The sequence below is a fragment of the Poeciliopsis prolifica genome, unplaced genomic scaffold, assembly GCF_027474105.1.
Source record: "Poeciliopsis prolifica strain line A6 unplaced genomic scaffold, Auburn_PproV2 SCAFFOLD138, whole genome shotgun sequence".
Classification (NCBI taxonomy): Eukaryota; Metazoa; Chordata; class Actinopteri; order Cyprinodontiformes; family Poeciliidae; genus Poeciliopsis; species Poeciliopsis prolifica.
In genome coordinates this window covers 1-105,000 of record NW_026562513.1, presented here as the reverse complement: position 1 = coordinate 105,000, position 105,000 = coordinate 1, and the positions used below count along the sequence as shown (strand labels likewise).

The 105,000-nt window shown below is 48.3% G+C and overlaps 6 protein-coding genes and 5 pseudogenes across 8 annotated transcripts; 5 read left to right on the top strand and 6 right to left on the bottom strand.

The window, feature by feature from the left end:
* LOC129355571 (neuronal membrane glycoprotein M6-a-like) overlaps positions 1-6,760 on the bottom strand; it is a 16,476-nt pseudogene extending 9,716 nt beyond the window's left edge.
* Positions 6,761-13,940: 7,180 nt separating this feature from the next.
* On the bottom strand, positions 13,941-19,647 carry LOC129355564 (NKG2-D type II integral membrane protein-like). The gene is made up of 6 exons (XM_055025160.1): positions 19,527-19,647; positions 19,059-19,225; positions 18,199-18,288; positions 17,302-17,466; positions 15,053-15,293; positions 13,941-14,169 (listed from the first exon to the last, which is right to left on the bottom strand). Exons 2-6 carry the CDS (start codon positions 19,135-19,137, stop codon positions 14,163-14,165), a joined length of 582 nt encoding a protein of 193 aa, XP_054881135.1. The 5' UTR covers positions 19,138-19,225; positions 19,527-19,647; the 3' UTR covers positions 13,941-14,162.
* Positions 19,648-20,753: 1,106 nt separating this feature from the next.
* LOC129355565 (microtubule-associated proteins 1A/1B light chain 3C-like) lies at positions 20,754-22,004 on the bottom strand. Its single transcript, XM_055025161.1, is given in 5 exon segments — positions 20,754-21,031; positions 21,637-21,717; positions 21,719-21,741; positions 21,813-21,868; positions 21,944-22,004. Coding segments are annotated over 5 exon segments (384 nt in total). The 3' UTR covers positions 20,754-20,868.
* A 4,262-nt stretch (positions 22,005-26,266) lies between these two features.
* On the top strand, positions 26,267-42,149 carry LOC129355563 (striatin-like; annotated as a pseudogene).
* Positions 42,150-42,311: 162 nt separating this feature from the next.
* On the bottom strand, positions 42,312-47,498 carry LOC129355569 (dynein regulatory complex subunit 4-like; annotated as a pseudogene).
* A 567-nt stretch (positions 47,499-48,065) lies between these two features.
* On the top strand, positions 48,066-52,347 carry LOC129355583 (BTB/POZ domain-containing protein 3-like). 3 transcript variants are annotated; one of them, XM_055025179.1, is made up of 4 exons: positions 48,066-48,591; positions 49,795-49,885; positions 50,163-50,281; positions 50,350-52,347. In XM_055025179.1, exons 1-4 carry the CDS (start codon positions 48,440-48,442, stop codon positions 51,380-51,382), a joined length of 1,395 nt encoding a protein of 464 aa, XP_054881154.1. In that variant the 5' UTR covers positions 48,066-48,439; the 3' UTR covers positions 51,383-52,347. The 3 variants fall into 3 exon arrangements, with proteins under 3 accessions (XP_054881154.1, XP_054881153.1, XP_054881155.1); XM_055025178.1 differs by having other exon boundaries at positions 50,063-52,347; XM_055025180.1 differs by lacking the exon at positions 48,066-48,591 and having other exon boundaries at positions 49,798-49,976; positions 50,063-52,347.
* Positions 52,348-52,986: 639 nt separating this feature from the next.
* LOC129355552 (3-ketoacyl-CoA thiolase B, peroxisomal-like) lies at positions 52,987-58,844 on the top strand (annotated as a pseudogene).
* A 318-nt stretch (positions 58,845-59,162) lies between these two features.
* On the bottom strand, positions 59,163-66,576 carry LOC129355577 (ESF1 homolog). Its single transcript, XM_055025172.1, is given in 16 exon segments — positions 59,163-59,641; positions 60,315-60,470; positions 60,538-60,593; positions 60,596-60,613; positions 60,914-60,992; positions 61,068-61,195; positions 61,266-61,409; positions 61,478-61,622; positions 61,884-61,959; positions 61,961-61,996; positions 62,067-62,219; positions 65,252-65,361; positions 65,497-65,610; positions 65,679-65,917; positions 66,106-66,408; positions 66,411-66,576. Coding segments are annotated over 16 exon segments (2,295 nt in total). The 3' UTR covers positions 59,163-59,269.
* Positions 66,538-72,220, top strand: LOC129355578 (arginine-hydroxylase NDUFAF5, mitochondrial-like). The gene is given in 13 exon segments (XM_055025174.1): positions 66,538-66,624; positions 67,766-68,118; positions 68,121-68,143; positions 68,359-68,399; positions 68,507-68,570; positions 68,650-68,697; positions 68,915-69,018; positions 69,625-69,664; positions 69,734-69,931; positions 70,383-70,443; positions 70,511-70,594; positions 71,097-71,179; positions 72,019-72,220. Coding segments are annotated over 12 exon segments (1,053 nt in total). The 5' UTR covers positions 66,538-66,624; positions 67,766-67,898; the 3' UTR covers positions 72,106-72,220.
* Positions 72,221-73,184: 964 nt separating this feature from the next.
* On the top strand, positions 73,185-79,622 carry LOC129355570 (dynein regulatory complex subunit 4-like; annotated as a pseudogene).
* Positions 79,623-79,856: 234 nt separating this feature from the next.
* On the bottom strand, positions 79,857-99,780 carry LOC129355555 (kinesin-like protein KIF16B). Its single transcript, XM_055025153.1, is given in 29 exon segments — positions 79,857-80,407; positions 80,917-80,938; positions 80,940-80,998; positions 81,100-81,190; positions 81,809-81,930; positions 87,670-87,717; positions 88,071-88,173; positions 88,244-88,463; positions 88,466-89,691; positions 90,409-90,462; positions 91,448-91,536; positions 91,620-91,702; positions 92,718-92,855; positions 92,941-92,992; positions 93,070-93,189; positions 93,283-93,342; positions 93,448-93,513; positions 93,906-94,081; positions 94,161-94,292; positions 94,367-94,535; positions 94,605-94,747; positions 94,913-94,942; positions 94,945-94,976; positions 94,978-95,016; positions 95,239-95,336; positions 96,759-96,875; positions 96,949-97,062; positions 97,135-97,204; positions 99,404-99,780. Coding segments are annotated over 29 exon segments (3,882 nt in total). The 5' UTR covers positions 99,451-99,780; the 3' UTR covers positions 79,857-80,245.
* Positions 99,781-105,000: the final 5,220 nt, after the last annotated feature.

Genomic DNA, 105,000 nt, shown 5'->3' with positions numbered 1-105,000 from the left:
TTTCTCTGTGCATTTAAAATAATTTTGAAATGATGCAATCTCTGCAGTTTCAGTTTGAATCCATGTTGAGTGATTGTATCTGTAATTTCTGTTTTGCTGTTTGTGCCATCGTCTTTATGTGTGCATTATCATTACATATTTTTATATTCTTGTTCAGAAATTACCCAACTGGCTCAGATTGATAATAAAATGTAAACATATTTGAGGATCTGGGATTAATCTGCTTCTTCCGAACCAGAACCAGAACCAGAACCATCAGGGGAACCCAGTGGGACCAGTTTAAAGCTCCAACAGCTGTTTTAGCTCCTGACAGATTCCAGCGTTTATTTTAATCCTCAAACAGATTTTAATAGGACATAATCTGAGTAAATATGAAAAAATTAAAATCAATAATTGATTTATTAAATAACCCCATGCAGTAAATAATGAATTTATTTTCCTCTGTAATTCTCTTGTTTTGACCAGATTTTTGCTGAAACTCTTCAGCCTCTGAGGTAACAGAAAGTTATGAGCGTTGAATTTTATGCCGGGGCGTAACGAGAACAGCCGGGCATCATCTGGAGGTCAAAGTTCAATGATGAGAGGAAGATTTTCAGCGCTCTGCTCCACCGACCACCAAGCGGCTCGCTGGATCGGACGGTAACTTTGATTTTATGGTTGGTTGCTGTAAATCACATTAATGATGCTGCTTTTTTTCTGATTCATAAATATAAAACTCAATAAATGACATAAAATAAATGTCTGTTTTATTGCTACAATGAGGATATTTTGTTGACTATTTATATATGTTATTTAAAAACCTACAAGCTTAAGAGTTTGTTTTCTTTTCATTTGAATTAATTCATCAGTTTTCCTAAAATATCCTTCAGTTTAAAACACCTGAAATATTACACCTCATACACCAAAAAATAAAATCATATTTACATTTATGCTCAATTTATTTATCAAAACACCTGAATTCTGATATTTTTATGCTATTTTTCTTTAAAACATGACAAACATTAGTGTGTAATATTCCTGGTCTTACTACAGCCCAGGAGTATTTCTGCCATGAAGCTTCTCAGCTACTTATTTTCGGCTCATAAACGAACCCGTCCAACAGGCAGCTTGTTTGGTTCGTTCTTGAGATCCGGGCCAGATGGACCCGTCTGTCCGGTTCTGCTGGGATGATGCAGCAGAAAGCTGCAGGTTTAAAGCTATTGTTTCTCTGCAAGACGGAGAACATGGACCACTCCCTCCTTCAGAGAGGCAGCGCAGTGAGACGCCGCGGCGATGATGATGATGATGATGATGATGATGATGATGATGATGTCATCCTCAGCCTGAGCTTGGAGCGACTCCATCAAACGGAGGAGAAACGCTGCCAGAACCGGGAGGCTCAGGGTCGGCTGTGTGTGTGTGTGTGTGTGTGTGTGTGTGTGTGTGTGTGTGTGTGTGTGTGTGTGTGTGTGTGTGTGTACCAGGTTTTCATATCCTTATGGGAACCTGTTTCTGTCTACAATGTGGGGTTTTGGGGACCATGGCTCCTTGTGGGGACATTTTCTTGGTCCCCATAAGTGGGTAAATATGTGATGGTTTGGTTTAGGGTAAAGATTAAGGTTAGGGTTAGGCTGTAGAAATGAATGAAAATCAATGTAAAGCCTCCACAAGTGATGAAAATATGTTTGTGTGTGTTTGTGTGTAGTGTGTGTGTGTGTGTGAGTGTAGGTGTGTGTGTTTGTGTGTGTGTGTTGAAGCAGATATTCTCTCTGTGGGCCCGTCAGCCCGCATCAGTCGATTTTTATCGACCTGCTTCGCTCCTCCTCTAAGCTCCTTTCTATTAGCGGTCATAATAATGAAATGGATATGAGTCCAGTATCAGTTACATGTCTGCTGCTGGATTCTCTCAGATAAATGAAGTGTCCAGTGTTCCCAGTGTTCCCAGTGTCCACCAGGTTCCTGTAAAACATTTTACTGTAAAATCTGTCGGTTTTTCTGCAGTGTGACTGGTTCCAACCCAAACTGGAGGACAAAGTCTCTCAAACCTTCAAACTTCAGTCTGAAGATCAAACAGGAAGCAGATCCCAGGACACTTCCTGCCTGCTGCTTACGGTGGCCCTGAGGTGCAAACCTCTTCAACAAATTAAAAAACATAACAACATTAACGAAGCGCTACAACATTAACAATACGGAAAGGGTGTGTCCCAAATCAACTCCTGAGAAATACGTATACGCTGAGTCCTGTTTACGTTGCCACCATCTTGAATGTAGCAGTGGAGAAAACGAGATGCATGGAATAGTTTCAAATGTTTTACAGTTTGAAAACTGTAAAACGTTTACCTTTCACAGGTGAGAATTAAATATGATAACGTAAATTTACAAGCAGAATTTCTTGACTTTGTGGCCAGTACTGTGCTTTTCTGTGGTGAAACAAACTTCTAAGCAACAGAGAAATAGTTCCTTTGTATATAAATTGGCCCAGTTAACTACTCTGATTATTTTCTTAGCTAGCTAACTTTTTTATATTGTGCTGTTTTCTAAAGAGGGGGAGGAAATCAGAAATATGAAACAAGCGCTTTTGGTTTGCCATGGTTACCTAGATGTTTGCTGTTTGTGGTCAAACATGGTGACTTTAAGGTACGTCAGGTGTCTGTAAGATGTTTCTTCTAATTTATGTAGATTAAAATAATTTGTTTGATATAACAGCAAACCTGAAGTGGATTGAGAGTCCATCATCCAGAGAGCAGCATAACGGGACGGGTCCATAAAGATCAGAGCTGTTTCTCTTCAGACTTTTAGCTTTAGCCTGTGGCTAGCCAGATGTCTCAGAAGGCCCAGTCACTGAACTGGTCCCAGTTCGACCAGCAGACTGAACCCCTGCCTGTATGATATAAATACATTTGTAATTTACTGTACACTTTGTATATTTTAAGTGAAATATCTCAATTTGAAATATTTGGGTATTATGACAGTTTATGTGCAGAAATGAAAAATAATTTGGCAGTGTGAATGTGTGAAACATCTTATTCCACATGTCTTTGTTCATCACCTTATTTACCTTTATGCAGGTTTATTCTGTTGGGCTTTCTGTGTACTGCTTGATATCTAAATGATGTAACACATAATTTACATTATATAAATTATGTGTTTACACATAATTGTCAACTGTAATATGTAGTTGACATATTACACTGTAATAAATATTTTTTAAGTAAAAATATGTAGTTAAAGTTTGACAACTATTATCAAAGTTTATCTTTATAATAAAATGGCTAAACATTTACATGAAGTTACATTTTTTATTCTTCTCTTGAAATAGCAAATGCACATTGATTATGGAATTTTGCTAATTTGTTCATGAATACACCACTGTAAGGATGTGTGTGTGAGTGTGTGTGTGTGTAGGTGTGTGTGGGTGTGTGGGTGTAGGTGTGTGTGCGTGTAGGTGTGTGTGTGTGTGTGTGTGTGTAGGTGTGTGTGTGTAGGTGTGTGTGTGTGTGTGTGTAGGTGTGTGTGTGAGTGTGTGTGTGTGTGTGTGTGTGTGTGTGTGTGTGTAGGTGTGTGTGTGTGTGTGTAGTGTGTGTGTGTGTGAGTGTGTGTGTGTGTGTGTGTAGGTGTGTGTGTGTGTGTAGGTGTGTGTGTGTAGGTGTGTGTGTGTGTGTGTGTGTAGGTGTGTGTGGTAGGTGTGTGTGTGTAGGTGTGTGTGTGTGTGTGTGTGTAGGTGTGTGTGTGTGTGTAGGTGTGTGTGTGTGTGTGTGTGTGTGTAGGTGTGTGTGTGTAGGTGTGTGTGTGTGTGTGTGTGTGTGTGTGTGTGTGTTCAACAATAAACATGATTTATCAGAATCAGCTGTGTCAAATGTAATTATTGTTCCCCAAAACAATTAAATAATCACATCAAAAAGTTCTAAACGTTCTTAGTTTGTTTTTGTTTTGTTTTTTTTTAACGGTGTGTGAGCGATTGTGTCAGTGACATTCATTAACTTAAAACACTTTGTAGAACGACACTTTACGAAGTTCGGTTCATTTACTTGCATTAGCTTGCTGGTAGATTAGCCACTTTCAATATGGCGGACGCTGTGACGTATCACAACTGTCGTCCAATCAGTGATGTCTCAGGTCTCCAACTGGGACATGTTGCAGTGCTTCATTAATGTTGTCATGTTTTTGTCATTTGTAATTGTGTTTCGTTTGTGTAGAAGTGGTTTGCACCTCAGCGCCATCGTAGCTGCTGGTTTTACTGGTGTTTTCCCAGTAACTTCTAGTTTCTGTTTCTGATTCGTTCCTCTGATCAAATCTGAATAGTTCAGAACTTCTGGGAGTAACTTTGAGGTTCTGGTTCAGAACCTGTTCTGACCCGCTGGGCCCACAGTGATTCAACAGAACCTTCTGATCGGTTCGGATTGGATCTCCTTCCAGATCTTCTGACATTTCTGTTCCGTCTGATTTAGCTTCTAATTAAAACCAGCATTAATCAGACTTATTTAATAAGTATGATTATTATTTAATGTATTTAAATAACATTATTTAATGTTATTTATAACAGGCAGCATCATTTCAGCTGTTCTTCTTTTTATATGTATTTATAATTTATTGCTTTTTTCAGTTTTCTGGTTTGTTTCTCTCTTTCTGTAGATGAAGAAGCAGAAACATGACGTTATATTATTTTATATTCTCTCTGTCCTTCTGTGCTTTAAACCTATTCACTCCCTTCTTCCAAACCACTGACATAATCCCATTTCTAAAAATGTTTGATATATTTCTATATTCATATCAAATGGAGAATCAGTGAAATCACATTTAGGCTCAGAGACTTCAACATGTTTCTGTTGCCACAGTGACGCATTGTCACCTCCTGGTTGCTGATGTTTGAAAGGTTTAGATTATTTAATATTATCATTTATCATGATTTAACCCTGACTGGATGAAGTTCTGCCATCACTCTGTGACAGGAGCATTCAACCGGCTGCTGGTTGGACTCTTTTAGGACGTTGTGATGTCTGTTAAATGACAAACATTATGTTAAAATAAGAGTTTTATTATTTAGTCTAATCAGGTTGGTTGTCTTCATGGTAATTTAGGAAAATATGAACAAACTATTTTTGTTCTGCCAAGAACACAAAGCAGAAATACTGGGAATCCTTAAAAATGAAACTGATTGTAATAATCTGTTTGGCTTTCGCCTGTGATTAATTTCAGAGTTCCTAATATTTTAATCACTCTTAAAGTTCATAACATACTAACAATGTTTTTCCTGTTAGTTTCATTTTTAAAAATGTTTAGAATTTCAGTTTTCCCCAAATAAAAACTGACATATGTGTCAGCATACTATCAGTTGTAAAATAAATGCATATCTAACATTAACCAACTGTCAGAAGCGTAATAACTAATGAGGATGACATCAGAGATGGACAGTCCAGTTTCCTGTCTCATTCCTGAGCTAAAGAGGTCAGAGGTCAGGCTGGACAGGAGGACCTGCAGACAGGATGAGCAGAAGGAGGAAGAGGAACCTGGAAAGTCCTGGGATGAAGAACGATGTTTGCGTGAATGCTGCTCTCTGATTGGCTGGAGCGGATCCTTCCAGAAAAAGCTCCCAAATCGACCTATCAGCGCCCAGAAGACAGACCGCGGCGAGTCTCCATGGATACAGCGATAATAAAGATTATTACGGATCCATCAGCAGAAATGTTCATGTTGTTGATTCATGTGGGAGTTTAATGATGAAGAAGCGATGAAGATGAGGGACACGCCCATTTTTAAACACCGACGACAACAGCAGCCATTAAAATCAGTTCATGACTTTAACAGCATGAATGCTTCCAAATGTTGACCTGAAACATGAAATCAAACTTAAAATGTTTTAAAAGCTGTAAAAATGGAGGAAGAGGAGAAAATAAAGGCCGGAGCAGCAGGACGGAGCGGCAGGACGGCCAGGGACGGCCTGCGAGGAGGAGATGAGAAAATGGAGGGAAAGGGAGAGGAGGAGGCGCTCAGACAGGCGTGAAGCGCCAACAATGGAGGCGAACAAAGAAAATCCCAACGGAGGCATCAATCACTGCCCCATTTACCCCCCCCCCCCCCCTCATTTTCACTCTTTATTTCACGCTTTTGCCCCGCGCCCTCCCTCTTCTGCCCCTTTCCCCCCGAGCCACTCCCACCTCCTGCATCCATCCCTGCATCCATCCCTGCATCCATCTGGCCGTCCATCTGTCCGTCCAGCCTCCAGAACAGCCCAAACAATCTGCTCGTTTCTGCATCCATTCATGGATCCGTCCTGGACCAGAGGATCCAGGGCGGATCAGCAGCCGACATGCAGGCGGCGTCACCAACATCCACAGCAATCTCCCGTTTCTGCTCAGAACCGAGACGAGAAAACCCGTTTCTGGACCCTGAGGCGGGAAGCAGGAAGAAGCAGAAAGGTGCAGATTTTCCTGCCGCCTGTTTCATATAAGCTCACACAAAGGATCCGGACACCGAGTGGATCAGAACGACGCAAAACGACCTGCAGAGCAAAACCTTCCTACCTTTCTGGCTCTGGGATTCATCCATGTTTTCCTCCATCGCTGCAGGTTACACTCCCTTTGTCTGGATGCCGTGTGAAGCCTCTTGCTAGCGCTCAGCACAGAGTGCGTGTGTGTATGTGGGAGGCAGAGTGTGTGTGAATGCCTGTTTCCCTCCCTGCAGATGATGGAGGCTAAGGGAAGTCCCTGTTTCGACGCTCTGCTCTCTCTCGCCTTCTCCAGCATCTATCATCCTTCTGTCCTCACATTCATTCTCTGAGCAGATTTTTAAATCTGCAGCCACAAATTTTATGTCCAAAAATACATTTTAAACAATGGAAAGAAAAAAACACTAATCTGACGGAGTCTTTGTTCCATTATTTCTGACCATCTGGATGTAAACATGCAGCTTGCTTCATATTTTTAATTGTCACTTACATAAAACAAATCAAAATGTCCATATTTTTCCTGACAGCCTCCAGAAAACATCAGCTGGCTCCACGGTCTTGGTCACACAGGGACCCAACAGGATGGTTCCTGCAGCCGGTGGTTCGATTCCAGCTGATGAGGAACCAACAGAGATGAAGGACCTGAATCTGTTTTTACTTGGTGTCTAAAAGGGGATTTTCTTTTCCAGTTTGGTGTGGTTTGCTCTCACTTTGTGCTTTAATAAGCAAATTATAATTTATTAACAAATGATGATCTTTGCTCCCATCAATTGGAAGATAAACATGGACGTCTGCAGTGACAGTGAAGCAACTTTGAAACAAACCATTGTGAAATATTTTAGAAAATGTTTTGATCCTGATGCTAAACAGTTTCAGTCACAACCAAATTCAGCTCCTCTTCCTCATCTTCATCTTCCTCGTTGTCTTCTGGTTTAACATGTTTGGTTCATATTCAGATCACTGAACGTCACTTATAGAGTAAAATTCACTCATCTCTCTGGGTGAAGTTAGCGCACTAGCAACTAGCATGTTTCATTTACCTTCATTTAACAATATTTTATTAAATTTAAAGAATATCACACCATGTTGTTTTCTATAAAGTGCACTGTTACAACCAGTAATGGATCCCTTTCACACTAAATGCATCCTGAAGCAAAATGTTACCATTTGTACCTTAATAATAATTATAATAATTTCATAAACAATGAATGATTCCATCCAATAGATTAACATTTATTTAGGTAAAGAATTATGGGAATTACAGTATGAAGACAATAATGATGCAAACAACAAAAACACAAATCATTTATTTTCTACACAGTGGTTTCGCATTGCAGTGTGGATAATTAATCTGACCAACTTCTGCAGCATCACTGGAAGTTCAGCGGTTCTGAGGTCCATCAACACGTTTCACCAGAACTCCTTCAGTTCAGCCCAAAACCCACCTGAAGCCTCTGAGTCCCCACTGACGACAGGAAACTCATTTAGGCCACTTTCATCAGAGCTTTGTCCTTTAGCTCAGCTCTCTTCACCATGACCGGACCTGAGGACGGTATCCCCCACCCTGAGTCCAGATCATAGGGTACTGCTGATCCTCAGCTCCACTGCTACAGCAAAAGCTGCAGATCACGACCTGATGAAGCCAATAGAACCACATCCTCTGCATAAAGCAGAGACCAGATCCGAACGCCACCAAACAGACCTTGTCCATAAAGGGTACCAACAGAACAGGTAAGAAGAACAGCCTTGGTGGAGTCCAGCTCTACCTGGAAATGAGCCTGAGTTCACCTGGCAATGCGGACCGAAGCACCCAGAGGAACACGGCCAAATGCCTTCTAGCCCTGAAACACAGGAGCTCACTGGTGCCATTTCCCAGGCATCCACCAGGACCTTGTTGAGGGGGTAGAACCGGACCAAAACCACACTGTTCTTTCTGAATCTGAGATCCAACTGTCCGATGGACCCTCTTTTCCAGAACTCCTGAACAGGCCTTCGCAGGAAGCCTTAGGAGAGAGAGAACCACACGCTGTGGTCTCCTCTTCCCAGTAACTGATTCATGGACATCAGTTCCAATCCAGCAAATCTGACCTGATGTCCATGTAATACTGCAGTCATGCCAACCAACACAGCCCCTTAACGTTCAGGGATTTAAGGAACCAAGGACAGATGTTGGCACCTGAGCCTTCAGACGATGAACCAGAAACACCTCAATGCCTACAGAAGTTGTTCTCCATAAATTCACTGACTTTTGCCTCATCGACCATCCGATCCACATTCTGCTAAGGCAGCTGGAACCCCACACAGTTTCTGGGTTGCACAGATCAAAAAGTCCTGATTGGACGACTTGGTCAGCCTGACAGCATCCCTCACCGAACCTCTCCACCTCAGCACCAGCCAGGCTCCTTCCCCACCAGAGGAGTCGTTCCACATCCTGAGAGCCAGCTTCAGTAGCCGAGGATCAGATCGCCAAACATTCATCACGCACTGAAGCCGACCGCTTCGCCCGTCCCACAGCTGATGAACCCCTGGAAGTTTGTTTTCCATTGGGCTTTGCCCAGCGCGTCCAGCAGGCCCACCGAGGGCCGACTCCGGCAAGAGCCTCAGTGACCTGGGAACACTGGCTCCACTGGTAATAACCATCACAGCAGGCCTGATGTTGATGCATCTCTGCATATACCTGCTTGAAGAGGAAACATGGAACCTCGAGTTTTCTGAATTTAGATTCAGAGATGAACCAGACTGGCTGAAAACATTGTGTCAAACTAGAGCGATAAAAAACACCAGACACTCGTTTGTCTCATGCTAGTAGAAAGTCGCGTTTTCCTGATCCTCAATCTGTGCTACCTATAGCTCTGTGCTACCTATAGCTCTGTGCTACCTATAGCTCTGTGCTACCTGTATCTCTGTGCTACCTATAGCTCTGTGCTACCTGTATCTCTGTGCTACCTATAGCTCTGTGCTACCTGTAGCTCTGTGCTACCTATAGCTCTGTGCTACCTGTATCTCTGTGCTACCTATAGCTCTGTGCTACCTGTAGCTCTGTGCTACCTGTATCTCTGTGCTACCTATAGCTCTGTGCTACCTGTAGCTCTGTGCTACCTATAGCTCTGTGCTACCTGTAGCTCTGTGCTACCTATAGCTCTGTGCTACCTGTATCTCTGTGCTACCTATAGCTCTGTGCTACCTGTAGCTCTGTGCTACCTGTATCTCTGTGCTACCTATAGCTCTGTGCTACCTATAGCTCTGTGCTACCTGTAGCTCTGTGCTACAAATAGCTCTGTGCTACCTGTAGCTCTGTGCTACCTGTAGCTCTGTGCTACCTATAGCTCTGTGCTACCTGTAGCTCTGTGCTACCTGTCGCTCTGTGCTACCTGTAGCTCTGTGCTACCTGTAGCTCTGTGCTACCTGTCGCTCTGTGCTACCTGTAGCTCTGTGCTACCTGCAGCTCTGTGCTACCTATAGCTCTGTGCTACCTGTAGCTCTGTGCTACAAATAGCTCTGTGCTACCTGTAGCTCTGTGCTACCTGTAGCTCTGTGCTACCTATAGCTCTGTGCTACCTGTAGCTCTGTGCTACCTGTCGCTCTGTGCTACCTGTAGCTCTGTGCTACCTGTATCTCTGTGCTACCTGTAGCTCTGTGCTACCTATAGCTCTGTGCTACCTGTAGCTCTGTGCTACCTGTAGCTCTGTGCTACCTATAGCTCTGTGCTACCTTTAGCTCTGTGCTACCTGTAGCTCTGTGCTAGCTTTAGCTCTGTGCTACCTGTAGTTCTGTGCTGCCTATAGCTCTGTGCTACCTGTAGCTCTGTGCTACCTATAGCTCTGTGCTACCTGTAGCTCTGTGCTACCTGTAGCTCTGTGCTAGCTGTAGCTCTGTGCTACCTATAGCTCTGTGGTACCTGTAGCTCTGTGCTGCCTGTAGCTCTGTGCTACCTATAGCTCTGTGCTACCTGTAGCTCTGTGCTAGTTTTAGCTCTGTGCTACCTGTAGCTCTGTGCTACCTATAGCTCTGTGCTACCTGTAGCTCTGTGCTACCTATAGCTCTGTGCTACCTGTAGCTCTGTGCTAGCTTTAGCTCTGTGCTACCTATAGCTCTGTCCTACCTGTAGCTCTGTGCTAGCTTTAGCTCTGTGCTACCTGTAGTTCTGTGCTGCCTATAGCTCTGTGCTACCTGTAGCTCTGTGCAACCTATAGCTCTGTGCTACCTGTAGCTCTGTGCTAGCTTTAGCTCTGTGCTACCTATAGCTCTGTGCTACCTGTAGCTCTGTGCTAGCTTTAGCTCTGTGCTACCTGTAGCTCTGTGCTGCCTATAGCTCTGTGCTACCTGTAGCTCTGTGCTACCTGTAGCTCTGTGCTACCTATAGCTCTGTGCTACCTGTAGCTCTGTGCTACCTATAGCTCTGTGCTACCTGTAGCTCTGTGCTAGCTTTAGCTCTGTGCTACCTGTAGCTCTGTGCTGCCTATAGCTCTGTGCTACCTGTAGCTCTGTGCTACCTGTAGCTCTGTGCTACCTATAGCTCTGTGCTACCTGTAGCTCTGTGCTAGCTTTAGCTCTGTGCTACCTGTAGCTCTGTGCTATCTGTAGCTCTGTGCTACCTGTAGCTCTTTGCTACCTGTAGCTCTGTGCTACCTATAGCTCTGTGCTACCTGTAGCTCTGTGCTACCTGTAGCTCTGTGCTACCTATAGCTCTGTGCTACCTGTAGCTCTTTGCTACCTGTAGCTCTGTGCTACCTATAGCTCTGTGTTACCTGTAGCTCTGTGATACCTATAGCTCTGTCCTACCTGTAGCTCTGTGCTAGCTTTAGCTCTGTGCTACCTGTAGTTCTGTGCTGCCTATAGCTCTGTGCTACCTGTAGCTCTGTGCAACCTATAGCTCTGTGCTACCTGTAGCTCTGTGCTAGCTTTAGCTCTGTGCTACCTATAGCTCTGTGCTAGCTTTAGCTCTGTGCTACCTGTAGCTCTGTGCTGCCTATAGCTCTGTGCAACCTATAGCTCTGTGCTACCTGTAGCTCTGTGCTACCTATAGCTCTGTGCTACCTGTAGCTCTGTGCTAGCTTTAGCTCTGTGCTACCTGTAGCTCTTTGCTACCTGTAGCTCTGTGCTACCTGTAGCTCTGTGCTACCTGTAGCTCTTTGCTACCTGTAGCTCTGTGCTACCTGTAGCTCTGTGCTACCTATAGCTCTGTGCTACCTGTAGCTCTGTGCTACCTGTAGCTCTGTGCTACCTATAGCTCTGTGCTACCTGTAGCTCTTTGCTACCTGTAGCTCTGTGCTACCTATAGCTCTGTGTTACCTGTAGCTCTGTGCTACCTATAGCTCTGTCCTACCTGTAGCTCTGTGCTAGCTTTAGCTCTGTGCTACCTGTAGTTCTGTGCTGCCTATAGCTCTGTGCTACCTGTAGCTCTGTGCAACCTATAGCTCTGTGCTACCTGTAGCTCTGTGCTAGCTTTAGCTCTGTGCTACCTATAGCTCTGTGCTAGCTTTAGCTCTGTGCTACCTGTAGCTCTGTGCTGCCTATAGCTCTGTGCAACCTATAGCTCTGTGCTACCTGTAGCTCTGTGCTAGCTTTAGCTCTGTGCTACCTATAGCTCTGTGCTAGCTTTAGCTCTGTGCTACCTGTAGCTCTGTGCTACCTGTAGCTCTGTGCTACCTATAGCTCTGTGCTAGCTTTAGCTCTGTGCTACCTGTAGCTCTGTGCTGCCTATAGCTCTGTGCTACCTGTAGCTCTGTGCTACCTGTAGCTCTGTGCTACCTATAGCTCTGTGCTACCTGTAGCTCTGTGCTAGCTTTAGCTCTGTGCTACCTGTAGCTCTTTGCTACCTGTAGCTCTGTGCTACCTGTAGCTCTGTGCTACCTGTAGCTCTTTGCTACCTGTAGCTCTGTGCTACCTGTAGCTCTGTGCTACCTATAGCTCTGTGCTACCTGTAGCTCTGTGCTACCTGTAGCTCTGTGCTACCTATAGCTCTGTGCTACCTGTAGCTCTGTGCTACCTGTAGCTCTGTGCTACCTATAGCTCTGTGTTACCTGTAGCTCTGTGCTAGCTTTAGCTCTGTGCTACCTGTAGCTCTGTGCTGCCTATAGCTCTGTGCTACCTGTAGCTCTGTGCTAGCTTTAGCTCTGTGCTACCTGTAGCTCTGTGCTGCCTATAGCTCTGTGCTACCTGTAGCTCTGTGCTGCCTATAGCTCTGTGCTACCTGTAGCTCTGTGCTGCCTATAGCTCTGTGCTAGCTTTAGCTCTGTGCTACCTGTAGCTCTGTGCTACCTATAGCTCTGTGCTACCTGTAGCTCTGTGCTACCTGTAGCTCTGTGCTACCTATAGCTCTGTGCTACCTGTAGCTCTGTGCTAGCTGTTGCTCTGTGCTACCTATAGCTCTGTGCTAGCTGTAGCTCTGTGCTAGCTGTAGCTCTGTGCTGCCAGTAATTTTGGAATCAAATATGTACAATTATATCATTCCAGATTTTGCAGGCAGAATTTATTTTTTTTTTAAATACAATAAGTCCTCTTCTTTATCAGTGAGTCTAATTATCGAATAATATTGCAGTCATTAAATTGGTTAGTTTTTGCCTCCATCATCAGTTCCTGGTTTATCTTTCCTCTCATCGTCTCTTCTGTGGGAAACACGAGTTTGTGGTGAATTTCGAGGATTTCAGTAAAACCAAATTGATCCCTGGAGGTTTTTGATCTGATTGGTTAAACTGACAGGAAGGAGGATCATCAGAGGTGCAAAACTCGGAACTGGACTGAAGATCAGTCCAGTTTCGGAGATCTGAGCTGTTAGTAAATGACCGGCCACTGGGGCGCTAGACCATCCGGACTGAAATCATATTTCTGATCCTGATATTTTAACATTTCTCATAACAGACAGAAGTTACAAAGTTTCAGCTAAAGAGCTGAAGATGACCCGGAAATACCAGGGATTCTGCAGAACCGGACCGGGTGGAGGTGAGACATGAACCAGAGAATATGTGACCCGTTTTCATTCCAAACCAGATTCTGCTCTCTGTGTTTGTTTGGACCTCAGACGGAACCATTTCCTGGTTGGTTCCGTTCAGCTCCGGACTTCTCTGCATCTCAACATGTGAGTTTGTTTCTGGGTCCGTTTGGACCTCCAGATTCTGGTGGTCCAGGTGAAGCTCACCTGCCCTCCACTTTTCTTCTTCTTGATTATCTCTGAACGTTGCCGCGTTTGGCAAACGCCACTGCCCCCTCCTGGGGGTTGTGTGAATTAATACCTGAATCCAGAAATAGAAGAGATAGATTCTGCCATAAATTCACATTTTACCAATATTGTTGTCATTTGTGACGATAAACAATAACTAATAGCGTCTATTGCTGAGTAATGATCAGATAGGCTTTTATTATTTCAGTTCATAACCATCAAGAATAAGCTAATCTAATCAAACCAATCAGAAACATTCTGTGATTGATTCTGTGATTGATGGAGATGGTAATGGTGGTGTGCGATCAGGAAGTTTATGACGCTGCGTATGGAGCTATGAGTTTGTTCCAGTGGCAGGTTTTGCCTCGCCGTGCATTTCGTCTCCTCTGGCCTGAAAACGAAAGGCGACGCAGGAAAACATCCAGCATGCTGGGTCCTGGTTCTGTCCGTCACCTGCAGCTTTACTTCACAGACCCAGGAGTTCTGGGTTCCACAGGGAACGTCATTCCAGTTGTTTTCCATGTCAAAATGTCGGATTTCACCACAGTCTTCATCTGTGTCTTCATGGTTGTTTGGCTCCTAGAAACTGCAAATAAAAACAAGAACTTTTGTCCTTTAGACGCAGCGAGAAACTGCAGCTCACTGGAAACATCTTGGTGCTGAAATATGATTTCTTTGTCAATATTAAGTAATTATTTACTCAGAACAAGCAGATATTTCTTGTCAAAAAGTTACTTGTACCTTAGTTTTGTCTTATTTAGACCAAAAATACCTTTGAGTTTTTGCAGTGCACTAATTTTCATCTTTGTTTAGATTAAGATTTTATCTAAACAATAAAAATCAACCTTAGTTGATGAATTAGTCTTTGTTTTCAGAGCATTTTATTCACCACAAAGTTCTTTAACCAGATAAAAACAGGAGAAAATAAAACAAAAATATTCTGCTAAAATTAAAATACACAAAATAGTGTCTTCAAAACATAATGTTGCTCCACAGAATAAGGTAAATTTTAAATGAACCATGGATATGAAAATAATAATAAATCAGTTTAAACACTTGGTACAAATGTTAAATTATGTCAGTCACCAAATTAGTGGTGAATTTGCAGGTAATTGTTTAAGTATGGAAATATGGTGTTGCATTTCTGCTTAGAAAGTTTGTAAATGGAACAAAACAGATGTAATAAAATAATTATAAAATATGTAAAGTAAACTGAAATCGCTTTACATCTACCTATGAAACTGAACTCAGGTTAAAGTATGAGTGACTCCATATCAACTCGTGACTAATATCATGAACCAATATGTATTAATTTATAATATTCATTAACTTCAAGATAAACACTTTAGTGTCTCAGATTCTTCCAAAAGAGGCCTGAATAATGAGATCAGATTTTATTGAGATCAACCAGCCTGTCGTCGGGTCACTCATCTCACCAATCTGGACCTGCTGGACCTCTAACCTCTGACCTGGGGTTGAGTCGAGTCCCGTCCACCCATTCCCATTCTCCGGCCTTTTTCATCAGTCCGATCCAAACTTTGTGTCTCAACCGTCTCAGGAAGTTCTGCTCTTCTCTGCTGTTGATGGTCACCAGGTCGGCTCCTCTTCCCAGACAATAGTTTCTGCTTTTATTCCATGTTGTCATGGTGGAGGAAATGTAGTAGATGCTTGGACAAAATGTCGCCAACTGTTGTTTGAAGGAACTGGGCACTGGAAGAAAAGACAGAACCAAAACCACTGATTGTCTGAATTGTCTCTCCATCAAAAGTTACATTTTCAGTGAAACTGTGCTCTATTTTATGCTTTCAGCCATCTGGTCCCCGACTACCACTCAGAGCTCATCAAACATGAAGGACTTTGATGCAAACAGGACTAAAAGAAAGTTAGAGGCCCATTTCAGAGGCCCATCTTGAAATGGGCCTCTGTCTCTTTAAGAAACTCCTGTTCTGTCTGAAGCTCCGCCTCCAGGAAGTCATCAGAACAAGGCTCTTCTATTCACCTTTATCGTTTTTAGCAGTGTTGCTCTGTGAAGTAGCTCCTATAAACAGCTGATTGCTGAAATGAAATAAAAGTTTCATTTCTAGTTTGACCAGGATTCAAACCTGTTCTCTCAAGTTGCAGAGTTTTATTTTATTTTCTTTGTTTATATTGGTAGTCAAAGGGACAGCAGGAAGTGGGGGGTTTTGTTTTGGCCAGGCTGAAAGACTTCCTGCTGGATTTCTTCCTCTCTGTACTTTCATGTGGAGAATTTCTTTGTATGGAAATGAATTGCAAAGCTGCAGTCCAGCTGGATGGCACTACAATAACTGCACTATTGCAGGACAAGTAAAAATATGTATTGTGAAGCTATGCTGCTGAGCCACAGTCAAGTGTCTGTACATGAAAGCCGTTAAAGTTTCTTGAAATTTGTTCAAACACACATTGAGGAGAAATGAAGGACATCTTGAGTGAGATTTGAGTTTCTGTGGATTTGGCTCCACCTTGTGGCCAAACAGAGCATCGAGAGTCTCATTTTAACAGGCGATTCAAAAGGTCCAGAAATGTTGTAGTTTAAGCTAAAAATCAGGAAACACAGGAAAACCAAACCTGTTTGTGTTTCTTGCATCAGTAAAAGCATTTAGTTTGTTTGATTCGCTGCTGATCGATCAACAAACTCAGATTCAAACCAAACTGAAGAATGACTGAAACTGTGACAGCAGCTTAGTGCGGATTTGAAAAGGACTTTGGAAGATGCAGATATTTATGTTTAACATTAAATGAGCGATAAAAACATAGAGAGGATGAAAGAGCAATTGAGAAAACTTTGAGCTCATTTGGATGGATTTTTAAAAATGTTTTGAAAGTTTGAAGGTCAAATGAAACATTTTTCACATTTTTGTAGATGACCTTCAACCAGCCGTCTCCATATTAAACACATAAAGCCTGAGGCATAAAGCCATGTGCAGTTTGGCAGAAAGCCCATCAAATTTACAGCGCCACATAGTGGTGGACTTTGATAAGAACGAGCTGAACATGATTGATATCCTGCTGGAAATGATTCCTTTATTTCTATTTAGCCCAGAAAAGGTGCTGCAGGTTATGTGCTGCAGATTATGTGCTGCAGATTATGTGCTGCAGGTTATGTGCTGCAGGTTATGTGCTGCAGGTTATGTGCTGCAGGTTATGTGCTGCAGATTATGTGCTGCAGGTTATGTGCTGCAGGTTATGTGCTGCAGGTTATGTGCTGCAGATTATGTGCTGCAGGTTATGTGCTGCAGATTATGTGCTGCAGGTTATGTGCTGCAGGTTATGTGCTGCAGATTATGTGCTGCAGGTTATGTGCTGCAGATTATGTGCTGCAGGTTATGTGCTGCAGGTTATGTGCTGCAGGTTATGTGCTGCAGGTTATGTGCTGCAGGTTATGTGCTGCAGGTTATGTGCTGCAGGTTATGTGCTGCAGGTTATGTGCTGCAGATTATGTGCTGCAGGTTATGTGCTGCAGATTATGTGCTGCAGGTTATGTGCTGCAGATTATGTGCTGCAGGTTATGTGCTGCAGGTTATGTGCTGCAGGTTATGTGCTGCAGGTTATGTGCTGCAGGTTATGTGCTGCAGGTTATGTGCTGCAGGTTATGTGCTGCAGGTTATGTGCTGCAGGTATGTCTGCGTTACCATGTCAATGCTCTCTGTTTGCAGACAGGTGTCTCATTCTCTGAGGGATTCTGGTCCCACAAACTCACAGGCTCTTAAATCCACTTCCGGGTTTTCTGCCTCGCCGCCATAAACACAGAAAAGCCTTTTCATCTGTTGGATCCGAGCCGTTCGGGCTGCAGGCGTCTCAGCAGGTTGTGAGGTCTGGTTCTGGTCGGGTCCAGTCAGGTTCTTGTCAGGGTGACAGGAACAATCTGCGGTGTACAAAGTCAGTTTATTCTCACAAACATGAAACGGCGCTGACGGCTGCATGGTGTATTTATGTTTCTATTGATTTCTCTTTGCTAATCGTTTCGTTCCAATATGTCTGAAATGTCTGGATGTTCTCACCTGATGAGGCTTTTAACAGCCGACAGATTCAACAACATGACTTCATGTCACAGAACAAATTCATCTTGAAGCAAAAAGATACAGAAATATAGAAAAAGATTGGATTTCAATGATTGTTATAAGTTTTTATCAACATCCTGACGGTGAATCCAGCCGACCTGTTGAAGAACTTTATTCCATCCTGGAGCCGAATTTAATTACACAAAGAAACTCCCAGGATGTTTCCTTTCCTGCAAGATTGACTTTATCAAATCAAACGAGTTCGGCCTCCTTCATGTGTGACCTTCAGCTGGATCTGCTGGATCTGCTGGATCTGGCAACCCGAATCCAAATGTTTCCAGCAGAACCATCTGCTGTTAGGCTGCAGTTTGACTGGGAATGGACCAAACCAAGAAAATGTTTCTCCAGCCTTGCTGACCACTCAACGCTCACCTGTTCTCTCACACATTCATCCAGCCACACAGATCTGGAGGCAGCCGGGGTCAGTGCCTTGCTCACAGGCACATCAGCATGGAGGAAAGCCGGAACCAAACCCAAGTTTTCTGACTTTCTGATGACCAGGAAGCCATGCAGACAGGAAGTTGAAGTGAACTCACAGGAAGTCAGACGCAGTGAGATGTTGAGGGCAGATTGGAGGAGGCAGAGGAAACCGAAGCTCAGGAGCAGCAGAGGGAAAAGTTTTCCTCCTGCAAGAAGGAAAGAGAAACATTAGAAACATCAGATATTCTGGGTTTTATTGATTGTGATTGATTGTGTGTTTCTTCTGCAGAGCATCCTGCCGGGCGTGGAACCAGCAGCTTCTTCAGCCTCTCTGCTGGAGTCCAGTTTCTGTCCCGCCTGTCGTTCCTGCTGCCAGTTTTCTGATCTTGGTTGTTTCTGTGTATTTTGTGTTTCAAGGTCTGAGACCCTGCCGCAGCTTCCTCCTGCTGCAGCCTCCTCCTGCTGCAGCCTCCTCCTGCTGCAGCTTCCTCCTGCCGCAGCCTCCTCCTGCTGCAGCCTCCTCCTGCTGCAGCCTCCTCCTGCTGCAGCCTCCTCCTGCTGCAGCCGCCTCCTGCTGCAGCCTCCTCCTGCTGCAGCCTCCTCCTGCTGCAGCCTCCTCCTCCTGCTGCAGCTCCTCTGCTGCTGCAGCCTCCTGCCAGTCAGGATGCTCGGGAAGCAATTTCATTTTTGTTTTGGGGCCTAATATTCCCGGCGCGCCGCCGCTCCCATCATGGCTGCAGTCGACTGTGTGTGTTCACAGACTGAGGAAGTTTTTGCGTTCCTCTCAGTGAAGATGTCAGTGAGAACAGGAAGGATTTCTGCTGCTGTCATGTTCAGACCTACATGTGGTTATTAACTGATGTGGAGCAACAGCAGCAAACCGCAGAACGGACCTTAGAACATTTTCAAATGTGAAGTTTGTCCATAAACATTAATGCTGTCATCAATAGATAATCTGTGGGATTATTTTACCCACCTGGATTCTTCTTTAAATCTCTGCTGTTTGCTGCTGCTGCAGGTTCTTCATGTTCCTCTGACATCTGAAACGTCTCCATGTTTGGCTGACAGCTGGAACCTTCGGGTTCGGATCAGGAGGAATCGCCTCCTTCAGACTCTCTTTGTGTTTCCAACCTTTTTATGGCGCTTGATTTTTCAATTCAGCAGGAAAAGGAAGGACAACATAAATCGATGTATAAACAGCTTACAACAAATTAAATTAAGAAAATGTGTTAAGAAAGACCTTCATCTACATTTCAACAACATACAATCAGGAAATAAGGAGGCTCAGCTTGATGTAATTTCCTGTTTATAGTTTTAAAAATATTCATCTTCCTCTTTTTGTTTTAAAGCTGAAAAAAAGTTTCTAATATTTCTGTGAAATTCTCATGAGGAGAGAAGTGTTGATAAACCAAACTGTCTAGTAAAAACAAAGTTCTGGACTTACAGACGATGAAGATGTGGTTCTGATCCAGGGTCCAAACGGAGGAGGAAGCTCTGATGCGTCTGGTTCCTCCTCAGTCTGAAGCCAAATGACTGACGGTTCCGGTTCTGCTGAGCTGATCGGATCAGAGACCTCAGGACTTTAACTTCAGTCTCAAATTAATTCAGTTTCTGTTTTCCATCTCAGACTGAGGAACTTGTTGGTTTATAAATCACTGAACGGGTCGGAACCATTAAACATCTTAGATGGTTTTGTAAACTGAATTTAACGATGGTTCTTGACCTGCTGAACTTTGACCCATCAGGACCTCCATTCATCCATCAGAGGTCATGACAGATGTCATGTTAACGACAGTCTTTCAGTGAAGTGTCAGCTCGTTTCAACTCACTTCTCTCCTCACAGAAACAGTAGAAATAGCAGCTTGTGTCCAGCAGGTGGCGCTGGAGCAAGTGAAGGATTCCTGTTAATCCTGCAGATAATCTGAGGTTCTGCTTCCTGTTCAGGCAGAACCAGAGAGTCAGTCTGCTGCTCGGCTCATAAGTATTCATACCTCAGATCAACCTTTACATCAACTGGACATGAAAGGCAGGAAAAGCCAAACCCAGAAATCAAAAAGATTCAAATCTGAAAGTTTCAGATTTCAAGAATAATTGAAAAAAAAATCTTTAGCACAAAACCGTCTTCAGCCAGGGGTATGAATAATTCTGACCCAAACTTTTTCCCCAATGCAGTTTCCAGGTTCTGCCAGCAGGGGGCAGGGGAGCTCAGTCCTGCCAGATGCTTCGCTGCGCCAACATGGATCCGGTTCCGGCGCTGTTTGAATCAAATGAACGACTCGTTACCTGTTCATCGCGGAGCCTGGTCTGCTGGAGTAAGACTGAAACTAAAAGTTGCAGGACGGAAGTTCTCCAGGACTGGACTTGAGCTCCCCCGTTTCTGGCCACTTTATTAGGTATAGGTGTTCTAGTGCCGAACCGGAATCAGCCAATCAGAGCGCAGCAGCTGAATGTTTATTTTGTAAACATTTGGGTCAAAATGTTTTAACTGCGGCTGTTTAAGTTGATCCGGTACCAAAACCGCCTGGGCTCACTCCGGATCATAACGGATCCGGCCTCTGCAGAATCTGATTCACATCTTTGCAGGTTAAAGTTCTGCAGAGACTCTTTCTCCCCGGAGACCCTGAACGCCTCACGGCCTGCGGCAGAACCGAGTCAGAACCAGCAGACCGGACCTTTTCACAGCCAGGGTCAACATTTATTGGATCATTAAAACACCATCTTACAGTGAACATCTATTAAAATATTTTCTATTTACAGCAGGCCAGCCCAGCAGAGCTGCGGTCCAGTCAAAGGCCGAACATCTCCTGGGAGGCGTAGGTCATGTAGAGGAAGCCGTCGTCGTCCTGGTGGTCTTTGTAGACCTGAGCCATGGTGAGCGACAGAGTGGCCAGACTCTTTCTGTTGATGAACAGGTTGAAGGTCTGGTTGTGCAGCAGCGCCATCCGGTTCCTGGAGGGGAAACAGAACCATCAAACAGAACCTCTCCTGCTACCGGGTCAGAACCAGCTTTCACCTGAGATTTCACTGAAGTTTGAGTCACACAGCTCAGTCCGGCAGAACCTGGACCAGAACCAGACCCGGTTCAGATTGGTTGGGTTTCAGCAGTTTTTAGATGAGCCACAGGAACAAAACGCAGGAATGGACCCAGACCGGTTCCGTTCTACTGCGACCCAGACCGGTTCCGTTCTACTGCGACCCAGACCGGTTCCGTCTACTGCGACCCAGACCGGTTCCGTTCTACTGCGACCCAGACCGGTTCCGTTCTACTGCGACCCAGACCGGTTCTGTAGCTCAGGTAAACAGAAGTCTGGAAAGAAACAAGTCGACCCGACAGCAGCAGAACTGGACCCAGAACCAGACGGTCCGATCCGGTCCAGTCAGAGGATTGATTTGAGGTCCAGACGGCAGAAAGCAGAGATCGACCAGGTCAAAGGTCACCCAGGGGTCAGACTAATGAGTGATTTTCAGGAATTATGCAGATCCCTCAGTGCCGAACCAGACTCCATCAGAACCGGCTGGGTTTCCGAACCAGTTCCAGAACCGGTTCCGCGTACCTGATGATGGTGACGAACTGGGTCATGGTGAGTTCGTGCGGAACCAGGAACTTGGTTTTGTCCAGAGGCGGAAGGTTTTTCCTTGTCGTATCGCTCGATGATCACCTGAAGTTCAGAGGAACCAGGTGAGTCCAAACAGAACCAGCTCCAGGACCACGGCCGAACCGGACACTCACCGGGATCTTGTTCGGAAATTTGGACCGGATCCCCGCCACCTCCATCTTCCTGGTCTCTGCGGAGAGAAAACAGAATCCGAATCAGTTTTTCCTTCAGAGTTCTGGATCCCCGGTTCCGGTTCTGAGACCACCGAAGCTCTTGCGCTGTTTGAAGGGTTTGTTCTGCTGCGCGGTTCGGTCGTGCGGAGACATGCTGGGTCTGGACCGAACCGCCGCCCAGCCGCCTTTAAATACAAGCGGCTGCAGCGCATTAGCTGATTAGCGCGTCTATTGATTAGCGCGTCTATTGATTAGCGCGGCTGCTGATTGAGCAGATCAATGGGCCCCGCAGGGCCGGTCAGAGGCCAGCGAGGGCCCGAGGGGCCCTGGACAAGGTTTAAAGTTTTTTTTTATTAAATCAGAAACCATAATTTAACTCCTCATGATAATTTCAAGCCTCGTTTCGTCACTTCCTGTTTGCGTTTATTCACTGATTGAAACGTTTCACAGCAGTTGGAAGATCTGGACCAATGGCAGCTTTTTATGACTTAAAATATGTGACTGAAATTTGATTTAATTCAATTTATTTGTTTTACATGAGGACCAGTTTGTCTCTTTAACAAATGATGAAACTGAACAGAACAAAACGGAAGAGAGAAGAACAGGAAGGATGAGCCGGAAACCGGGTTTCCGGTTCTGGTCCTGATGACGGGACGAGAAAATAAAATATTAAGAAGCTTTTTGGTAAAACTGTGAAAAAATACAACAGAATAAGATAAACAGATATTTATATTCAATTCAAACAGCAAAAGGTTTTTAATAAAACAAAATTTAATTAAATTAATAATTAATAGAAGCAAATACCTGCAAATTTTAAAAAGTATTTCAGCCAGAGTTTTAAAAAGTTATAAGTATTTAAAATCAGCAATAAAACTAATTAGCATGAGAAAAATAAGTAAAAAGCCTCTTAATTTATTATTATTATTATTATTATTATTATTATTATTATTATTATTATTATTATTATTATTATTAAAACTCCCATCAGATCCAGATTTCATTTCCCAAAAGGGAAAATCAGCAATAAAACAAATGATAAAATCATTTAAAATCAATAATCAATAGAATCCAGTTTTCTTGTTTTCACTCAGATAATTTCTGAGTATTTATTGACAGAACCATCGAATCCAACTGGACCCGCCTTCCTTCCAGAACCACAGCAAGTTCTGGTTCTGGATGTTCTAACAGAACATCTGAGGATCAAAGTTCAACATCAGAACCTCTCAGTTGGTTCTGATCCTGAAGAGATGGACTTTTCTGACCCGGTTCTACTAGAACCCTGAACATGATGAAGAAGCTTCCTCTTCATCACTGAGTCCAGAACCGGATCCGACAGGAACGTTGAAAGTCTGGAGAACTTTTACAGAACGTCAGAGGCTGAAACTGGAAAAAATAAAGTTTTTTCCAGAACCAGACGGTCCGATCCGGTCCAGTCAGAGGATTGATTTATTGAGGTCCAGACGGCAGAAAGCAGAGATCGACCAGGTCAAAGGTCACCCAGGGTTCAGAACAGGACCGGTTTGAGCTGGCTGGACCATGGGGTCAGACTAATGACCCCACACCTCAGAACACGATTACCTTCGTATTTCAGTAATGAAGGCACCAATAACACGGCTGCTTAATCATTAACAAAGCCTGCAAGTAAAACTGCAAACAGTTCAGTCAGTTCCTGGTCCAGTTCCTGAGAACTGGACCATCATCATCCTCATCATACACATCATCATCATCACCATCATCATCGTCGTCCTGTCTGATCCGTTCATGTCGGAACCGATTCGACAGGACGTTTGGGTCGGTTCTGGTCTGTGGGTCGCAGATAAACCAGAACCTCTGGTAAAGTCCAAACCAAAGTCCAGATGAAGCTGATAACAGAACCGCTGAGTTTTCAGCTGATTATTGATCAGAAGTGGTTTTGATTGGAGCTGCATTCCCAGCAGCTGCAGATCAATAATCATCATCGATTCTGAGGGTCAGCAGCGCCACCATCAGATCACACATAGAACTTCCACCATTAATTTGTTTCATATCTGAAGGTTTAATGAAAACAACAGTGTTGTATAAAGTACTGAAATCTCAGAGTCCAGTGAAAGTATCGGTACCGCTCCAAAATATGACTTTATTAAAAGTAAAAGTCACTGAAATGTTACTTGAGTTAAAGTCTTAAAGTGTCTGAAACGTCTTGAAGTCTGAAAATTACTGTAACAATGGATGAACTCAAGTAATGTAATGAAAAGTAAAAAGTAAAACAAGGCAAATGCAGTTTGAATGATGTTTTTATATTTTGGTAAACTTGTTAAATACACTTAAAATAATGAACACAAGCAAGTGCAGGCAAAATGAAACCTGCTAATAGATAAACCTGCAGCATCATTTAGTTAAGAACATTAGATGTTTTATCTAAACCACAAGGTTAACTTAACCTGCTTTAGATTAACTTAACCTGCTTTAGGTAAACTTAACCTGCTTTAGATTAACTTAACCTGCTTTAGGTTAACTTAACCTGCTTTAGATTAACTTAACCTGCTTTAGGTAAACTTAACCTGCTTTAGATTAACTTAACCTGCTTTAGGTTAACTTAACCTGCTTTAGATTAACTTAACCTGCTTTAGGTAAACTTAACCTGCTTTACAAATATCATATTTATATAAAAATGTTTTCAAAACATTTTTATATAAATATGATATTTTATCAGCCTCATATTTATTATACTTTATTTATTTATTCTAACCCTGACTTCCGGTGTTTTACTATTTTTATTTTATTATTTCAGATTATTAAATAATATTTTCCTGAAAGAAGAGAAACTGGGCCGATCAGCTGCAGCAGCCAATCACCTGAAGGGATTGACTGACGTCATCACACAGGTGAGTCGAATTGCTGCAGACGGGAACTAAGTGAATATGCCTTCAAAATAAAAGCCTGAGCGAGGCCTGGTCCAATCCGAGGACTCTGATTGGCTCTGAGCTGCCAGGTGTTTTGTGGACCACCAGGATCCGACCGGAAGGAGTTCTGGGATCGACTCGTGTTCCTGGTCCTGGTCTGAAAATCTTCCTTCATCAGAAATAAATCCTGTGGAGCTTCGGCCAGGAGACGTTTGTGATTGACATCTGAAAGCTCCGGAGGACAATTCTGGCTTTTACTGACATTTCCTGGTGTTTTATTTTTCTGCCTCTTTGTAAAGGGGTTTTTAATCTAAACGGGATAAATGAAAAGTGAAATAAAACTAAAATATCTGGTCTAACTCTTCATCCAGTTGGATCGCCTTCAGGTCTCCATCTTCCTCAACTTTATTATTCTCATCCTTCAAAGATGATTTTATATTTCCAGTCAGTATTTGTGGCGCTGTCAGATTTCATGTTTCATGTTTGTTAAAGATCCACTGACTTCCTGATTATCATTGAAACAAGCATGAGAATGACCTCTGACCCTTTAGGGCCTGCAGTTTCAGAGACAAAGAAGGCGTTAAAGCAGCAACACGTTTCCCCCTGAAGCCAAAAGTTTCTGCTTTTATAAACTCTGCTGGGATCGTTTTGATGCATCATTCATCTAAAAACTGAAGAAATATGTCCCAAAAAACGACGTGTGAATATTGACGTATTTTAGAGCAACAGTCAAAATAAACCTGGAGTAGACCCACTGGACCCACTGGACCCACTGGGACCCACTGGACCCGCTGGGACCCACTGGGACCCACTGGACCCACTGGACCCCTGGGACCCACTGGGACCCACTGGGACCCACTGGACCCACTGGACCCACTGGGACCCACTGGGACCCACTGGACCCACTGGGACCCACTGGACCCACTGGACCCGCTGGACCCACTGGACCCACTGGGACCCACTGGACCCACTGGACCCACTGGGACCACTGGGACCCAGGACCCGCTGGACCCACTGGACCCGCTGGACCCACTGGACCCGCTGGGACCCACTGGACCCACTGGGCCTGCAGGGCTTGCAGACAGTCAGATCCACCTGAAGATCTGACCATCATCATCATCATCATCATCATCATCATCATCATCATCATCATCTCCTGTCTGAATTTCACTCTCCTCTCATTTCCAGTTTCTAATGTGAGCAGCTGAGTTTCTTTTAATGTGAAAAAAAATGCAGTTTTATAATTACAATGTTTCCATTAAATAAGGAATGAAGTTAAAATCACAGATTGCCCATTAAAATCAGGCAGCGCCGGATGTAAATGCCAAATATTCATAATTCAGCCAATCAGAGGAGCCTGGTAAGTTTTTGCTTTAGATTTTGTGTTTTTTCTGTTGGATAAATGTTTATTGATTGCTAAAAAACCAAAAAGAAAACATCCCAGGGTTTTTCGATGCATCTTCTGCTGTTTCGGTCGCGCCTTTATTGTGAAGGTCCAGTCCGGAAATGCGGTGCGGGGTAAACGCGGGAAGCTTTGCGGTCCGTCCATCTGACAGCTGGGTCAGGCTGTTCGGTTCTCCTCGCTGCTCCTTCATGGACTGAGGAGTCCCTGCAGCAGCGGGTGTCAGAGCCGAACCGAACCGGACCGAACCGAACCAGCCTCCTCCTCCCCGGTCCGGCCATGGATGAGCAGGCCGGCCCCGCAGTGTTCCTCAGCGGCGGCGGCGGCGGTTCGGGTCCCGGCACCGGGACCGCCAGAGCCCCGCCGCCCGCGGACGGAGCCGCGGCCCGGGCTCACTACAGCATCCCGGGGATCCTCCACTTCCTGCAGCACGAGTGGGCCCGGTTCGAGGTGGAGCGGGCCCAGTGGGAGGTGGAGCGGGCCGAGCTCCAGGTGAGACCCGATTCGGCTCGGCTCGACTCGGTTCGGATGTAAATGCCCTAGCGGCGCTTGTTGTGTTGGTGGTTCCGCGGGTGTCGGGCACAGGTGGACCTGCGTGGTTACGTCACATTTTTTACCTGCGGGACAAAACGTCTTAAAAACAACTGGAACCTGGGGCTTCCATTATCGGACACAAGCTGCTCCCAAACATCGGACACGGAGTTACTCCTGACTCTGTCCGATAAAGGGCGCACGGTGGTTGTTTGCGGGGATTTCCCGCACTGTCCGCTCCGCACAGGCTGGTTGACCGGTTCGGGTCGGTAACGCAGCTTTTACAGACAATATGGACCTAAAAATTAATCACTTATTAATAAAACGGCAGAAATATTAGAGGGATGAAGATGGACAGTATGTGTCCTGATAACCTGTGATGATGATGAAGGTTCAGTCAGGCTGCGGTTCCTCTCTGTGAAACCCGGATCAGCTGATCCCGACCCAGAGGAAATGGGCCAGAAGAACCTGGTGCTGAACCGGACCGGGTCTCTCCGCTCGGCTCTGGTTCTGCTGGTTCAGCATCTGGTGTTGGACCAGTTGAAGAAAAATGTTTCTGGTTTTCAACATTTCAATTGACTGAACTCTGAAAAGTGTGGAGTGTTTCTGTTTAATCCTGAACAGAGTCCAGATGTTCTGGTTCTGTCCTCGCAGAACCAGCATCCTGGAGACACAGTAGCCCAAAGAGAACCATCAGAACCGCTCAGAACTACAGATTTTATTAGGAAACTATTTTAAACCGGAGTGGTCCAAAGTGCGGCGCGGGGGCCATTTGTGGTCTTGGACGGATCCTTTGCAGTTGTACACTGACCTGTTTGACCCGTCCAGTTCAGCTGGTTGAGAATTTTAACTTCAGTCAGGATAAAATGATTTCTGATTCGATTTTCTTACAAGGGAAAATCTTTGTGTTTTTATAACCAGAAGAACTTTGTTATCCAGAGTCTTACTGAAAACTCCACTTCACTGAATCGAAATCCGGTTTTATTTTATTTATTAAATTCGACCAATAGGGCGCTGTGAAGCGCCTTATTGGTGCACAGTGGCACAGTGAAGCCACTGTGCCTTGTAGCAAGAAGGTCCTGGGTTAGATTCCCGGCGTCTTTCTGCATGTTCTCCCTGTGCATTGTGGGTTCTGAGTCGGGTCCGAATTGGTGCTGGAGTTCCTGCATCTAACATCACAAACAGAGAAATTTTCTCTTAACATTTAACATGGCAGCTTTTAACACCTCATCAGATCGGCTCAGAAAGCGACCCGATGTGTCAAGGGGTCAAAGGTGGGTCAGCTGGTCTGGTCTCACAGGAAGGAGGCTTATCTAGAGGAGACAGACTCACATTTAGACTTTACTGCTTTCAGCTCAGTTCATCAGGTTTTGGTTTTGAACTTTTCCCCCGACTGTGTTTAGAGGAATTCCTGACGGTTCTGTCCTGAGAAACCGGAAACGTGATTGGTCCCACTCAGCTCCACAGTGAAAGCGGATGGTTTGTGTCTCCATGCAGGCGCAGATTGCCTTCCTTCAGGGTGAGCGGCGAGGCCAGGAAAACCTGAAGAAGGACCTGGTGAGGCGCATCAAGATGCTGGAGTACGCCTTGAAGCAGGAGAGGTGAGGCTGCTCTCTGATTGGTGGAAAAACTCGTCCTCTGATTGGTGGAGAGCTGGTCCTACAGCCAACTGTAGATTTAACCTAAATTTTAAGTTGAATGTATCTCCATCACTAATGGTCAGTTCAGAGCCAAGTCAGTTTCTTGAAGACGTTGGGACCAGAGGAAACCAATCGGGGCTGAACCAGGCTGGTTCAGCCCTGATTGGTCCCACACATCCCAGTTTGTTTTAAAAAATGAATGGTTACTGGTGGAGTATCACAGGGCTGTGTGATTGGTCCGATTCTCTTTACTATTTTAATTCTTCCAATCAGACAATATTCACTGTTATGCTGATAATATTCAGCTCTATGTATCCATAATTCCTGATGAACCAATCTGGTAAAACCTGGATAAATCTAAACTTCCTTCTTTTAAATTCTGACTCGACAGAAGTTGTTGTATTTGGACCAGAACTTTTGAAAAAGAACCTGCTCAGTCAGTTACCTGATCTGGAATTAAATTGCTTTTATATGATCTGTTTGCTGTTCCTCAGAGCCAAATACCATAAACTGAAATATGGAACGGAACTGAACCAGGGAGAGATCAGAGCTCCCAGTTACGACTCGGGTAAGGATGGATGAAGGATGGATGATGGATGATTGGATGGATGGATGATGGATGTTGGTCTGGCTGTTTCTTCCTCAGATGAAGGCAACGAAAGCGAAACTCCCAGTCCTCCCAACAGCAGTCATCAGCTGAGCTGGAAACAGGGACGGCAGCTGCTCCGACAGTGAGCACACACACACGCACACACACACACACACACACACACACACACACACACACACACACACGCACACACAGACATGCACACACACACACACACACACACACACAGACATGCACACACACACACACACACACAGACATGCACACACACACACACACACACACACACACACACACACACAGACATGCACACACACACACACATATGCACACACACACAGACATGCACACACACACACACACACACAGACATGCACACACACACACACACAAACACGCACACACACTCACACACACATATGCACACACACACAGACATGCACACACACACACACAAACACGCACACACACATGCACACACACATGCACACACACACACACACACACACACACACATATACATGTACTTGTACATATTGAGGACCACTTTCACCACTTTAACCCACGGATTCAGGTCATCTCTGGAAGTGAGGACATTTTCCTGGTTCTCAGTTTTGTTCAGTTATACTGGTTGGATTAGAGGTGAGATATAAATTATTAAGTTCTGGTTCAGGTTTGGAGTAACTACTACTGGTCTGAGAAAATGTCTGGTTTCAGCCACCAAAATGAATAGAAGATTGAAAGTCATCAGTTTGTATGGAAGTACACACACACACACACGTGATGTGTGTGAACCCATCAGGTCTTCTTATTACAGATCAACTCTTAATGGAAACCAGCATCATTGATTCACTGGGAGCAATTTGTGTTCCTGACCGCTGATGGTTCTGGAAGATCGGACCACAGGTCCAGTTCTGACCTTAAGACGAGAATCTAGAGAATAAATCTGTGTGTGTGCTCAATTCCCATCTGAACCACCTGGCTGGTCGCAAGCGGAACAGCCGCCCCGCTCTGGGAACGCCGCCCCGCTCTGGGAACGCCGCCCCGCTCTGGGAACGCCGCCCCGCTCTGCTGTTTTGTCCCCAGCAGTGTCTGGGAACGCTGAATGGAGGATTGTGTGTTGGTGCGACAGGAGCGGCTGGTACGGGGGGAGGGCTGCAGACTGTTCAGGAACGTCGCTCCACATCGGACCGGGCCGCTCCTCATCGGATCGGGCCGCTCCACATCGGACCGGGTCGCTCCACATCGGACCGGGCCGCTCCACATTGGACCGGGCCGCTCCACTTAGGACCGGGCCGCTCCTCATCGGATCGGGCCGCTCCTCATCGGATCGGGTCGCTCCTCATCGGATCGGGCCGCTCCACATCGGACCGGGTCGCTCCTCATCGGATCGGGCCGCTCCACATCGGACCGGGCCGCTCCACTTAGGACCGGGCCGCTCCTCATCGGATCGGGCCGCTCCTCATCGGATCGGGTCGCTCCTCATCGGATCGGGCCGCTCCACATCGGACCGGGTCGCTCCTCATCGGACCGGGCCGCTCCACTTAGGACCGGGCCGCTCCACTTAGGACCGGGCCGCTCCTCATCGGACCGGGCCGCTCCGCTGGCTGATAGAGCCAACCCGCACCGATCCGATCTGGTTGAGCAGGCATTCTGGCACTCTAGGTAAACTCCCTGCTGGTTCTGGTTGGGCTCTGAATGTTGGGAATATTTGATACTGATTTTCTCATGAGAGAGTGCTGCTGCGAGTTCAGCATTCCCTCCGGATCAGAACATCTGGGTCCAGATGGTTCTGATGTTCCGATGCCTTCACTGTCCGATCTGCAACACAAAAAACGGATCGACTTGAGGATCGGATCGTTCGGACTTGGTGCCAGGGAATTTCTGGAACAAAACGAAGCTTGAGGAAGAGGACGGATCCGGAGTTCTGAACAGAACCTTAGTTCAGGTTTGGACCGATCAGGCAGAACATTAAGTGAAAGGCTGCAGACCAGTGAGGGAGCTTATGCTGGTCATACTGGGAAGTTCCTGCAGAACCTTTGTCCTGGTCTGGACTAACTCCCAGCCCGTTTCCCCAGGTACCTCCAGGAGGTCGGATACACCGACACCGTCCTGGACGTGAAGTCCCAGAGGGTCCGGGTTCTGCTGGGCCTGTCTGGAGAACCTGGAGACGGCCCGCCGGACCGGAGAACCGGGCCCATGGTGAACGGAAACCGAGCCGTCCTCGATGAAGGACAGCGGCATGGTCAGGTAAGAACCGAGCCACAACCTAAAGTACCCAGAACCTTCAGAGCCTCGATAAACTGGGTCGGCTGTCTGTCCAGTAAACCGGACCTGTCGGACCCGGCTACTGTCCTGGAGGCGTTCAGGTTCATTGAGAGCGCCGCGGCCGAGTTCAGCGACGAAGACGAGGAAGAGGACGGCGAGTCCAAAGACAGAACCGTTCTGGACCTGGCTGCCGTAAGTCCAATCTGTCCTTGTTGGGTCCGTGAGCAGAGCTGGGTTCCTGTGACCCAGACCCGGGTTCTGATGGTTCCAGATGGTGAAGAAGAAGCCGCCGTCGTCCGGCGCCTATGACCTCAGCGACGACCCTGACACCGAGGAGGCGCTGAAGGGCTTCGACTTCCTGGCCAGTCCGGACGAGCTGGACGGGTCGGATCCGAAGAGAGGGGAGGACTGGGGTGAGCCGGGTCGGGTCCAGCAGGACCTCATCAGATTCTGGTCTGACATAGAGCAGTAAACCTAACCAGTAAACATTCTGGATTTAAACCAGTTTGTTTTCCAGAAGCTGCCGCTCAGCCGGGTTCCTCCAGAACTCCTGGTCCGACTCTGACCCGTGTTCTGGTACTTTAGCAGAACATCGCTCCTTCTCTCCGGTTGCTTAGCAACCTGTGATGGAGGGCTCTCCCACGCAGCCAATGATTCAACACCTCAGTGTGACTCAGAGCTGCTTTCACACGCAGCCAGAACCACTCAGAACCGGCCCAAACAGAACTCAGACCGGTTCCAGGATTTGCTCTGGTTCCAGCCTGAGCTCACTGTTGAACTTCACCTGTCGATCAGAACCGGCCCGGTTTACTCCCAGATCAGCTGGAAGGAGAATCAGTAGAAATGCTGCTCAGGGGCTCCCCCTGCAGCTCAGATGAAGGAACTGCAGCTTTTTGCATTTTATTCATGCTTTTATTTTCTTAAACATTTTGATTTCACTTCCTTTCCTTCTGATTCTTCTGTCTGTCTAAATTAATGTTATATTTACAGAAATATGATTTGCTCCAGACTGTAGTCATCTTGTTCCTGTTCGGTTGGACTTGCTGTGATGTTCTGATGGTTCTGACCCACAGAGAAGGAGGAGCCGGCGGCTCTGGGAGAACTGGGCTGGGACGTGGACCAGAGCCTGATCGCCCAGCTGAAGGAGCAGTACAGGAAGGAGAGGAAGGGGAAGAAAGGAGTGAAGAGTGAGTCCTGATCCGGCTGCTTCCCCTCAGGCTTTATTTCGGGTTTTCCAACTTGCTGGACTTTTTCTGGAGGAGGAATTTTTATGTTGATTTTTCTTCTTTTCAACTTTTTCCTCCTTTTCTCTGTCAAACAGCGCCTACTACCACATATGAAGATAAATACAATTTATTTCACATATTAATGTCACATTAAAACTGGTTGTTATCAGTTTATAGCAAAAACAATTGGAAAATAAGAGTAAAAGAAAAAAATACTTTTTTGGGGAGAATATAATTATTGGGAAACTATTATTGTCCAGAATTATTACCCACCAGGGTTTAAAAAAACAAAAACAACCCTGTTTCATAAAATCTTTAGATGTGGTGTTTATGTTTATGTTCTCTACTACCTGTTTTACTTTGATCTTGTATGTTTCATTGTTTAAAATAAAGTTATTGAGGAATAAAAGAAAACATGAGAAGAGGAGATGGAACTGCTGTGCAAACTGACTTCAAAATAAGGGCAGTCGTTGCTCAAACTTAAAACGTCAAACTTTATTCGACTGATGATTAACAAACAAGTCGAGTAAATTAGCATTCAGAATTTATCTGGAAAAAGGAGTAGAAGCTAAATGCGCTACACGTCTTTGGGGGTTAGCAAATGTGCTAAAGAACTATGCTAAGTGGTAGCTCTGCTATTAGCGGACGTGTTCCCACCACTGGATGTTTGCAGCATTTTCTGGACCATATTTGACAAACTGTTGGTCATTTTTCAGCTCAGAGCTGCTGAATCTGTTTTTACCTACGCAGAAGCTGCTGCCTCATAATTATTCACACCTCTTTAGGCCACGCCCCCTGGAGACACCTCATGATTAATGATGTCTGGTTCAGTTGCTTCCTCCTCTCCTCTTCCTCAGGGCCGAACCGCTCCAAACTGCAGGACATGCTGGCTAACCTGCGGGACACCGAGGAGCCGCCGGCCGTGTCGCCTCCGTCCCGCCCGAGCGTTCCCAAACTGAGCGAACAGGAAGTGGGCCGGCCAGATGACGGTAAGGTCCAACCCCTCCGCCGCATCGTTGCGCTGCAGCACGGCTACATTCCTGCTGTTGGTCACTGCAGAGCCAGTGGCGTTCCTGCCGTCTGGAGGGAAGTCCTTCATCCTGGGCAGAGTGGACGAGGCCGTCCAATGAGCTGGTACTGGGAGAACTGGGAGAGCTGGGAGAACTGGCCCAGCTGACGGTCGCCAACGAGGCGGAGAGTCTGGGATATGACGTGAGTCCAGAGACATGTTCCTGTTGGATGGCTGGTTGGATTACTGGTTGGTTGGCTGGTTGGATGGTAGGTTGGATGGCTGGTTGGATGGTTGGTTGGATGGTAGGTTGGATGGCTGGTTGGATGGTTGGTTGGATGGTAGGTTGGATGGCTGGTTGGATGGTTGGTTGGATTACTGGTTGGATGGCTGGTTGGATTACTGGTTGGTTGGTTGGCTGGTTGGTTGGATGGCTGGTTGGTTGGATGGCTGGTTGGATGGTTGGTTGGATGGCTGGTTGGATGGCTGGTTGAATGGTTGGTTGGATTACTGGTTGGATGGCTGGTTGGAGGCTGGTTGTATGGTGGTTGGATGGTTGGTTGGATGGCTGGTTGGATTACTGGTTGGTTGGTTGGTTGGCTGGTTGGTTGGATGGCTGGTTGGTTGGATGGCTGGTTGGATGGTTGGTTGGATGGCTGGTTGGATGGCTGGTTGGATGGTTGGTTGGATTAGTGGTTGGATGGCTGGTTGTATGGTTGGTTGGATTACTGGTTGGTTGGTTGGACTGGTTGGATGGTTGGTTGGATGGTTGGTTGGATGGTTGGTTGGTTGGATGGCTGGTTGGATGGTTGGTTGGATGGTTGGTTGGATGGTTGGTTGGATGGCTGGTTGGATGGCTGGTTGGATGGCTGGTTGGATGGTTGGATGGATGGCTGGTTGGATGGTTGGTTGGATGGCTGGTTGGATGGTTGGTTAGATGGCTGGTTGGATGGTTGGTTGGATGGCTGGTTGGATGGTTGGTTGGATGGTTGGATGGATGGCTGGTTGGATGGTTGGTTGGATGGTTGGATGGATGGCTGGTTGGATGGTTGGATGGCTGGTTGGATGGTTGGTTGGATGGCTGGTTGGATGGTTCCTTGGATGGCTGGTTGGATGGCTGGTTGGATGGTTGGTTGGATGGTTGGTTGGATGGTTGGTTGGTTGGATGGCTGGTTGGATGGTTGGTTGGATGGTTGGTTGGATGGCTGGTTGGATGGTTGGTTGGATGGTTGGTTGGATGGTTGGTTGGATGGCTGGTTGGATGGCTGGTTGGATGGCTGGTTGGATGGTTGGTTGGATGGCTGGTTGGATGGTTGGTTGGATGGCTGTTGGATGGCTGGTTGGATGGCTGGTTGGATGGTTGGTTGGATGGTTGGTTGGATGGCTGGTTGGATGGTTGGTTGGATGGCTGGTTGGATGGTTGGATGGATGGCTGGATGGATGGTTGGTTGGTTGGATGGATGGCTGGTTGGATGGTTGGATGGATGGCTGGTTGGATTGTTGGATGGGATGGCTGGTTGGATGGTTGGTTGGTTGGATGGCTGGTTGGTTGGTTGGATGGATGGCTGGTTGGATTGTTGGATGGATGGTTGGTTGGATGGTTGGTTGGATGGCTGGTTGGATGGTTGGTTGGTTGGATGGCTTGGTTGGTTGGATGGGATGGATGGTTGGATGGTTGGTTGGTTGGAAGGCTGGTTGGTTGGTTGGATGGTTGGATGGATGGCTGGTTGGATGGATGGCTGGTTGGTTGGTTGGATGGATGGCTGGTTGGATAGTTGGATGGTTGGATGGTTGGATGGTGGTTGGATGGTTGGATGGATGGCTGGTTGGTTGGTTGGATGGATGGCTGGTTGGATGGTTGGTTGGTTGGATGGCTGGTTGGTTGGTTGGATGGATGGCTGGTTGGTTGGTTGGATGGTTGGATGGATGGCTGGTTGGATGGTTGGTTGGTTGGAAGGCTGGTTGGTTGGTTGGATGGTTGGAAGGCTGGTTGGATGGTTGGATGGTTGGCTGGTTGGATGGATGGCTGGTTGGATGGTTGGTTGGTTGGAAGGCTGGTTGGTTGGTTGGATGGATGGCTGGTTGGATGGTTGGTTGGTTGGATGGGCTGGTTGGTTTGTTGGATGGATGGCTGGTTGGATGGTTGGATGGTTGGATGAACAGACCGCCTCCTGTCTCCCCAGATGGCCTCCAACTCGGAGGCTCTGCGGAAAACGTGGAACCCAAAGTTCGCCCTGCGGAGCCACTTCGACTCGGTGCGCGGCCTGGCGTTCCACCCGGTGGAGCCGGTTCTAGTCACGGCGTCCGACGACCACACCCTGAAGCTCTGGAACCTGCAGAAGACGGCGCCCGCTAAGAAGTAAGGTGCCACGCCCACCGCGGTGTTAGCTGCACTTTACTTGACCCCAGAACAAGGCGGCTGTATTGTGATGTGTTCGCTGCTCCAACAAAGTGGGAATTTCGCTTCTGATACATTTGAACAATACAGAATTTTCCATTATATTTCTGAATTTGTAACTGATGTAATTCTCAGTCTGGCCTGAGGGGGGCAGTGTTTTCTGCTGGAGATGCTTTAACGTGATGAAGACAATGAGAGGCGGAGAAGGTTCAGACCCAGTTTGTGAGGCTGGGAGCTATGGGCAGCGCTTCGGTTGGACTGGGTTTCATCTGAACTTCCTGTTCTGTTCCTCCAGGTGTTCAGCGTTAGACGTTGAGCCCATCTACACCTTCAGGGCTCACAGGTGAGCTGCCCCGACCCATGCCCCCTAGTGCCTACCCCCCGTAGACACTAGGGGGCATGTTTGGTTCGACTGAAATACACTCTGCAGACTGAAATCCGCTTCATGTTTTCCTACAAACGTTCCTGTTTTTATCACTATCAAACCAATCCACTCCTGATTGGTTCAAATCAGATTCTGTTGGAATATTTGGATTGGATCAGAACCTAGATTGGGTCAGAACCCACCTGGACTTGGTTTTGGCCGGGTCAGAACCGGTTCTAACGGTACTGTCTCTGTGTGCAGCGGCGCCGTCCTCAGTGTCACCCTGAGCTCCAGCGGCGCCCAGTGCTTCAGCGGCGGCTCGGACGGAACCATCCAGAGCTGGAACACCCCCAGCCCCAACGTCGACCCATACGACTCCTACGGTACGGCCCAGCCCGGCCCGGCTCGGCCCGGCTCGGCCCGATGGAGCCCTCCTCTAACTATGGCTTGTCTGTGTCTGGCGACAGAGGCCTCCGTCCTGCGGGGGGCGCTGCGCGGCCACTCGGACGCTGTGTGGCGGCTGGTCTACAGCTCGCCTCACCACCGCCTTCTGTCCGCCTCGGCCGACGGGACGGTCCGGCTCTGGAACGCCGCCGACGTCTGTCCGGCGCTGGCTGTGTTCAACGAAGACGGAGGTGAGGGCCCACATCCATGCATGTGGCGGGCCGGTTCTGGCCCACGGGCCTTGGGTTTGACGGCAGCGCCAGATGGTGTGGTTCTGTGAGAGAAGTTCTGCTGATGGCCCGGTCGGGTCCAGGTTGCAGACCCTGTGTTGTGGTTCTGTTGCAGACCTAGGGGTCGCGACCTCTGTGGACCTGGTGAGCAGCGACCCAGCCTACATGGTGACTTCGTTTGACTCGGGTCGCATCGGACTCTTCAATATGGAGACGCAGCAGCTGGTTCTGAAGTTCCACTCCGCTGGGCCTGCAGGTAGGACAGGCTGGAGGGAAAACCCGGCATGGATCAGGGCATGCTTCGGAGCTGGAGCGGCTCCAGATGGTTTCAAATAGAACGAACGGCGCCACCCTGCTGTGCTGCACTGCATTACATTATTATGCATGGAGCTTAAAACTATTAACTGTAAAGTTCTTGATTTCATTCATAATAAAAATACAAATCCCAGCAGGAGCAGCTTCCTGAGCTCGCTGCAGGGGGCGCCGCTTCCACAGCTACACTGGGTTATTTATCCTGTCATAAAAGAAGGAAATGGGTCATATTCATTCATTCATTCATTCATTCATTCATTCATTCATTCATCCATTCATTCATTCATAAATGGTTCAAACTAACTACTTCATTGGCAAACAAAATATTTAGCATCAATCTAAATATTAAATCTGTGTTTCCACAGTATTTGGCTAAATATGAGGTAAACATTTAGCATGAAGCTAAATAATTAGCTGATCTGATTTTCACCATGTCATTTCCTGAGTGAAATGCTGTCGGTTTCCTGTGAGTGTACCCAAACGCCTCGCTGTACTCTGATACCGGTCGGATCCGATCCCGCCCACCAGTGGTTAGCGGACCTATGATAGGTCTGTCTTGTTTCTGGGTCAACCGGGTTCTGGTGAGGTCCAGATTCTGACCTGCTGGGTTTCTGTCTCTCCAGAGTGTCCCTGTAAGATCAACCGGGTACTGAGCCACCCCACGCTGCCGATCACCGTCACTGCCCAGGAGGACCGCCACATCCAGTTCTTCGACAACAACACAGGTGGGAGCGCCGCCCTGCTGGTCCCTGCTGGTCCCTGCTGGTCCCTGCTGGTCCCTGCTGGTCCCGGTTCTGTCTCCTAACCGGGTTCTGTGTTCCTCAAGGTAAACCGATCCACTCCATGGTGGCGCACCTGGACGCGGTCACCTGCCTGTCTGTGGACCCGAATGGGCTCTACCTGATATCAGGAAGTGAGTAACACTCGGCCCGGAGTCACTCCAGAACAAACGTTCCCCCCTCAGAGCACTGACCCCCCCTCAGAGCACCCCCCCCCCCCCCCCCCCCCCCTCAGAGCACTGACCCCTCCCCCCCCCCCAACCCCCTCAGAGCACCGACCCCCCTTCCACTGATTCCTTTTAAAATAAGAAAATAAACAGTTTTTAGCCTTAATGCAGTAACAGCATTCTTTTAGTGAATCTTCACCAATCAACAGAGTTTGTCATATAAAGATGTTTCCATCTTAAATGTAAAGTATTTATATTTATTGTTCAGGTTTGTCTTCATTTCTGCTCCAGTTATCAATGAATCGGGGACTAAATGAATCAGATTCCATGGTTTCGGCGTTAGTGGGGTGCTTTTCCCAGGATGCAGCTCCTGCTTCCTGAGGAACTGAAATATTCCCAGGAATGTTCTGCATCCTGATTGGCTGTCTCCCTGCCAGGCCATGACTGCTCCATCCGGCTGTGGAACATGGAGAGCAAGACCTGCATCCAGGAATTCACCGCCCACCGGAAGAAGTTTGACGAGTCCATCCACGACGTGGCGTTCCATCCCACCAAGTGCTACATCGGCACCGCCGGCGCCGACGCGCTCGCCAAGGTCTTCGTATGATCCGGATCCGCAGGGGCCGCCGCCACGCTGACCCGATTGGACCCGGCTGGACCGGACCAGAGCCGGGCCGGCCGCGTCCCGCCCCGACGCTCCGAGGGAACCGGCAGGAACCGGAAGCAGCTTTTGCTCTGATCCCGGTGCGGCGTTCCGCCGCTGGGATTTCTCTGTGTTTATGACGTGCCTTTTTCCTCAGAGCAGACGTTCCTTTTGCCGTTCACCGGCAGAACCCGGCCAGAACCATGAGCAGAACCCAACGCGTCCAGGTTCGGCCCGGCGGTCCGGTTCTGCCCCCTGCAGGCCGACCGGAGAGTTTTTCTTGGAAGGTTCATTCCAGTTTGTTTCAGGACTTTTCTCTCTGTCAGTCGTGTCGGTTCTCCTGGAGTTCTGGACCCGGTTCTGATCCCGGTTCCAGGCGGCCTGTCGGACTTGGAGAGGAAGAGGAAGTCCTGCGGCAACGCTCAGATTCTTATTGCTTCTGTTGATTCCTGTCCGGCTGAGCGGGCGGGTCGGTGTCAGATGTTCTGGTTCTGATTGGTTCTGGTTGGTTTTCTACATTTGTTCCTGCTGGGATGTTTCTGGACTCGTTACTCTGGGAAGCAGCAGCTGCCCGTTGGTGAGGAACGCCGGTGTAGACGTCGGAAACAGGAAGTGTACAGCATCTGGAGGAAACGGGACCTGAAGGGAATCTTTACGGATGTTTTCTTCTTCCTGATCCTGAAAGAAAAGTTCAGCTCTTCGGGTTCCTGAGGTTCGTTCCTCAGTTTTATCTGTTCAACTTTAAGTTTCCAGAACATTTTCCAAGCTGGATCAGCTGATTGTTCCTGAGGCAACAGGCTATAAAAATCTGCAGCCGATTATCGGATCACATTCCCACCAGAATCCGATGTCGGTGGAATTTCTGGAAATCCGGTCCGGTTCATCTCTGAGCCGATCGGTCCAGTTAGGAGATAAAAACCAGGAATCCTGCAGACAGTCTGGAAAAAACAGAAAAAGGCAGCGTTTTATTTTTTTCGCTGTGGAAACAGGAACCAGAGGTGTAAAAAGTGTGGCCCGGGGGCCATTTGTGACCCGCTGGACTGTGTTTTGGGGCCGTCCTGAACAACTGGGAAATGTTTGATTAGGATGAAATTATTTATTAAGTTCTTAAAATGATCTTCCAGAAATCAGATCAACCTGCTAACCTCCACTCTGAATCTGATCTGATTTAATCTTGTGGATTAAACAGCTGCTCTTACTGCTGGAAACAGATTTCTAGAAAATGAGTCGATTTATTTCAGTTTAGCTTGAAAGAACCGGATGCCGGCTGACACAGTCGCCCGAACCCTGGCAGGAAGTGAGATCAGCTGGCAGGAAGTGAGATTAGCTGGCAGGAAGTGAGATCAGCTGGCAGGAAGTGAGATCAGCTGGCAGGAAATGAGATCAGCTGGCAGGAAGTGAGATCAGCTGGCAGGAAGTGAGATCAGCTGGCAGGAAGTGAGATCAGCTGGCAGGAAATGAGATCAGCTGGCAGGAAATTAAATCAGCTGGCAGGAAATGAGATCAGCTGGCAGGAAGTGAGATCAGCTGGCAGGAAGTGAGATCAGCTGGCAGGAAGTGAGATCAGCTGGCAGGAAATGAGATCAGCTGGCAGGAAGTGAGATCAGCTGGCAGGAAGTGAGATCAGCTGGCAGGAAATGAGATCAGCTGGCAGGAAGTGAGGCGGAGCGCCGAAAGCCTCCAGCCAGCAGGTCGGATCGGACCGACCTGCGCATCCATCTCTCTTCCCAGAACTCTGTTGTTGATCATTAGCAGATGTTTAATGTACTGCGGAGCAGAAAGCTGACGTCGTTGTTCCTCCCTACATCCAGCAGGTGGCGCATGTGGCTACAATCTATGGCCACAGGCTCAGCCTCTAAAACGTGTGTCCAACTGAAGGCCCGGGGGCCAAATACGGCCCGTCGTAGCTTTTTATGTGGCCCTCTTCAGTCTAGAGTCTAGACTAAACACTAAGTGTAATTAAATATTATATTATCAATCCTATCAATGCAGTTTTTATCTGTTTACTACCAATTTGTATCAATCAGTCCGTCCAGTTTCTTGAGAATTTAGTTGATGTTTGATTATAGTCCATGATTTATACAGCGAGTAAATAAACAGTTGCATTTATAATTAGTTCCTGAAAGGACTGAAAAGATCTTCAATAATATTATGTAATTTTAAGAATTCATTGAATTCAGTTTGTGAAGAGGTTTTATCAACACATTCTGGCACAACCGGCCCTTTAAGAGCCTTCATGATCTTGATTTGGCCCAAAATGAAAATGAGTTTGACACACCCGAAGGAAACAAACACACACAGTACAACACTTTGATTCCATTGGCTGAGAGGTTGCTAGACGACTGTGCCAAATGGCATTTTTGTAAGCAAGCAGAGACGAAGTGTGAGCGCGACAAATTCAGAGGAAAAGCTTTACAAGTTTTGAGAAGAAAGAAATTCTACTTTCAAAATGAACTGAACATGTGTACTCTTGAGTTATGGCAGGAACAGATCCCCATATATGATCATTTTCACACATTTTTAGACATTTGCCTCATCTGGCTCCTTCTGCTGCAGAATTATGACGCATGTCTCACGGCGATGATGTAAAAGTTGGATAAAATGCGACATGATCGATCGGGCTGCAGACGCTCTGAAAACCGTCGGATACGATTCAGTTCCACGTCTGGAAGTGGGGCGAATCAGAACCTGTTGAGACTGATGTGGGTCGCATCCGGTTGCTCATTAAAGGTCAAAGGTCCTCCCCACTATTCCTACCATTCTGTCTCTGGAGCTTTCCCAAATAAAATTCCTCAAAGTTTAGAAATTTGAAAAATTTTCCAAAAATGACGTCAATAAGGAGCTCAGGATTTCTGAGGAAACAGGGCCTGACCCCTGCTGACCTTTGCTGTCCTCTGTTGACCCCTGCTGTCCTCTGTTGACCCCTGCTGTCCTGTGCTGACCCCTGCTGTCCTGTGCTGTCCTGTGCTGATCTTTATCAATCTGTAGCCATAAAACCAGCAGCTGATGGCAGTTTCAGGCTCCTGATCCGTCAGATGGTTCTGGACGGGCTGCTGCTGCACAGGAAGTGATGTCATCAGAGAAGCACTTCCTGTTTCTTCTGATTGATTCACTGATGATCAACACAAATATTCTGAAAAGTCCAAATCAAGACGTGGCACAGAACTTTTTTCGGTCAACCTTCTTTGACACAGGAAGAATCTCCTGCAGATTCCCAAAACGTTTGGTTTGGATAAATTTGGGATGAGGATGTGACGGAATATTTTCAGAAAAAAACGGGATTTCTTTCCGTTTCCCAGCTGTGATCTGGTCCTCCTCCAGACGGGTCGCTCTGGAACGTGATTCCCGGTCCGGTCCGGTCGGTCCGGTGTGGTCCGGTCCGGTCCGGTGCGGTCCGGTCGGTGCGGTGTTCGGTCCGGTCCATCATGGTTCAAGAGTCCCGGAGATCAGTCGGACCTTCAGGAACCAAATAAAACCTCAGGAACATTCAGCTGACCCAGATTTCAGGCCAAGAACCAACTTCGACATGGTTCTGGTCTGGTTCTGGCTGTAAATCCTCCTCCTTTGGTTTGTACTGGTGACCCGCTGTGGCCGAGCTGCTGCTCATGTGTTGCTTTCTTTTTCTCAAATATCACTAACAATAAAGGAGATGTTGAATGTCAGAAATTCTGGTTCCGGATGTTTTTACAGTTGGACCAGGAAGCAGAGGCGTTTCCAACCAAACTCATTTTAATTTAATAACAACGCCACTGCTTTTCATGTCAAACTGAATAAAAACTGAAATGTCGCTTTATTTGGGGACGTCCTTCTGGGGCCGGTTTGGTTGGGCTTTCAGATCCGGCGGACTTCCTCCAGAACCTTCTGGGTGGCTCTGAAGGGAAACTGGAACGGCAAGATGCCGGCGGCCTCCAGGTCGCCCTTCAGACTGCACAGCAGCTGTTCTACTCCTGCAGGACGGAGAAGACGGACGTCAGAGACACGCGGGACATCAGAAACAAGCGGGAGGCTGCAGGTAGACTGACCTGGGCGCCCTGGTCCAGGTCCAGCTGCAGAGCCTCCATGGCGGTCCGTTTGGACTCCAGAATCTCCTGGAAACAGGTTTCAGACTCAGATAATCCAGGAGAACCGGGATTCTCCTTCACTCCTGAAAGCTGCTGGTTAGCATCAGAACCTGGAATTAGGCCATTCTGCTACTTATGTAGCAACAGCTAACTAGCTTCTAGCTACCTAGCTTAAGGTTTTACTCTAGGTTTTCTACTGAGGAGTTTCTCAACTATTATGAACCTGGTAGCGACTCTGATGTCATCAGTTCAGTTGTAAGTAACAAACACTCTGTGATGTGTCATCAGCTCAGTTGCTAAGCTAACAAACACTCTGTGATGTCATCGGCTCAGTTTGCTAAGCTAACAAACACTCTGTGATGTCATTGGCTCAGTTGCTAAGCTAACAAACACTGTGATGTCATCAGCTCAGTTGCTAAGCTAAACAAACATGATGTCATCAGCTCAGTTGCTAAGCTAACAAACACTCTGCAATGCCATCAGTTCGGTTGCTAAGCTACCAAACACTGTGATGTCATCGGCTCAGTTGCTAAGCTAACAAACACTCTGTGATGTCAGCGGCTGAGTTGTTGCTAAGCTAACAAACACTCTGTGATGTCATCAGTTCAGTTGTGCTAAGCTAACAAACACTCTGTGATGTCATCAGTCAGTTGCTAAGCTAACAAACACTCTGATGATGTCATTAGTTCAGTTGCTAAGCTAACAAACACTCTGTGATGTCATCGGCTGAGTTGCTAAGCTAACAAACACTCTGTGATGTCATCGGCTGAGTTGTTGCTAAGCTAACAAACACTGTGATGTCATCGGCTCAGTTGTTGCTAAGCTAACAAAACACTCTGTGATGTCATCGGCTCAGTTGTTGCTAAGCTAACGAAACTCCTTGCTGCTGTGCCTCCAACATTCCAGAGAAACCAGAATGATGAGTTCAGTGAGGAGGATGAAGATTTCTCTTCTGCCAGACCTTCTCCTCTCCTGCAGGGCGGATTCTAACTTTGAGTTCACAGGAAGCTGAAGAAGCTGCTGCAGACAGGAAGTACTGAGAGAGAAATACTTCAACATGGTTTTGCTCCAGTGAAAGTCAAATCTCATACAGCTGACTGAACAACCGTCTGGTTTCCTTCAGGATGAATCAGCTGCTCCTGAGTTAAACTCCTCCTGGTGTTTAACTGCCGGTAGAAGTTCTGGTGCTGCCCAGCGGAGCGGCCCTCCGGCCTCTACCTGCAGCTTGTAGGCGCTGCTGCGCGCCGTGGGCTCCACGCTGCAGACGGACAGCGCGGCGCTCAGCTGCGCCTCCTTCTTCTCCAGAGTCTGGCTCAGCGCCTCCAGCTTCCTCTGCAGCAGGATCTTCTTAAGGCCGCTCTCTGCTGGACGTCCAGGATGCTCTGCGTCTGCCTCCTCAGCAGCTCGTCACGCTCCTGCTGCACCTGCGGGGGGGAGGGGTCGGCAGGGAGGAGCAGGAGCGAGGAGTGTGAGGAGGGAGGGAGAGGTTTACCTTCTGGAAGGCCTGCAGCAGCAGCTCGTGTTCCACCGTCAGGTCTCTGAGCTCTGATCAACCAGCTTCTGCTGAGCTCGGTACTCCTGCTCACACACCATCATCGTCACCATCGGCGCTGAGCAGCTTCCAGGTGTTGGCTCCGCCCCCTTACCTCCATCCTCTGCTTGGAGTGCTGGTGCTCCTGTAGCCGTCTGTGCAGCTCCGGCAGCTTCTGCTGGACTCTCCTGCAGCGTCGTCTTCAGATGCTGGTTCTCCTGCTCAGCTGCTGAGATCTTCTTCTCCCACCGCAGCTTCTGGTTCTGCAGCTTCTTCAGCTCGCCCTGGAGCAGAGAGGGAGGGCTCAGGGACCCAGTGGGATAAACTCCAGAGGATCCAGTGGGATCTACTCCAGAGGATCCAGTGGGATCTACTCCAGAGGATCAGTGGGATTACTCCAGAGGATCCAGTGGGAATCTACTCCAGAGGGATCTACTCCAGAGGATCCAGTGGGATCTACTCCAGACAATCCAGTGGGATCTACTCCAGAGGATCCAGTGGGATCTACTCCAGACAATCCAGTGGGATCTACTCCAGAGGATCCAGTGGAATCTACTCCAGAGGATCCAGTGGGATCTACTCCAGAGGATCCAGTGGGATCTACTCCAGACAATCCAGTGGGATCTACTCCAGAGGATCCAGAGGGATCTACTCCAGACAATCCAGTGGGATCTACTCCAGAGGATCCAGAGGGATCTACTCCAGACAATCCAGTGGGATCTACTCCAGAGGATCCAGTGGGATCTACTCCAGAGGATCCAGTGGGATCTACTCCAGAGGATCCAGTGGGATCTACTCCAGACAATCCAGTGGGATCTACTCCAGAGGATCCAGAGGGATCTACTCCAGAGGATCCAGTGGGATCTACTCCAGAGGATCCAGTGGGATTACTCCAGAGGGATCTACTCCAGAGGATCCAGTGGGATCTACTCCAGACAATCCAGTGGGATCTACTCCAGAGGATCCAGTGGGATCTACTCCAGAGGATCCAGTGGGATTTACTCCAGAGGGATCTACTCCAGAGGATCCAGTGGGATCTACTCCAGACAATCCAGTGGGATCTACTCCAGAGGATCCAGAGGGATCTACTCCAGTGGACCCAGTGGGATCTACTTTGGGTAGATCCCAGAGGGACCAACTAAAGACACCAGAGGCAGCACTACGATGGTTCATCTACCTTCCAGGTGTGCTGCTCGTAGTGCTTTGTGTCCAGGAATTCCTCAAACGTCCCTTCTGTCCGTTCTCTCCTGTTGTCGTGTTCCTTGTTCAGGGACACCAGGTGACATTTCTTGAAGGTGTCGATCTCCGTCAGAGCGTTCATCAGCTTCCTCTGGAACATCTCTGCCAGGGACCGTATGGTGACCAGCTTCTGCACCTCCAGCACTGAACAGGAACGATGAGGAAGACCAGGAAGGAAACCCGGGAGGAAGCACCGAGCTGCACTCACCTTGCATCCGGCGCTCAAACTCTCCGCCGAGCCTCATCAGCTCCCTCTGGTGGTTCTGGGGAGGAAGAGCAGGCATGAGACGGAAGCCAAAGCTTGAAGCCGGAGCAGAGGATCGTCTTCTCACCAGCTTCAGCATCTTGATGGAGGCGTGCTCCTGGAGCCTCTTCTCTCTGTTGTCCATTTGCAGATCCCGGAGCTGCCGGCGCAGATCCAGCTCCACGTCCGTGCTCTGCTTCTGCTGCAGTGAGCGGCACGTCACGGCGTCCGTCTTCACCTCAGAGACGGCGTTGTGCTGCTCGGACAGGACGTGCTTCATCTTCTGCTTGTAGACCTGAAAACCCGACAGAGTCAGGATCGGACCGGGAGAACCGCAGGACCGGAAGAACCGCAGGACCACCTCGCAGGGTCAGTGGAGGACAGTCATCTCCTCTCTGTGTTGCTCGTCGACCTCTGACTCTCTGCAGTGGTATTCCTCAGCTGGATCTCGGACTCCTCCAGGTTCTTCTTGATCGTCTCCCAAACGATCTTGGTCTTGTCCCGCTCCCAGCTGGAAGAGGCTCTTTTCCTTCCGCACCGTGTCCAGCTCCTCCTGGATCCGGAGGGCGAAATCCCACAACTGCAACACATTGCAGACAATCAGGGCGGGATTAACCAGGAAACTGCAAAGGAATTAATCTGGTTTTAATCTGGTGTTGAATGACCCCGGATTAAAACCAGTCAAACTGACCCAGTTCATTCAAATCGACCCGGATATAAATGGAAAATTAAGAAAGTTACTTTAGGTTTGGGCCTTCAGCCAATCAGCACTAAGGACAGCGAATGGCGTTCATGGATTGGCTGCTTTGCAAATCCCAGCCAATAGCGTGTCAGATGTCATCAGGGTTTGAACCAGAAAACGATCAGATTTTCATCAAATCGTCTGGAGTGGCGCCTGCAGACGAACCATGAACCAGCCAGAGTCCAAAAGCTCAACTATTATCTGACTTCAGTGGAAACTCATTTCAAACGTGTCTGAATTCAGGAAAACGTGTAGAAATGTACTTTGAATAATGAGACTGCTGCTGTAGAGGATAAAGATGAGCGCTGCATCCCTGGCGCTCATTCATTTAACAAAACTACGCTTCAAATTCCCCACAGGAAGATTCAGCCTGTTCTGGAGTTCTACCAAATTAAGCTTTAAAATGTTAGCTCCTGCAGGTCCTCCACCATCTAACAGTCGCATGTTTGTTCTGCCGGTTTGCACCGGTTCCATCAGGTCCAAACTCTGAACACCAGCTAGCCTTGTTAGCATCAGCAGGAAGTGCTACCTGATCCTTGGACATGTCCTGTATGGGCGCAGAGTCCAGCAGCATGAAGGGGTTCACCTTCCCGCCTTTCCCTTTTTTGCCCTTTTTGCCTTTCTTTGGAGGCTGAAGAAGGAAAACACAATTTGAGCTGCTGATGCTAAGCTAACATGCTAACGAGACATAATTCAGAATCTAACAGTTAATAAATTGATCTCATATTGCTGAACATGTAGTTTCCAGTAAAGTGTGAACATTTTCTCACCATTGTGGCTCACTGATCCGCTTCTCCCAGCAGAAGAAAATATAAAAGTTTAACTGTTGAAACAAACCAGAATGTGCTGCCATAGCAACGGGACAAAGAAATGTAAAACATGCAGCATTTGCTGCACAGTCTCTGAAATGCAACCGAAACATATTTAGAAAAATGTCTTTGAGATAGTCTTACAGTTTTGTAGTGAATATATTTGGTTCTGTGGATTTAATTGTTTCCCATAATTATCTTATAATTATGGCTTTTATTTGTGTTATTCTGTGGTTGACAGCATCATCTCTACTGTCATCTGTTGGGGCAGCAGCATCAGAACCAGGGATTTAAAGAACGCTGGTTCTGTTCTGGTTCTGGTTCTGTTCTGGTTCTGATTCTGTTCTGGTTCTGTTGTGGTTCTGGTTCTGATTCTGTTCTGGTTCTGGTTCTGTTTGGGGACGACACAAAGGGGGATTCTTTAAACGTTGACTAATGAGACCAGAGGCTTCTTCAGATTCACTGTGATACAGACTGATGCAGAAGACCTTTCCTGCCAACAGCCATCAGCATCGACAGTAACTTTTTGAAGAATCTGAATTAATGAGATACAACAACATTTAATTTCCCTTTGGGTTCAATAAAGTATGTTTGAATCAGAACCTTGAGTTTGGATTTATGTTTTAAGCGGCACAACTGGAGCCTGCAGTGCGCCGTTTTCCAGTAGGGGGCAGTAAAGCGCCCATAGCGCCAGTAAAGAAGAGCTGGTCTGTGATTGGTTAGAGTTGATACGGTATAAACAAAAGCTGAGCCCAAACTGCTCAAGTACACTTGGCTGCTTATGGAGGTTTTAGGGGTCAAAGGTTAAAGGTTACGGAATATTGCTCCTTCGGGGAACCTCTGCCTCGCTGCTTTAGCTCCGGTTTCCGCAGTTCACGTCATGTTTTAGGCTCCGTTGCTGGGAGGCTAATGTGGCTAAAGCTAGCTCAGAGCTAAAGTCCGGTAGCTTTTAAATGAAGTTCGGTTCGGTTCGGGAACTGACCCAAGTCTAAAGAGCGGTTGAGTTCGGCCCCTGGAGCCGCCATGAGCCGTTCCCCGGTGTGACTGAAGGGGGAGGATGGCAGCAGAGCTGTTCCCCGCCAAGAAGCTGGTGTCTCCGGCCTCAAGCAGCAGCAGCTCCGCCGCTTCGCTCCAGCAGCAGAACCTGAGCAACAACAACCCGGCGCCGGGCTGCAGCTGGCAGGGCCTGTTCCCCACCATCCGGGAGAGGTGAGTGGGTACCGGGGTACCGGCGCTCCCGGGGTACCGGCGCTCCCCGGGGTACCGGCGCTCCCCGGGGTACCGGCGCTCCCCGGGGTACCGGCGCTCCCCGGGGTACCGGCGCTCCCCGGGGTACCGGCGCTCCCCGGGGTACCGGCGCTCCCCGGGGTACCGGCGCTCCCCGGGGTACCGGCGCTCCCCGGTCAGAAAGTCATCAAAATTTAGTCTAGTTTTTATGAAACTTTCAAATTTAATAAATTAAAAGTCAGAAAACAAATAAATGGTATAATAACTGAATGCAGAGAAAGTTTTATTCATTGTTATGAAATGTTTTTCATTGCTGGTTCCGTCCAGACTAATTGAAGTTATTGCAATAATAATAATAATGTTGTTTTGAGACCATTTTCCATAATCCAAGAACACAATGAACTTTGAACTCTAATAAACATTTAATTCTGGAACCAGAAGACTTTTTGAATATCCAAAAGAATTAAATAAAAAGAATTATAAAGTCTCTGTAAACAAAACTGAAACCAAATCACAACAAAACATTTATCATCCAGTTTTTGCCAGAAAAGGAAAAATAATAAATCCTGCTGGTAGAAACTATTCAGTTTGTTTCAGTTTATCCCAGTGATTGCTGCTGTAGCTACGGACGAATTTCTCTACCGGAAGATGAAATAAGAATATTTGTGGAAATCTGTGATGAATGGTTATGACTCATATGAAGAGTTTCCTCTCAGCTGGAAATTCACATTTTATCATTTGAAAATCAAAAAAAGTTAAGCTGGAGTTGAAATTTCAGACTTGTTTAGTAATTAACATAAATAAATATGAATGACACTCCATTATTTACACAAGCAGATTTTTACCGTAAAATGTGCAGAAATGTGAGGCGACATTTTGACTTCATTAATCTCAGGTCTGGAATCTGCTGCTTGTTTTCACCTGAAATTAACATTTTCTTTAAATTTTAGATTTTTATTTTATCCTGATCAAAAATAATAAACACAGGGATGTTTCTTCCGAACCAGCCGACCAGCCGGGGTAAAGGCGTCTGGAGCTGCAGCTTTATGAACTTTAACTGAATTTAGGTGTAATTCAAGTAAAATAAAAACCTTAAACTAAGTGCAGTTAAAAAGTAGAAATGATTATCGAGAAACTGTGTTTCTGTCATTTCTGTGAAGTTTTGGTTCATATTTCTGTCTGTAGGAATTCAGTCATGTTCAACAACGAGATGATGGCGGACGTTCACTTCGTGGTCGGACCGCCGGGCGCCACTCAGAGGGTTCCTGGACACAAGGTCGAGTCCCGACAGCTTCTAGGGCGAGATCTCTAGAGATAGATGTATAGAAACAGATCTGCTGCAGAGCTGCTCATATTTAATGTTTAGGGTATTAAAGCTTCTTCACTGCCTTCGTGACTTTAAACCAGAATTATTATTATTATTATTATTATTATTATTATTATTCTATTACAGCCGTTTCCTGCAGGGGGCGACTCGTTGCGTCTAAAGTCTTTTAGAAACCAGGTTCTGTTGGCTTCTGACCCGGTTCCGGTTCTGCTGTTCCTCTCGGCAGTACGTTCTGGCCGTGGGCAGCTCCGTGTTCCATGCCATGTTTTACGGCGAGCTGGCCGAGGACACGGAGGAGATCCGGATCCCGGACGTGGAGCCGCCGTCCTTCCTGGCCATGCTGAAGTGGGTCGGACTATCCGTTCGGACCTCAGAACCAGAACCGGTCTGCTAACCCGGCCTCTCCTCCACAGGTACATCTACTGTGACGAGATCGACCTGTGCGCCGACACGGTGCTCGCCACCCTCTACGCCGCCAAAAAGTACATCGTGCCTCACCTGGCGCGGGCCTGCGTCAACTTCCTGGAAACGAGCCTGAGCGCCAAGAACGCCTGCGTGCTTCTGTCGCAGAGCTGCCTGTTCGAGGAGCCGGACCTGACGCAGCGCTGCTGGGAGGTCATCGACGCGCAGGCCGAGCTGGCGCTGCGCTCCGAGGGCTTCTGCGACATCGACGTGCAGACGCTGGAGAGCATCCTGCGACGGGAGACGCTCAACGCCAAGGAGATGGTCGTGTTCGAGGCGGCGCTGAGCTGGGCGGAGGCCGAGTGCCAGCGCCGCGACTTGCCACCCTCCATCGACAACAAGCGGCTGGTGCTGGGCAAGGCCATCTACCTGATCCGCATCCCCGCCATGGCGCTGGAGGACTTCGCCAACGGCGCGGCGCAGTCCGGCGTGCTGACGCTCAACGAGACCAACGACATCTTCCTGTGGTTCACGGCGTCCCGCAAGCCGGAGCTGCTGTTCTGCACCAAGCCGCGGAAGGGGCTGGCGCCGCAGCGCTGCCACCGCTTCCAGTCCTGCGCTTACCGCAGCAACCAGTGGCGCTACCGCGGCCGCTGCGACAGCATCCAGTTCGCCGTGGACCGCCGCGTCTTCATCGCCGGCTTCGGCCTGTACGGCTCCAGCTGCGGCTCGGCCGAGTACAGCGCCAAGATGGAGCTGAAGCGGCAGGGAGTGCCCATGGCGCAGCGCGTCATCAAGTTCTTCTCCGACGGCTCCAGCAGCACCTTCCCGGTCTGGTTCGACTACCCGGTCCAGATCGAGCCCGACACCTTCTACACGGCCAGCGTGGTTCTGGACGGCAACGAGCTCAGCTACTTTGGCCAGGAGGGCATGACGGAGGTCCAGAGCGGCAAGGTCACCTTCCAGTTCCAGTGCTCCTCCGACAGCACCAACGGGACCGGGGTCCAGGGCGGCCAGATCCCAGAACTCATCTTCTACGCCTGAGCCGGGTCGCCGCGGGAAGCCGGGGGACTACTTCCAGCGGCGGATGAATACACTAACGGTCTGAGTGACAAAACGGAGCCAAACTTTTGCTCCATATTTTCATTTGTTTGTGCCGCAATTATTTTAAACGTTATGAAAGTTTCCAGAGGTCATGAAAGGTCAAGCAGACCCTCTTCTGGGTGCTTTGAGACGTCGTTGACCTCTGACCTCTGGACTCTTGATTATCTTCTAATGGCAGCACAGATAAAGTTTTGCTGACACCAGTTCATTTATAGATTATTGATTATTAATCTCTGAAGGCGGTTCCGGTCTGAAGTAAGGTCGGGAAATGAAGCAGAACCCGACCGGATCTCTGCGTCGGACCTCCCAGTGCCTTAATGACGTGTAGATCCGGGTCTGCTGAGCCGGGTCAGAACCGTTTTCAGGTTCAGATCTGTGTTGATCCGCGGGTCGTTTCAGTCGGTTTCGACCCGTCGTGTAGAAGAAAATGGTTCTGATCTGCTGGGTTCTGGTTCACCTCCAGAACCAGAACTGGTCCACTTCCTGCTCTCAGAGGAGCAGTTCCTGTTGGGATCGGGTCAGAACCTCAGCTAGATCGACCAGACCACTGGGACCGGGTCGTGGTTCTGATGGTGCTGCTGCTCCTCAGTTTGTTGCCTTAGTGAAGCTGCTGAGTGGCGCAGTTCCTGCTGCAGCCTGAAGGTGGCAGTGTTTGCTGTTACCTGGAGCTGGAGCTTCCCCTTTCTGAGGTTCTGGATGAGGTTCTGCCATCGTTTGGACCTGAAGCTCATTGCTTTTTTCATTTAATCACCTAGAAACGGGTTGAACCCGGTTCACACGTTCCTTTAGTTTTGTCTGTTTTCCTGTTTTGTGTTTCCTGTTTCCTGTTTTCTGCCTCCATCCTGGATGAAACTCGGTGGCCTTATCTAACTCATGTAGTGATGAAATAAAAAGTTTAAAAAGTTTATCTTTGCTGCGTTTTACCTGAAGAAAATGTTGCAGAAATAAACTGGAGACATGAAGAATTCAGCAAACGTTCTGGTTCTAGTTCTGGTCCTGCGGTGAACGGGTCCAGCAGTTGGGTCTGTGAAGGTTCTGGAGGATCCAGAAAGCTTGTTCTGGATCTGGATCTGGAGGGAACCAGGAGATTCCTGCGGATCTGACAAGCTGTTGCAGGAAACTGAAGCCAGTCGGATCAGAGGAGACGCCAAAGTTCTGCCAGATGTTCTGACCGTACAGAACCGGTTTCTGTGGACCAACATCTGCTTCACTTACCTGGAACTGTGGAGGAAAGTAACTAGGTACTTAGTTCAGGTGTAATGAGATACATGTTACCTGTATTTACAGGGAAAAATCTGAGTGAATCATTTTGTTACATTTGATGGGATGAAAACTGCAGGAAACCCTGGAGACCTTTAAATTACACAAAAATGCTACTAAACTAAAAACGGTTTGAAATTAATATGTTTTGTTAAAACAACTTTCTGCTCATAAACTAAAACACAGTAAAAGTTTAACAAGGTAAGTTTTTATTTGAATTACATTTTGCACTGGTAACATTACGAGTTTTTAAGTATTTTGTTTTTCAAAGTAACTTAGATTATTTCTCAAGCTGCAGATTCTCCTTCCGGGCCACAAGGCGGCGCGCTGCAGTGAAACGGCTCATCTCAGAAGAAGACAGTCAGTCCAAAGTCTGATCCGCCTGTTGGATTCGGAACTTTGTGAGAGTCCTGTTGGACCGAAGCAGCGCCATGAACCGGCTGAAGCTCATCTCCGGACACCTGAGTCCCGGCCTCCGGAGCTCCGACTGCGGCTGCGCGGCGCCCAGCCCCGGGGACGAGGTGGTGGTGGTCCACGGCCGGAGGACCGCGATCGGAAAGGCCAAAAAAGGAAGTTTTAAGGTTCGTACGGTCCGAGAAAACAGCAGAACCCGAACAATACCGGACTTGACCGAGTTAAGCCGATGTTCCAACCTGTCGCCGCAAGCCCCGCCCCCTGCCGGTAGACTCCGCCCACTGAGTGGAAGTGGGATGTTGCGTAGATTTATTAAAGTCAAACTGATTTTATAGAAAGAGACTGAAGATGAGATATAAATATTTGAAGGCTATTGGAAATAAAATCTATCATTATGATGAAAGTTTTCTGATTAATCGCTAACTAGCAGGTTAAAGTTGATCCACTGGGATAATTGGGACTAATCCCAGTCAGGTCCTGATTTTCTTTGGAAGCAGACTGGGATTGAATGTTCCGGTTTTAAATCTGAAACAGATTCATTCACTGGTTTGAACCGGACTGGTTCAGAGGCCCGGAGGGGCCACATGCTAACAAACCGGCTTCCTGCAGGACACCACGCCGGACGAGCTGCTGAGCGCCGTGATGACGGCCGTCCTGGAGGACGTGGGACTGTCCCCGGAGCAGCTGGGGACGTCTGTGTGGGTGAGTGTAATACCCAGCCTGGCCTGAAGGGGCACATCGTCCTGCTAACGAGGCTATCTGTCTGCAGGAAAACGTTCTGCAGCCTGGAGCCGGAGCACTGATGGCCCGAGTGGCTCACTTCCTGAGGTTAGGATCAAGGGTCAGAGGTCAGGTGTAGAGGCCTTTAAAGGGGTGGGGCCTGGAGGTTCTAACAGCTGTTCTGCTTGCAGCGGTTTTCCAGAGAAGGTTCCGGTTTACACAGTGAACAGGCAATGTTCCTCTGGCCTGCAGGCGCTGCTCAACATCGCAGGTAACGCCTGACCCTAACCCTCACCCAGCCTGAACCCTAACCCACACCCGGCCTGACCCCTAACCCTCACCCGGCCTGACCCCTAACCCTCACCCGGCCTGACCCCTAACCCTCACCCGGCCTGACCCTAACCCTCACCCAGCCTGAACCCTAACCCTCACCCGGCCTGACCCCTAACCCTCACCCGGCCTGACCCCTAACCCTCACCCGGCCTGACTGCTTCCAGCTGGTTCCTCCGGGCCGCCGGCCCAGTCTGACCCGGTTGTTCTGTTTCTCAGGGTCCATCCGGAGCGGATCCATCCAGCTGGGCCTGGCCTGCGGGTGAGTTCCTGAAGTTTCCTTCTCTTCCCGTCAGCCGTTCAAAGTTCTCCAGACGTTCAGAGACCCGTTCACTTCGTCATCCCGACCTCTGACCTCTGGTCTGCTGCGTTTCAGAGTGGAGAGCATGTCGCTCCGATCCATGGGGGATCCAGGAGATCTGAGCTCCGGACTGTCGGCCAACGCCAAGGCGAGGACTGCCTGATCCCCATGGGGTGAGAGGAGGCGAGGCAGAGCCGATCGATCGATCGAGCAATAATCAATACGACCAACGGGAGGAATTACGGCTTCAGAATCATGAAGTTGATCCATCAGCAGAAAACTCTCAGCATGAACGTCCTTCACTAAATCACTGAAGATCAGGATATTTACTGATATCCTCCTTTATTGATTGATGTTGCAACATTTTCCAATCAGCCTGATTGGCTCCGGAATCGATCCTCCATGTTTTCTGTCTCCTCAGTGTGACGTCGGAGAACGTCGCTGAGCGCTTCGCCGTCTCCCGGCAGCAGCAGGACGCCTTCGCTCTCGACTCGCACATCAAGTTTGTTTCGTTTTTTAGCTCTGGAGCATTTTGTTTTTCCTGTGGTTCTCCCAGTGTTCCCAGTCGCTCCAGGTCTGGTCTTGAGCGGGCCGGTGCTGACCCGTGTGTCCCCGCAGGGCGGCCCGGGCCCGGGACTCGGGGCAGTTCGACCAGGAGATCGTTCCCGTCTCCGTCACGGTCCGGGACGAGTCGGGCCGGGAGCGGCGGTTGGAGGTCCGGAGGGGACGAGGGAATCCGGGCCGGAACGACCCTGGAGGACCTGGCCCGCTTCGACCCGCCTTCAAACCCGACGGAACCACTACGGCAGGTCAGAACCGCCCTCCCTGCAGCACCGTCTCCCGCCGGCGCCGCTGACTCCGCTCTGTTCCAGGAAACTCCAGCCAGGTGAGCGACGGAGCGGCAGCGGTTCTGCTGGGCCGCCGGGGCCGCCGTGGAGGAACTGGGTCTGCCGGTTCTGGGCGTGCTGCGGGGAAGTGCCGTGGTGGCGTCCCGCCGGACCTGATGGGTGTCGGCCCAGCGCTGGCCATCCCGGCCGCGCTGCGGCAGGCAGGTGAGGCGACCGGAACCTTCTGGATCAGAACCAACCCGACGGAACCAACATGACCTCCATTTTCCTCATCAGGACTGAAAGTGAGCGACATCGACATCTTCGAGATCAACGAGGCGTTCGCCAGCCAGGTGTGGGTTTGTGTCAACTGTCTCCAGGTGTGTGTGTGTTAACTGTCTCCAGGTGTGTGTGTGTTAACTGTCTCCAGGTGTGTGTGTGTTAACTGTCTCCAGGTGTGTGTGTGTGTGTGTTAACTGTCTCCAGGTGTGTGTGTGTTAACTGTCTCCAGGTGTGTGTGTGTGTGTTAACTGTCTCCAGGTGTGTGTGTGTTAACTGTCTCCAGGTGTGTGTGTGTGTGTGTGTTAACTGTCTCCAGGTGTGTGTGTTAACTGTCTCCAGGTGTGTGTGTGTCAACTGTCTCCAGGTGTGTGTGTGTTAACTGTCTCCAGGTGTGTGTGTGTTAACTGTCTCCAGGTGTGTGTGTGTGTGTTAACTGTCTCCAGGTGTGTGTGTGTCAACTGTCTCCAGGTGTGTGTGTGTGTGTGTTAACTGTCTCCAGGTGTGTGTGTGTGTGTGTTAACTGTCTCCAGGTGTGTGTGTGTTAACTGTCTCCAGGTGTGTGTGTGTCAACTGTCTCCAGGTGTGTGTGTGTTAACTGTCTCCAGGTGTGTGTGTGTTAACTGTCTCCAGGTGGTGTGTGTGTGTTAACTGTCTCCAGGTGTGTGTGTGTTAACTGTCTCCAGGTGTGTGTGTTAACTGTCTCCAGGTGTGTGTGTGTTAACTGTCTCCAGGTGTGTGTGTGTTAACTGTCTCCAGGTGTGTGTGTGTCAACTGTCTCCAGGTGTGTGTGTGTGTGTGTGTTAACTGTCTCCAGGTGTGTGTGTGTGTGTTAACTGTCTCCAGGTGTGTGTGTGTTAACTGTCTCCAGGTGTGTGTGTGTTAACTGTCTCCAGGTGTGTGTTTGTGTGTCAACTGTCTCCAGGTGCGTGTGTGTTAACTGTCTCCAGGTGTGTGTGTGTTAACTGTCTCCAGGTGTGTGTGTGTTAACTGTCTCCAGGTGTGTGTGTGTGTGTCAACTGTCTCCAGGTGTGTGTGTGTTAACTGTCTCCAGGTGCGTGTGTGTTAACTGTCTCCAGGTGTGTGTGTGTGTGTCAACTGTCTCCAGGTGTGTGTGTGTTAACTGTCTCCAGGTGGTGTGTGTGTGTGTTAACTGTCTCCAGGTGCGTGTGTGTCAACTGTCTCCAGGTGTGTGTGTGTTAACTGTCTCCAGGTGTGTGTGTGTGTGTTAACTGTCTCCAGGTGTGTGTGTGTTAACTGTCTCCAGGTGTGTGTGTGTGTGTGTGTCAACTGTCTCCAGGTGTGTGTGTGTTAACTGTCTCCAGGTGTGTGTGTTAACTGTCTCCAGGTGTGTGTGTGTGTGTGTGTTAACTGTCTCCAGGTGTGTGTGTGTCAACTGTCTCCAGGTGTGTGTGTGTGTCAACTGTCTCCAGGTGTGTGTGTGTTAACTGTCTCCAGGTGTGTGTGTGTGTCAACTGTCTCCAGGTGTGTGTGTTAACTGTCTCCAGGTGTGTGTGTGTCAACTGTCTCCAGGTGTGTGTGTGTTAACTGTCTCCAGGTGTGTGTGTGTCAACTGTCTCCAGGTGTGTGTGTGTGTGTGTTAACTGTCTCCAGGTGTGTGTGTGTCAACTGTCTCCAGGTGTGTGTGTGTGTCAACTGTCTCCAGGTGTGTGTGTGTTAACTGTCTCCAGGTGTGTGTGTGTGTGTGTGTGTCAACTGTCTCCAGGTGTGTGTGTGTGTGTCAACTGTCTCCAGTGTGTGTGTTAACTGTCTCCAGGTGTGTGTGTGTCAACTGTCTCCAGGTGTGTGTGTGTCAACTGTCTCCAGGTGTGTGTGTGTTAACTGTCTCCAGGTGTGTGTGTGTGTGTAACTGTCTCCAGGTGTGTGTGTGTCAACTGTCTCCAGGTGTGTGTGTGTGTGTGTGTTAACTGTCTCCAGGTGTGTGTGTCAACTGTCTCCAGGTGTGTGTGTGTGTCAACTGTCTCCAGGTGTGTGTGTGTTAACTGTCTCCAGGTGTGTGTGTGTGTGTGTCAACTGTCTCCAGGTGTGTGTGTGTCAACTGTCTCCAGGTGTGTGTGTTAACTGTCTCCAGGTGTGTGTGTGTGTCAACTGTCTCCAGGTGTGTGTGTGTGTGTGTTAACTGTCTCCAGGTGTGTGTGTGTCAACTGTCTCCAGGTGTGTGTGTGTCAACTGTCTCCAGGTGTGTGTGTGTAACTGTCTCCAGGTGTGTGTGTGTGTGTCAACTGTCTCCAGGTGTGTGTGTGTCAACTGTCTCCAGGTGTGTGTGTGTTAACTGTCTCCAGGTGTGTGTGTGTTAACTGTCTCCAGGTGGTGTGTGTTAACTGTCTCCAGGTGTGTGTGTGTGTGTCAACTGTCTCCAGGTGTGTGTGTGTCAACTGTCTCCAGGTGTGTGTGTGTTAACTGTCTCCAGGTGTGTGTGTGTTAACTGTCTCTCTCTCCAGGCCGTGTTCTGCGTTCATCGTCTTGGTCTTCCTCCAGAGAAGGTGAATCCTCTAGGGGGCGCCATCGCTCTGGGTCACCCTCTGGGCTGCACCGGCACCCGGCAGGTTGTGACGCTGCTGAATGAACTGCGGCGCCGAGGCAGGAGGTGGGTCCGGTTCAGTCGCAGCAGCGGAACCTGGTCGGGCCGGGTTCTGACCCGGTTCCGCTCTCTCTGTCAGGGCTTTCGGAGTCGTCTCCATGTGCATCGGGACCGGGATGGGAGCCGCCGCCGTGTTCGAGTTTCCCGGGCCGTAGCGACCCGATTCATATGGGTCCGACAGCTTCGACCCGGAACATCAGGAAAGTTTCCAGTGATTCCAGTTTAATCGGCCCAATTCCTGAAAACTGATTTCAGTTTCTGTCCCACCTTTAACGTCTGACCGGCTGCTGATCTCAGCTGATAACCAGACCCAAACAGTTCTGGTCAGAACGGCCTGAGGAGGACGAGTTCCCACCAGGCTGATTTTTCCTCCAGGCTGATTCAACTGGATCTTCAAATGTTTAATTTTTTAAAAGCAAAAAAGATTTAATAGTAACACATTAACATGTATCAGAACCGAGCCAATCAAAAATCACCAGGCTGATTTCTCCATATTTTCATGCAGATCCCCTTAAAGGGCCGGTTCAGGCAAAATGTGTAAATAAAATCACCCAATAACAAACTGATAAAATATTGACAACTATTTCTGTGTTCATTTCTTGGAATGAAATTGTTGCATCATTTTCTACTGATGATGTAACAAAGATAAAAATGGATCTGATCAATTAACCGCTGTGATCTGAAGGTTGCTTGTTTCCTCAGAGGGCCTCATGAAACGTTTTGCCGGGCCAGATTTGGCCCCGAGCCTCGAATTTGACACACAAGCTCCTGAACGTTCCTCATGTTCAGCTGGGCCGGCCCAAATGGTTCTGGTCAGAACCCGTCCTAGCAGAAGTCCAGTGTCTGCTGGTTAAATCCAACCAATCAGCTCCTGCTGCTGACGTCAGAATATTTAATCATTTCCTCAATAAAGGCTTCTCTTTGGAGGCTTTTATTGTGACACTGCTTCCTGTTGAACCCAAATGACGTCAGAACATCAACTGGATCTTCAGATGTTTCATTTTTTAATAGCAAAAAGACTTCATAGTAACACATTAACATGTATCAGAACCGGGCCAATCAGAACCAGGAAGTGGGTCCGTCTTCAGGAGGAATCAGGTCACTCTCTGTTTCTTTCGGGCCTGGAATCGCTCCGTTTTGCTCTTAATGGATTTAACGAGCAGCGACAGAGTCGGATCCATCGCCGCCTTTGAGTCCGATTCCTGCCTGCCGCCTGGCTCCGCCCCCTCCTGCCTGCCGCCTGGCTCCGCCCCCTCCTGCCTGCCGCCTGGCTCCGCCCCCTCCTGCCTGCCGCCTGGCTCCGCCCCCTCCTGCCTGCCGCCTGGCTCCGCCCCTCCTGGCGGCGGCGCTGTCTCCTCCAGGATGCTCCGTGTGGCTCTGGTGTTCCTGAAGCCGGGGTGGGACGGGTCCAGGTTGAACAGGTGGGAGGTGAAGACGGCCTGGAAGCGCGGGTCGGAGACGTCCACCTGGAGACAGACACCGTGTCATTGACCGACCTACGGAGGGCTGAACCTGCCACTCATTTCTAATATTTCAACGCTGACTTTTCATAGTTTTGGAGAATCTAGAAGGTTTATTATTTTTAAATGGTTGGTACAAATTTAATAAAATAATACATAATTAAATAATAACTGTCTTATCAAAGATCACAAAACAAAAAGAGCAAAATTAAACTATAAAAATGCCTGAAATAAAAGCTCATTAAAAACTGGTCCCATTTATAAAACTGTTAGAAATAATAGACTAGTATTTAGTAGCTGCTTAATTCAATACTGATGACGACAATTTTTTCTGTTATTCATGATTGTTTTGTCTGTAAATCCTTGCAGCAGTGAACAGGAAACTTCTGCCAGTGTGCTAATGGTAAAGCTAACATTTAGCACAACACTTTGGCATTTTTGCTAGCTTCAAAACATTTAGTGCACTTAACTTTCCCTAAATTAATTTTTCCAGATCATTTCTAAACAGCTAATTTTAAAAGTTTCATGAACTTCAGTTGAATAAAGTTCAAAGTCCATTTTTTAGTTTCAGAAATTGTTTTAGTAGTTAGCGGTGGCAGCCTGTCTGGGTGTGGAAGCAACGCTGCCCCGTCAGGCCAGTGTGGGAATCGCAGCGTTTCCAGGTAAATCCTGGTCTCACCTGGAAGCCGTCGTCCTCCGGCGGCTCGGCACCCTTCCTCAGCAGCTTCTTCCTCTTCCTCCTGCTCAGGTTCTGCTGCTCTACGATCTTGTCGTAGTTAAAGTGTTTGTGTTTGGCTTCGTCATCGTCATCCTCCATCAGCAGAGCCATCTGGGCCTGGAAGCAAGCAGACGGTTGAGACGCGTGGAGTCAGAGGACGATCCGGCCGGGAATCGTTCTGCACCTCCTGTTTCTGCCGCTCCTCTTCCTCCTCAGCCGTAATCTGCTCTTCCTGCCGTTCTTCTGTTTCTTCTTCATGTCTGAAACGTAAAGCATGACAGGAATCAGTCAGGTTCACTTTGCTAAAGACGAGCAGAAATGATTTTCACTGAACTTCAGAACCAAAACAAACTGAAGTAAATTTGTTAAGTTTTGTTTCAAAACGCAGTTTTAAACATGTGGAGGTTTTTGTCCATGTTTGTCTGTTTAAAGTAGAACCAGGAGGTCGGAATAAAATCGACACACCGTGACCGAGTGACCGACTGTTTTAAACACCGACGGCCAGAACAGTCGCCCCACTCCTGTCACCGTGGTAACCGAGCGTCCTGCGGGGACGTCACCTGATGGTCCGTCTGAGAAGAACGGGTCGCTGAGGTCGACATCAGGAGGAAGCTCGTCGTCACTGAGCCGTTCTGCTCCCTGACGGGAAAAACGTCACGTTAGAATCATTACTGCCTGCAGTTCAGAGCTCTGTCAGGAGGAGGCGCCACTCACCTGCTTTCTTTCACTTTTCTTCTGCTTCTTCTTCTCCTTCCTCTTCTGCAGAAACTCCTCCCAGGGCGTCATCTGGTCCTTGGCCTCCAGCTTCTTCTTCACCAGCCGCTCCGTCGTTTCCTTCAGACCTGAGGAGGAGGACAATGAGGCGCTGTGGCGTCGCCGGAGGCGGAGCCTAGAGGCGGAGCCTGCTGCTACCTGGAACCCAGCTGATCTGCATCTCCATGTCCTCCTGCGGCCTCCTCTCTTTGCTCTGGATGCTCTTCAGAAGCTCTCTGTATTTACTCATCTGCTCCTCGCTTCTCTTCTTCTTCGGTTTCTCCTCCTCTCCCATCGTCTCTTCTGTTTGAAAAACAACTCAGCACAACTTCGTCTCCTTAAAGTGCCAGAAAACTTTTCTCGATCCTCACCTGCCTCCTGCTCTTCATCTTCGTCTTCTTCACTGGAGGAGGCCAGGTAAGCCTTAAAGTCCAGGTCCAGCAGCTCCTCTTTGTTGAACTTCATGCTCAGAGCCGTCACGCGCTCGTGGTCCGTCTCGTCCCACGTCAGCTGCACCTGATTGGTCCAGACGAGATCCAACCATGATCAGATTATTGATCATCTCATTAATATTCATTAGATTAATAATCATGTCACTATTCCACCCTAATGAGATGCAAAGCAGCGAAATGGATGAACTTCTGCATTATATTCAGTTTGGTCCCAGGAACTGGACCGGACCAGAACCAGCTGCTCTGGTCTGAAGCTTTAGCTTGTGGACTAACTGCAGAACCGGGTTCCCTGGTCCCATCGGGCCAGAACCGGCGCCGTACTGACCTTGGAGGAGGCGGCAGCGGACGAGGTGAACATCTTGGGCGTGTAGGCCGTCAGGTTGACGTCTGTGGCCGCGTCTGGGCTCCTCATCAAACGTCACGTCATCAGGAACAAAACTGTTGAGTGAAAGAAGCTTAGAGTTTAATACGCGGAACCGGGTCGGGACGTCTTCATTCGTCATCGCACCGGAGATCCAGAACCGAGCAGCTGCTCTCGTATTCGAAGCCGTCGCATTCCTCGTAGATCTTCACCGCCGTCTCCACAGAGTCGCAATCCACCACGGCGTAGAAATACTTGAGACGCTTGAACTGATAATCCCGCAGCTTCTCCCTGTAGATCCTGAGAGAAGCAACAGAACCGCTTTAGCATCTAGACCAGAACCTTGCTAGCTAACAGCAGAACCTCTGCTAGCTAACAGCAGAACATCTGCTAGCTAACAGCAGAACGTCTGCTAGCTAACAGCAGAACATCTGCTAGCTAACAGCAGAACCTCTAATAGCTAACAGCAGAACATCTGCTAGCTAACAGCAGAACCTCTGCTAGCTAACAGCAGAACATCTGCTAGCTAACAGCAGAACGTCTGCTAGCTAACAGCAGAACATCTGCTAGCTAACAGCAGAACCTCTAATAGCTAACAGCAGAACATCTGCTAGCTAACAGCAGAACATCTGCTAGCTAACAGCAGAACATCTGCTAGCTAACAGCGGAACCTCTGCTAGCTAACAGCAGAACCTCTGTTAGCTAACAGCAGAACGTCTGCTAGCTAACAGCAGAACGTCTGCTAGCTAACAGCAGAACCTCTGCTAGCTAACAGCAGAACATCTGCTAGCTAACAGCAGAACGTCTGCTAGCTAACAGCAGAACATCTGCTAGCTAACAGCAGAACCTCTAATAGCTAACAGCAGAACATCTGCTAGCTAACAGCAGAACATCTGCTAGCTAACAGCAGAACATCTGCTAGCTAACAGCAGAACATCTGCTAGCTAACAGCAGAACCTCTAATAGCTAACAGCAGAACATCTGCTAGCTAACAGCAGAACATCTGCTAGCTAACAGCAGAACATCTGCTAGCTAACAGCGGAACCTCTGCTAGCTAACAGCAGAACCTCTGTTAGCTAACAGCAGAACGTCTGCTAGCTAACAGCAGAACGTCTGCTAGCTAACAGCAGAACCTCTGCTAGCTAACAGCAGAACATCTGCTAGCTAACAGCAGAACGTCTGCTAGCTAACAGCAGAACATCTGCTAGCTAACAGCAGAACCTCTAATAGCTAACAGCAGAACATCTGCTAGCTAACAGCAGAACATCTGCTAGCTAACAGCAGAACATCTGCTAGCTAACAGCGGAACCTCTGCTAGCTAACAGCAGAACCTCTGTTAGCTAACAGCAGAACGTCTGCTAGCTGACAGCAGAACGTCTGCTAGCTAACAGCAGAACTCTGCTAGCTAACAGCAGAACATCTGCTAGCTAACAGCAGAACGTCTGCTAGCTAACAGCAGAACATCTGCTAGCTAACAGCAGAACCTCTAATAGCTAACAGCAGAACATCTGCTAGCTAACAGCAGAACATCTGCTAGCTAACAGCAGAACATCTGCTAGCTAACAGCGGAACCTCTGCTAGCTAACAGCAGAACCTCTGTTAGCTAACAGCAGAACGTCTGCTAGCTAACAGCGGAACCTCTGCTAGCTAACAGCGGAACCTCTGCTAGCTAACAGCAGAACCTCTGTTAGCTAACAGCAGAACGTCTGCTAGCTAACAGCAGAACGTCTGCTAGCTAACAGCAGAACCTCTGCTAGCTAACAGCAGAACATCTGCTAGCTAACAGCAGAACGTCTGCTAGCTAACAGCAGAACATCTGCTAGCTAACAGCAGAACCTCTAATAGCTAACAGCAGAACATCTGCTAGCTAACAGCAGAACATCTGCTAGCTAACAGCAGAACATCTGCTAGCTAACAGCGGAACCTCTGCTAGCTAACAGCAGAACCTCTGTTAGCTAACAGCAGAACGTCTGCTAGCTGACAGCAGAACGTCTGCTAGCTAACAGCAGAACCTCTGCTAGCTAACAGCAGAACATCTGCTAGCTAACAGCAGAACGTCTGCTAGCTAACAGCAGAACATCTGCTAGCTAACAGCAGAACCTCTAATAGCTAACAGCAGAACATCTGCTAGCTAACAGCAGAACATCTGCTAGCTAACAGCAGAACATCTGCTAGCTAACAGCAGAACATCTGCTAGCTAACAGCGGAACCTCTGCTAGCTAACAGCAGAACCTCTGTTAGCTAACAGCAGAACGTCTGCTAGCTAACAGCAGAACGTCTGCTAGCTAACAGCGGAACGTCTGCTAGCTAACAGCGGAACGTCTGCTAGCTAACAGCGGAACCTCTGTTAGCTAACAGCAGAACGTCTGCTAGCTAACAGCAGAACCTCTGCTATCTAACAGCGGAACCTCTGTTAGCTAACAGCGGAACGTCTGCTAGCTAACAGCGGAACCTCTGTTAGCTAACAGCGGAACGTCTGCTAGCTAACAGCGGAATCTCTGTTAGCTAACAGCGGAACCTCTGTTAGCTAACAGCGAAACGTCTGCTAGCTAACAGCGGAACCTCTGTTAGCTAACAGCGAAACGTCTACTAGCTAACAGCGGAACCTCTGTTAGCTAACAGCAGAACGTCTGCTAGCTAACAGCGGAACCTCTGTTAGCTAACAACGGAACCTCTGTTAGCTAACAACGGAACGTCTGCTAGCTAACAGTGGAACCTCTGTTAGCTAACAACGGAACGTCTGCTAGCTAACAGCGGAACCTCTGTTAGCTAACAACGGAACGTCTGCTAGCTAACAGCGGAACCTCTGTTAGCTAACAGCGGAACGTCTGCTAGCTAACAGCGGAACGTCTGCTAGCTAACAGCAGAACCTCTGCTGGCTAATAGCAGAACGTCTGCTAGCTAACAGCAGAACCTCTGCTAGCTAACAGCAGAACCTCTGCTAGCTAACAGCAGAACCTCTGTTAGCTAACAGCAGAACCTCTGCTAGCTAACAGCAGAACCTCTGCTAGCTAACAGCAGAACCTCTGCTAGCTAACAGCAGAACGTCTGTTTCTAATTAAACCATCAGGAAGCGGCTAAAGCGCCCTCTGCTGCCTACAGTGACACCTGGTGACAGAAAGTTCACTCTGCAATCAATTAAATCCCAGCTGCCTCACAATTATTATTCTTGTCTTCTTCTACTGTTATACAAACTAAACATTTAAACAAACAGAGAAACGTCTCAATAGCACCCCTAGCTGTGTTCAGAGGACCCTCCACACTGACAGCAGATGAGCTGCACAGCGTCCAGCAGGGGGCAGCGCAGCAGCAGCAGGATCCTCCCAGGTTACCTGTCTTCGTCCGTCTCGTTCTCCGAATCGTCCGGCAGCGCCCTCAGCTCTGGCGGTCCCTGCGTCTCCTCCACCTTCAGCCTCTCCTTCCCAAATTCTGACGGGAAAATCTGGACAATACCCACAATGCACTGCTGTTACTCAGGACAAACAGGCCAATCTGGCTTGGTTCTGTTGGTGGATAAATCAGATTGTTGACCCAATATGGCAGCTTCACGGGGCCAGATGAACCCTCAGGCAGTTACCTTCACAGACAGCACAGCGCCCCCTTTAGGCACGAAGGAGCTGAACAGAGCCAGCAGATCTTTGGCCTTCATTCGATCCCAGTCCATGTTACAGACGGCGAGCCGAGCAGAAACCTGGAACAAGTTCAGAACCCGGTTAGAACTGGTCAGGACCTCGCTCCGCGCCGCACCCGCCGCCTCACCTGCTCGCTCCGCGGAGCGTCTCTGCACAGCTCCCCCCAATCGTGTTCGATCTGCTCTTCCTCCTTCCTCAGGATGTCGTCCACATCATCATCCTCGTCTTCATCAGAGCTGGTCTCCATGTTTCCTTTTCCTCGGGCCAGATCTGGTCCGCTGTCATCGTCAGAGTCCAGACTGGACTCTTCATCATCATCATCATCATCATCATCATCTCCTGACTGATGCTCCTCCTCATCGTCATCTGAGAGACCGAGTTAGCTTTAGCTGTCATTCTGTAGATCTAAAGAACTAAACATGAGGAAATAAAAGTTCAGTGAATGGAGCTGATTGAGCCAAACTGAAATCATGTTTTCCTGGATATTTGTTATGAAACGTCTCAGAAATAAATCAACTGGACTGACGTGAAATCAGAGGATGAAAAATCCTGACCTGCTGCTCTGCTTCCTCGTCCAAAATTCTTCTTCTTCTGTCCCTGGACCTGAACATCCTCCTCTTCCTCCTGCTTCTCTTCCTCCTCCTTCTCTTCCTCCTCCTTCTCTTCCTCCTCTTCTTCCTCTTCCTCCTGCTTCTCTTCCTCCTCCTTCTCTTCCTCCCCCTCCCCCTTGTCCTCTTCCTCCTCCTTTTCTTCTTCCTCTTCCTCCTCCTTCTCTTCCTCCTCTTCTTCCTCTTCCTCCTCCTCCAGCTGGTAGAAGCGCCTCAGATCGGCGGCGGTGGACAGCTGGACGGGTCGTCTCTCTTGTCCACCGTCTGCTTCGTCTGGAAGCGACGGTCGTGGAACATGGACTGGAAACGTTTGTCGATCTTGACTTTGTGTTCTTTCTCTGGCATTTCCCAGAACCTGGGGTCCTTCTGGACCCGGCGGAACCGCTCATCGTCAGCCTGCTTCTTCCTGGACGACATGTTGGGGGAGAGCACAGTGCCGCCTGCAGGACAGGAGCAGAACTGCAGGTAAACCTGGAGAACTCTCCTCTAGTTTAGTTAAGAAAACATCCTTCCGGCTTCTCTATTCATGGCAACCAGGTGTAGTTTTTGCACCTGGGATCAGCTGATTAGCATCTGAAAAGCTCAAATAAAACCTTAAGGAGGAAGTTCAGAGGATCACATCTGAACATCCTGACATCCTTCTAACCAAACGACCAGACAGACGGAAAGAGGAGCAGCAAAAGCAAAGGAAGCGGATTAGCAGAGCTAGCTAACAGATGAAGGAGCCATCAGGACGACACTATGGAGTATAATCTCTGCTCAGCAGACACTGAGCTGTTAGCATGTTATGACGGTCAGAAGCGGTTAAACAGAAACTTCTTCAGTCAGAGGCCTTTTCTGATGCGGTGTAGGACTGACTGCTACTGCAGACCCTTCCACCCGCAACATCCATTAATATATTTCATCCGATCTTTCCCAGCAAACACAAATAAATACACCGCTGACCTTTGACCTCACCTGCACTGATCTGATCAGAACCGAACCGGTGGAAAATCCACGCGGATTATTTATGACGGACTGAGCAGCAGAAACATTAAAAACACCGAGCCCATTATCGGACATCTTATGGGTCAGAGTTCGGCTCTGGTACCGGACCGGCTCGTTTAAAACCCCGAGAAAAGGCGCAGAGTCCGGCGGATAGCAGGTCCGATCAGAACCGGAACCAGGACCAGAACCAGAACCAGGACCAGCGACTGGAATTAAAAGTAAAAGCTACCTTCTCTGAGCCTCCTCACACGTGTTTTCCCAGCATGCACTCCGCTCCTTCCGCCTCTGACGCAGTACGGCGCGCAGAGAGGGACAAACAGCGCGAACAGCAGAACGTTCAGATCCGGGTTTTATGATCCAAATCATTTATACTTCAGAACAATAATCAGAAAATAAACGTTTTATGTTTCTAAATGAAACTTTAATTAAAAGGTAAAAATAGTTTTAATTGCATTTAATTTAAAAGACCCAGTTATTATTAAACTGCGTGATAAAAACTTGATGATTCATTTTGTGTTTGGAGGAAAATATGAAGCAGTCACGTGGTTTTTATTCTGTATGAATTCAGTCATATTTTATCTCTTTTATTCATTAAATGCTTCATGTTTATGTTCATGAGCCTAATCGCTCCAGGCCGCTGATCCAGTTCCTCCGCTTGGATCCGCCCGCCGGGTTTTCCGAGCGGCCGGAGGTCACCGGGGTCACTGCGGGCAGGAAGCCGCCATATTGGAGTTCTGACTGGAAGCGGGACCATGAGCTGCCGGGGGGTCCAGAAGCTCCTGCGTGGAGCCAGTTCTGGTCCGGCAGGGTGGACCCGGACCCCCGCGGCCTTCTACTGCTGCGGGCTCAGATCTGGACCCAGCAGGGCCCGGTCTGGACCCAGTTCCGGTTCTGGGTCAGGCAGCATGAACGTGTTCAACAGGGAGATGAAGAGGAGGCAGAAGAACTGGGCCGCGGTTCTGCTGGACGGCAGCAGTACGACTACCTGAGAGAAGAGGTGAAACTGGGGTTCGGTTCGGGATTCAGGTTCTGATAATGGAGTTCAGTTTGGTACTGAAAATGATTTTAGTCATTAATTCATGTTTTCATTCCTCCTTAGTTCAGTAATAGAACCGGAAACCATCAGAACCAGAACCTGGGGGTTCTGGACTCCTCAGGTCTGGTTCTGGTTCCGAGCCGGTTCTGGTCTCATCTGGATCTTGTGTTCTGCAGGTCGGCAGTCGAGTGGCTGATCGGGTTTATGACATTGCCAGGTGAGTTCTGGTTCTGGTCCAGCAGGAACCATAAAACCAGTTAAATCTGACTGGTTTCCATCTGAGGTCCAGTCCGGCAGGTTCTGACCAGTTTGTCCTCTCCTCAGGACATTTCCCAGGGCTCTGGACCTGGGAGGAGGAAAGAGTTACATAGCAGAGCATCTGAGCCAGGTGAGGAAGAGGAGGAGGAAGAGGAGGAGACTCCTCCAGCCTGAATCTTGTAAACAGTTTTTCCTCCCTGATGTTCCAGGAAGTGGTGCAGGATTTGGTTCTGACTGACATCTCCCAGCAGGCTCTGGTGAGTTCTGACATCCCCGTGGACCCGGTTCGTCCCGTGGACCCGGTCTGTCCCCGTGGACCCGGTTCGTCCCCGTGGACCCGGTTCGTCCCCGTGGACCCGGTTCGTCCCCGTGGACCCGGTTCGTCCCCGTGGACCCGGTTCGTCCCTGTGGACCCGGTCTGTCCCCGTGGACCCGGTTCGTCCCGTGGACCCGGTTCTCTGTGTTGTGTTTCAGAAGCTGGGCCGGCGGTCGGAGGTTCCCACCCGGAGCGTCGTGGCTGATGAGGAGTTCCTGCCGTTCAGGGAGGAAAGTTTCCACCTGGTGGTGAGCAGCCTCAGGTGAGAACCAGCTTTACCTGCAGAGCGCGGCTTCCTGCAGCAGGGGGCGCTCAGCTCAGGGTCTGACCTCAGCAGGTTTCACATGAGATCGATCAGGGAACGGATCAATACGGAGCAAACAGGAAATCCTCCAGACCAGTAGGGGGAGTCAGACTGAAACACCAACCGTCCAGGAGAGGCAGAGGAAACATGCTGTCTTTTATCACAGAGCAGCAGCAGATATTGCTATCTACTCCAGACCCCCCCTAGTGGTGTGGAGGACTTCCTGTTTCTAAAGTTACACTGTAAAACAAGAACGGCGGAGGTTTGATTTGTTTAGCCTGTAACAGAGGAAAAACTGGGTGTTCCTTCTTTAAGCCTGTTTTTCTATATTCATATTTAGAAATGTCACGAGTTCATACTAAATGTATTTATTTCTGAGTTAAATATTTTAATAAATATTTAGCTTAGTAAGCTAAACGCTTAGCTAACTTCATATTTAATAAGCTAAATGTTTAGGTAATTATTAAGCTTATTAAATATGTAGTCAGTTTAGAAAATATTTCAGGTAATAAATATTCAGCTGCTAAACGTTGCTCTGTCTGAAGCGGCTCTGTTTCCTCTCAGCCTCCACTGGATCAACGACCTTCCCAGGGCGCTCAGCGAGGTACGCTCAGAGGTTCTGTGTGTGGTTCTGTTTGGGTCGGCTCCGCCCTCATGCTGCCGCTCCCTGCAGATCCATCGGGTCCTGAAGCCGGACGGCGTCTTCGTGGGCGCCATGGCGGGCGGCGACACGCTGTACGAGCTGCGCTGCTCGCTGCAGCTGGCCCAGACGGAGCGGGAGGGCGGCTTCTCGCCTCACGTGTCCCCCTACACCGCCGTCACCGACCTGGGGAACCTGCTGGGCCGGGCCCGCTTCAACATGCTCACCGTGGTGAGGTTCTGGTTCTGCTAGGCCCGATCCAGCAGCTGTTAGAGGTTCTGAGGGACTCATGTTGACTCGGTCCATTCAGTATTCCAGGTTTGGATTTAAATCAAAATGAGCTAAAATGCTAATTTCAGCTAAAAGTTGACATTAGCAGGATTGCTAACACTAGCATGTTGAGCTGTAGTAGCGTATTGCATATTGTATGCTAACAGCAGTGTGTAGCAGCAATGCTAAAATGATCCAAAAGGCTAATAATAGCCTAGTGCTAGCATTAGTTCTGGTTCTGGACGGTTTCTCTCCTTGCTGAAGTGTTGACCTCGTTGACCTCAGTGCACAGAGCAGGAAGTTTCTGTATGGACCAATAAAAGCTTCCACCGCTCAGCTGAGCCACGTTTCTTCCTTAAGCAGCAGACATTGACGCAGGCTGACCTTTGACCCCTCCTCCTCTGTGTTTCAGGACGTTGATGATGTTCAGGTTCATTATCCAGGAATCATGGAGCTCATTACGGACCTGCAAGGTACAGAGCTCAGAAATCAGTAACGTTTCCTGCAGAGGAGCCGACTCAGACGTGTCGCCCCCTGCAGGCATGGGGGAGAGCAACTGCGCGTGGAACAGGCGCGCCATGCTGCACCGCGATACCATGCTAGCAGCTGCAGCCATCTATAAAGGTGAGGAGACGCTCTCTGGACCAATCAAATCTCTGATGGAGGACAAGATGGGAACCTGAGATTCTAATCTGGATTATCAGGGAGCCATGATGGGAAGCTGAACAGCAGAAATCTGGTTTTGGTTTCAGAGGAACTCCGTTTGGACCCGGTTTTAACTGGACTTTATGAACTTCCTGTTATCATTTATGAATTAGCTTCCTGCTAATTCTGGACTGAATGTTTATAATGTGGGCAATATTATGTAAATTCTATGAATTTGTTAAAATGAGATTTAAATGACTGATTCTCGTTAAAACGTCACAAAGGTTCTGCAGAACCGGAGGATGAGTGAAGATTCTTTTTCTGAGGTTCTGATCCGAAAACAAAAACTGATCAGAATTTAAAGCAGAAAGTTTGGAGTCGTCCAGCTTTTAATCTCTGCATGCCTATAATCTACCGGATTGGATTAATCTGGACTGATCCTGGACCAGCGGGACGTTTCATCCTGTCCGTCTCATTTCAGAGATGTACGGAAACCCGGACGGGTCAGTTCCCGCCACCTTCCAGATCCTCTACATGATTGGCTGGAAGCCTCACGAGTCCCAGGTGAGAGCAGTCTGGCCCTTTAACAGCCAATCAGCTGCAGGAAAACAGGCCCCGCCCCTGAGCTGTGACTCTTCCCTGCTTGGGTTATATCTGTACGGAGGGCTGAACTTGCCAAAATTAAAATGGTTTGATGATGTAATAAATGTGGTAAATATGAATCCAGAAAATAACTTTCTAAACTTAATTTATTATACAGGTTGACAAATATTTTGTTTTACTAAATATTTCTTATTTCATTTACTTTTTCTTATTTTTTCTTATTCTGTATTAAATTAATATCAATTACATTGACTTTGATTTGATCATTCATTGATTTATGTTCTCCAGTATTTTCATTTTGCGTTTTCTTTATTTCAATTTTTCTCCATTTTACTTTTGATTACTTTATTTTTTCTTGTCCTGTTTCCTTTTGAATTAAATGATTGGAAAAGAAAAGAGAACATGAATAAAATAAATACATTTGTAAATAAAATCAATGAGAAAAAAGAAGAAAAAATCTGTCAACGGAAAATAGTCTTACAGAATGACAAATTTAGGAAAAAGAATTATAATAAAAGGAAACTTAAAATAGTCATTACAAATAAAATGGAAAATGGTAATGGTGTTTAATTAATGCTGCTGAAAATGATAAGTATTAGTGAATGCCACTGCATAGTCAAATAAGATGGAAAAGTTCTTCATTTTTATTTTTTGGAAGCAATATTTGGCACATGAATTACTTTTTCAAGCCATTTATTTATTTCTATATTCACAGTTTTGGCAGGATCTTCCTTCCGTAGATGAGTTAATAAAGAGCAGGTTTGGGAGCGTCCATAAAAACGGTTTTCTGCTTCCTGCAGGCCAAGCCGGCTCGCCGCGGCTCTGCCACCGTGTCCTTCAGAGATCTGGCCAAGGTCAGCCGACCCGGCGCCACCAACCCATCCTAGGGTCATGACCTCACCGGGTCAGGCGTCCAGCAGCAGGAGGTTCTGGTTCTGACTGTAAATGTTGTATAAAAATCTGCTTCTGGGAAATAAAGCGAGTAGTGAAGGAAACATGAAACTAGTGAGTGTGTTCTCTGATGAAGCTGCTGCCACACACACACACACACACACACACACACACACACACACACATTTGGCTAATCTTGACTCAACATCCAGATCTGCTCTGGATCCTTCAGCTGGTCTGAATATAACAGGATTAAATCTGATTATGATCTGCAGCAGAGTTTGGAGCCCAGATTAACGATCATTTCTGGATAAATTCACTCAGAAAGAGGAAAACATGTTGGACAGAAAATCTCTGAATTCTGGAGTTAAAATCCAGCAATAACCTTTGACCTTTGACCAACAGACCTGGAGCGCTCTACTTCCTGGACCGGAACCAAACTGTCTGGATGAAAACAGACCTGAAGTTCTGCTTCAAAACTGTTTCCATCACCTGGTTCTGATCAGAGCAGAACCTCCACTGTGGACCTAAAGGATCCATAACTTCTGCCTCGACCCGGACCGGAGTTACAACCACCGGACCGGACCATGAAAGTTCCAACAGTTCAAATGAACGGCTTGGTTCGTCAGGACAGAAAGTGAATGAACGTTCCTTCTCAGTTTTAGTTCTAGGAAGAACTAAAATCTGGACAGAATGTGGAGGCGAGCTGGGGTTAAAGGTCAAACTAGGCTGTTATTCGTTTGTTTTTGTTCCCTGTTATTTTAAAATAAATGTTTTAACAAAAAAGATTCAAATTACTAATTTAAAAACTATTAATAATCAGATTATTTATTGTGTGTTTATGAAACAATGTTACATTAGCCTGAGTTAAAAGCTGATATAAAAATAAATATCTGATTTCTTCCATTTAAGAACTACAAAAATATAAAAAACAAAAACTTCCTTTTATTGTCATTGTGAAAGAAGCACAACGAAATACAAAATAATCAATAACATCTCAATAGATATAAAATGGTTTTAGAAGTTTTTCTGTCGCGCTGAGTCAGGATTTTCTGATCAATGATGCCAGATCGATATGGAAATGATCCATTTTAAAGTGTTTTCACTCAGGATCGTCTACAGTTATGACGTTAAGGTGACGTCAGATTAAATAGATTCATTGTCACGGACGTTAGATTTTCCGTATGAAGTGATATTTGACCTTTTGGTTTCAGTTTTATTTTATTTTGAAGAGGAATATTTAGACGGGTCACCTGACGCTTTGTTTCCGTCACGTGACCGCGTTGCCATGGCAGCGCCTCTTGTTGCTGCTCCCGCAGATCTGCGGGGTTTGAATCTGCAGCTGATCGGTGAAGGAAGATGGTGAGCAAATCTTTATTTTCATCAATAACTTGGAAGATATTGGCACTAAGGAGTGCTTTAAAGTTCTGTTAGCATGTTAGCTTAGCATCAGCAGCTAGTTCTGTTAGCATGTTAGCTTAGCATCAGCAGCTCTAACGCTGTGGATGTCTCCGGCTTTCCCACCTCCAGCCGCCGAAGAACAGAAACAAGAAGCCCGGAAGGGGAAGGCCTCCGCGGCGGTGGACGCGCTGTCCACGGAGGACATGTCCAAGGACCAGGTGGGAGCCGCCGCGCTGCGCGGTGCTGGCGAGGCTAACTGCTGGCTGGTCGCTCTGCAGCGAACAGACTAAAACACTTCGGTCCGGTTCTGACCAATCCTGACCCGGTTCTGACCAATCCGGACCCGATTCAACCCGTCGGAACCAACATGAAGCAGATGGTTCCGATGTTAGAGAGGAGGAGGAACCGGGGATCGAACCACCGAACCCGGGATTAGTCCTGAAAGCGCGCGCAGCGCCATCTGCTGGACAGCAGGAGGAATTACAAAAAAAATCTGGACATCTGATTGGTCAGAAAGAGGCGGAGGGTCTGACTTCAACTTCCTGTTCAGATCTGATGCTGCTGGTTTCAGTTTGTTCTTCAGATTTTCATCCACATCATTTTCACCTTAATTTAGGAAACATATTCCAAATGTGTTATTGTTTCTAACAGTTATGCCATTCTGTACTTTAGAGTGTTTATGTTGCAACAGCAGATTATAATCATTTTAATTACATATTTAAAATTTGTCTTTCAACTAATAGCAGTAAAGAATACGTTTGACACTTTATATTTATTTCAACGTTCAAGCATAATATGTTTGTAAGAGAAGTGATATTATTGGTATGTATGATTATCAAACCTGAGGAGGATGAAGTGAGGAGACATAGCAGACCGGCACCTGATATGAGCATCATCTGGTTCTGATCAGGCCCGTTTGACAGATTAAAATAACCTTTAAGCAGGAATCAAACATGTTTTCAGTGGCTCTGGATTGGACCAGCAGCCGGTCCGGTCCGGTGAGGTCCGGTCCGGTGAGGTCCGGTCATGTGCGGTCCGGCTGACAGAGTGTCCCCCTGCAGCTGGAAGAGCACGTGGTGCGGCTGCGGGAGGAGCTGGACCGGGAGCGCGAGGAGCGGAGCTACTTCCAGCTGGAGCGCGATAAGATCCGCGGCTTGTGGGAAATCTCCCAGCGGCGGCTGGAGGAGGCGGAGGCGGAGCTGAGGGACAGCGTCCGGCAGAGGGACGAGACCGCGGAGCGCCACCGTGTGGGAGATAACGGTGAGCTCTGTGGGAGCGTGACCTCTGACCCCGCCTCTCGGACCAGATCCCTGATCTGTGTCGGGTTTTCAGGTCTACAAGCAGAAGCTGAAGCACGTCCTGTCTGAGCAGCACAACGCCGCCTGTGAGGTGAAGACGGACGCCGTGACGAGCCGCTCGCTGCAGCAGAAGCAGAGCACGGACGTGGAGCTGGATCTGCGCCGGCAGCTCCGGGATCTGCAGGCGACCAGCGAGCAGAAGACGATCCAGGAGCACGGCGCCGCCAAGGAGCTGCAGCTGGTGAGGAGAACACACAACGCTCTTCCTCTTCTCTTCCTCTCACCCTCCTCTCCCTCCTCAGAAGCACCAGCGGAGCTGATGAGGCTCGGTAACGAGTACGAGCGGCAGATCCACGGTGAGCTCCTCTTCCTCGCCGTCCTTCCTCTTCCTCTGTCCTGCTTCATGCTGCCGGTCGGCTGTTTCCTCCCAGAGCTGGAGATGAGTTTCCACCAGAGGGCGCACTCCCTGATACAAGCGGAGGACAGGAAGCGACGTGCGGCCGTCAGCCAGGTGGAGGAGCGGATGAAGAGCCGCATGGAGTCGCTGATGGAGGAACATGACAGAGTCCGACGTAAAGGAGAGGAATACTTCTCCCAAATTCAGAGGAACCAACAGGAGGAGCTGGAGAGGTGGAAGGTAAGCAGGAAGCTCTGGAGTAAATCCCACTGGATCCTCTGGAGTAGATCCCACTGGATCCTCTGGAGTAGATCCCACTGGATCCTCTGGAGTTTATCCCACTGGGTCCCCTGAGCCCTCCCTCTCTGCTCCAGGGCGAGCTGAAGAAGCTGCAGAACCAGAAGCTGCGGTGGGAGAAGAAGATCTCAGCAGCTGAGCAGGAGAACCAGCATCTGAAGACGACGCTGCAGGAGGTCCAGCAGAAGCTGCCGGAGCTGCACAGACGGCTACAGGAGCACCAGCACTCCAAGCAGAGGATGGAGGTAAGGGGGCGGAGCCAACACCTGGAAGCTGCTCAGCGCCGATGGTGACGATGATGGTGTGTGAGCAGGAGTACCGAGCTCAGCAGAAGCTGGTTGATCAGGAGCTCAGAGACCTGACGGTGGAACACGAGCTGCTGCTGCAGGCCTTCCAGAAGGTAAACCTCTCCCTCCCTCCTCACACTCCTCGCTCCTGCTCCTCCCTGCCGACCCCTCCAGGTGTTCCCCGCAGGTGCAGCAGGAGCGTGACGAGCTGCTGAGGAGGCAGACGCAGAGCATCCTGGACGTCCAGCAGAGGAGCGGCCTGAAGAAGATCCTGCTGCAGAGGAAGCTGGAGGCGCTGAGCCAGACTCTGGAGAAGAAGGAGGCGCAGCTGAGCGCCGCGCTGTCCGTCTGCAGCGTGGAGCCCACGGCGCGCAGCAGCGCCGCCTACAAGCTGCAGGTAAGAGGCCGGAGGGCCGCTCCGCTGGGCAGCACCAGAACTTCTGACCGGCAGTTAAACACCAGGAGGAGTTTAACTCAGGAGCAGCTGATTCATCCTGAAGGAAACCAGACGGTTGTTCAGTCAGCTGTATGAGATTTGACTTTCACTGGAGCAAAACCATGTTGAAGTATTTCTACTCTCAGTACTTCCTGTCTGCAGCAGCGCTTCTTCAGCTTCCTGTGAACTCAAAGTTAGAATCCGCCCTGCAGGAGAGGAGAAGGTCTGGCAGAAGAGAAATCTTCATCCTCCTCACTGAACTCATCATTCTGGTTTCTCTGGAATGTTGGAGGCACAGCAGCAAGGAGTTCGTTAGCTTAGCAACAACTGAGCCGATGACATCACAGAGTGTTTGTTAGCTTAGCAACAACTGAGCCGATGACATCACAGTGTTTGTTAGCTTAGCAACAACTCAGCCGATGACATCACAGAGTGTTTGTTAGCTTAGCAACTCAGCCGATGACATCACAGAGTGTTTGTTAGCTTAGCAACTGAACTAATGACATCACAGAGTGTTTGTTAGCTTAGCAACAACTGAACTGATGACATCACAGAGTGTTTGTTAGCTTAGCAACAATTCAGCCGCTGACATCACAGAGTGTTTGTTAGCTTAGCAACAACTGAGCCGATGACATCACAGAGTGTTTGTTAGCTTAGCAACAACTGAGCCGATGACATCACAGTGTTTGTTAGCTTAGCAACAACTGAGCCGATGACATCACAGAGTGTTTGTTAGCTTAGCAACAACTGAGCCGATGACATCACAGAGTGTTTGTTAGCTTAGCAACAACTGAGCCGATGACATCACAGAGTGTTTGTTAGCTTAGCAACAACTGAGCCGATGACATCACAGAGTGTTTGTTAGCTTAGCAACAACTGAGCCGATGACATCACAGTGTTTGTTAGCTTAGCAACAACTGAGGCCGATGACATCACAGAGTGTTTGTTAGCTTAGCAACAACTGAGCCGATGACATCACAGTGTTTGTTAGCTTAGCAACAACTGAGCCGATGACATCACAGAGTGTTTGTTAGCTTAGCAACTCAGCCGATGAGATCACAGAGTGTTTGTTAGCTTAGCAACAACTGAACTGATGACATCACAGAGTGTTTGTTAGCTTAGCAACAACTGAACTGATGAGATCACAGAGTGTTTGTTAGCTTAGCAACAACTGAGCTGATGACATCACAGAGTGTTTGGTAGCTTAGCAACAACTCAGCCGATGACATCACAGAGTTTGTTAGCTTAGCAACAACTGAGCCGATGACATCACAGAGTGTTTGTTAGCTTAGCAACAACTGAGCTGATGTCATCACAGAGTGTTTGTTAGCTTAGAAACAACTGAGCCGATGACATCACAGAGTGTTTGTTAGCTTAGCAACAACTGAGCCGATGACATCACAGTGTTTGTTAGCTTAGCAACAACTGAGCCGATGACATCACAGAGTGTTTGTTAGCTTAGCAACAACTGAGCCGATGACATCACAGTGTTTGTTAGCTTAGCAACAACTGAGCCGATGACATCACAGAGTGTTTGGTAGCTTAGCAACAACTCAGCCGATGACATCACAGAGTGTTTGTTAGCTTAGCAACAACTGAGCCGATGACATCACAGAGTGTTTGTTAGCTTAGCAACAACTGAGCCGATGACATCACAGTTTGTTAGCTTAGCAACAACTGAGCCGATGACATCACAGAGTGTTTGTTAGCTTAGCAACAACTGAGCCGATGACATCACAGAGTGTTTGTTAGCTTAGCAACTCAGCCGATGAGATCACAGAGTGTTTGTTAGCTTAGCAACAACTGAACTGATGACATCACAGAGTGTTTGTTAGCTTAGCAACTCAGCCGATGAGATCACAGAGTGTTTGTTAGCTTAGCAACAACTGAGCCGATGACATCACAGAGTGTTTGTTAGCTTAGCAACTCAGCCGATGAGATCACAGAGTGTTTGTTAGCTTAGCAACAATTGAACTGATGACATCACAAAGTGTTTGTTAGCTTAGCAACAACTGAACTGATGACATCACAGAGTGTTTGTTAGCTTAGCAACAACTGAGCTGATGACATCACAGAGTGTTTGGTAGCTTAGCAACAACTCAGCCGATGACATCACAGAGTGTTTGTTAGCTTAGCAACAACTGAGCCGATGACATCACAGAGTGTTTGGTAGCTTAGCAACAACTGAGCTGATGACATTACAGAGTGTTTGTTAGCTTAGCAATTCAGCCGATGACATCACTGAGTGTTTGTTAGCTTAGCAACAACTGAACTGATGACATCACAGAGTGTTTGTTAGCTTAGCAACAACTGAACTGATGACATCACAGAGTGTTTGTTAGCTTAGCAACAACTGAGCTGATGACATCACAGAGTGTTTGGTAGCTTAGCAACAAACTGAGCTGATGACATCACAGAGTGTTTGGTAGCTTAGCAACAACTGAACTGATGACATCACAGAGTGTTTGTTAGCTTAGCAACAACTGAGCTGATGACATCACAGAGTGTTTGGTAGCTTAGCAACAACTGAGCTGATGACATCACAGAGTGTTTGGTAGCTTAGCAACAACTCAGCCGATGACATCACAGAGTGTTTGTTAGCTTAGCAACAACTGAACTGATGACATCACAGAGTGTTTGTTAGCTTAGCAACAACTGAACTGATGACATCACAGAGTTTTGTTAGCTTAGCAACAACTGAGCTGATGACATCACAGAGTTTTTGGTAGCTTAGCAACAACTGAGCTGATGACATCACAGAGTGTTTGGTAGCTTAGCAACAACTCAGCCGATGACATCACAGTGTTTGTTAGCTTAGCAACAACTGAGCCGATGACATCACAGAGTGTTTGTTAGCTTAGCAAACAACTCAGCCGATGACATCACAGAGTGTTTGTAGCTTAGCAACAGAGCTGATGACATCACAGAGTGTTTGTTAGCTTAGCAACAACTGAACTGATGACATCAGAGTCGCTACCAGGTTCATAATAGTTGAGAAACTCCTCAGTAGAAAACATGGAGTAAAAACCTTAAGCTAAGGTAGCTAGAAGCTAGTTAGCATGTTGCTACATAAGCTAGCAGAATGGCCTAATTCCAGGTTCTGATGCTAACCGCAGCTTTCAGGAAGTGAAGGAGAATCCCGGTTCTCCTGGGATTATCTGAGTCTGAAACCTGTTTCCAGGAGATTCTGGAGTCCAAACGGACCGCCATGGAGGCTCTGCAGCTGGACCTGGACCAGGCGCCCAGGTCAGTCTACCTGCAGCTTCCCGCTTTCTGTCCTGCAGCTGTTGACATCCTGTATGTCTTCCCGCAGCTGCTGCGCCCTGCAGGACGACGTGGACGTCGCAGTCGTCCCGCCGCTCCGCTCTCCCTCCAGGCCCGCCGAGCCGGTTCTTGAGGAACCTGGACCGGACGGTGCTGACGGAACGGATCTGACTGTTCCGACCAATGAACTTGGATCAATTCGGAACCAGAAACCTTCAGGCGGGTTCACGATGCCGCCGCTTTCTCCCTAGAGCTTCCTGTGTTGAAGCCATCATGAAAAAAAACTGATCTCACATCTGATTGGCCAGCTGGTAGGCTAGCCCCGCCCCTTACTAATGGCCAACAAATCAAAACGCTGGAAGAAAAATTATGAGAAAATGAAAATGTTCACTTTATTGATTTATTTAGATTTAATTTCTATATTTCAGACATTTAAATAATTAGTTCCAGTTTTATATTTGTCTCTCCAGCAGAGAGGAACATTTCGGTCCAACCTGCAGTCGGTTCTGATCCGTTTTCATCGGCTCATCATTTATTGATTTATAGCAGCAAACAGGAAATTTTGTTTCTAGAGAAGCTGCAGATCTTCTCCACAACCATTTGGATCCAGAACTCTGGTTCTGTTTCTTGGTGTCCTGAGCAGCTGAAGGAAGCAGAACCAGGGGTTCTGTAGTCTGTCCTCCAGACTCGTTCTGCAAGACCAAACCGGAGAACCACATGAACAGGAAGGTCCAGGCCTTCGTGGCCGGTTCTGCCTCAGCCGGTTCCGTAGCTGCTGGACTCGAAGACGCCCTTCTTGAAGAACGGAGAAAACTCGCAGATGTTGAACTTGGACAGGCGGAAAACTCCGTCCTCATCGGGTCTGAGAGGAGAACCGGAGCAGGACAGCATGACCTGGAACAGGTTCCTCAGGTACCGCTGGGGACACAGGCAGACGGGTCATCAGAACCACCAAAATCCTAAAGCACTTCTCAGAAACATTAGCTCTGCTAAAGCGTTATTCCAACATAGAACATAGTATTTAGCAGAAGCTAAATACTTCTGCTAAAGTATTTAGCAGAAGTATTCTGGTTTCAATGCTAAAGCGCTAAGCAGGTCACCATGTTGAAACAAACACTGTCGCCCCTGCAGGATCAGGTCTGCCGCTGCAGGATCAGGTCTGCCACTTTACAGTCGTTGAGTTTTTCTAACCGCTGCAGTTCGACTTCAGTCAGGAACGTATTCACTGTCGACTTACAGCAATGCATTCCAGGATCACAGCTGTACTCCAGCTGTGATCCTGGGTACAGGATCACAGCTGGAGGCTCTAAACAATCCATGGGAATCTCAGAATGCATGTTTTAATAAAGTTTATTAAAAAAAACAGAAAACACTACGAGAGGACCCGTAGGCCCGGTTCCGGTCCGGTTCCTACCGATCCGTCGTACCTCCAGGTGGCCGCGGCGCTCCGACCATCCGCTCGTCCCGGTTCCCAAACAGCTTCTTCGGAGGAAACTCCAGAACCGCCAGCTGGAAACAAAGACCATCAGAACCAGAACTACGATCAGGACCGGTTCTGGACAACAGTTTCATCAGAACCAGAACCAACGAGTCAGGTTCTGGCGGCTCACCTCCGGATATTTGGACTTCAGGCTCCTGTGCATTTCTCTGAAGCGGCTGTAGCGTCTGAACACAGTCCAGCTGTCATCCAACACCGACACCCTGATGAACACAGAGCAGCTCTGGGAACCGGGCCGGGGAACCGGCCGCCCCCACCGGGCCCGGCAGAACCCTCAGCGCCTCCCAGCCTAAACCAGAAACTGATTCGATTCACATGAATCTGTTCGGTTCTTTCTGGTTTCAAACTAAAAGGCTAAATGTGAAATTGAATGAAAAGAAATGATGTAATTGTTGCTTCATCTTTCTGAATTCAAAACGAATCCTGGAGGTTTTCATTTTGTTCATTTTGAGTTCAGGTCAGAACCGCCGAGTCCAAACGAGCCGATGCAGAGAAACAGTTTTGCAATTGTTCATTTTCAGCAAGCTGAGCTTTAAACGTTACAAAGCAGCAGATTGATTCTGTTTTCTTTGCTGCGTTTTGAAACTGAAAAAGCAACGAAATCAGAAAGATGCAAACATGATTTATGTCTCGTGTTTTATTTTCATCTGCACCAATAAATAGCTGCTGAATCTGTAAAGTCTTACTTCATGGAGCAGATGGTTTCTGCTGGGAGCGTTGAGGATCAGCTGCTGGTTTTACTGGTTCTGGTCTAAATGTGTCGCTTTGCTCCTGTCGTTTCCATGGTGCCAGTAAACGTACCTGAGCCGAGCGGACTCACCTTGACCTCGAACTCGAAGTGTTCGTCCTTGCCCTGGCCGCGCAGCACGTAGCGCGGGATGCTCACTCTGACGGGCTCCTCGGCGGCGGCGCGCGGCGTCCCGGCCGGGCGCGACATCAGACGCTGCGCAACAAATCACCACCAGCAGGCGGGAAGCAGACGGAAAGAGGAGCAGACAGTAAACGATGGACCCGGAACAATCTGGGAAAAGACCACCAGATCTAAGAAACAACCATCGTTAAAACGGATGGAAACTTTATTTGGTTTCAAATCAGTTACAAACACGCTGCGCAAAATTCAACATCTTGGCTGTGAAATAATAAAAACCGTGACGTGACATCATCATCATTCACCTGCTTCAGCCAGCAGCAGATTCTCCTTATTGCACATTTAAATTCAGTCTTTCTGAAATTAAAGTTAAAAACATTTGAATTTTGTGTTTTCGGTCTTTAATGTTTCGGTCTTTAATGTTTTCGGTCTTTAATGTTTTAGGTCTTTAATGTTTCTGTCTTTAATGTTTTAGGTCTTTAATGTTTCGGTCTTTAATGTTTTCGGTCTTTAATGTTTTAGGTCTTTAATGTTTCTGTCTTTAATGTTTTCGGTCTTTAATGTTTCTGTCTTTAATGTTTTAGGTCTTTAATGTTTCTGTCTTTAATGTTTCGGTCTTTAATGTTTCGGTCTTTAATGTTTCGGTCTTTAATGTTTTCGGTCTGTAATGTTTTAGGTCTTTAATGTTTCTGTCTTTAATGTTTTAGGTCTTTAATGTTTCGGTCTTTAATGTTTTCGGTCTTTAATGTTTTAGGTCTTTAATGTTTCTGTCTTTAATGTTTTCGGTCTTTAATGTTTCTGTCTTTAATGTTTTAGGTCTTTAATGTTTCTGTCTTTAATGTTTCGGTCTTTAATGTTTCGGTCTTTAATGTTTTCGGTCTGTAATGTTTTCGGTCTGTAATGTTTCGGTCTTTAATGTTTTCGGTCTTTAATGTTTTCGGTCTTTAATGTTTCTGTCTTTAATGTTTTAGGTCTTTGATGTTTCTGTCTTTAATGTTTAGGTCTTTAATGTTTTAGGTCTTTAATGTTTCGGTCTTTAATGTTTCGGTCTTTAATGTTTCGGTCGTTAATGTTTCTGTCTTTAATGTTTCGGTCTTTAATGTTTCGGTCGTTAATGTTTCTGTCTTTAATGTTTCGGTCTTTAATGTTTCGGTCTTTAATGTTTCGGTCTTTAATGTTTCGGTCTTTAATGTTTCGGTCGTTAATGTTTCGGTCGTTAATGTTTCTGTCTTTAATGTTTCGGTCGTTAATGTTTCTGTCTTTAATGTTTCGGTCTTTAATGTTTCGGTCTTTAATGTTTCGGTCTTTAATGTTTCTGTCTTTAATGTTTCGGTCGTTAATGTTTCGGTCGTTAATGTTTCGGTCGTTAATGTTTCGGTCGTTAATGTTTCGGTCTTTAATGTTTAGGTCTTTAATGTTTCGGTCTTTAATGTTTTGGTCTTTAATGTTTCGGTCTTTAATGTTTCGGTCTTTAATGTTTCGGTCTTTAATGTTTCGGTCTTTAATGTTTCGGTCTTTAATGTTTCGGTCTTTAATGTTTCGGTCTTTAATGTTTCGGTCTTTAATGTTTCGGTCGTTAATGTTTCGGTCGTTAATGTTTCGGTCTTTAATGTTTCGGTCTTTAATGTTTCGGTCGTTAATGTTTCTGTCTTTAATGTTTCGGTCGTTAATGTTTCGGTCTTTAATGTTTCGGTCTTTAATGTTTCGGTCTTTAATGTTTCGGTCTTTAATGTTTTGGTCTTTAATGTTTCGGTCTTTAATGTTTCGGTCGTTAATGTTTCGGTCTTTAATGTTTCGGTCTTTAATGTTTCGGTCTTTAATGTATCGGTCTTTAATGTTTCGGTCGTGCTGCAGACGGGCTCTGCTGGCTCCATCTTCAGACGCACAGATGGTTGATGAGGATCTGAGCTTCTGCAGAGCAGCCGAAACTTAACTTCCAGGACTCAAACCGACCACCGTTGGAGGGAACGTGGGCAGAGCGCCGCCTTGGCTCCACCATCCGTTTTGGAGTTTGCCGATCGCGATTTGTGAAAACGATGTCGACGTTGAAGCAGACCTCGTTCCTCCTGACCAGCAGACACCGGATGTCCGAACGCCGCCGCAGCTTCAGTCCCTGGAATTGCGGCTGGACGGGAACCCAGCTGGATCCCCGCGGCGCCGGGTGAAACACTCCGTCCTCCCGCAGGAGAGCAACGTGGCTGTCGGTCAGGAGGAACTGGACCAGAGAGTCCTGGTGCAGCCGGACGCTGCTGTAGAGCAGAGGACGAATGTCCGCCAGGGAAGGTTTGCCGGGGCCGTCCATGTTCCCGTGGACAATGTAGAGCAGGTCCGCTAGGACCCGCTTGAATCTGGAAGTGAGGCTCAGACCGATGTCTGACACAATGTCAGGAACCCGGGAGGTCCAATCCAGACAGAGCCATGAGGTCCTGCGACAGCAGCGGGTGACTCTCTGTCGCCTCAGAGAACGTCTCCGGACAGCGAGCCTTCAGCACCGCCTTGCAGAAGTCCTGCGTGAGATCCTGGTTGTGAGTGAAGACTGCCAGAACCGAGTCCTCCCTGGATCCGATCAGACGGACATGCTGCCCTGCCAAACTGATCTGGACCTCCCGGATCTCTTAAGGTCAAAGTGGTGGAAGAGACCGAGGGTGTCCGATGAGTCCTGGTCAGCAGAAACTACCGTCAGGTCCTGTTCTGACAGAAGGAGGCAGGCTGGTTCTGGACTGGGTCGGACAAAGCTGGCCGCTCTGAGCCAGAAGATGCTCAGGATCCTCCTACCTGGTCTGTGAGGAGACAGAGGTTCAGTTCTGTCAATGATTTGCTGGGATGACAGACCATGAAGCTGCGCCAGAGCCGGTGGCAACTCAATGAGACTCTGATAAAACTCTGAGGGGCGGCAGTCCTCTGGACCGGCATTTCTGATCGAGGACACGGAGCCCTTCGGCCACAATGACACGGCCTTCAAACCAAACCCTTGAGCAGTACTGGACAGATCCAAGGAGACTTTGTTTTCCAGGCCAGAGGGAGGTTCTGGTTCAAGTTTTGCTGTCTGGGTCAGTGGAAAATCTCTGGACTTCATGGTGACGTACCGAGAGACGGCACACTTCATATCGTCGACTCCCACATTTCGGATGAAATCTCTCGTGTCCTGAATTCGTCTCTCTGCATCTTTGTAAACATCTGAAAGTTTTCCTGTGAAGTATCCTAAAACATGGCTGCTGTTCGTCTCACTTGGATCTTGGCTGGAACATTTTTCTGAGCTCTTGAACGTTGTTGGTTGACCGCTGGGAGGTTCTGCTTCCTCTGCTCTCCATGGGTACAAGACTTGATTCTTGACTTTTGTAACATACTCCCAAAGGTTCGACTTACTGGTTGTCATGTTCACTGGTTTTTCATTTTCCTCTTGTCTGTTGAGACCACTGATGTCCTGACTCTCAGGTCCCTCCGACCCCCAGCGGTTAAGGGTTTGATTCCTAACCGTTGCAACATAATCCCAAACGTTATTCCGGGTTGAGGATACCCTTTCTGGAGCGTCATCTTTTTCTTGACCCATTTCACTGCCACCAGACTTAATGGACTCTTTGCTAGAGTTGGGTAGCTCAGATAGCTGCTCAGGTTCTTCCTGTCTCAATGGGTTCAGTGTTTGGTTCCTAACTTTAGTGACATAGTTCCAGACAAAGCTCCTTGCAGTCGACACCCTTCCTGCAGCATCACCTCCGTCTTCTTCCGTCTCATCCCTGACTGACCTGTCCTGCTTGGAGGCGATATCGTCTCGACCAGAACTCAGCCACTTGAGCAGTTCAGACTCTCTGGCCGTCCACGGGTGCAGAGTTTGGCTCCTGACTTTAGAAACATAATCCCAAATGTAGCTCCTGTTGGTCAGTTCCTGCCTTCCTGATGCCTCTTTGTCTTGCTCCAACTCTTCATTACCTTCCAGGTTCAACCTTTGATTTTGACATTTTCAAGGTTCTCCAGGAAGTTCTTCCCATTGTCTGACTCCTCTAGCTTAGCTGGAGCGTTGCCAGCGTCTGCTGGATCTTGCTCAGAGATGATAAACTTGCTGCCAGAGCTGTGAGGCTTTAACTGTTGACACTCATCTGCTCTCTCCGTTTTATCTGCTGCATTCTTGACTTTTTCAAGCCGGTCTAAAACGTCGTTCTTCCTATCCAACATTTCTTGTTTCATCGGTTGGCGGGCATCATGTTTTGAGTCCTGTCCAGAGTTGATCAAATCATCAGAAACGTGAGAATTGGACGGTTCCAACTCTTCCTGGACCTGATTTTGAGCGTGGCTCTCACAGTCCAGGAGCTTCTCCACTTCTTGTTTCATCTCTTCATTAGCGTCGGCTTTCCAAACTCGCTCAGACTCGATTAACTCCTCGCCAGAACCTTGCAGTTGTAAAAGATCCAACTCCTGTGCTGCATGGCCGACAACGTTCTGAGCTCGGTTCTTGACATTTTTGAGATGGTCTAACTGGTGGTGCAGATGGCCGATAAATCCTCTGCTTCCAGCTCCACTGAACCGTTGACCTCTTCTTGTTTGTGGCTGATCTGAAGCTTTGAAAGTTCTGGGTCTTCAAACCTCTGATTATCGATTGTTTTCTCAGAGAGGGAATAAATGTTCAACATTTTCTCTACATCCTCAGAATCAGAAAGGAAATAATAACCATTCATGTTGGTTCCACTCAGTTGGTTGGTGGCTTTGTAGCAACAACAGGGTCACAAACAGCTTGGAGCTCCTTCCTTCCAAGAATGTTTACTTCTCCTTCCCACCATTGTTCCTTGTCGAGATCTTTTTCGATCAGGAGTTTATCCAGCCGTTTTTCTCTCCGAGGCTCCAGGAGTTCGGTCTTTGGTTCGTCGAACGCGTTCTGGAGGTCGGGGAGCGAGTTCGCCTCAAACCCCGGAGGAGCCAGGAGGTTAGACCAGCAGGCGTTCTGTGAGCACAAGGGGGAAGTCTGTGACTACATCGCTAAGAAGGACGGCAAATGTGCGTGAATTAAACCGAAGTCCATGATCCGCCCAATCAGAATTACAGTCCAACCACCAGGTGAGAAACGAGACATTTAAAGTGGCAGCATCAAGAGGCTGACGTGCAAATTACACACAATTATTTTAGACAAAGGGTGATTTTAATCATTTGGGCTGAAGTTTTAATCCGTTTCCTACAGGCACGAAGATAATTTGATTATTTAATCTAATGATTCTCTTCCCACTTCGGAGCAAAACTTTCCGACCCAAACTGGATTTTCATAGAGACTCAAAACTATTCATACGGTACACTGCCCACTGTAGCATGACACCGCTTGGCTAGCTGCGCTTCACCTGGCGCTGGCCAACAATCACATTGTTCTGCATTTCCTCCCGAAGGTTTTCATGACCCTCCAGATCCTGATTAGCCAGAAGGATCTCCCTGATCCGGGCAGTTCTGGTTCTGGACTCATCCAGCAGGGTCCGGAGGTACTTCTCCAACCCACAGGGTCGGTTTCTGCAGAACCGACTCTGATCGGCCGGACCACTGCGCCCACAATCATTTGAACCGGAACACAGTCGCAGACCGAACCACATCGCAACACTCTTCAGTGTGGAAGCTGCTACAGAGAAAGATGGCAGAGCAGCCATTTTGACTGGACCGGGTCAGCCTGGGCCAGTCTCTAGTCCATCTTAACAACAGATGCTAAAAACAGCTTTGAATGTCAACTGCACATCAATAAAGCTCTGCTCTCACACCCAGTGTGACGGCGCCTCTAATACAAATGATTATTAGCTAAATTAACATCATGCAGTTTACATGCAGCACAAATTACCCTAAACTCACCTCATACTTCAACCTTCGTGGATTTATCTTCTGCAGTTTTTCATCTTCCTGAAAACAAAGATTTAAAATTAACAGCATCAGAAAATTTTCCCATAAGTTCTACAACCAGGTGGATTTACTAGATCATGGTTCATGTAAGATGAGGCGGCGAACAGATCCAAGAACAAGCCGGACAAAATAAACCCAGGAAACCATATTATTAAGGTCATGCAGGGGTCAAGGTCAGGGCTCCTGGTCTTACCTCGTCTGTTAGCCTAACAGAGCTACAGTCGCTAACTTCCTCCTCGTCCTGCAGAGTCGAACAGGTCAACTTCAGTTCTGGACAAACAAGCTACACCTGACAGAACTCAACAGAACCGCCGGCTGGACCCGACTCAGAGGTCTGGGGTCAAAGGTCATACCCGGAGAGAGTCGCAGGACACGGACAGATCCACGCCGCCGCCGTTCAGGAGGTTCATCTTCCTCAGCCGGCGCTGCACTTCCTCCTCGATGTAGGCGTTGATCCTGCTGGAGCATCGGAGCCTTAGAGCCGGACCGGAACCAGAACTGGAGCCAGAATCAGAACCGGGCCTACCTGTCATCGGACAGCGGCAGCAGCGGGTTCAGACTCTGCATGTGTCCGACCGGGGAGCTGCTGTGACCCATCTTCTCCTCGGTACCGACCGACTGGGCCCGGTTCTGGTTCTCGCTCTCGTTGATGCGCCGCCGCAGCTCCTGGATCTCCTGCTCCACCCTGCAGAACAGAACCGGAGTCCTGAGTTCGGGTCGGACCGGCCGGGTCGGCCAGTAAGACCGGAACCAGAAGCGGACCTGCGGCGGTCCGGCCGGGCGTGGCACCGGTCGGGCCTGAGGGCGGCGTGGCGGCGCTCCAGCCGGGCCACGGCCCGCTCCAGCGCCTCCCGCTGCTGCGCCTCCCTCCAGGCCAGGATCTCCCTCTCCTTGCGGCGGACCTTCTCCTCCTGCCGCGCCACGTTGGCCGTGAACTCGCAGCTCTCCTGCAGCTGCTGCAGCTGCTGCGCGCCGTGCCGTGCCCGGTGCAGCTTCTCCTGCATCTCCTCCAGTTCCTTCTCCACCTGGAACAGCGTGTTGTCCAGGCCGGTCGGCGCCGCGCCGCGCCGCAGCACCTCCTGCGCCCGCCGCTGCTCCTCCGCAAGCGCCGGCAGCGAGCCGGCGGCCATGTTGGCCAGCTGCCGCTCCTTGAAGTGCAGGCGCTGCTGCGTCTGGCGGAGCAGCGCCTCCTCCTGGCCGCCGTCATCCTGCGGCGCCCTCTGCTGGCGCTCCTTCAGGCTGCGCACGAGCTGCTGCATGGCGCTCCTCTCTTCTGCCACCTCCTGCTGCAGCAGCTCCCTCTGCTGCTGCAGCACCTCCTGCAGCCGCTGCAGCTCATCCACCTGCGCCTCCTTGAAGGCCAGGTACTGCTTTTGGACGGAGCGCGCCTCCTTAGCGGCGTCCTCGCCGTCAGTGCGCTCGGCGGCCTCCTTGGCTCGCAGCAGTGCCTCCCTGATCTCCGCCAGGACACGCCGCTCCTCCTCCAGGCGTCGCGCATCCTCTCTGGCCAGCAGCGCCGCCGCCGCCTCCTGCGCCTCCCGCAGTTGCTCCTCCAGCCGGGCGACCAGACTCAATTGCTCCCGCTCCTGTTCCTCCAGCCGCCGCCGCTCTGCCTCCAGCCGCGCCTGCTGCTCCTTGCGCTCCCTCTGCAGCCGCTTCAGCTCGCGGCAGATCTCCGTCTGCTCCGCCACCTCCTGCTGCTCCTGCTGCTCCTCCTGCTGCAGCTTCCTGCGCTGCAGCGCCACCTCCTGGACCTCGGAGCGCCGCTCCTCCTCGAAGCGCTCCTTCTCGGCCAGGAAGTCCCGCAGGCGGCTCTCGATGTCCTGGCTGCGGCGGCGCAGGCTCTCCTCCTGCCGCAGGATGCGCTGCTGCACCTCCTGCGACTCCTTGCGCTGACTCTCCACCTCCTGCTGGAGGCGCTCTAGTTCCGCCTTCTCACTCAGCTGCTTCTCCTCCATCTCCTTGATCAGCGTCCTGCAGAAACACGAGCACAGGAAGTCAGGAAGTTTAACATTCCGCCCAGATTTCGGTCCGACTGGCAGCAGTCATGGAGGCCAACAAAACAGTAAATGCAACAAAAAAATGCTGCGACCACAGAAAACAGAAGCAAAAATAAACGCCGCAAACTGGCTGCACTAACGTTGTTCCTCCAGACCACCAGGGGGAACCGACCCAACCGTCTGCAACCAGAACCTCAGGGGTATTCAGAAGAAAGAGGAAGAAAAGCTTTGTTATCCTTCATGTCTTCTGCAATACTATAGAACAGACCCCCGGCTCCCCCTAGTGGTCTGGAGGATTTATGTTCAGTGGAGCAAGTTTTACATCTTTATAGATTTAATGTTTTTGCCATTTTCAGCATTTTTAGTTTTGCTTCTATTTCCTGTAGTTGTAACTTTTAAGTGTTTCTGTGATGTTAACGACCCATAGATCTCATTAATCTGTGAAATTAAGGATAAAATAAGAATAAAATTCCAGGTCGGTCCCTGAGGAACGCCTCAGGGCTGCCAGAAAGAGGCGGGCTCACAGGAGACAACAACCAATCAAAACGCTCTGAGATCCACATTTATAACTCCGAGTTATAAATAGTAAAACAACAATAAAATGTGAGACTATGATTATGTTGCAGCATCTGGCTGCAGCGGCCACGCCGGCAGACACGTTAGCGGACATGCTAAGTGAGCGCCGGTTTACCTCTTCATCTCCAGCTTCTCCAGCTCTTCTCTCTGCTGCCTCTCGAACTCCAGCCTGCGGAGACAAACACCGTTAGCATCTGTTAGCGTCCGGCACGTCTTCTGAGGAACACCGCGGGACGTGACGGGCCGAGTGGACGGAGGCGGCAAACAAAATCAAGCTGGAGGTGAAACTCCAGGGACGACACAGAGTCTGAGAGGACAGGAGCAGCAAGCTGATGGCAGACAGACAGGTGGACGGACGGGTCAGTTAGACAGGAAGTGGACGACTACCTGAGGAAGACGGGGCCCTTCTGAGTGAAGAGACTGCCAACGGGACAGGGACATAGTTAGTGCTGGTCCAGATCCAATCAGCTCAGATCAATAACCAATAATCATAACAGTTCTTCTTCTGTGGTGCCGAGTCAAAACTGAACTGTTCTCCGAAAAATGATTAAATTCCAAGACAAAACGCTAAAAGACCTTTAAAATCAACAGGAAATAAAACCAAGACTGAGGCAAACAGAAGGAAACCAGGAAGATGAAGGAAAATGAGAAAAACTGGAAAAAAGTAGAAAACTTGTTTTACATGTTAAAACCTTCAGCTAAAGGAATCAATTCATCTTGTTCAGTTGAAGGAAGCAGGCTGAAGTTCAAATTGTTTTTAAATGCTTAAAATCTTCAACTGGAAACATTTGTGTTTCTCATCACTTCTGCACTTTTTCCTTCCATGCAACTTTCCAGTGAAAACATAGGCCTCTGACTGAGTTCGGTTATGGAGGAGATATGCTGGTCGGCTCTGTAGACCTGGATGGCGGAGTCCAGAACCCGTCCAGAACCTGAACAGGTCTGGATTAAAAAACCTGCATTGATCTGATGCAACGTTTGGTTTTCATTCTCTGAACCAGAATCGACGTTAATCAACGAGTTTCACCGAATGTCGGCTCCTTCATGGAGGAAACGTCTCGATGCGGGAGCTTCAGGCACCGATCAACGAGTAAATGTGAGATTCTCAGAACCAGAACCACAGCAGGATGTGAGGTTCTGATGGTTGGACTCACCCCGGGTTGTACAGCATCACGGTGGACAGGTTCTCACAGGACTTGGACAGGTCCGTCATGGACAGGCTGAACGAGGACAGGAGGCCGCTCTGAGGAGACAGAGCAGGTTCTACAGAACCATGCTGGACTCAGCTGAACCTCACCGGAACGCCCCGACCGGCCCTGAACTCACCTTCCTCTTCTCCCTGAGCTTGGCTGCTTCCTTGGGATGGTTGAAGCGAAACATGTTGGTCCGGCCCAGCAGAATAACAGCTCCTGCACCACAGACAGAAGGACAACCAGTTAATGACCGATCGAGTTCCCAGAACCAGAACCTTCAGAAACTGGAGGACCTGAAAGAATCCACAGAAAACAAGAAGAGCTTCATGTTCTCATGGTGACACACAGGCAGAGCCAGCAGGGTTGTGTCAGTGCCTTAGCGCTAGCTTCAGCTAATTATGCTAATTGTGTTGGGCCAGGGCTTTAGCATTAGCTTCAGCTAATTATGCTAATTGTGTTGGGCCAGGGCTTTAGCATTAGCTTCAGCTAATTATGCTAATTGTGTTGGGCCAGGGCTTTAGCATTAGCTTCAGCTAATTATCATGCTAATTGTGTTGGGCCAGGGCTTTAGCATTAGCTTCAGCTAATTATCATGCTAATTGTGTTGGGCCAGGGCTTTAGCATTAGCTTCAGCTAATTATGCTAATTGTGTTGGGCCAGGGCTTTAGCATTAGCTTCAGCTAATTATGCTAATTGTGTTGGGCCAGGGCTTTAGCATTAGCTTCAGCTAATTATCATGCTAATTGTGTTGGGCCAGGGCTTTAGCATTAGCTTCAGCTAATTATCATGCTAATTGTGTTGGGCCAGGGCTTTAGCATTAGCTTCAGCTAATTATCATGCTAATTGTGTTGGGCCAGGGCTTTAGCATTAGCTTCTTCTAATTATGTCTGTAAAACGCTTTAGCATTAGCAATCTGGAGATGCAGCTTCAGTGGAACCATAATTAGCGCTAGAGATTTAGTGAAGCTAACTTTCAGTTAATGGTGTCCACTGCTGAGCAGTTTGATTCCAGCTTTGTCCTGCCATGTCGATGTGCCTCTGGGCAAGGCACTTAACCCCAAATTGCCTACCGGTCTGCGTCTCGGTGTATGAATGTGTGCGAATGGGTGAATGTGACTCCAGTGGAAAGCGCTTTGAGTGATCAACATGACTGGAAAAGCTCTATAAGTTCAGTCCATTCCGTAGTTACACCAGGCAGTGAAATAAATACTCGGGTTCTTTTGGATCCGCACCCTGGTTGAGCTGCACCGGCGCCGCCACCAGAACCCCGTTGACCGAACACAGAGCCCCGCCGAGCGGCACCAGGGTCACCGTTCCATTCTGGTTCTCAAACACGCAGTGGTCGCTCTCCAGGTCCAGGCCGTGCAGAACTGCAGGAACAGAGCAGAACGTGAGCGCGGCATCAGAACCAGAACCAGAACCACCAGTGGTCTTCATCAGACGGAGACGACTCACTGATGTCCTGTTCGCTGGACGCGTCTTCCCGGCCCACATACGTCCGTCCCTCCTGAGACACAAAACACACGTTTCATGAGCAACCTGAACGCCTCGCGGCCCGACTCCAGTCTGACCCGACGGCGCCACCTTCAGGTGGTAGAGGATGATGCCGGTGCTGAGCAGGTCGTCGTCGATCCCGATGAGGTGAGGCAGCTCCGAGTCCAGAACCACGCCGATGCCTTCCTTCCGCAGAGCCAGCGTCTCCTCCTGCAGCGCAGAGGAGGAGGAGTCGGACCGGGTCGGGACCGGGCCCGGTCTGACGGGGCCTGGACCGGGCCCGGTCCGACGGGGCCCTCTTACCTTCAGGATGTTCTGCGTCTCGTTCCATTTGTTGGTCCACTCCTTGGTCAGCTCCAGAACCTGCGGACCAAAGCAGCAGAGTGAGCCATCGGACCGGGTCGCCCAGTGGACCTCAGGAGGTTTTCAGAACGTTTCCGTCCTCCATGTTGTCTGATGTGGACCGACCCGGGCCTCGTTCTGGTGCAGCTTCTCCTCCATGCTCAGAGCCGTGGGCGAGTCCAGCAGAGCGATCTGAAGCAGAGGAGGGAAAACCGTTTCAGGTGATTTTGGCCAAGGAAACCATGGTGCTGCCGCTACCAGAACCGGTAATTGGGTCGCCGAAACCGTTCAAACAGCCGAGCTCTGCTGCTTCACGAAGACCTGACTGGTGGGATTATTTTTATTGTCATGATATTAGCGAACAACGATGAGCTGTAAAACGTGACGTGGGGACCCATCAGGAAAACCAGTCCTTCTGGAGCGCCTCAGGGTTCAGCACTCGAGTTTTCTGATATTCAGCTAAACTGACCCGTAAATCCAGTCAGTTAGGCGTCTTGGTTTTCGGAGGTTATCGTCGTGAGACGTCGTTTTGATGTTCCTGGTATTAAGTGCGGCGTGGCGCCGTTCGCCGCCTGAGCGTTCACCTGGTTTCCCTGCAGCAGCAGCGCCTTGAGCCGGGCGATCTCCGCCCGCAGCTCCCTGATCAGCCGGACGTTGGAGTCCTCGTTGACGGTGGGTTTGTTGATGATGTTCTTGGCTCGGTTGGCGTAGCGCAGGGTGCTGAGCGTCTCGCCGTAGTTCACGTCGGCGGGGGAGATGGCTGCAAAGACCAAACAGTCAGGCTTTTACTCTGACCGGTTGGCGGCGGTGGCGGCAGCGGCGGTGGCGGCAGCGCTCACTTGCGATCATAATGGTCTTGGCGTTGCCACCCAGGCTGTCCTTCAGCAGCCAGGTCAGCACCGAGTCTCTGTAGGGGACGAACACCGTCTTCTTCTTCTGGTTGGCGTTCCCGCCGTCCGGCGCCATGTCAGCTGGATGGAAACAGAGACGACGGCTCAGAACCGGAGCGGCAGCCGCGGTGGCGCCTTAACACGGCGGTCCTGACCCAGAGCGGAGATGACGTTGCCCAGCGTGACCAGCGACTTGTTGATGTTCCCGCCCTCCTTCAGGCGGGCGCCGGTGGCGCCGGTGGCGTCGGCGCGCTCGCTGCCGGCCAGGTCCACCAGGTGGATCTTACTCACCGTCTCGCTCGGCATCTCCGCGTCAAACTTGGCCTGAAATCAGACGCGGCGGTCACTTGGGCCCGCCAACACGAGGTCGTGGGATTGGCCGACGCCACCGACCTGCGTGAAGTTGATGGTGAAGATGGCGTGGGAGCGGCTGCTGACGTCGTTCATGCCGGTGCTGGCGGTGGTGCGGTTGATGTTGCCCGCCTCCATCAGCTCCTCCACGTCGCTGTAGTTCTGCACCAGGTGTTTGGACAGGTCTGCGCCGCAACACAAACCCACCACACTAATCAGAAAAACTGAAAGCACACTGAAAACATGTCAGATATTAATGGAAACACCAGAAAGACGTGAAAAAAACATGAATTTTGGAAAGCCGGGTTAACGCCCATGAAGCGGCGCTGAACGGCGCCGGCGGCCGCTACCTTCCACGTACGGCCCGTCCTTGGGATGTCGCGGACGCGCAGGTTGTAGGTGTGGCTGGACGCTCAGCAGGTCTCTGACTCGCTCGTTGTAGATCTCCAGGTAGCTGGAGGGACGACAGGTCAGCTTCTGGTGTTCGACCCGTTTGGGTTCTGGTTCAGTTTGTCTCCAAGAAATGAGGCAAAAAATAACCAGATAAAGAGAAAGTGCCGTCGCCATGGTGACTCCCGCCTTCTCTGGCAGCCCACAGCACCACTCCTCCTCAGCTCAGCTGTGCTCAGAGCTGATCTTCGCGGTCGGCTTCCGTAGCGCCACCTGGTGGACTTACCTGACCTCGGTGCGGAACGAAGCTTCGTCTCGACGCGACGCGTCAGCGATCTGACCGAACAGACCCTCGCAGATCCGGGGAATCAAACCGGCGTCGCCCTGGGGGAAAACGGCCTGTTACCATGCAAACGCTGCTGCCTCATTCTGAGGTTACTGCAAATTTTCCACTAAAATGATCAGAAAGTTGAGCTCCAGTAACTCTGGCTCCAGTAACTCTGGCTCCAGTAACTCTGGCTCCAGTAACTCTGGCTCCAGTAACTCTGGCTCTCACCTGCAGGGGGCAGCGTTTCCCCAGAATGGATCTGTTTTACCAAATGTAAATATTTCATGAAAATGATTTCACTCTGTGCTTAATTTTAAATAAAGTCATAATTGGGAATTTTCAGTGGCAGGTCGTCACTGAAATGTTTGGGAAGTTCTGGTTTAAAGAATTAAATGTCTGCTTGTTATTTTCTTGTATTCATAGAGTTTGCTGGAAAATATGGCAAAATTCCTCAAGTTGAGCCACAAAAACAGAAGAAAACAACGCAAGAGAAAAACTCTCCTTCCTGTCTGAATCTCTTCTCCTGCGTTTTGAATCCACGGTTTTTATTGATCTAAATTAACTGAACACTTCAGTTTCCAGAAGAACTGGCCTGATCCGTCCATTCAGGCGTCCAGGTCAAACCGCGTTCATTCAGCAGTAGAAGAAGAAGAAGCAGCTCCTGCCAGATCCAATCAGAGCCAGACTGAGCACTTCCCTGAGGGACTCCTCTGACCTCTCAGCACAGATTGTTCTCTGGAGATCAGAGAACCAAATCTGTTGTCAGCACAAACAGACGAACCGGCCATATCATCAGGAGAGAGGGCAGCACCACAGCGCCCCCACAGCTCCCCCACAGCGACCCCACAGCTCCCCCACAGCGCCCCGTTAGCAAAGGTAAAGATGGCCGCCGCGGCGCTCCATTAGCAATGGTAAAGATGGCCCCGGGCGCTCCGTTAGCAATGGTAAAGATGGCCGCCGCGGCGCTACATTAGCAATGGTAAAGATGGCCGCCGCGGCGCTCCGTCTGACTACATTTACTTTGAAATGACTGAACGCAGCTGAATGTTCTTGAATCTCAGACCAAACCTGCTGGGAGTCTCAGCTGGAAGCTGAGGGTCAAAGGTCGTGCTTCAGTTCTGTCGGAGAAATCAACCCACACATTCATAAATGGAGGCCCAGCACTGTGGAAGGCTGACTTGGACTAGGCCATCACTTGTTTGTTGGATTTCTCCCACTGAGCCAACCAGTCTGAGCAGAAGCAGCTACTGGTTTCCACTGGACAAACTTTCTCTCTCTTTTCTCGTCCAGAACAAACTCAGCCAGACGTCCAATCAAACAGATCGATAGCCGTCTCCACGGCGACCAGCTCTGCAGCCGCTACTGGGAACCAGTGCGAGTTCTTACTGGGAACCAGTGCGAGTTCTTACTGGGAACCAGTGCGAGTTCTTACTGGGAACCAGTGCGAGTTCTTACTGGGAACCAGTGCGAGTTCTTACTGGGACGCCCATCATGGTGTAGGACTTCCCGGATCCGGTCTGTCCGTAGGCGAACACGCAGGCGTTGTATCCCTCGAAGGCTGCCTTCAGCACGTCGGAGCCCAGGTCCCTGAACACCTGCGGAGGTCAGAGGTCAAAGGTCACAGCAGCACCTTTGCGGTTCGCCACCGCTCCGTGCCGCCGGCCTCACCGTTTCCTGGGAGACGAAGGCGCGGCTCCGTCCGTCCGCCGAGTCGTAGGAGAAGTCGTAGGTGAAGGTTCTGACCCGTTCCCTCATCGAGTCGCCGACCACGCCCTCTGGGACCTGAGGGGCAGACAGACCGAAGCTCTGGTTCTGACCGGTTTGGACCAGAACCAGAACCAGAACCCAGCTAACCTTCAGGTTGGTGATGCTGGTCTTGCTTCCCTCCATCCTGATGATGCATTTGGCCTCCAGCTCTTTCTCCCTGGAGGAGAAAACATCTGGATCAACATCTGGATCAACATCTGGTTCCGACCCGCTTCTGGTTCAAATGTTAAAGATTCCTGAGTCTGAACGACATTTCCATGCGACGCATCACGCTTCCTGAACAGGTGACCAGCTCTTTTCCTAAACCTCTGTCTCTTTAAGTCAAGCTGCTGCTGGCCACGCCCCCAACTCAGCGTTTACACTCGCATGTCAACATGGCTGCAAACAAAAACAATAACACAACTGTATATCTTTGACAAGCAGAAGTGGAGCCTCCTGCACATCCAACCAGAGTGCAGCAAATTGCTATAATTTCCTTTTGTGTTGTATTTATATTCTTATTATATTTACTGTGTACCTTGTATTTAATTTGTATTTTTTTGTATTCTTTTATGTATGCTCACTGTGTGCCACATTTTTGCCTGTAAGCTGCTGGTAACTATAATTTCCTGAGGGAGTCTTCCCAAGGGATCAATAAAGTCAAGTCTAAGTCTCTAACTGGTTCCTGGATGGTGAGTCAAGAGCAAAACTCTGGTCTTTTCCAGCAGCCATTGTACAGCGAGAAACCAGCTGACCAACCGGATGGCCTCAGCCGGGGTTGCTAGGTAACTGTCTGTTCCTGCTGATTTGAGACGTTACATTCTGGAGGTTTTTGAAAAAACATAAAATCATTTGTAAAAGCAGCCTGGTGGTTTCATTAAGCGCTTCATCTGTTAGAAGAGACAGAAGAGACCAAAATCAAGATCAAAATGTGCAAAAAGTGGATTTTAAACAACAGAAACGGCATTTATTGAGCCAGAGAACCGGAGAGAACAGAGCCACAGGAAAACCAGGAGGTTTGCTGAACCCGACTCATTTCTGTTTCATCTGCAGCGACTAAACGGACATGAGAACAATAAAAACTGAGGAGAACGAAACTAAAAGAATTCCCTGGTTCATCGATGGATCCAGGTTTTGGAGCAACACAACGTCCAGAAATTCAGTTTAATGTTTAACTGCCTGCCTGCCGCACCAATCAGCTGACTAGTAAAACCCTGCAGCCGGATCCGATACTCACAAGCAAACAAAACACATAAAACCACAAATATTAACCAACAACGTGAAAAAAACAGAAATACTTTCACAACCAGAATATAAGCCAGTTAATAAACTACCAAAAACAGACAAAATGTATAAAACCAGTCAGATGTTAAGTCACAACAGAACCAGACAGACTCCGGTTCTGCTGAGGCTCAGAGGTTCTGGACCGGAGAACCGGAGCGGCTGCTCCAGAACCGGCCCGACTTCAGCAGAAATCTGTTATCTGACAGTAACAACAGCAATGTTACGTAAAACTGGGTCAAAGGTCACTGCAGGCGACGGGTTGGCTTTGGTATGAGCGCCGGTTCTGGGACTGAACTTTGTGTAAAGAACCTCAGAGTCCAAAGATCGTCCTCACCGAGACTCCTGTTTGCTTCGACACATTTATTCACAGGATTTCACCAGATAATCAGACATGAAGCATTTCAGTTAAAAACACAAGTAAATGTTAAAACGTGTCAGATTGGAGATCAGCACATCAATGTTGCTGTCTGGGCAAAGCAATTATGACATAAGATTAATAATCAATCAATAGCAAATCAATTTCTCTAAAGGTTTCTAGTCTTTTCTTCAGAAATGATTTGAACACATTTTAAACTCAATTAATAAACTTTTACTATTAATTTATTTCCATAAAATCAAACTTTCTGCATGAAGCTGTTTCTGGATGCAGAGACCATCAAACTGATGAAGAGGAGAAAGATGAAGAGGCAGATGACTCCTCTGACGTCATGATGACCCAGAATGATTCAGATTATCAGCCAGATTACAGAAATGTTGATGCCGCGGGAATACTGGAGGATGTATTAATTGATCCCGCCTCTCTAATTCCTTCGTTTGGGATTATTGCTTCTCCAAACCTCAAAATACAGAAACTTGAAATGTTGTTAAATCTCCACATCCCAAACCAGAACCTGCGGGTCTGGGTTCATTTAGAGCAGAGAAAGGTGGAGCAGCCTGGTCACCTGCGGACACCTGCCGCCCGCATTCAGGCCAAAAACAGCCGCAAACTGCGACAAAACGTCCACAGAATCACCTTTACCGCAGCGGCGGTCAGTAACCAACATCCAGCCGAAACCGCTGGAGGGACCAGGAAACCTCCGCGTCCGCCACTCACCGCCTGTTCATCGGCCTGAGCCGCACAGCCACCCGGACAGACGCCATCTTTCATCCCGCTGCAGCGCGCGCTGTCCCGGTCACGCAGCCTGCGGCTTCCCGCTCCCCTTTATAGCAGCGGCTAGCCGTTAGCCAGCAGCTAGCGGTTAGCCGCTGGCTAACGGCGCCGGGGGCAAAGATCCGCAGATAACCGGCGGTCTGAGGGCCAAACTCTGTTGATAGCAATGGGGGAAGAGGCGAGGAATGGATAAATGTTATCGGAACCGGAGCACCGAGTCGCAGCCGGAACCGGAGCACGTCCCGGATCCCAGTCATCCACAGAGCGCTAGCTTAGCCTGACCGGCCGCTTCATCAGCTGATATAAACAGTCGGACTTATGGAAGGCCTGAAGGGACAAAAATGTTTCCTGGGCCGTTGATGTTCTGGACGAAAAACAATTATTACCAAAACGGGAGACATTTAAAAAATGTTTCCCTAGAAAGTATCCTGTGAGACATATTTTTTATTTTTTACATTTCCTCACAAAAGCCTTACTTTCCCATGCAAGACTTTTGCTTCTCCTCACAATAATATTTTTGTAAGGCTGTAAGGCTTTTACACATTAATATCTTATTTTTAAGTTTAATAAAATGTTCCACAAATAAAATACTGCCAGAAAACCAGGTGAAACATGGGCTTTCCATTCCTGCTCTAAGACAAAAACATGACAGAAAGTATCTAAAAAAAGGTTAAGGGTTTTCATGAGAAGTTTGTTTGAACAAACAGGAAGGTGCAGTTGGATCATTTTTCTGCTAATTTTGGGCAATAAATAATTAAGAATGTATACAAAGATTTTCACTTAGCATCTTTAAAGGAATTTGTGCAATTTTAAATGTTATCACTGTGATGGCATGCAACACACGTCAAACTCAAGGCCCATCAAAGCTGCTTCTGTGGCCCTCTGGACTTCAGGCAGGTCAGTCTTTGGTACAATGGTCATTTTAAAATATAATACTTATGAGATCGGCAAAGATTTGCCAGGAAACTGTAATTTCCGACTGTCCCTGAAAGCAGCCCGATGCCCGACGCTGTTCATTGGTTAAACTGACATGTTGGTTCCTGCTTGATCCAAAACACATCAACGGCTTTAGAGTTACAGCGTCAGGAGTTCTGCAGGTATTTCCAACATTTTACGCTCAGCAGTAACCGCTGTTACCTTCCTAATGAGAGGCGGCTCTTGTCATACATTTCTAAAAAGAAACAAAATGGTTGTGTACCGCTGCATAGTGCCTCGTTTATTATATTAGCCATGCTAGTGCTAATAGATCGTGTTTTAGACAGATTCTTTTAACATGTTTTAGTGACATGCTGCCCTCTAATGTTTCATATCTCCCAGCTCTTGCTTGAAATGTGTGGTAAGAATATGAGAAAAACCATTAAGTTTTATAATGACTGAAATGTAAGTAGGTTATGTCATATGAAAGCTTTGAATTATAACCTAACTAGTTATATTAATTAATTTTGAAAAAAAGGAAACAATATTTGTTTCCTTTTGTTCATCATTTGTATATGGACCCTCTGATAAAGCCTTGCTCACCCTTTGGGCCCCCCTTGGAAAAAAGTCTAGCTCCGCCACTGCTTTGGTTGGACTTGACAATAACGCTTCATTATTATTCTATCTGTCAAATGAAATCAGTTTTATGTGTGTAGAGCCAAGATACTTCAGTGTTAAATAGTTCGTTATTAGAACTACTCATTGAAAGCATTTTAGTTATTAGTTACTTTTACTTTTATGCCTCAACCGGCCCTTTGACGATATTTATGATCTTGATGAGGCTTGAAATGGAAATGAGTTTGATGCCCCTGGTTTACAAAATAGAGATGTATGGAAATTTACGACGAGCGGAATAAGAATCTATTGCGCCCGTCCAGAACCTCCCGTCCAGAACCGCCCGTCCAGAACCGCCCGTCCAGAACCTCCCGTCCAGAACCGCCTGTCCAGAACCTCTCGTCCAGAACCGCCCGTCCAGAACCTCAGCAGGGTCCATTCTCCCTGCTGCCTTCTGGACTCAGCAGCTTCAGATGTAGAACAACCAGATTCAGCACCAGCTTCGTTCCTCAGGCCATAAGGGTGATAAACTCCCAATAGTTCAATGTTTATTTAAACATTCATAATAATCCTAAAATTATTACTTATTTCTATATATCTATACAAAATCCTTGCTCCACTCTTGCCATAGATATTTTTCTGCATCCGCCCCTAAAGCCAACTGATTCTGTCCTGCTGTATGAGCTAAAGCTGATCGAGTGTTTAGAAAAGGACAAAGTTCTGAAGACGCTACAAAGGTGTGAAATAAACTCTGCAGTCTGTGAACGTCCAGGTGTTGAGCCTGCTGTTTATTTTCTGAGCATCCTTCCATGGATGGAGAGATGAGGGTGATGTGCTGTGGTCCCTCTTCATCACACTGTCATGTTTTTATCGTTTCTCCAGTTTCCTCAACAGATTTCATCGCTGAACCTGTTGAGGATTTGACCTGTTTCTGAATTGGGCCAATCGGGCTTCGGTCAGAAAGCTCATCGGATGTTCAAGTGGGCTTTACTGAACAACGGCAGTTCACAGCGGCGCATTCCAATATTTAATGAAGCAGTTTCTGAAAACACAGAAATAATACATAAATAAGGTGGAGACCCTAACTCTACCCTAGTTTTTCAGACCTTGGACCTTAATTTTTTCAAGAAAAGTGTTATTTTTCCTCCTCGTATAACTAACCCTTAACATACATTTTTTTCTAACCCTAACCAATTGCCTCATTACTTATGTGTGAGTTTATACTAACCCTAACCATGTGATTAATCAAAATATGTTTTTCTTAAACTTAACCTTACCCATTTCTTAAATTCTAACCCTAACTGATATGCTAACCTAATCCCCCCCTTGGTTTACCCCTATCCTTCCTTGTATACAAGTTCACTTTAATAAAAAATTAAAACAAAAAAAAGTAACAAATTGGTTGTGGAAATTAATTTAATACTGTTCTTGAAAGAAAACTTTATTTAAAGGAATTTGTTCACAGTAAAAAAGAAAAAGAAAACAATAAAACATTTTAAACTAATTCGTTTAGACCAGGGCTGCCATCATCCAGTCCTGCAGAGCCTCTGCTGCACCTGAATAGAATAATTAGATCATTAAGGCTCTGGAGAACCAGGGAGGAGGTAATTAAGCCATTTTATTCCTGTGTTTTTGTACCTGTTACACATCAAAAAACTGCAGGACACCTGGAGGACTGGAGTTTGACACCCTGGTTTAGGAAAACCCAGAGAGAAGGGGGCGGAGCCTCGCCTGTGGCGGGGAATGAATGAGGCTGCAGCTTTCAGCTCATTTCTGCTCCAGCCTGCAACGAGGTGACAGCTCCCACAGAGCTCCCACAAAGCTCCCACAGAGCTCCCACAGAGCTCCCACAAAGCTCCCACAAAGCTCCCACAGAGCTCCCACAAAGCTCCCACAGAGCTCCCACAGAGCTCCCACGAAGCTCCCACAGAGCTCCCACAAGCTCCCACAAGATCCCACAGAGCTCCCACAGCTCCCACAGAGCTCCCACAGAGCTCCCACAAAGCTCCCACAAGCTCCCACAGAGCTCCCACAGAGCTCCCACAAAGATCCCACAGAGCTCCCACAGAGCTCCCACAGAGCTCCCACAGAGCTCCCACAAGCTCCCACAAAGCTCCCACAGAGCTCCCACAGAGCTCCCACAGAGCTCCCACAGAGCTCCCACAAAGCTCCCACAAAGATCCCACAAAGATCCCACAGAGCTCCCACAGAGCTTGGCTCTTTTCATTTAGTGCCGGGCCTGAAGAAGACCCGATAAGGGTCCAAACGTCGCATAGGGCGCTTATTATTGTTTTAGTTTTTTCATTTTTTTTAATAAAAAAAATATTACAACTAAAAATAATTTTAAAAAAGAGACAAAAGAAAAATATTCTAAAAAGCAGAAACACATTTTTTTATTTTCTGGAAATTTCCCCTTTTGGGAAAGTATTTTATTTTTTTATTTTATATATTAAAAAAAAAAAAGACTTTTTTTCATTTTACGTATTGTTTCCAAGAAGGAATCCCTCCTTTAGTTGTTTAAGGCACAAACACACATTGGACGAAACGTTCAAAATAAAACATAAAAACATGGAGGATGATTGGCAGAGAGTGGGAGCGAGGAGGGCCAGGGCGTTTCCTCCTCTAGGAGGAGGAATCAGTTTCCTAACCCTCAGCAGGTCTGCCCTGCAGTTTGGGAGGTACCAGGGCAGACCGTTCCTCTGGCCGCTGGAGAACGGCCTGGGCCGCGGCATCGTGGGTCTGATGGCCGCGGCATCGTGGGTCTGATGGCCGCGGCATCGTGGGTCTGATGGCCTCGGCATCGTGGGTCTGATGGCCGCGGCATCGTGGGTCTGATGGCCTCGGCATCGTGGGTCTGATGACCGCGGCATCGTGGGTCTGATGGCCGCGGCATCGCGGTTCCTGGCTGCGGCAATTCACTGCACTGAAGGAAACTTTCAGATACGACTTTGTTAAACCTTGAAGCAATCATCACTCCCCTTTGTGCCAAAATCCTTCTCATAAAATTTTTATAAAAACTTTACATTTAAAAAGTGGTATTTTAAATCAAATGTGCTGCTTTTGTATCTGTACTATAACATAACTGAGAACATAAAAAACCAAATAAATAAATAAACTGTTGCACTTTGCTATTCAGCTGAATAATTGCTTGTCTTGTGAGAGTTTTGCACAACCCTTCTGAGTCAACGGTGATCATTCTGACCAGTATACGCTCCAGGAGGCTGGTAGCGCTCATCCAATGGAGCCTTGAGGATCTTCCGGCTCAGTCTGTCCAGCGCCTCCCTCTCCACGCTGCCGTAAATCCTCAACTGGGCGGCTCCCCCAACCGCTTCCTCCATCCGGTCCTGGTTCCAGCGCATCAGGCCTTCCAGTAGTAGGCCTGGAAGTGTGCGGCACTGGCGCTGGTCCCTGCAGGTCAGAGGAAATGTATTCTACTTAAAACGATCAGGAGAGAAGCAGAGAAACATTAAAATGCTAATGAGTTACCTGGGATGAAGCGGTTGAGGTGGAGCCACGAGCGCAGCGGTAGCAGCAGAGCTCCACATCACCTTTCTTCAGGGTGCCTGTCTTCAGGTAGAGGGGGAAGCCCTCTGGGTCCTGAATGCAGGTGATGTGTCGCCGCTGGTCCAGCCAGATCTGCTGGATGCGCTCGTGGTCCAGCAGCGGCACTCCCAGAGTGTCCTTCCCACTCTCGCCGTCCAGCTCATCGATGAGCGCCTTGATCCTCCTGGCCGTCTCCTCCACGCCCCGGGTCCTTCTCCGGCAGTGCAGCGCCAGCTCCCGTCTGGTGATCTGTCGGTCAAGCGCCTTCTGGGACACCGGGCCCGCCCCTCTGGCCAGGAGCTCGCCCTGCTTGGCCAGCCGGAGAGCTGCGACGTCCTCCGGGTCCAGCTCAAAGATGCACCTGGACAGGGTTCATGTTGACAATGTGTCTGTTTTGAGTTAAACACTTTTGACTAAACACTAAAATAGATAAACGACAAAAGAATGTGCAGAGTTTTAGGTTTGAT

Bases quoted from the DNA above. Each gene is read 5' to 3' on its own strand.
- LOC129355583 (XM_055025178.1), top strand. From the start codon at position 48,440: ATGGCAGCAGAGCTGTTCCCCGCCAAGAAGCTGGTGTCTCCGGCCTCA. The intron at 48,592-49,794 runs GTGAGTGGGTAC...TTCTGTCTGTAG, and splicing joins TTCCCCACCATCCGGGAGAG to GAATTCAGTCATGTTCAACA. The intron at 49,886-50,062 runs GTCGAGTCCCGA...ATTCTATTACAG, and splicing joins AGAGGGTTCCTGGACACAAG to CCGTTTCCTGCAGGGGGCGA.
- LOC129355564 (XM_055025160.1), bottom strand. From the start codon at position 19,137: ATGGAGACGTTTCAGATGTCAGAGGAACATGAAGAACCTGCAGCAGCA. The intron at 18,289-19,058 runs GTGGGTAAAATA...TCCTTCTTGCAG, and splicing joins AGATTTAAAGAAGAATCCAG to GAGGAAAACTTTTCCCTCTG. The intron at 15,294-17,301 runs GTGAGTTTGTGG...CTTTTCTTCCAG, and splicing joins GGAAGTGGATTTAAGAGCCT to TGCCCAGTTCCTTCAAACAA.